The following is a 144,179-nucleotide window of genomic DNA, read 5'->3' on the forward strand; positions in this document are numbered from 1 at the left end:
CATCAAGGTTCGATTACGACGTTCAAAAACACCATTCAATTGTGGTGTTGCTGGTGGAGTCCACTGTGAGAGAATCCCATTCTCTTTTAGATAATCCAAAAATTCAGCACTCAAGTATTCTCCACCTTGATCAGATCGAAGTGTCTTAATACTCCTTTCTAGCTGTTTTTCTACTTCAGATCTGAATTCTTTGAACTTTTCAAATGCTTCAGATTTGTGTCTCATTAAATAGACATACCCATACCTCGAATAGTCATCAGTAAAAGTAATGAAGTAGGATTGCCCATATTTTGTGCTAACGCTTAGCGGGTCACAAACGTCTGTGTGGATCAAATCCAGTAGACCATGTGCACGTTCCACGTTTCCCTTAAAGGAAGCCTTGGTTATTTTTCCTTTTAGACATGACTCACAAGTAGGTAGAGAATTTATGTCTGACAAGTCAAACATGCCTTCTCCCACTAGTTTGTGCATCCTTCTTTGGGAAATGTGACCTAGTCTAGCGTGCCATATCTGTGCGGGGTTTGGATCATCTAACTTTCTTTTGTTTGTTGTTGTTTTCTTTTGTGCTTGGCTATTGTTCAACGGAATATCTTTCAATTTTAAGTTATAGAGATCGTTCATTAATTCGCCGGTTCCTATCAAACATTCATTCTTGTAAATATTGCAAACACCTTTAGCAAAAACACAAGAATAGTCATCTCTATCAAGCATAAAAATAAAAATAATGCTTTTAACCAATTCAGGAACATATAAAACGTCTCTCAAAAGTAACTTAAAATTATTGTTCAAAATCAAAGTAATGTCTCCAATAGCAGTTGCAGCAACCTTGCTCCATTCCCCAATCTTAGAAATGTCTCGCCATCTCTAAGTCTCCTGCTTCTTGCCATCACCTGCAAATCATTGCAAAGATGAGAACCACATCCGGTATCCAATACCCAAGAAGAGGAATTAATTGAGACATTTACTTCTATGTAAAACATACCATGGCCAGAACGCTTCTGGGCTAGATACTCCTTGCAAATACGCCTCCAATGTCCAGGTTTATTGCAGTGGAAACAGATATACTCTGACTTGTCGAGCTTTGAAGGCCCTGGAGTAGGTTTCTTGTATGGCTTTTTGTGGGGACTCGGGCTCTAACTCAATTCTTTTTGGGATTAATCGGATCCTTGTTCAAAAATACGGGTCAAAATTTTGCTTTTAACATTAAATCAAATGTTTACAACTCAAGCACAAGATAATTCTATATTCATTTCATTACAACAAACATAATATACATGTCTCGTTTTAATCATATTCTACAAACCAGTAATTAAATACAGTACATATCTAAAGTACAACTACTAGTTCATCTGCTACGCCCGTGATCACCACGCTATGTCCATCTCTCATCTCTGTCGCGACCCTGATCCTGCCCCACCTGTTGTTATGCACACATACAGACTAACAACAGCCGGAAACTCTGGTGAGAACAAATCCCAGTATAAAACATGTATACATGCTGATACGTAATCATAACTCAAGAATCACAGCAATAATAATGGGCTCCATAGTCTATGAAACCAATCTATATAAACATGCAATTCAAATCAAATCATGTCTTGACTCGACTCGACTCTACTCTTGGGATCCCGATGTGAATAAGACATCACTGTCTCTCACCTACCCTCCCAATCGGGGTAACTGTACGTCTTATTCCTAGACTTTGGTCATGTCTGTATCGAATGCCTACAATCGGAGTGAATCTGATCCGAAGCGTCGATACCACCGAACATCTAGTTTGGCAAGTCTGCCAATGACTCTCTTATCTCAAAGGCTTGAATATAAATCTATAAACAAGACAGCATCCTATCAAGAGATTTGAATATAAATCTATAAACAAATCAAATTCATATCAAAAAATAAACAACAATTCTAGTATGTGATTTGGTTGGGAAACTCAAATTGGATCTCATTTGAGTTGTGTCTTCCCCAAACAAAACATGAATTATAACTTTCGTCGCACAATCTGTGTCGTAGTTAAAGTCTCGAAGACGAATCTGTCAATATTAAATCTGAAATGGAAATGTTGATACATATTCTATTAATCTCTAATCTCAATCAACACATATCCAATTCAATACTTCATCTCGGTACAATTTGACGGCATAACGACGTAATTTTTCGATACCGGTCGATCCATCTCTCAACATATATCACCAATTCATAATTCTCAACTCATAATCATCATCATAAGCACATGATAGTACTCAAAATCTGCATATTTAGTTCTAAACATGCTGGAAAATAATAACTATAGCATACAACGTCTGTTCTTCGATCCGGTTGCGTTTCTACAATATCAATCATCTCAAGAACATATTATAGAACTCAATTCATCCTTCTCCTAACACATGTATATCAAAATGTGCTGGAATTGAATGAAACTTACATCTTCTTGTAGCTAGTGATGAGAGGAACTCAAAACCAAAATCGGATTAAAGTTTGGAAGTAAAAATCTTGTACAAGCTAGCTTCAAAAGTGAAAGAACTTTCATTTTCCTTGATCTCTTCTCCCTCTCGATTCTCAGCTGATGGAACTGGTGAAATGAAGACACATAATATATATATATATATCTTGCATGTTGAGGGGCAAGTGTCATATTTTTCAAGTAACACGCATGACCGCGGGTGCGGTAGTTCATGAACCGCGGGTGCGCTCAAGCTTCGGTGGTCCATCCACATTTGCATAAACATCGACCGCGGGTGCGGTTAGTTCTGCACCGCGGGTGCGGTGTCATTTCTGTAAATAATCTCCAACTCTCTGTCCATCAACCGCGGGTGCGCTCTTTCTTGGACCGCGGGTGCGGTGACCCTACTGTAAAAATGGCCAACTTTCTGTCCATGCACCGCGGGTGCGGTGCTTCTCTAGGCGCGGGTGCGGTCCCTTTCTTCAAGTAACACTTCATCTTTTCATTTTATCCAGATACAATCTAGGGCATTACATTTCTCCCCCTCTTAGATATTAGTTCGTCCTCGAACGTGAAATCAATTAATCAAAGTATGTACAAACAGCAGTAAAATCAAAAGTTGAATAAATACTCACATCATGAGAATAACTCAGGATATTTCTGTCTCATATCTGCTTCTGTCTCCCAAGTCGCTTCTTCAGTACCATGACGACTCCACTGGACTTTCACTAGTGGAATAGTCTTCGTTCTGAGCTGCTTCTCTTTCCGATCAAGAATTTGTATCGGTTGCTCAATGTAACTCAAAGTCTGATCCAGCTCAGCTTCGTCAGGCCGAATGACATGAGAATAATTTGGCATGTATCTACGCAGCATCGATACATGAAAAACGTCATGTATCCCGGATAGAGAAGGAGGAAGAGCCAATCGATATGCTCGATCGCCAATCTTCTCAAGAATCTCGTATGGACCGATGTATCTAGGAGACAATTTCCCACGCTTGCCAAATCTGACAATGCCTCTGAAGGGAGAAATCTTCAAAAATACTCTGTCCCCTTTTTCAAATACAAGCGGTCTACGTCTGATATTGGAATATTTGGCTTGCCTATCCTGCGCTATTTTCATTCGCTTCTGAATGATCTTCACCTTCTCAGTCATTTCCCGAATCATATCAGGCCCAAGTTCTGGTACTTCAGATATATCATCCCAGTACAACGGAGATCTGCACTTCTTGCCATACAATGCTTCAAACGGTGCCATCTCTATGCTCGTTTGATAGCTGTTGTTGTACGAGAATTCACACAACGGTAGTGAATCTTGCCAACTAGTGCCAAAGTCTAGCACTACAGCTCTTAGCATATCCTCTAAAGTCTGGAAAGTCCGCTCTGACTGTCCATCTGTCTGTGGATAATAAGCAGTACTTAGGTGCAATGTCGTACCTAAAGCCTGCTGCAGACTGTGCCAAAAGTGAGAAGTGAATCGTGGATCACGATCTGATACGATAGACTTCGGCACACCATGTAATCTGACTACCTCTCGGACATATATCTCAGCCATCTGATCATGTCTGTACGTCATTCTGTACGGAATAAAACACGCTGATTTGGTTAATCTGTCTATCACAACCCAAATCGCATCACAACGCCGGGACGATCGAGGTAACTTAGTCACGAAATCCATGGAAATGTGATCTCATTTCCATTCAGGAATAGACAAACTCTGAAATAAACCTCCGGGCTTCTTTCTTTCGGCCTTCACCTGTTGGCAATTTAAGCACTTAGACACATATTCGGCAACATCTGATTTCATTTGTTTCCACCAGAACTGTGTCTTCAAGTCGTTGTACATCTTTCTGCCACCAGGGTGAATGCTGAACCGACTACAGTGCGCTGCTGACAATATTTGTTGTTTCAACTCTGAAACATCTGGCACTACAATACGGTTATTCACATACAGGACAAAATCACGTACCTGATATTCAGACTGATGTCCTGATCTGATCATCTGAATTGACTTCTGTATATTCTGATATGTTCTTTGAGCTTCTTTGATTTTCATAATCAAATCTGGCTCAACTTGAATCGTGGCAAGTCTCAATGGTCTACTATCTGTGTCAAATGCTAAACCAGACAAACAACAATCTTCAACTAAATTCGAAACACCTATCGTCGATAAGGATATGGCACAAACCTTGCGACTCAAGGCATCTGCTGCTGCATTTGACTTCCCTGGATAGTACTTGATCTCGCAATCAAAATCTTTCAGTAGATCAAGCCATCTACGCTGCCTCATGTTTAACTCTGACTGAGAAAACAGATACTTCAGGCTTTTATGGTCAGAGTAAATCTCAAATTTCTCACCATAAAGATAGTGACGCCAAATCTTTAATGCAAATACGATAGCCGCCAATTCAAGATCATGAATGGGGTATCGAATCTCGTGTGGCTTCAGCTGTCTAGAGGCATATGCGATCACATGTCCTCGCTGCATAAGAACACATCCTAACCCTCTATGCGATGCTTCACAATACACAACGAAATCGCCAGTACCTGAAGGAATCATCAAGACAGGTGCACTGGTCAGCTTCTTCTTCAACTCTAGAAAGCTAGACTCGCAATCCTCCGACCACACAAAGGGTGTATTCTTTTGCGTCAACTGGGTAATCGGTTTCGCAATACTGGAGAAATCTTTGATGAATCGTCTATAGTACCCTGCTAGACCCATGAAACTGCGTATCTCAGGCACAAAAGTCGGTCTCGGCCAACTGATCACAGCTTCCACTTTACTCGGATCCACGGAAATATCATCTCCAGATATGATATGACCCAAGAAGACAACATGTCTCAGCCAAAACTCACACTTTGACAGTTTTGCATATAATCTTTCATTTCTCAATGTTTGCAACACAATTCTCAAATGATTGGCATGCTCATCCAAATTCTTAGAGTACACTAAAATATCATCAATAAAAACAATCACAAATTCATCTAAATACCTCTGAAAGACACGGTTCATTAGTCCCATGAACACCGCTGGAGCATTCGTTAAACCAAAAGGCATGACAATAAATTCGTAATGTCCATACCTGGTTTGAAATGCTGTCTTTGGTATATCAATATCTCGTACTCGCAGCTGGTGATATCCAGATCTCAGATCGATCTTGGAATAGATAGAAGATCCCTGCAACTGATCAAATAAGTTGTCGATACGAGGCAAAGGATATTTGTTCTTTATCGTTGCCTTGTTCAGTTGCCTGTAATCTATACACAATCTCATAGAACCGTCTTTCTTCCGCACAAATAGCACTGGTGCACCCCAAGGAGATACACTGGGTCTGATATATCCCTTGGCTAGAAGATCTTCTAGTTGTGCTTTCAATTCTTTCAGTTCTATCGGCGCCATTCTATACGGAGCTCTCGAAATAGGAACGGTACCTGGAATGAGCTCAATGCTAAAATCTACCTCTCGAGCTGGAGGTAACCCTGGAATCTGGTCAGGAAATATATCTGCAAACTCCCGTACTACTGGCAAATCTGCCAATGCCGGGCTCGATTTCAGTAAATCTACTGAATAAATAAGGAACCCTTCTGCTCCTTGTTGCAACAATCTACTCATAGTCAGAGCAGATACTGAGGGAATCCGAGATCTGGAACCCTTACCATAGAATTTCCACTCCTCTGTCATTTCAGGTCTGAATCTGACAATCTTGTGAAAACAGTCTACGGTGGCTCTGTAGTTAGTCAACATGTCAATCCCGACAATACAATCAAAATCAGATAAGCCAAGTACAACACAGTCTAAATCAATCTCATGCCCTTCAAACTCTAGTAAGCAATGTCTAATTGAAGTCACAGATATCAGACCACTTCCCAACGGAGAAGAAATAGACACTACAGTAGACAATGACTCTACAGGCAATGCATATGTCAATGCAAAACGTTCTGATATGAATGTATGTGATGCACCTGTATCTATCAATACATATGCAGGATAACCGCAAAGAAAACAGTTACCTACAATAACATCATCTGGCGCATCCTGGGCTTGCTCCTCGGTCAGTGCAAACACCCTAGCCTGTTGTCTGGGAGGTTGGCTCACTGTCTGGCCACCTCTGGCTCTAGGTTGAGACTGTGTAGGCGTGGGCTGGAAGGAATGGACAGATGAAGCTTGCCTCTCAGGCTGAGTCACTGATGCTGATGACCCTGCACTCTGAAATCTCTGGGCACCTCTCTGGGGACAAACTCTGGCGAAATGTCCCTGTTGCTTACATATGTTACATCTGCCCATCACTCCCTGACACTGCTCTGTGGCATGTCGGCCTCCACAAGTAGTACAATATACACCTGTCACATCTCTGTACTCTGGCCAGGACTTCTCTGTCTTGACCCACTGGAGCTCGATGAACTGCTCCCTGCTCTCTTGAACGGCTTACCCTTAGCTTTCAAAGAATCTTTCTTCCCACTACTACTGATTCCACTATCAAATCGAGGAGGAGGTTGTGGAAACTGTGTGGTGAACGGTGGCGGTCTCTGACCTTGAACACTATAGGAAGCTCCTCGCTGCCTAATCAAGCCAGCCTTGCTCCCTTCGCTCGATTCAGCGCCTCAGAAAAAGTGTTGGGTCGCCCCGTGTTCACTAGGGTAAAGATATCCGGATTCAAACCATTTATGAACTGATCGGCAACTGCCTCATCATTCCCTGCTAGATGAGGTGCAAATCAATGCAAGGACGAGAATTTGGCAACATACTCCTCTATCTTCCATTGCCCCTGTCTCAAGTTGGCGAACTCTGCCCCTTTGTCTTTTCTGTATGACACTGGAAAGAAACGTTGATAAAATTCATCTTTAAAGACTTTCCAAATAATATCAATACCTCGATGTTCTAAGGCTCGTTTCGCCGTTAGCCACCAACTCTTGGCCACTTCTTGCAATCGATGCCCAATCAGCTTCACCCTACGTTCATCTGTATAGGCAAGTGATTCAAATAACATCTATATATCATCCAACCAGCTTTTGCAATCCACTGCATTTTCTGTGCCCTTCAAAGTTGGTGGATGGAATGATTGAAATCTCTTCAACAAAGTCTCCATCGGTGTCGCAGTAACATCCATCTGAGTACCTGACGTACTACCTTGTTCTAGCACTTGACCTGCAGCTGGTTGTGGTATTCTTCTAGGCGGCATATCTGATTATCAAACAGATTAGGATACAATTTATACAATCTGTCTCAGCCCTCCTCTGATCATATACCTCTGATCCAGAATCGGTTAATTCAGTCTTTACAAGTATATGCTATAAATCAACTCAGATACAATACAACATATAATAGGGAAAGCATTAAATCATGCTAGCACATCAAAAGCAAGGAAGAAGACTCGATCTACCCCGCTCATGCTATTCTATCTCAGTCTACAGAACCTACTGCACTGATACCACCTGTTGTGGGGACCCTGGCTCTAACTCAATTCTTTTCGGGATTAATCGGATCCTTGTTCAAAAATACGGGTCAAAATTTTGCTTTAACATTAAATCAAATGTTTACAACTCAAGCACAAGATAATTCTATATTCATTTCATTACAACAAACATAATATACATGTCTCGTTTTAATCATATTCTACAAACCAGTAATTAAATACAGTACATATCAAAAGTACAACTACTAGTTCATCTGCTACGCCCGTGATCACCACTCTATGTCCATCTCTCATCTCTGTCGCGACCCTGATCCTGCCCCACCTGTTGTTATGCACACATACAGACATAACAACAGGCGGAAACTCCGGTGAGAACAAATCCCAGTATAAAACATGTATACATGCTGATACGTAATCATAACTCAAGAATCACAGCAATAATAATGGGCTCCATAGTCTATGAAACCAATCTATATAAACATGCAATTCAAATCAAATCATGTCTTGACTCGACTCGACACTACTCTAGGGATCCCGGTGTGAATAAGACGTCACTGGCTGTCACCTACCCTCCCAATCGGGGTAACTGTACGTCTTATTCCAAGACTTCGGTCATGTCTGTATCGAATGTCTACAATCGGAGTGAATTTGATCCGAAGCGTCGATACCACCGAACATCTAGTTTGGCAAGTCTGCCAATGACTCTCCTATCTCAAAGGCTTGAATATAAATCTATAAACAAGACAGCATCCTATCAAGAGATTTGAATATAAATCTATAAACAAATCAAATTCATATCAAAAGATAAACAACAATTCTAGTATGTGATTTGGTTGGGAAACTCAAATTGGATCTCATTTGAGTTGTGTCTTCCCCAAACAAAATATGAATTATACCTTTCGTCGCACAATCTGTGTCGTAGTCAAAGTCTCGAAGACGAATCTGTCAATACCAAATCTGAAATGGAAATGTTGATACATATTCTATTAATCTCTAATCTCAATCAACACATATCCAATTCAATACTTGATCTCGGTACAATTTGACGGCATAACGACGTAATTTTTCGATACCGGACGATCCATCTCTCAACATATATCACCAATTCATAATTCTCAACTCATAATCATCATCATAAGCACATGATAGTACTCAAAATCTGCATATTTAATTCTAAACATGCTGGAAAATAATAACTATAGCATACAACGTCTGTTCTTCAATCCGGTTGCGTTTCTACAATATCAATCATCTCAAGAACATATTATAGAACTCAATTCATCCTTCTCCTAACACATGTATATCAAAGTGTGCTGGAATTGAATGAAACTTACATCTTCTTGTAGCTAGTGATGAGAGGAACTCAAAACCAAAATCGGATTAAAGTTTGGATGTCAAAATCTTGTACAAGCTCGCTTCAAAAGTGAAAGAACTTTCCTTTTCCTTGATCCCTTCTCCCTCTCGATTCTCAGCTGATGGAACTGGTGAAATGAAGACACATAATATATATATATCTTGCATGTTGAGGGGCAAGTGTCATATTTTTCAAGTAACACGCATGACCGCGGGTGCGGTAGTTCATGAACCGCGGGTGCGCTCAAGCTTCGGCGGTCCATCCACATTTGCATAAACATCGACCGCGGGTGCGGTTAGTTCTGCACCGCGGGTGCGGTGTCATTTCTGTAAATAATCTCCAACTCTCTGTCCATCAACCGCGGGTGCATTCTTTCTTGGACCGCGGGTGCGGTGACCCTACTGTAAAAATGGCCAACTTTCTATCCATGCATCGCGGGTGCGGTGTTTCTCTAGGCGCGGGTGCGGTCCCTTTCTTTAAGCAACACTTCATCTTTTCATTTTATCCACATACAATCTAGGGCATTACACTTTTTGTTGGGCTTGTTCTTCTTTAGAGGGGCAGAACGCTTCTTGCCTTTATTTGGGGCTCCTTTTTTCGTACCAGACGAAGAACCCACTAGAAGAACAGGCTTCTCCTTCTTTATTGTGGCCTCATAAGTAGTAAGCATATTGACCAACTCTTCAAGGGTGGCCTCAAGCTTGTTCATATTAAAATTAACCACAAATCCATCGAACGAGGGGGGTAATGACAGCAGGAGAATATCAGTCGCAAGCTCACCAGGAATAACCACGTCGAGCCCCACCAATTTCTTAATGAGCCCAATCATCCTAACACCATGCTCATGGACAGAAGTCCCATCTCGCAGACGTGTAGTCATGAGTTCTTTCACTGTAGCATGTCTCTCTAAGCGAGTCTGTACTCCATACAACTCTTTCAGATGAAAGTGAATGTCAACAGCATTCACAGCCTCCTCGAACCGCCTCTGCAGTTCATTCGACATAGAAGCCAACATATAGCTTTTAGCTTGGAGATCATGGTCCCACCATTTCTCAAGCTTAGCTAGTTCAGTCTCAGTGATGTCCGAAGCTGCCTCCTTCGGTGGCTTCTTATCAAGCACATACAGAATCTTTTCTGAGCTCAGAACAATTTTTAAATTTCGAAACCGGTCATTATAGTTAGGGCCAGTCAACTTGTTTTGATCGAGGATGATAGAAAATGGATTGCGTGACGTCATTGCAAATATACTGAAAGAAAAACAAATAATTGTTACTGATTATTTTAAAATAATTTTAAGATATAAAATATGGATTTTATTTTATAAATCTCCCTCCCACTATTTTGACATTTTCACCACCCTCTGATGAAAAAGGAAAATCATATTTCCTTAGTGGGCACGTAGAGTCCAATTAGCCAATTATAATCCCGAATAATATCAGCCAATTATAATTTCTAAAAGGTAGAGTCCAATTTCATCCCTATGCAACCTCCACGTGTTTTGCCTCACGTTTAATAAGGACCCAATAATATGACGTCGTTTATTTTCACGTGTCAAACCAACCCATCAATATTGAATTGTAGTGGACGGTCGCCATGAGTTCTCCCAATAATATGAGCCGAAGTCATGGGAGTTCCACTCAATTCACATCATATGTCCGGTGGAAGTCACAGCTTTCCGGCGTACAGGCCTCCCCAATAATATGAGCCAGACACTGTCCGCGGGTAGCGATCAACATGCAACCACGGTTGATGGAAGGCAAGGAAAAATTAAACTCTTTTAATTTTTACTTTTTCGGTTTGATATAAATTTTGAATCTTATTCAAAATGAGGGATTTTAATTTCAAAAATTGTCTCATCATTTTAATTTTAAAATCACGTGCCACGAGTTAGTATGTTTGCCGGATCCATGCAACTATATTATCTAATAATATACATACATGCGTACTACTATATATCGCATATATCATAATATGACATTCAACAATAAATAAGGATGATCGATCGCCAACACTATTAGATCCATGTGAGCCATACATGGATCCAGGTCCGAAACCTAGGTGAATGCAGGGATGCAAATGCAACTATTACAAGAGCTTCCAATATTTTACATGTCTTCATCTCGTTCATCGGGCCCACCATCTTCCGGTCTTGATCTCCCACTATTTCTAATAATTACATTTAAATAGCCATGGCACATAAGGGATACATCTCATGGGGTCGGAACGGGCCATAAACTAGGCGCACTTTAATAATATCAAATATTAAAAACGAATAAAATAGTAAAATATCCTAACATACACCTAACACATTGGTCAAGGCTCTCGATCATCCTTCATGCATTTAATATCAAATATTAACATCAATTTAATTAAACAATTTAATTAATTGATAAATCATATATCTAATAATTTTATTACTAACCACCACAATTATTAAAAGATTTAATAAATTAAATAAACTCCTTTATTTAATTTTCAATTAAATCAATAATAATTGATTTCTTGTAAAAACTCATTTTTACCATAAATAATTAAAATCATATTCTAATTATTTATTTTACAAGAAAATTATTAATTTTCCAAAATAAAAATTGAACCATTTTTCAAAAATAACAATTTTGCCCAAAAATTTGAAAAATCAGAAAATTGCACCCTAGGTCCAAACAATTCAAGCCCATCAATTTTCACGCTTCCCGAGACGATCTCGGGCAGCCGCCCTCGCTGCCCGCCCGCTGCCCGAACGTTTCGGGCAGTGGCAGCAACCTGTGCGCGCAACGCCGCGTGCAGCGTGCGGACGCTCCGCACGCTGCGCCGCGTTGTGCGCCGCGCAGGGCGGCGCACAGCGTGCGGACGTTCCGCACGCTGCGCCGCTCCGCGCGCGCCCGCTGCGCGTTCCTGCGCGCAGCCCTGCGCGCGGTCTGCCCGGAACAGTTCCGGGCAGATCGCGAAAAATAATTTTTTTTTTATTATTTTTGAAAATCCGAAAAAAAATAATTTTATGGTGCATCAATTTTCTGAAAATTTTCTTGTGTGGTTAGAAACAAATTATTCAATATAATTTAAAATCATACGATTCAGAAAACCTGGCTCTGATACCACTGTTGGATCTGATTTTCTACGCGTCCAAACGCAGCGGAAGATTTAAAAATTTTATTTTAGTTTGAAAAACAAAATAATTATGCTTTGGACGCGCATATGATTTAACAAAACATTCGTAGGATGTTAAAGATTATACCTTTGTGAACTTAATTCACTGGACACCAACCGATCCGGTATTACAAATCTGGCTCTTGATGATTCCCTACTAACTTTCTTCAAAGAAATCCTCCTATCAAGTCCACGACTAGATAGTATGTTCCTCTTCTAATTTGCACTAGAAAAATACAGAAGATATTTCGCGTAGGAGAAGAAAAATTGAGAGACGGCACAATATTTTTTTTCAAAACCAAGTGGCTGAAAAACTCTTTCTTTTGGAGGTGGATGCTCACGTAAATTGTGTTGTGGTGGCTAGGTTTTGAGCTTTGCATATATTATTTATAATAAAATAATAACCTAATTACATAATTAACATTAATGGGCTTGATTTAATTAATTGGGCTAGTCCAACTAGTTTAATTAATTTAATCAAAGTCCATTAAAATTTTAATTATTTAATATGTTGGACTTGTATTCCTACAAGCCCATTAAACATATTATCCATCATATTTAATTTATTAATTAATCAACTCAACTTTTGAGCTTAATAAATTAAATACATTATAAATTCAACATTTGAATTTATTATTTAAATTATAAATTCAACTACTTGAATTTACATCACCTCCAATATTTAATATTTAATAAACCCAACATTTGAGTTTAATAAATTAAATTCTCAAATTTTATAAATTCAACTACTTGAATTTATTCTCTCAAAATTTAATTATCATAAATTCAACTCCTTGAATTTACTATATAATATAAATTCAACTTCTTGAATTTATTCTCTCAACGGGAACATACGATCCAGTACTTGTGTGACCCTCAATGGTTCAGGGATACAGCTAGCCGTGGGTTCACAACTCTTTGTGATTCAGAATAGCATTTATTCTTATTCGGGCTTACCCTAGTTAGCCCCATTCTTTTCATCAACACCTTGATCAAGAATGTCAGAACTCATTTCAGATTGCACCCATCGGATCATGGTAAAAGAGCGTCTAGTAGCATCGCCCCATGATCCCCTAGGTATCACTGATAGTGCCTGCAAGAACCAGTCGATTATGATTAGCGTACAGTACGGTCCCTTCATCTCATATATCCCGATCGAATCTGCAACCATTGGTTCATAGAGAGTTGCATAATAATTCGATAACTATGTGATAACTATAATAGTGGCATCGCGTGTACTATTTGAGAACTCCTTCTCCAATGTACATCTCGTACTCTGGCCAGAGATTCCATGCACTATTATTTCATTAGATCACATAGGATATCCACACCCGTAGGTGAGCGTTGAATCCCCGACTACAATGCACTGGCTCCTATATGTGTCGCAACTGTTAGAGTAGGTGTCCGTCGAGCCAAGTGTTGGCCGAGTGTTCACAATTAAACTCTATGTATAAGCAATCTTTATTTTAATAATATTTGAAATTATTGTTTTGGCAAATCTTTATCTGTATACCTATGCTAGTTGCATAGATAAAGCCCTTGAATATACAAATAGTAATAAGAATACGAGATGCTCATATGATGAGTATCATGAAACTCATATTTGGAATACTGTATATTCTAAACAGTTCCTAGTCGATTCAGCCGCTGCTAAGAAGGATATAGGCCGCTAGAGTTCGAGACTAGTATCTGCAATATGAGTACCATGTTTCATTGGTAGGAGACATTGTGATGTCCGAGCATGCAGATAGGTGCTCCTGGTAGAGTGCACTGAACAACCCTCCATAAAGGACTTTCCAAGTGGTTCTCATTTATCGAGTGGAAAAGTCCTGGTTTATGGTTGTACACCATTAGTCCTTATGACCCGGGACAACATTGAGACTCTATGTGCTAGAATTACACTTTGACTTGTTTACCGACTCTCATGGGGTCATCAGGTGGCAAGGTTGGGTGTTCTGTCGAAACATATAGGAGTCGATGCATTGTAGTCGGGGATTCACCGCTTACCTTCGGGTATGGATATCCTATGTGTTATCATGTGTATGTAGGTTGAAATCTCTAATCAGAGTATGGTGGTAATTATGAAAGGGGTTTCATAGATTACACCATCGATGCAACTACGACATGACACATAGTATCGATTCATTGACAACTCTCGATAAACCAATGGTTGTTGAATCGGTCGGGATATATGAGTTGAAGGGACCATACTGTACGCTAACCATAATTGAATGGTTCTTGCAGGCACTATCATTTGATACATAGGGAATCATGTAAGCGATGCTGCTAGGCGTTTAACATGATTGGTTGGGTACTATCATACTTGAGTTCTGACGTTCTTGTTATCAAAGTGTTGATAAGTAAGAATGGAGCAATTGGGGTATGCTCAAATAAGGACATGTTTAGTCCGAATCACATGGAGATGTGAACCCACGGCTAGTTGTATCAATGAACCATTGAGGGCCACACAAATACTAGCTTTCTAGATCCCGTTGAGAAGAGAAATAGTTCAATGTGTTGAACGGCTTATAAAGGAGTTTATAAGCGTAAGAAAAAAATTAGAAGTATGACTTCTATAAAGGAGAAAATAGTTCAATGTGTTGAACGGCTTATAAATGAGTTTATAAGCGTAAAGAAAAAAAGAAGTTTGACTTCTATGAGAGAAATGTAAATTTTAATTTATGGAAGTGTTCCTAAATTAAAAGTTGGCCAAGTGAATAATGTATTTGAAAATTGTGATTTTCATAAACATTATTATGGACTAAATTAAATTAATTCAAGTGTTGAATTAATTACACACTAGTGGACCTAGTAGAGTCCAAATAATTAAATTAATTCAAGTGTTGAATTAATTAAATCATATTGAGTCTTGTAGAGCTCAATTTAAATAAATTATTTAACTAGTGGACTTGAGTAAATTCAAGTAAATTTTAATTAATCTCAAAAATATTTGAGATAATTAAATTAAGTCCATGGGTTTTAAATTTGTTAAAAATCATATAATATATGCATGAATGGAAGGTGAAGAGTTGGAGACTACTTTTTGGGTTACCAAGGCTTGGCATGCAAAAGTTGGTCTCTACTTTTTCACAAACCAAGACAACTCATTCACTCCCCCCTCCCCACAAGCATGGCCGAAATTTGTGGGATTTTCTCTCCAAGTTTTTCCTTTTCTTTTCTTCTTCAAGTGTTGAGGAAAGAAAATTCTTCTCTTTGAAAAATCCTCTTAGTTTTCTAGTGCAAATTAAGAGGGGATTTACCTAGTTGATGGTGGGCCTAATTTTGGAGGTTGGAAGCTTGAAGATTTGTCATCCACTCAAGAGCCAAGTTGTTTACAACTTGGTTGGTGCCATCATCAATCTCTTGAGATTGATAGGTATATCTCTCTAAACACACTATGAATGTCATTTTTTGTGTTTTATTGTATTTGCTACACATTATAAGGGGTGGCCGAAAATTTTTTGTAAAAATTCGATTTTTAAACTTCCGTTGCGCTTCCGGTCACCGTAACCGATCCCCTTTCAAGTGGTATCAGAGCTATGGTTACGATTTTGTGTAGCAATTACAAGATATTATGTTGAGATCGATTTCTAACCGCATGAGTGTATTTTTGCAACCAAAAACCGATGCTTATTGTGGGGAACTTCGGGCAGCTCGGGCTGCCCGAGGGGCTGCCCATTTCGGGCAGCTCGGGCTGCCCGAGGGGCTGCCCATTTCGGGCAGCTAGGGCAGCCCGAGGGGCTGCCCGAACAGCCCTATTAAAAAAATTAAAAAAAAAAAATTTTGTTGCCGGAATCCGGCGACAGAGCTCTGACGACGGCGATGACGACTAGGGTTTCCAAAAGTGTTTTGCATTATCAAAGTGTCATGGGCCTTGAGTTGTTGGGCCATTGGATGGCTAACATATTTGCAAATTTTAAATGGACCAAAATGTTTTTGGTGAAAAATAAGTTTTTGGGCCATTAAGTTAAAATTACAAAAGTTGCAAATTTTTCTCATAAAATAAATAATTGAAGTTGGACTTTAATTATTTATAGTAAATTGTGATTTATAAGAAATTCGGTTATAAATAAATTAATTGGAAAGTAGACAAAGGTGTTTGTATACTTTGTTAATTTAGTTTATAATCGTGACGGTTAGTGATTGGATCAAGATATATAATATTGGATCAATTAATTATTGTGATAATTAATTGATGGTGTATGATATGTGATATTGTGCATGAAGGATGATCAAAAGCCCAAGCCCAATTTGCTAGGTGTATGCTAGGATATTTTGTGTTGAATGATTGTAATAATTATCAAATTTAAAGTGGGCTTGGTTTATGGCCAGTTCCCACCCCATGAGATGTATCCCTATTTGCCATGGATATTTATTCTTAAATATTAGTATAGTGGATGATCAAGATTGGAAGATGGTGGCCATGATGATTATGAAGATCGAAGACATGTAAATATTGGAAGCTTATGTAATAGTTGCATTTGCATCCCGTGCATTTCCCTAGGATTGGACCTAGGCCCGTGTTTAGCTCACACGGTCCGTTAGTATTGGGGCGATTGATCATCCTTGTTTTGTTTACTGTTTATAATATATGCATGATATGTTATAAATAATGAGTATGTGCGTTATTATTATGATAATAACAAAGTTGCATGAATCCGGCAAACATACGATCAAACATGGCGAGCTTTTAAATAAAATTAATGATGAGACCTTTCAAAATTAAAAACCCTCATTTTGAATAAGATTCAAAATTAATATCAAGCCCGAAAAGGGGAATTATAATTTTTTTTATAATTTCCATGTCTTCCATCGACAATGGGTGCATGATGAACGGTACCCGTACTCGGGGCTCGGCTCATATTATTGGGGGGCCCTGGGTGCCGGAAAGCTGTGACATCCATTGACATGGTGATGTGAACTACGTGGAACTCCCATGATTTCGGCTCATATTATTGGGGGAACTCATGGCGACCTTCCATTAAGGTTCAACATCGATGAGTAAGGCTTGACACTTGAAGATGAACGACGTCATATTATTGGGTCCTAATCAAACGTGAGACAAAATTTTACGTAGAGGGTTGCATTGTGATGCAATTGGAAACTACCTTTTAGGAATTGTGATTGGCTGATATTATTCGGGATCATAATTCGCTAATTGGACCTTATGTACCTACTGAGGAAAGGAGTTTCCCGTTTTCACTAGAGGGTAGTGAAAGATGTCAAAACAGTGGGAGCAAATATTTATGAAGTAAAAGTCCAAACTTCATATCTTACTAAATATTTTAAAATAGTCATCAACATTTGTCTGTTTTTACTTTTCAGTACAAATTGACAATGTCTTCGATTCGCAATCCGATATCCGTAATACTCGACAAACACATATTAATTGGACCTAATTACCTCACTTGGCTAAGAAACCTAAAAATCGTCTTGAATTCGGAAAGGGTAGCATATACACTGACTGAGTCGCCCCCTGTTGAGGCTCCGACTGACTGCACTCCTGAGGAATTGCAGGCTTACAAGGAATGGTGTGACCATGACTTGATAGCCAGGTGTTATATGCTGACTTCTATGAATGATGAGTTGTAGAGGCGTTTTGAGGATGCAAAGAGTGCTGCTGACATTCATTTGCATCTCAAGGAGCTCTTTGGTGAGCAAACACGGCCTCTTAGGCATGCTACCGTCAAGGAGCTGATCACTTTGCGCATGCGAGATGGGGCCTCGGTCCATGAGCATGGCCTGAAGTTGATTGGGCTCGTGGACAAGCTCGTTGGCATGGATCTGATCTTGCCTTCGGAGTTGACCACCGACGTGTTGCTGTTATCATTGCCTAGCTCATTTGATCCTTTTATGGTGAACTTCAACATGAACAAGATGGAGCCGACCCTTGAGGAGTTGGTGAATATGCTTGTTACGTTTGAATCAACCATCAAGAAAGAGAAGTTGGTTCTTTATGTGGGTTCTTCATCTCTGGTACGAAGATTGATCCACATGGAAATGGAAAGAAGCGTTCTTTCCAACATCCCAAGAAGAATGTGCCCTTGATGAGGCAATCTTCGAATCCCGTTGAGGCAGCCAGACCAGTTAAGGCTGACAAGACTGATGATGTATGTCATCACTGCAAGAAGCCTGGACATTGGAGGTGTAACTGCAGGGAATATCTTGCCCAGAAGAGTTCTGGAAACGGTATGTTCTAAATTGAAGTAAACATTTCAATTAACTCTACTTCTTGGGTATTAGATACCGGTTATGGTTCACATCTCTGTAATGATTTACAGGTGATGGGAAGAAGTAGGAAGCTTAAGTAAGGTGTGACCTTCTAGAGGATGGGCAATGGAGCAAGAGTTGCTGCCAAAGCTATTGGAGATGTTTACTTGCTTATGAACAATGATTTTAAGTTAATTTTAAGAGATGTTTTGTTTGTACCGGATTTGGTGAAAAACATTGTTTCCATTTCTATGTTGATAAAGATGGATATTCTTGTTTATTTAGCAAAGGTGTTTGCAACATTTACAAGAATGAATGTTTGATTGGTACTAGAGAACTTGAAAACGATCTCTATAACTTAAAATTGAAAGATATTCCATTAAATGTCCATTCAAAGGCAAACACCATATGAGATATGGATGGGTAAGCCACCCAAATATTCTTGTCTTAGAATATGGGGGTGCCCTGCTTATGTGAAGCAGGTAGTGGGAGATAAATTGGATAGTCGATCCATTTTATGTTAATTTGTGGGATATCCAAATAATTCGGTTGGATACTACCTCTATCATCCCAAAGAAACAAATGTGTTTGTTTCTAGGAATGCAACCTTTTTGGAAAAAGAATTTCTATTGGATAGGAAAAGGGGAGATGATAGAACTCGAAAAGGTTCGAGAGACACCCACAGTTATAGAACCCACACCCGAAGAGCCAAGAGAGGAGATACAAGCTCCTAGAAGATCCGAGAGAGTCTCGAGACCACCTATGAGGTATGGTCTGCTTCTTGAAGAGGGCCATGATGAGCCTATCCATGGATGTGATCCAAGGACCTTCAAGGAAGCGTTATATGATGCCGATTCATCCAAATGGCTTGAAGCTATGGAATCTGAGATGAATTCCATGCATTCGAACCAAGTGTGGAATCTAGTGGATCCACATGAGGGAATTGTTCCCATAGGGTGTAAATGGATTTACAAGAGGAAACTTGGGGCGGATGGGAAGGTATTGACCTTCAAGGCGCGATTGGTGGCAAAAGGATATACTCAAAGACAAGGAGTTGACTTTGAGGAAACCTTTTCTCCAGTTGCAATGTTCAAGTCCATAAGGATTTTGCTAGTCATAGCTGCATGGTATGACTATGAGATATGGCAGATGGATGTTAAGACATCCTTTTTTAATGGGGATATTAAGGAAGAGATTTACATGTCTCAACCCGAAGGGTTTACATCTATCGGAAGTGAGAATATGGTATGCAAACTTCAAAGATCTATTTATGGTCTAAAACAGGCATCTAGGAGTTGGAACCTCAGATTCGACAGTACAATCAAATAGTTTGGTTTTGATAAGAATCATGAGGAACCATGTGTGTATAAGAAGGTCAGTGGGAGTGTAGTGACATTCCTGGTGTTTTATGTTGATGACATTCTAATCATTGGGAATGATGTAGGGATGTTGCAATCAACTAAGATATGGTTAGCAAGTAAGTTCTCGATACAGGACTTGGGTGAAACATCTTTTGTATTATGAATACATATCTATAGAGATAGATCAAGAAGATTGCTTGGTCTCACCCAGTCCACATACATTGATACCATCGTGAAGCGGTTCTCGATGGATGAGTCCAAGAGAGGACATCTACCAATGTGTCATGGCGTGTCCCTATCCAAGTCTATGTCTCCCAAGACCAATGCAGAGATAGCGGCGATGACAAGCATTCCTTATGCATCTGCGATTGGTAGCATCATGTATGGGATGATATCTACACGTCCTGACGTGGCTTTTGCACTAAGTGTAGTGAGTAGATATAAATCGAACCCTGGTCTTCCACACTGGAAAGCTGTGAAAGACATCCTCAAGTAGTTGAGAAGGACCAATAAATTGTTCTTGGTCTATGGGGTGGAGAACTGAAATTGGAAGGCTATACCGACTCTAGCTTCCAAAGCGATATCGATGACTCGAAGTCAACCTCTAGGTTTGTATTCATGCTCAATGGTGCTGCTGTCTCTTGGAAGAGTTCCAAGCAAGACAATACTGCGGATTCCAGCACAGAGGCCGAATACATTGCTGCATCAGATGCAGCAAGGGAGGCTGTTTGGATAAGGAATTTCGTCTAAGAGTTGGACGTCATTCCTAATGGAGTTGCTCCTCACCCGGTGTTGTGTGACAACACGGGAGCTTTAGCTCAAGCAAAGGAGCCAAGGTCTCATCAGAAGTCCAAACATGTATTGAGAAAGTACCACATCCTCGGAGAGATTGTGGAAAGAGGAAGAAGTGTCTTTTGACATAGTCGGCTCCGCAGATAATGTTGCTGATCCACTAGCTAAGCCTTTACCTGGACCATTATTCGAGATGCATCGCGAATCAATGGGTTTGAAGCATATGGGTAGTTGGCTCTAGTGCAAGTGGGAGATTGTTAGAGTAGGTGCCCGTCGAGCCAAGTGTTGGCCGAGTGTTCACAATGAAACTCTATGTATAAGCAATCTTTATTTTAATAATATTTGAAATTATTGTTTTGGCAAATCTTTATCTGTATACCCATGCTAGTTGCATAAATAAAGCCCTTGAATATACAAATAGTAGAAAGAATATAAGATGCTCATATGATGAGTATCATGAAACTCATATTTGGAATACTGTATATTCTAAACAGTTCCTAGTCGATTCAGTCGCCGCTAAGAAGGATATAGGCCGCTAGAGTTCGAGACTAGTATCTGCAATGTGAGTACCATGTTTCATTGGTAGGGGACATTGTGATGTCCGAGCATGCAGATAGGTGCTCCTGGTAGAGTGCACTGAACAACCCTCCATAAAGGACTTTCCAAGTGGTTCTCATTATCGAGTGGAAAAGTCCTGGTTTATGGTTGTACACCATTAGTCCTTATGACCCGGGACAACATTGAGACTCTATGTGCTAGAATTACACTTTGACTTGTTTACCGACTCTCATGGGGTCATCAGGTGGCAAGGTTGGGTGTTCTGTCGAAACATATAGGAGTCGATGCATTGTAGTCGGGGATTCACCGCTTGATGAACCAATGGTTGTTGAATCGGTCGGGATATATGAGTTGAAGGGACCATACTGTACGCTAACCATAATTGAATGGTTCTTGCAGGCACTATCATTTGATACCTAGGGAATCATGTAAGCGATGCTGCTAGGAACCTACTCTAACAATCTCCCACTTGCACTAGAGCCAACTACCCATATGCTTCAAACCCATTGATTCGCGATGCATCTCGAATAATGGTCCAGGTAAAGGCTTAGCTAGTGGATCAGCAACATTATCTGCGGAGCCGACTATGTCAAAAGACACTTCTTCCTCTTTCCACAATCTCTGATCAGAGTATGGTGGTAATTATGAAAGGGGTTTCATAGATTACACCATCGATGCAACTACGACATGACACATAGTATCGATTCATTGACAACTCTCGATAAACCAATGGTTGTTGAATCGGTCGGGATATATGAGTTGAAGGGACCATACTGTACGCTAACCATAATTGAATGGTTCTTGCAGGCACTATCATTTGATACCTAGGGAATCATGTAAGCGATGCTGCTAGGCGTTTAACATGATTCGTTGGGTACTATCAAACTTGAGTTCTGACGTTCTTGTTATCAAAGTGTTGATAAGTAAGAATGGAGCAATTGGGGTATTCTCAAATAATGACATGTTTAGTCCGAATCACATGGAGATGTGAACCCACGGCTAGTTGTATCAATGAACCATTGAGGGCCACCCAAATACTAGCTTTCTAGATCCCGTTGAGAAGAGAAATAGTTCAATGTGTTGAACGGCTTATAAAGGAGTTTATAAGCGTAAGAAAAAAATTAGAAGTATGACTTCTATAAAGGAGAAAATAGTTCAATGTGTTGAACAGCTTATAAATGAGTTTATAAGCGTAAAGAAAATAGAAGTATGACTTCTATGAGAGAAATGTAAATTTTAATTTATGGAAGTGTTCCTAAATTAAAAGTTGGCCAAGTGAATAATGTATTTGAAAATTGTGATTTTCATAAACATTATTATGGACTAAATTAAATTAATTCAAGTGTTGAATTAATTAAACACTAGTGGACCTAGTAGAGTCCAAATAATTAAATTAATTCAAGTGTTGAATTAATTAAATCATATTGAGTCTTGTAGAGCTCAATTTAAATAAATTATTTAACTAGTGGACTTGAGTAAATTCAAGTAAATTTTAATTAATCTCAAAAATATTTGAGATAATTAAATTAAGTCCATGGGTTTTAAATTTGTTAAAAATCATATAATATATGCATGAATGGAAGGTGAAGAGTTGGAGACTACTTTTTGGGTTACCAAGGCTTGGCATGCAAAAGTTGGTCTCTACTTTTTCACAAACCAAGACAACTCATTCACTCCTCCCTCCCCACAAGCATGGCCGAAATTTGTGGGATTTTCTCTCCAAGTTTTTCCTTTTCTTTTCTTCTTGAAGTGTTGAGGAAAGAAAATTCTTCTCTTTGAAAAATCCTCTTAGTTTTCTAGTGCAAATTAAGAGGGGATTTACCTAGTTGGTGGTGGGCCTAATTTTGGAGGTTGGAAGCTTGAAGATTTGTCATCCATTCAAGAGCCAAGTTGTTTACAACTTGGTTGGTGCCATCATCAATCTCTTGAGATTGATAGGTATATATATCTCTAAACACACTATGAATGTCATTTTTGTGTTTTATTGTATTTGCTACACATCATTATAAGAGGTGGCCGAAAATTTCTTGTAAAAATTCGATTTTTAAACTTTCGTTGCGCTTCCGGTCACCGTAACCGATCTTCTTTCAGCAACTGTACCCAACCTCGCCACCTGATGACTCTCCTGGAGAGCCGGTAAACGAGTCAAAGCACAGCCCTAGCATATAGAGCCTCAATGTTGTCCCGGGTCGTAAGGACTAATGGTGTACAATCATAACTACGGACTTATCCTCTCGATGAATGATAACCACTTGGAAAGTCCGAGGGAGGGTTGTTCGGTATAATCATCATATGACTACCCATCTGCATGTTTGGACATCTTTATACCCTTACTAAGAAACGCAGTACACAACATCACAGATGCTAGTCTCGAGCTCAAGCGACCTTTATCCATGTTTTACGCGGCTGAATCGACTAGGAACGAATTTAGATCATACAGTGTTTACAAATGAGTTTCAACATCGAATTACGATTCATTTGTATTAACGTATAATCAAGGTCTTTATCTATGTTTGATAACATGGACATACAGATAAAGAAATAACAAACCATGAAATGATGAATTATATTAAAATAAAGATTGTTAATTACAACCGAGTCAATAAAATCCCTAGCCAACAGTTGGCTAGCAGGGCATCTACTTTAACAATTCATTCTTCCTTTTTCTAATAATGTTTGTTTGAATTCATTATTTTATCCACAAAAAATTAAAATAAAATCAGAACACAAAATAATATTTTTAAATATTGATCCAATATAATTACACTCTACATAAAATTTAATATACTTAAAATAAAAATTTCAACTAAAATCAAACATTAATTAATATTTTAAAGAAATATACCACCATAATTATATTTTACATAAAAATTTAATATATTTAAAAATTGTTTTAGAATAAAAATTAATATATATGATTGCATCACGTGCAAAACAAGAATACATGATGTCCAAAGCAAGCCTAACGGCGCGAATAATAATAATAATAATAATAATATATATTTAAATTATGAATACAATTTTTTTTAAAAAAAAAGGACGAGGGTCGAGGGTGCGCTCGTAGTTCTCTAGTTTTGTGTGGACGTGGAATGAGTGCCTAACAAAGTGCACAAAATGGAGAGGATTTATTGCTTTAGAAGTTAGATTTTCTTTGACTTCACTTTCCAAACTAAAGTCCCATTCAAGAAAATAAATTAAAGAAATAGTTTCATGAAAGTTGACTTGGATAAATCTACATTTATAATTTATTAGTAATTTATTAAATTCAAATTAAAGTGGGTTTTACTAAGTGATTAATAATATATACACAAAAACTCTTGTGAGACGGTCCCACATGTCAATCTTGTGAAATTGATATTCTATATGGGTTATCCACGAAAAAGTATTATTTTTTATGTCAAATATGTTAATTTTTATTGTAAATATGGCATGATTGATCCGTCTCACGAATAAAGATAGGTGAGATTGTCTTATAAAAGACCTACTCCATAATATCATGAGTACTACAAAAAATTCAAACTAACACTGATATTTATTAGTTTGTGTTGTTAAGAATTCGGTTTCTTTGCAATTTATACTATTTTATGTTGTGGTTGATACGCGCAGACATGACGTAGACTTGCGTAGTGTCACATGACTCATATTTTAACACTTTTGTGGCAAGAAATTGAAATATGTAGTAGCAGTAGTTAAATTTGGCAACATATATTAACAAAATCACAAAGTATCAATATACAGAACTAAAATTACCATTTTTCTTCTTAAAAGTGACAATTTCCCCTATCAATTTAGTATAAATCCAATATAATTCGCAGGACGCGCGGAAGCATCTGATAAAACAAAAATCACAACCTAAAGTCGGTTTAGATATGAACAGATCTAATGTAACCAATTTTGACCATTTCATGGAATCTTACTGAGCCATTAACAAAATTAATATTCTTATCCGAAGATATATTGTTAAGTAAGTTTGGGTCGACTTTATGTTAAAATTTGCAGCACTTTTCAAGATTTTCACATTAAAATACGATATGAAGGAATATTTTCGGACAGAACCAAATTATATAAAAGGAAACTTTGCCAGCTTCAGAAATATTCCGACATGGTCGGAGTCTAAAAAGAAATTTAGAATAAAACCATAGTATGTAAAAAGAGAAACTGTTATATATTATTCTTAAGCCTTATAAATCCATACAAAAAACGAAACACAATTTCTTATAATTGTTTTTGTTTCTGCTTGATAAATTGAATTTTTTATCGTAACAATTTTTATCAAAATTTCATTATTTATACATGTATATATATATATATATATAGTCTTTAATTTTATGATTTATAAAACCTACGTATTTTGTTATTCTGATTTAAATCATCGATGGCTTTTTCATATTAATGGAATCGATAAATTATATTTTTACTTAAATATATTTAATAAATTTCTAGTTTAACTTATATTGGTATGTTTGCAACAATTTTATTGACCAAATATCTTATCAATGAAATTAAGAACTAATTTCCATAGAAAATAAACGTTTTTGTTTTCAATCAACACTATTTTCAACTATCAAGTATATATTTGTTTATTCATTTAAAAAACCAAAAAATCACCTATATAATAATCAGGAACAAAATTCAAAAATAGAAAGTGAGGAAAATTTTATTATTCCACATCCTGGATAATCATGTTAAAATCGTGTTTAATGTTTTCAATAAAAATTGTTAATAAGTCTAAAGTCAAATTAATTTGATACAATTAATTAAGCCGATTAGGTGGTATTTTTATTGTATTATAGTTGAAACTTGACAGCAAGGGTTATAACTTATAAATCAAATTTAGGAATAGAGATCAGAAGTTCGAAGTCGAGCTCGAGTTTTTCTATTTCAAGCTCGATGAGCTGAAGCTTGATTTTATGTAGTCAAACTCAAGTTATATACGGTTCATTTACATTCACAAATTAAGTTGAATTTATTAGAAGTAGGAGTTATTAAGTCATTGACTTTCATTGACTTCACACACACACCTACCCTTCTGTATAAATAGCTTAGCACTCGTTATCATTTTAATTCAATTCATATTTCTGTTCTTCTTCAGAGCCTCAAGCTCTGCTTGTTCATCAATGAAAATTACTTTGTTCTTCTGATAGAATTAAAGATTTTTCAATGTCATAAAAAGTAATATCAAAAGTCAACTCCTTCCCCACCAGTTTCTTTGAGTAAATCATTAAATTTTCATTTCATGTACTTACGGATCATGCTTCGTTTTCAAAGTACTTTGGTAGACGACGTGTCTTCAAATAACTCGTGAAAAATAAGGAAAAGAAAGTCTATATGTACGTGTGTGTTTTGTTATAGAAAATCCATAAAAAACATAATTTATCGTGCTAAATTATTAAGAATTTGATTAAAAACTTAAGAGGAAACATACCTAAAACCACTATCCTTACGCCTTAAGAACGCGTTCTTGATCTTACAGATCTACTGTGGGGACCCGGACGCTAAACATACTCTTAATCAGCATTAGGACAATTTAATCAATTATAATAAATAGGGTCTAAATTTTTTTTTAAAATGCGGAACGTAATGGAAATCATACTATTATACATATCAGTATAGAATAAGGTACAAGTCCTGTACGGCATACATTCAATACAGACTAAGGTTCAACAACTATCAATCAAGTGTTCAAACCCTATCTACAGCAACATCAAAGTCCGTGGTCTCCACTCTAATCATGATCTCTCGTCATCTCCTCGACCCTGATCCTGTCCCACATGTTGTCATGCACACATACAAACACGACAACAGCCGGATAATTTCGGTGAGAATATAATCCCAGTATAAATCAACGAACATGCAATCATATAATCAATATAAAGCATGAAGCAGATATCAGATATATATCAAAGTCTAAAACATAATTAATATCCAACTATCAATCATACTCGTGACTCCACGACTCAGACTAGACTCAATCCTAGTCTTGGGATCCCGGTTTTCAGACGTTGGTATTCCTATATCGACCAACAGTAATAGAAAAAACTCCGATTCTATCCACGTCGATATAACCAAACATCCGGTGTCTTGACCTATCCGTCACAAACTATGGCACTATCGCCAATACACTATCTTGTGACATCGTGCAATGTGCCCGTGGCGATCCCACCACTATCAGGCACTTCTGTCACAAGATCACTCGTCTAATACTCATCTATTACATGCTTCCTATAAATCAATAGAACATCATATAATAATCAAAGCAATGCATATAATAACAATAAGTATGTGATTTAGGGAAACTCAAGTATATCCTATTTGAGTCGATCTCCCGGTACCACATTGACTTATACCTTTCGTTTGAAGTCTCTGTCTGAAGCAATATCAGTTCTGAACTCAAGACTGTCTCTGTAAATCTGAAATGATATATCGAGAATCATAATATCAATATTCCATTATCAATTTACCACTGAATCTGATTAATCTGGATTTAATTCAAATCAATGGCATAATGGCACAATCTCAGTATTCCCGTCAATACAATATCAATAGATATCAATTACAAATCATAACCCATATCCGATATAGTCTATAATCAATCCATAATTCAAATCTGTCCAATTTCAATCGATATAATCAGAAATTCATAACAATTTCATAATCAATCTGTTCTTCGATCCGACTTTGATTATGCAATGTCTAGTATTCTCAGAACACATAATAATGATCAAATCACAATTTCTCCAAAATCATAATTTCAAATCATGTTAGAACATATTAAAACTTACGTCCTTTCGAAGCCTTTAACGAGAGGAGTACGGTACTGTGTCCGGATCGAAATTCTGATGACCATTTCTTGCCAAATCAAAAGTTTAAGATTCAAGGAAACTTGAGAATTTCACAGAGCATCTCTCAGTTCTTTCTTGTTCTGGGTTGAAGGAAATTTGACACTATATATATCAAACTTGCATGGCAATGACAAGTGTCCACTTAAACCCAAAATTGCACTTTAGCCCCTGAACTCTTCACTATTTGCAATTCAGCCCTCAATAATTACGAAATTGCCATCCAATAATTACGAAATTGCCATCAAATTTAAATTAAATATTTTTCCACTTAATTACAAAATTGCCATCAAATTTAAATAAAGTATTTTTCCACTTAATTACAAAAATGCCATCAATAGTATTTTCTTTTCGGGGTCTCATAAAATTGATAACATCTCGGGCCTTACAATTCTCCCCCTCTGAGACACGATTTTGTCCTCGAAATCTCAAGCAATCATATCACAGGCAATCAAATCAGAAATAACAGAAACTGAAATAAGAAACTAACATCAGTGGAATAACTCTGTGAACTCCTGTCTCATATCTGATTCAGTCTCCCAAGTAGCTTCTTCAATGCCGTGACAAGTCCACTGAACTTTCACAAGTGGGATGGTCTTTGTTCTGAGATTCTTTTCTTTACGATCAATAATCTGTATCGGCTTTTCAACGTAACTCAGAGATTCATCAAGCTCGGCCTCGTCTGGCTGAATAATATGAGAATCATCGGGGAGATACTTCCGCAGCATAGATACATGAAAGACATCATGTATTCCAAATAGAGAAGGCGGTAATGCGAGTCGATAGGCACGATCTTCTATCTTCTCGAGAATCTCGTACGGCCCAATATAACGTGGAGACAGTTTCCCTTTCTTGCCAAATCTGACAACTCCTCTGAAAGGTGAAATCTTCAGGAATACTCGGTCTCCTGCCTCAAATACCAGTGGTCTACGTCGAACATTGGTATATTTGGCCTGTCTGTCTTGAGCTGTCTTCATTCTCTTTTGAATCAGCTTTACTTTTTCTGTCATTTCTCTGATCATATCTGGTCCAATCTCAGGCACCTCAGAGATATCGTCCCAATACAAAGGGGATCTGCACTTCTTTCCGTACAACGCTTCAAATGGTGCCATCTCAATACTCGTTTGATAGCTGTAGTTGTACGAAAACTCACAAAGTGGCAATGCCTCTTGCCATCCAGTGCTAAAATCAAGCACTACTGCTCTCAGCATATCTTCCAATGTCTGGATAGTCCGCTCTGACTGTCCGTCGGTCTGTGGATGATACGCGGTACTCAGATGTAACTTCGTACCTAGAGCCTGCTGTATACTCTGCCAGAAGTGCGAAGTAAACCGAGGATCACGGTCTGAAACAATCGACTTCGGCACTCCGTGCAATCTGACCACTTCCTTGACATAAATCTCAGCCATCTGGTCATATCTGTACGTCATCCTGTATGGAATAAAACATGCGGATTTGGTCAATCGATCAATCACGACCCAAATCGCATCAGAACCCTTGGAGAATCGTGGTAACTGTGTCACGAAGTCCATGGAAATGTGATCCCATTTCCATTCAGGAATGGACAAACTCTGTAACAATCCTCCTGATTTCTTTCTTTCAGTCTTAACCTGTTGGCAATTCAGACACTTGGATACAAATTCAGTAACATCAGATTTCATCTGTTTCCACCAATATTGTGCCTTCAAATCATTATACATTTTTCTGCCACCAGGATGGATACTGAATCGACTGCTGTGCGCTTCAGTCAATATCTGCTGTTTCAAATCTGAAACATTCGGCACAACAATACGATTATTCACATACAGTACATTTTCACGTACCTGATAATCTGATCGGTGACCTGTTCTGACCATAGCGATCGAATTCTGCATATTCTGATCAACTTTCTGTGCTTCTTTGATTCTCAATAACAGTTCTGATTCAGCCCGAATAGCACATAATCTTAGAGGCTGAAAATCTGTCTCAAATACTAATCCAGACAAACAGCAATCTTCTATCAAATTTGAAACACCAACAGTCGATAAGGACAAAGAACATACCTTTCGACTTAGTGCATCAGCTGCTGCATTGGACTTTCCCGGATAGTATTTGATTTCACAATCAAAGTCTTTCAGTAAATCCAGCCATCTTCGCTGTCTCATATTCAGTTTTGATTGTGAAAACAGATATTTCAAACTTTTGTGATCAGAATAAATTTCAAATTTCTCACCGTAGAGGTAGTGTCGCCATATCTTCAAAGCAAATACAATGGCTGCCGCCAATTCAAGATCATGAATTGGGTAGCGAGTCTCGTGTGGCTTCAGCTGTCTCGAGGCATAAGCAATCACATGCCCTCGCTGCATCAACACACAACCCAAACCTCTGTGAGAAGCGTCACAATAAACAACAAATCCACCAGTACCTGAGGGGATAGTCGTATCGGTGCACTGGTCAATCTTTTCTTCAATTCCAGAAAACTGGACTCACAGTCTTCTGACCACACAAACGGAGCATTCTTCTGAGTTAACTGAGTAATCGGTTTGGCAATGCTTGAGAAATCTTTAATAAACCGACGGTAATATCCTGCCAAACCCATAAAACTGCGAATCTCTGGCACTGATGTCGGTCTCGGCCAAGAAATCACAGCCTCAACCTTGCTGGGATCAACTGATATACCATCTCCGGATATGATATGACCCAGAAATACTACCTGTCTAAACCAGAACTCACATTTTGACAGATTAGCATACAATTTCTCAGTTCTCAGAATTTTCAACACAGTTCTCAAATGCTCTGCATGTTCAATCATATTCTTCGAATAAATAAAAATATCATCAATAAAAATGATCACGAAATAATCGAGATACTTCTGAAATACACGGTTCATCAGACCCATAAACACAGCTGGAGCGTTGGTCAAACCAAACGGCATGACAATAAACTCATAGTGTCCATACCTGGTTCTGAATGCTGTCTTCGAGATATCAGAATTCCTGACTCTCAGCTGATGATATCCAGATCTCAGATCGATCTTGGAATAAATAGAAGAACCCTGCAACTGGTCAAACAAATCATCTATACGGGGCAATGGATATTTATTCTTTACCGTTGCTTTGTTCAGTTGGCGGTAATCAATGCAGAGTCTCATTGAACCGTCTTTCTTTCTCACAAACAACACGGGAGCACCCCAAGGAGATACACTCGGTCGAATGTATCCCTTGGCCATTAAATTCTCCAACTGATCCTTCAACTCTTTCAGTTCAATTGGTGCCATTCTGTACGGAGCTCTAGAAATCGGAACTGTACCTGGCATCAATTCAATGCTAAAGTCTATCTCTCGAATCGCAGGCAATCCAGGAGTCTCGTCTGGGAAGACATCAGCAAACTCACACACCACTGGCAAGTCCGCCAATGATGGACTCGACTTCAGTAAATCAACTGAATATACAAGGAATACTTCCGCTCCTTTCTGCAATAATCGAGTCATAGATAATACGGATATCAAAGGAATTTTGGCTCGAGAACCCTTACCGTAAAATTTCCACTCCTCAGCCATCTCAGGTCTGAATCTCACAATCTTGTGAAAACAATCAACTGTAGCTCTGTACTTGGTCAACATATCAATTCCGATAATACAGTCAAAATCAGACAGCCCAAGCACAACACAGTCTAACTCAATCTCATGTCCGTCATATCGTAGTATACAAGATCTAACAGAAGTCACTGATACAAGACCTTTTCCCAAAGGAGAAGAAACAGATACCACAATAGATAGGGACTCAACAGGTAATGCATGCATCAATGCAAATCTCTCATAAATAAATGTATGTGATGCACCAGTATCAATCAATACATAAGCAGGGTAACCAGAAATAGAACAGTTACCTGCAACGACATCATTAGGTGCATCATGTGCCTGCTCCTCAGTCAAAGCAAAAACTCTGGCCTGCTGTCTCGGAGGCTGGCTCACTGTCTGGCTTTCTCCTGGCCTCTGCTGTGACTGGGTAGACGGTGCTGGTTGGAAAGAATGGACAGCAGATGGTCGTCTCCCGGTCTGAGCCACTGATCTAGATGACTCTGCTGCCTGGGATCCTTGTGCACCTCTCTGGGGACATACTCGGGCAAAATGTCCCTGCTGTCGACATATACGACAAGAGCCAAACACTCCTCTGCACTGCTCTGTGGAATGCTTCCCTCCACAAGTGCTGCAATATGGTCCTGTATAACTTTGGCTCTGACCAGTCTGTCTCGAGCCACTAGAACTGGAAGAACTGCTACCAGACTTCTTGAACTGCTTTCCCCTAACTTTCAGGAAGTCTTTCTTTCCACTACCACCGCTACTCTCGAATCGAGGAGGTGGTTGTTCTGGTTTCGGTGCTGGAGGCACAAACGAAGCTCCTTTCTGTCTTAACAGACCGGCTTCGGCTCCCTTGGCTCGGTTCAGGACATCAGTAAAATTATTCGGTCGCCCTGTGTTCACCAATGTAAAAATCTCAGGATTCAAACCATTGATGAACTGATCTGCAATAGCCTCTTCATTCTCGGCCACGTGTGGAGCAAATCTCAGTAGTGTAGAGAATTTAGACACATATTCCTCAATGTTCCACTGCCCTTGTCTCAGATTCGCACACTCAGCACCTTTATCCTTTCTGTATGACACAGGGAAGAATCTCTGATAGAATTCGGTTTTGAAGACATTCCAGGTAATAGGCGTACCTCGATGCTCCAAGGCCCTCTTGGTCTTAATCCACCAGTTCTTGACAACATCATGCAACTGGTGTCCTATCAGTTTCACTCTTCGCTCATCAGTGTAGTCCAAAGAGTCAAACATCATCTCTATGTCGTCTAACCAGCTCTCACAATCCACTGAAGTCTCAGTGCCCCTCAGAGTCGGCGGATGAAAAGACTGAAATCTCTTCAATAATGTCTCCATCGGAGTGGTTGTAACATCCATCGGAGGATTTGAAGTACTGCCCTATTCCGGAATTCTTCGGGGAGGCATATCTGATTATCAAAATGATTAGTAACCCAAAACAACAAACCTGTTTCAGTCCTCCTCCGATCATCTTACTGCTGATCTAGAATCAGTGCTGATTCATTCTCCATAAAACATATTACCATATCAAATCAGATAAATCAAGTAACATGTATTAAAGTAGTAAGACATGCTAGCATTCAAAAGCAAGAAAGAAAACTCAATCTACCCCGCTCACTAGCTCCTATCTCAATCTAAAGGATCTATCGCTCTGATACCACCTGTTGTGGGGACCCGGACGCTAATCATACTCTTAATCAGCATTAGGAGAATTTAATCAATTATAATAAACAGGGTCTAAATTTTTTTTTTAAAATGCGGAACGTAATGAAAATCATACTAATATACATATCAGTATAGAATAAGGTACCAGTCCTGTACGGCATACATTTAATACAGACTAAGGTTCAACAACTATCTATCAAGTGTTCAAATCCTATCTACAGCAACATCAAAGTCCGTGGTCTCCACTCTAATCATGATCTCTCGTCATCTCCTCGACCCTGATCCTGTCCCACCTGTTGTCATGCACACATACAAACACGACAACAACCGGATAATTTTGGTGAGAATATAATCCCAGTATAAATCAACGAACATGCAATCATATAATCAATATAAAGCATGAAGCAGATATCAGATATATATCAAAGTCTGAAAAATAATTAATATCCAACTATCAATCATACTCGTGACTCCACAACTTAGACTAGACTCAATCCTAGTCTAGGGATCCCGGTTTCCAGACGTTGGTATTCCTATATCGACCAACAGTAATAGAAGAAACTCTGATTCTATCCACGTCGATATAACCAAACATCCGGTGTCTTGACCTATCCGTCACAGACTGTGGCACTATCGCCAATACACTATCTTGTGACATCGTGCAATGTGCCCGTGGCGATCCCACCACTATCAGACACTTCTGTCACAAGATCACTCGTCTAATACTCATCTATTACATGCTTCCTATAAATCAATAGAACAACATATAATAATCAAAGCAATGCATATAATAACAATAAGTATGTGATTTAGGGAAACTCAAGTATATCCTACTTGAGTCGATCTCCTGGTACCACATTGACTTATACCTTTCGTTTGAAGTCTCTGTCTGAAGCAATATCAGTTCTGAACTCAAGACTGTCTCTGTAAATCTGAAACGATATATCGAGAATCATAATATCAATATTCCATTATCAATTTACCACTGAATCTGATTAATCTGGATTTAATTCAAATCAACGGCATAATGGCACAATCTCAGTATTCCCGTCAATACAATATCAACAGATATCAATTACAAATCATAACCCATATCCGATATAGTCTGTAATCAATCCATAATTCAAATCTGTCCAATTTCAATCGATATAATCAGAAATTCATAACAATTTCATAATCAATCTGTTCTTCGATCCTTCTTTGATTATGCAATGTCTAGTATTCTCAGAACACATAATAATGATCAAATCACAATTTCTCCAAAATCATAATTTCAAATCATGTTAGCACATATTAAAACTTACGTCCTTTCGAAGCCTTTAACGAGAGGAGTACGGTACTGTGTCCGGATCGAAATTCTGATGACCGTTTCTTGCCAAATCAAAAGTTTAAGATTCAAGGAAACTTGAGAATTTCACAGAGCATCTCTCGGTTCTTTCTTGTTCTGGGTTGAAGGAAATTTGACACTATATATATCAAACTTGCATGGCAATGACAAGTGTCCACTTAAACCCAAAATTGCACTTTAGCCCCTGAACTCTTCACTATTTGCAATTCAGCCCTCAATAATTACGAAATTGCCATCGAATAATTACGAAATTGCCATCAAATTTAAATTAAGTATTTTTCCACTTAATTACAAAATTGCCATCACATTTAAATAAAATATTTTTCCACTTAATTACAAAAATGCCATCAATAGTATTTTCTTTTCGGGGTCTCATAAAATTTATAACATCTCAGGCCTTACATCTACACAGTTTTTTCCTTGAAAGAATCATTTACGTTTTTTCTATAATGAGTGTAGAGAATAGAGAACATGATAACGCGTGATCTGAGAATCATGACCCATATAAATATATAATTTCTATCATTATTTTCTGATATTTTTGTTTTAGCCCATCATAAAAACATAAATTACACTTATGTCTCTACATATTAAATGATAACAACTTATTATATATATTAAAGTCTAATAACCTGAAACATTAGTTGATCACTTTATTTTAATTTAAACTTAACTTAATAGATAAACCACTAACATATTTACATTTTTATCCAATTTTATTTATAATTATTCATTGTACACTTTGGTTGACGATGTGTCTTTAATCAACTCGTGAAAAATAAGGAAAAGAAAGTGTGTATATGAATATGTAGGTGTACGCATTCCAATCACAAAATCTTAAATAACTAGCCTACAATGAACCTGCGACGTGCATGCTCGTATTCAGATCAAACCGATCACACAACTTGAAAAACAGTTGCCTTTCCCTTTCAAGAAATTTGATTAGTTTATTGATTTCTCAAAAAGAAATTGTAAAAGTGGAAAAAAGACATATTTGTAACCAAAAAAGAAAAAAAAAAAAGCAATTGTATATATACCAATGGTTTGATAATTATTTAGGAATGGAATATTGTTACAATTGTTTTATATCGAATATTAAACTACTAAAAAGTGATTTATAAACCCATCAGGTGACACAACTTAATCGAAAAACATTTGAGGACGAAACATCTCTTGGGGTTTATAACCCAGCAAATCTGTAGCTAATAAACACAAACCCAAACCGAGTCACGATCCTTCGTGCCCACCGAAAAACATTCTGAAAGGGCTGTTGATCATAAACGTATGAATTAATATATTGTGTGTCCCAGAAATTAGTGTTGTGCAATAGTGTTTTCAACATGAGCGCACAACATGCAACGAAATTTAATTATTGACACACACGTTTAACTTAATTAAATAATGACTAGTTTTAAATTATGCACAAGTACGAATACTTGTGCAATGTTTCATGACAAAAATTCACTAGAAAAATATGTAAATTATTTACACAAAACAATACTAGTGGAAATAACAAAATCAAATTCCTTGACACTCCAAGGAAATAACATGCATCAAAATAAACCAAACAAAAAACTAGATGCATAAAACAAAAAGGGCGTATTGCTTAAAATCAAACGAAATCACTATTCACCCAACACTTCACACAGTGTTGTTTTTTTAGTGTTGTCAACACCAATCAGCAACACGGTAAGTATGTGAATCAATCACACAAACTTTCCACATGAAAATCTTCAACAAAGCCGAGCGTTGGGTAAGTTCAGAGAAAACTTCATCAACCGCGCAAAAATGCCTCTCCAAGTCGTCGTTTCCTCTCTCAATATTCCCAATATGTAGATCTTCATTTCTTGACCTAATTATCTTTTCATGAGAACAAGATTCTACAAACATGAAAACAAGAGTTTATTAATTCAAATATAAGATATTATATCTTAGAGATAAATATCTAAAACAAATCATACAGGATAAATGTCAAGATTAGATTAAGTCAAACAAATCTGGGAATGCAAAACACTTATATTTCAAATAAAATACAAAGATTAATTAGGAATAAAATATTCTTTTCACGTTCCATATTCGAATAATTTATCAAGTGTCAAGCATGCATCGTTTGGTAACGAACACGAGTTTTACACTGTTATTCGAACTTAAAGTTTCGGAAGGAAAGTGAGACATAGTTGATTAATGAAGTATGCTCAATAAGCTAGTGTGAACTACAGTGTGGACATTTCGAGCTAACATATGATTATCAAATCTACTTTAATTTGATATACAAAAGCAAGTATAATTTTAAACAAGAGAATTAATGCTATTCTCTTAGTAAGGACCAACAACGACTGCTGACAAAAGTGGGTGTAATCAAATATTTTCTAACTAAATATCATTATCATTATTGACTTTTTTTTTTACCATAAGTTAATTTATTCAAATCATGATCTTGGCCAGCAGTGATGTGGAAAATTCAACAGAAGTCACCTAAAAACCTTGGAATCTTTTCCTATATAAGGAGTAGCTAGCGAGCAACACGAGCAAACTAATAAGCTATCTATATATATCTTCAGTCAAGAAATTTTTTTAAGAAATGGAGTTGGAGCAAATAAAGAAACAAGAATCTGTGGCCGCGGATTCTGAAAAATGGGTGTGTGATTCTTCCTTTGATCATAAAGGACGTGTGCCTCTTCGTGCTTCCACCGGTGCATGGAAGGCATCCCTTTTCATTATAGGTAAAGACTAGTTCAAGAAATAATGTAATATATCAGTGAACAAATAAAATATGCTAGCTGCTGTGATTTAATACGTAAACAGTTTTTTATAATATATCCTTCTAGGAAAATTTGAACTTATAACAGATTTGAGTTTATGTTTATTTTTTTGTTGGCAGGCATTGAGTTTAGCGAGAGGTTGAGTTATTTCGGGCTCACAACGAGTTTAATCATATATCTTACGAAGGTGATGCATCAAGATCTGAGAACAGCTGCAAAGAGTGTTAATTACTGGTCTGGTGTTACCACTATGATGCCGCTATTGGGGGGGTTTGTAGCCGATGCTTACTTTGGTTGTTTCTCCACCGTTCTAGCTTCATCTGTGGTTTATGTCGTGGTAGGAAATCTTCTTGAAAAGTTTTTGTAGTATCAGTTTAAATAAGCTAACAGAATTTGTATGACCTCATGAAACATACAATGAATAATGTTGGTGTTTTCATGTGAAAACAGGGGTTGCTTGTCTTGACAATGTCCAGAGTAATCCCGGGATTGAAAGTGTGTGACTCGGGAACGTGCCAAGAACCTCGAAAAATCCACAAGATTTTCTTCTTCCTTGCGCTATACATGATCTCAGTAGGCACTGGAGGGCACAAGCCATCTCTTGAGAGCTTTGGAGCTGACCAGTTTGATGACGATCACCATGAAGAAAGGAAAAAGAAAATGTCCTTTTTCAATTGGTGGAATTTCGGCCTTTGTTCGGGACTGATACTTGGCGTAACCGTGATTGTGTACGTCCAAGACCATGTTAGCTGGGCTGCCGGAGATATCATTCTTACAGCTGTGATGGTCTTTAGTATAGTGATATTTTGCCTGGGCAGGTCATTTTATCGATTCCAAAAGCCCACGGGAAGTCCCTTAACGCAGCTGCTGCAGGTTCTCGTGGCAGCTATTTCGAAGCGAAATCTTGCACTTCCGTCAGAACCGGACGAACTATACGAGGTCCCCAAATCAGACAAGACTGATGGAAGGCTTCTTTTTCACACCAGGAATCTGAAGTGAGATTCTTGAGATAACTCCATGTAATAAGTTTCATGGATCATGAAGAGAATAAGACTGATAAATTTCTGTTTCTATGTACCAGGTTTCTTGACAAAGCTGCAATAATTGATGAAACACAAGATTTAGAAGCAAGAAAACCAAATCCATGGAGACTTGCTACTGTGACAAACGTCGAAGAATTGAAGCTTATAATCAACATGATCCCCATTTGGCTCACCACGTTACCATTTGGTATCTGTGTAGCACAGGCCTCCACATTCTTCATAAAACAAGGCTCAACTCTTAACCTTAAACTCACCGATAATTTCAAAATCCCTCCAGCTTCCATATACGCTCTGGCCGCCATTGGAATGATAATTTCTGTCGTAATCTACGACAAGATCCTCGTTCCTTTCTTGAGAAAAGTGACTGGAAATGAACGAGGCATCAATATTCTCCAAAGGATCGGTATTGGGATGGTTTTCTCTGTCACGACAATGGTAGTAGCAGCCTTGGTTGAGAGGAAGAGACTCGACATCGTGGAGAAAAATCCATTGAAGGGATCACTTTCAATGAGCGTATTTTGGCTTGCACCTCAATTTTTGATAATCGGTATAGGAGACGGGTTCGCTCTTGTTGGACTACAAGAGTACTTCTATGATCAAGTTCCCGATTCTATGAGAAGCTTAGGAATAGGTTTATACCTTAGTGTAATTGGTGCTGCAAACTTTCTTAGCAGCCTTTTGATCACATTAGTTGATCGCGCAACGGATAAGGGAGGCAAAAGTTGGTTCGGCAAGGATTTGAATACCAGCCGGCTTGACTATTTTTACTGGTTATTGGCTGGTATTACAGCAGGAAATCTCGTCATCTTCACGTTTGTTGCGATGCGTTATTCATACAAGAATGTGAGGACATCAGCAGTGGCTGTTGTTGATTGCTACGAAGGAGATGATATAAAATCTGTATCTTAATTTTCAAGCCTGTATGTTTATTATGTTTATAAGTCCTATGTAGTATGTGTTAGAGTAGATGCACTGCAAGCCAACTGTTGGCTAGAGATTTTATTGACTCAGTTATAAAGAACAATCTTTATTTTAATATAATTCATTATTTCATGGTTTGTTATTTCTTTATCTGTATACCCATGTTATCAAACATATATAAAGACCTTGATTATACTTTAATACAAATGAATCGTAATTCGATGTTGAAACTCGTTTGTAAACACTGTATAATCTAAATTCGTTCCTAGTCGATTCAGCCGCCTAAAACATGGATAAAGGTCGCTTGAGCTTGAGACTAGCATCTGTGATGTTGTGTACTGCGTTTCTTGGTAAGGGCATAGAGATGTCCAAACATGCAGATGGGTAGTCATATGATGATTATACCGAACAACCCTCCTCGGACTTTCCAAGTGGTTATCATTCATCGAGAGGATAAGTCCGTGGTTATGATTGTACACCATTAGTCCTTACGACCCAGGACAACACCGAGGCTCTATATGCTAGGGCTGTGCTTTGACTCGTTTACCGGCTCCAGGAGAGTCATCAGATGACGAGGTTGGGTACAATGTGACACATATAGGAGCCAGTGCATTGTAGTCGGGGATTCACCGCTCACCTACGGGTGTGGATATCCTATGTGATCTGATGAATTAATAGTGCATGGAATCTCGGGCCAGAGTATGAGATGTACGTTAGAGAAGGAGTTCTCAAATAGTACACGCGATGCCACTATTATAGTTATCACATAGTTATCGAATTAATATGCAACCCTCGATGAACCAATGGTTGCAGATTTGATCGGGATATATGAAATGAAGGAACCTTACTGTACGTTAATCATAATCGACTGGTTCTTGCAGGCACTATCAGTGATACCTAGGGAATCATGGGGCGATGCTACTAGACGCTCTTACCATGATCCGATGGGTGCAATCAGAAATGAGTTCTGACATTCTTGATCAAGGTGTTGATGAAAAGAATTGGGCTAACTAGGGTAAGCCTGAATAAAGGATTATGTCCTGAATCACAAAGAGTTGTGAACCCACGGCTAGCTGCATCCCTGAATCATTGAGGGTCACACAAGCACTGGATTGTTTGTTCCCGTTGAGAGAATAAATTCAAGAAGTTGAATTTATATTATATAGTAAATTCAAGGAGTTGAATTTATGATAATTAAATTTTGATAGAATAAATTCAAGGAGTTGAATTTATAAAAATTTGAGAATTTAATTTATTAAACTCAAATGTTGGGTTTATTAAATATTAAATTTTTGAGGTGATAAAAATTCAAGGAGTTGAATTTATAATTTAAATAATAAATTCAAATGTTGAATTTATAATGTATTTAATTTATTAAGCTCAAGAGTTGAGTTGATTAATTAATAAATTAAATATGGTGGGTAATATGTTTAATGGGCTTGTAGGAGTACAAGTCCAGCATAATAAATAATTAAAGTTTTAATGGGTTTTGATTAAATTAATTAAACTAGTTGGACTAGCCCAATTAATTAAATCAAGTCCATTAATGTTAATTATATAATTAGGTTATTATTTAATTATAAATAATGCATGCTAAGCTAAACCCTAGCCACCACCATATAATAAGGCTACGTGAGCCTCCTTTTACATGTACAAGAAAAAAAAATTTGGCCACCTTGAATTATTTTAGGGTTTGAGCCGTCTCTCAAATAATTCTCTCCTACGTTAAATATCTTCCATTATTTCTAGTGCAATTTGGAAGAGGATCAATCTATTCAGTCGTGGACCTGATTAGAAGGAAAGAAAAGACTCTCTTGAAGAAAGATCGTAGGAATTCATCAAGAGCCAGATCTGTTATACCGGATCGGTTGGTGTCCAGTGATTTATTCACCAAATGTATAATTTTCTAACATCCTATGTATGTTTTGTTAAAATCATACGAGCGCCCAAAGAAAATTATTTTGTTTTCAAAATAATAAAAATTTTAAAACTTCCGCTGTGTTTGGACGTGTAGAAAACCAGATCCAACAGTATGTTTGGATTTGGTCGATGTCTGTGTAAAGATTTGAACTACATTGTGAAATGCAGTACTCTGTTCGATGCAATATATATCACATAGGCTGTTTTGGGAAATATCATTTGCACTATTGTTACATAGTGTGTACTTTTTTCTCTCATTGGTAAAATAAATTCAGGTAATCACATGAAAAATTCGAAATTCTCATACTGTATTATCTTCTTGCTTGATCTCCCTTTTATTTTGATCAATGTGGATCAATATTATATCAAATCTTATACCTTTATCTTGTACTTTCTTCCTAAATTCGAATTTATGTCTCAAAATGTTGCGATTCGTGTTCTCTCGTGCCCAAATGCAGCGGCAGTTTTTAAAATTTTTTTTATTTTGACAATCAAAATATTTGGATACTCGTATGGTTTGGATTGAATAAACATACATAAGATGTTTATAAGTTTACCTTTAGTGAATTTTAACTTGGCTCCAACTACGCCGATATAAGCGAACATAGCTCTTTTTGTGATTCTCATGTACGTTCATCAAATCTCCTTTCTTCAATATTCGAATCAGATCCACGGCCGGATTACTTGTTCCTCTTCTAAATAGAACTAGAATATTTAGAAGAAGTTTTAACGTTGAGATCAAAAACTCGAGAGACGGCTAAAAACCTAAACTTGTTTTAGGGGTGGCCGAATTCTTGAGAGGAGAGGGGAAGGAATTTTTGAAATTTTTGTGGCCTCTCTACTATCTTTTATAGTCAAGCGATAACCTAATTTCCATAATTAACATTAATGAGATTGATTAATTAATTGGACTATTCTAACTAGTTTAATTAATTAATCAAAGTCCATTAAGAACTTTAATTATTTAGTATGTTGGACTAGTACTCATACGGCTCCCATTAAACATACTTCCCACGATATATAATATAATATTTAATAAACTCATTGAATTTATTCTCTCCAAATTTTATAAATTCATAAACTCAATTTCTTGAATTTATTATATCATAAATTCAACTCCTTGAATTTACGATATCATAATTTTATATAAATTCAACTTCTTGAATTTATTCTCTCTAAGATAACAAATGATCCAGTGCTTGTGTGACCTTCAATGGTTGAGGAATACAGCTAGCCGTGGGTTCGCAACTCTTTGTGATTCAGGACATAATCCTTTATTCGGGCTTACCTTAATTTGCCTCATTCTATGTATCAACAATTGATCATGAGAATGTCAGAAATCATATTTCTGATTAAAACCCATCGAATCATGGTAAGAGCGTCTAGTAGTATCACCGTATGATTCCCTAGGTATCAGTGAAAGTGCCTGTAAGAACCAGTCAGTTATGATTAATGTGCAGCATGGTCCCTTCATCCCATATATCCCGATCAAATCTGCAACCATTGGTTCATTGAGGGTTGCATAAGAATTCGATGACTCTGTGACATATCTTTGATAATAAATAGTGGCATCGCATGTACAATAAAGAACTCCTTCTCTAACTTACATCTCATACTCTGGCCAGAGATGACTCTGTTACATGGTTGCATTAAAATGAATTTTAAAGGTTATTCGAGTTGCGATCGAGGAACAGAGACCGATGACTGAAAATAGAAAATATTTTTATTAAATAATTGTTTTTAATTATTTAAAATATGGTTGGTGCTTTTTCTTATTTTTGAAAATAAGAGGTTTTAAGGTGATTTTATACGTCTGGACAGCGTAATTTTTATCGGTGTTGGTTTTTCAACAAAAATACGAACGTTTTTACAACCGGCTAATAAATTCACAAACTTTATTAAACGAAATTATTTTTAATATCTTAATTAAGTACTAATGGGCCTAATTAACCCCACGAATGAGCCTAATTAACTATATATTATGCAATAAACCTACCCCAATTCATTGTAAACCCACGCCCCACACCCCTTCACAAATTCAGAACTCTTTCACCCCATCAAACACACGGCACACACATCATAATTGGAGGAAAACATCAAGGTTCTTCAAGGAAAAAAAATCAAGCCAAGGTTGTCGTCGCCGTTCTTCGCAATCATCAGCGTAAAATCGTGCGTTAAATACGCAAAGGCACGCCATATTCTCCATTTACTCATCTTCACACCATATTATGTAATTGTTTATGAATTTGCATGAAAACAAGTCATACAACTTTTTATTTTCGTAACAATGCATATATGTGCTCTAAATTCTTGCTTTTTTGATCCAAAAATATTTTTTTATGTGTTAGAAGGGGCTGCCATGATTAGTTAAGGGTTAAGGGTTGTTTTAATACGGTTCATAAGAGTTCTAGAACACCAAAAACGCTCACACGTTGGAGAACAGCAGCTGGAATCGAAACTGGTGTTGGTGAACTTGTGGCTCGGCTTCAAGGGTTTCGCTACTGGACATGGGTTCGGTAGGGACCAGGGCCTGGCTAGGGTCGGTCATGGGTCAAGGGAAGAGTCCTAGCCACGCTAGGACTCGAGACCAGGGGCTGGGTAGGAGTGCAGGCGGGTTGTGCAGCTTGTGCAGGTGGTTAAGGAGCTCGGCCAGAGGGCTTTGGCTGGGATAGATTAGGTCCTTAGGGTCCTAGAAGGGTGCTAGAGGGGATGGTTCAGGGCCTGGTTGGGTTTGCTAGGTCCTAGCAACAGAAACATAGAGCCCATGCCAAGGGGGTTACACAACTGCTTCTTGCACCTGCTGGTGTAGCTTCGGTTTAGGGGCTTGGGCTTGTCTGGGCGTGGTCCAGGAAAGGTTAGGGTCATGACGGGTCAACTGGTTAAGGGCTGGTAGAGTCCTAGGCAACTAGGAAACCAAATACACCTAGGATACTAACACACACACACAAGCATGAATTTGGGTCCAGGGTGCAGGGGCTGTAACTTGGTTCTAAGGGCTGGTTAATGGGTTGGGCCTGGTCAGGGTCCCTAGGTGGGTTGGCTTGGGTTTGGCTCGAGGTGGCTTGGGCGTGGCTCGAGTAAATTGGGAGGTGGCTCGGTGTGTTCAATAAAGGGTCAAAAACAAAAATAATAAAGCTAAAATTGAATTCATGGGTCCACAGGTGTGGCTCATGATTTTGAAGGGTAGAATAAATAATAAAAATACTATGTTTAAAATTTGGGATCAAAATAATGAGTTTTGGATTTATCCGGGATTTTATCGCCGCACGAAACGTTAATTAAAGAATTAATTATAAAGCACAGTTTTATGCATAATAAATTTATGGAAAATTATATTTAAGCTCAAATAATTATTAAAAGTCTAAGTTTGTAAATTGAAAATTTTATATTAAGGTTTGGTTTAATTCGGGATTAAAACACAGTAATACGTCTTATTTATAGATTAAATCAAAAGTTATCGATTTATGCCAAATAAAAATATGAGAAAATTCATGTAAGCTTAAATAATTATTTTGGACATACTAGAGTCAATGAAATTAAGAAAAAGTCAAAAATGTGAAATTTTACGTTAGGGGTAAAACGGTCATTTTACACCTAAAAATTAGTAAACGTCATGGCAGTGTCCTAAATGATGTTTTATATGCTAATATAATTATTTGGAATGTTTTTGAATTTTTATATGTTCAAATGTTATTTTAAATGTTCATGGATATGTATATGTTAAAATGTTATTTTTAAAAAGTTTATGGATTTTATTGTTTAATTATGGACATTTAAAAGACATGTTGCATGCTTGGTTTAAAAGAAAAATGTTACACGCATGTTTAAAATTTTATAAAGTGATGATAATATGAAACGTTGAAGGAAGTGAAGTAATTGTGACTAATATGATGATATGTTGGAAATTTCGTGAGGATTATGGTCTCAGTGGGAGCTCGACGATCGTGTTTTCTTGGATACAGATATTGTTAGAGTAGGTGCCCGTCGAGCCAAGTGTTGGCCGAGTGTTCACAATGAAACTCTATGTATAAACGATCTTTATTTTAATAATATTTGAAATTATTATTTTGGCACTTTTTTATCTGTATACCCATGCTAGTTGCATAGATAAAGTCCTTGAATATATAAATAGTAGAAAGAATATGAGATGCTCATATGATGAGTATCATGAAACTCATATTTGGAATACTGTATATTCTAAACAGTTCCTAGTCGATTCAGCCGCTGCTAAGAAGGATATAGGCCGCTCGAGTTAGAGACTAGTATCTGCGATGTGAGTACCATGTTTCATTGGTAGGGGACATTGTGATGTCCGAGCATGCAGATAGGTGCTCCTGGTAGAATGCACTGAACAACCCTCCATAAATGACTTTCCAAGTGGTTCTCACTTATTGAGTGGAAAAGTCCTAGTTTATGGTTGTACACCATTAGTACTCATGACCCGGGACAACATTGAGACTCTATGTGCTAGAATTACACTTTGACTTGTTTACCGACTCTCATGGGGTCATTAGGTGGCAAGGTTGGGTGTTCTGTCGAAACATATAAGAGTCGATGCATTGTAGTCGGGGATTCACCGCTTACCTTCGGGTATGGATATCCTATGTGTTCTCATGTGTATGTAGGTTGAAATCTCTTATCAGAGTATGGTAGTAATTATGAAAAGGGTTTCATAGATTACACCATCGATGCAACTACGACATGACACATAGTATCGATTCATTGACAACTCTCGTTAAACCAATGGTTGTCGAATCGGTCGGGATATATGAGTTGAAGGGACCGTACTGTACGCTAACCATAATTGAATGGTTCTTGCAGGCACTATCATTTGATACCTAGGGAATCATGTAAGCGATGCTGCTAGGCGTTTAACATGATTCGTTGAGTACTATCAGACTTGAGTTCTGACGTTCTTACTATCAAAGAGTTGATAATTAAGAATGGAGCAATTGAGGTATGCTCATATAAGGACATGTTTAGTCCGAATCACATGGAGATGTGAACTCACGGCTAGTTGTATCAATAAATCATTGAGGGCCACACAAGTACTAGCTTTCTAGACCCCGTTGAGAAGTAAAATTGTTCAATGTGTTGAACGGCTTGTAAATGAGTTTATAAGCATAAATAAAATAGAAGTATGACTTCTATGAGAGAAATGTGACTTTTAATTTATGAATGTGTTCCTAAATTAAAAGTTGGCCAAATAAATAATGTATTTGAAAATTGTGATTTTCATAAACATTATTATGGACTAAATTAAATTAATTCAAGTGTTGAATTAATTAAACACTAGTGAACCTAGTAGAGTCCAAATAATTAAATTAATTCAAGTGTTGGATTAGTTAAACAATATTGGGCCTTGTAGAGCCCAATTAGAAATAATTATTCAACTAGTGACTTGAGTGAATTCAAGTAATGTTTAATTAGTCTCAAATATGTTTGAGATAATTAAAATAAGTCCATGGATTTTTAATTGTTAAAAATCAAATAAGACTTGCATGCATGGGAGGTGAAAAGTTGGGAGACAACTTTTGCAACATCCAAGGCATGGCATGCCTTTGGAATTCACACCTTTTCCCACAACCAAGACTAGTCTTCTCTCCTCCTATTTTTGAAGGGCATGGCCGAAACTTGCATAAAGGATTCTCCAAGTTTTTCTCTCATTTTTCTTCTTCAATAGTTGAGGAAAGAAAACACTTCTAAAAAAAATGCTCTAATTTTTCTAGTGCAAAATTAGAGTGGTTCTAGCTTGTTGGTGGTGGGCTTAATATTTGAGCAAGGTGGGCTCAAAGGGAAGCTTGAAGATTGTCTTGCCATTCAAGAGCTAAGGTGTTTACACCTTAGTTGGAGCCATCATCAATCTTTTAAGATTGACAGGTAACCATTTCTAAACACCCTATGTATGACATTTTGGTGTTTTATTGTATTTTCTACACACAATGCAAGGTGGCCGAAATTTTCTTGTAAAATTTAAAATTTTTAACTTCCGTTGCGCATACGGTCACCGTAACCGATCCCCTTTCAGATATGAATATGTATATGTATATGATGATATGTTAATACGTAAGGCCAATGCCCAGTTAACCGGTGAGAGTGTTGCTGGTGTCTCCACCGCCCAGTACTGTGGCTACAAGTAGATGGATCCATCGCCCAACACGTAGACGTAAACGTAGATGAACACGAAAGTCACAATTAACGACCTGAATTCAACGAAAGGAAAAAGGAATACGTATATGTTGATGATAATATTATATGAATATGTTGAGGATTATATGAAAATGTTTACGAAAATATTTATGAAAAATGATCATGAAAATGTTTTTAAAGTTTATGCATCATGAAAATGTTTACAAAAATGTTCATGTTTGAAGTTTATGCATCTCCATGAAAACAGTATTTTAAGTACAAGTATTTTCACTGTTGTATGTGATTTGTATACGTATTATGTTGTTATCAAGATTATGGTGTGTTGAGTCTTTAGACTCACTAGGTGTGATTGATGCACGTGATTATGATAGTAATGTTAATGGAGGTCTTGATGGATGATCTGACTGGACTGGAGGTACACATAAACCGATGACCGACGCTAGTTTTCGCAATAGTTTATGATTTATGTTAAGGATTTTTACGAAGATTTATTTATGAGTGATTTTTTGAGAGGTTATAGTATGAGCTAAACTTTTCATATTTATTGCTTTTTAGGTTTGGAAAAACTTTGACGATTTTACGATTTAAAATATTTTCCTTTGACTTTGAAATGTTAGTTGATTGTTTATTTTAAAATGGTACAAGGTACTTTTAAAGTATTTATATATATGTAAGAGGAAAAAAAATTCTAGTACTTTTTAAGAAAACGAATAGCAGATGTTTCAATCATAATCACGGACTTATCCTCTCGATGAATTTTAACCACTTGGAAAGTCTGAGGGAGGGCATCTTGGTATAATAATCATATGACTACCCATCTGTATGTTTGGATATCTCTATGCCCTTACTATGAAACACGGTGCACAACATCACAGATGCTAGTTTCGAGCTCAAGCGACTGAATCGACTAGGAACGAATTTAGATTATACAATGTTTACAAATGAGTTTCAACATCGAATTACGATTCATTTAAATCAAAATAAAATCAAGGTCTTTATATATGTTGATCACATGTGTATATAGATAAAGAAATAACAAACTATAAAATAATGAATTATATAAAGATTTTTTTATTACAACGGAGTCAATATATTCCCCAGCCAACAGTTGGCTTACAGGACATCTACTCTAACACAAAATTCACCTGTTTATACTCACTATCTCCTTATTTAATTTCTTTGATCTTGGCCTATTTCTTTATTCCAAAATAAAAATATGTGCCCGATATCATATTAAATTTCGAGCTCCACATATATTGTACACATGATATAATTACCCTACACAACTTTAGATAGACTTGATAATCTTGAATAAAATAATGAGATTAAAAAATATCTTGGATAACCTAGTACAACTTTAAATTACAAAAAAAAAAAAAAATCACTAGTTTAAAATTAGTGGGTTTTACATCTCTCCCTCCTTATGAGAAGTTTCGACCTTGGTTTTGAAGAGGTACGAGTATTGATTCATCATCCTTTCTTCTAACTCACACATGTCTTCTCTTTCTGCGTGGTTGGACCATTGTACTTTGACATAGGTAATAATGCTTCGTCTTAGTACTTGGTATTTGGTGTCAAAGATTCTAATGGGAACTTCTTCATAGTTCAGCTCTTCTCTCAAGTTACCTTCGATCTTCGATCATGAGTGGCTCTACTTCCAACACGTGGCTTGGGTCCGAGATGTATTTCCTTAGTTGGAACATGTGAAACACATTGTTGATTCTTGACATGTTTGGTGGCAACGCCAATCTCTATGCCAGCGTGCCCACTTTCTCCAAGATTACGAAGTGTCCTACATATTGGGGGTTTAGTTTTCTAGGTTTATTGAATCGGACAACCCCTTTCCTAGGAGAGACTTTCACATAGGCCTTCTCGCCAACGTTGAATTCTACAGGCCTTCTTTTCAGATCCGCCAACTCTTTTGTCGGTCTTGAGTTTCGTTGAGTTTTTCTCTAACAATTGTAACCTTGTCCACTGTTATCTGTACAAGTTCAGGTCCCACCGTGGCTTTTTCTCCCAATTCTTCCCAATACAAGGTTGATCGACAGTTCCTTCTATACAGAGCTTCGTATGGGGCCATTCCAATTGAAACATCTACTACTTAAAAATACTACTAAATATTTATTTTTTTTTTGTAAACTAAATTTCGAAATTTAAAATCTTGTATGCATGCACGACTGCTAAACATACCCTTTTAACAAAATAATCGTAATCATATAACAGATAAAATTCTGCAGTTTAAAATTTTCCAACTCGGCCCTCAACCATGCATGAAAAAAATAAAACGAGTAAAATCGTGAAAATCATCATCTATCATAATAACCTATAAAACTGATCATGTCTATTCAAAGGTTATAAAAACGTGATGTGCGGAAAAGTGTGGTCCTCGGGTCGTGGGCGCACATCCAGCCCTGTCTACTCAGAGTTCGGCACTTCCAGTCTCCTCCTCAAAATGTTCACTTACATCAAACACGTCTAGTGAGTCTAAAGACTCAACACCTGTAGCGTTAGTACCAAATACGTACACATAACATGCAACATTGAAAAATATTGTAATAAGATACGTTTCATGAACTTAAAAGCATAAACATAAACATGTAATGAGAAATCATATCGAGTCAAAACAGCTCATTGTATCATCATATACATATATATTTATTTTAATTGAACTCAGTTCATTAGTTGTAAATTTCGTATCAGCTATATTCGATGGATCCATCTACATATAACCGTGGTACTCGACGGCTGTCAGACATCAGCGACAATATACCCATCCACTGTGCCTAGGCCTCATCATCATCGTATACATTTATCGTCAGTTAAAACCAATTCTCATTCTTCAAAAACATCATCATTTTCACCACTTATCAAAATCATGCATATACGTAATTTTCCTTAAAACTAAGCATGCAACGTATTTTTCATAATTTCATAATAAAACCATGCTTGTGATGCAAAAATATTAAATAAAACATGTCAAATTGCTCAAGGCGCTGCCAGGACTAAAACCTCGGCTCAGGTGCAAAATAACCATTTTACCCCTAGACCTCTACATTTCGACCCGAAGCTTACCAAACTCTTTCAAACATCCCAAAAGATATTTAAAAGTATTTCTTAGATATAAACTCGAGCCTATTTCAAAACTTAAACGATAAGTTTCAAAACTTGGACCAGGGTCCCGATTTAACCCGAATCAACCTACAGCTTAACCAAATTTTTTTCCCAACTCAATTCATGTCTTAAATTTACTAGACCAGTCCCTAAAACAATTCCAGACCCTGTATGGCCCCCAAACCCTTGTTGAAAGTTGCTGGAAAAATCTGCAAGTTACCACTCGAAACTCTAGACGCACCACCTTCCATATTTTCGATCCTACCCTACAAGCAACGGGACCAACCACACACCAGCCCCTCCTAGCAAACCTTAGGACCCTACTGGACCTACCTGACTCACGGCCACAGCACCATGCAAGCCCCATGATGCACACGCTCACTATTTCCCGAAACCGCATCACCCGAGCCTCATCTCCCTTCACGCGATCGGCCGGCTTCGGGGCTGGTTCCAGCGGGGTCAAACCTTTCTAGGCCCTGTCTCATACCCACCAGGGTGTGGTCCATGGCTTGGATCAGTCCTTGCACCGCTGGCTTAGCCCCTTGCACGAGATCTCGCCAAAACCGCACCACTCCTTGACAACAGCTCTCGGCCTACATCATACACCACAAAGCCTCGACTCCAGCTCCTAAATCCTTTAACCCTGGACATCTCAGCTGTGGGGACCTTGACGCTAATTCAATTTCTTAATCATTATTAAGATTCAATATAACAATTAAGAAGTGTGGGACATAATTTTTTTTTCTTTTAAAGGCAAGTGCGGAAACGTAATGTAATCAATCTGATATACATATCAACATAAAAGTACAAGTCTTGTACAACATCTCTTTATTTCAAACTAGGGTTCAACTACTATATATCAAGTGCTGAAGCCTATCTACTTCTGATTCGGATCTCCACGCTAACTTGTCCTCTCATTCTCTTCGTGACCCTGATCCTATCCCACCTGTTCTCATGCACACATACAAACAAGACAACAGCCGGATAACTCCGGTGAGAATATAATCCCAGTATAAAAAATGAATACATGCAATCATATATACAGATATAAAAGCATGAAACAGATATCAATAACATGTATCAAATCAGAAAGACATGTATCGATATAAAGCTGTAAATAAACTCGGGACTCGTCATCTCAGACTAGACTCATCTCTAATCTAGGGATCCCGGTTCCTGGACATTTTCTCATATATTGAATCTCAGCGATAGGAATGAATCAACTCCTAAGCAAACATCGATATAAACCAAACATTCAGTGTCTTGGCATATCCGCCATAGACTTGGCATATCCTGCCAATGACTAGGCATCTCCGCCCATGACTCAATACACGCTTTGCTATAAATCAATAGAATAAGCATCTCAATCTCAGACATAGCAACATATCGAGGCAATGACAATTAAGTATGTGATTTTGGGAAACTCAAGTTAAATCAAACTCGAGTTGTGCAATCCCAAATCAACATTGATTTATACCTTTCTTTTCTGTAAATATGACTCTGTCGAAGTCTCGGATTCAAAGCCTGTCAATACTCAATCTGGCAATGACCATATCGAGGAGTATAATATCAATACACCACTCAAATCAATACTGGATATAATCAGAACTCAATCTAATTCTGTTTCAACAGCATAACTGCACAATCTCAATATACTCAGCAATACAAATCAACAGACATCAATTCCCACAACTCGTACTCGATAACAATACAAATCTGATATCAAATCTCAATCAATCCCATTCTGAAAATCATAACAATTTCATACGGTATCTGTTCTTCAATCTGGTTTCGATTATTCGTTGTCTACTATATCAAGAACACCATATATGAATCATATCCGATTCCTTCAATATCATAATTTCAAATCATAAAAAACGTGATAAAAATTACGTCCAGTTGAAGCTCTCGTCGATAGGAATACAGTACTGAAGTCGGATTGAAATTCGGACGGACGGATTTTGCGAAAATCAACTTCTAATATCGAGAAGTGAAACTTTTCCCTGAACCTCGGTTTCCTTTCTTTTTTTCTGCGGAAGGTGAAGTGTATATGCATATATATATCCCAATTGCATGTTAAAGAAACGTGTCTCATTCTTCTTTCATTTTAGTCGGCGCTCGGGCGGTCGAGAACTACCGCTCGGGCGCGGAATGTTCTGTTCGAGCCCTCACTTTGTGCAACACTGGCGCTCGGGCGGTCACAAACTACCGCTCGGGCCCCACACTTTCTGTCCAAAGTTTTAATCTTGTGATGCATTGACGCTCGGGCGGTCATTTTCTTCCGCTCGGGCGCCAGATGTTCTGTCCAACATCTTAGCTTGTTATTTACCGACGCCCAGCTTCTTCACTTGAGTTCCTACAACCTCAATTCTGTCAATTAATCAATGTCTGATTATAGTGATTAAATCTCGGGCATTACATTTCTCCCCTCCTAAGATACAATTTCGTCCCCGAAATCACAGACTATCAAATCATATCAATATGAAGGTATAACAGAAGCTAAATAGAAACTCATATCAACGAAATAACTTTGGGAATCTCTGCCTCATATCAGACTCACTCTCCCAGGTAGCTTCTTCAATGCCATGACGACTCCACTGAACTTTCACAAGCGGAATAGTCTTCGTTCTTAGCTGCTTTTCTTTACGATCGAGAATCTGGATCGGCTTCTCAAAATAACTCAGTCTCTCGTCAAATTCGGCCTCATCTTGCTGAATGACATGTGAAGCATCACAAAGATATTTCCTCAATAACGATACATGAAAGACATCATGTATTACAGATAAAGAAGGTGGTAACGCGAGTCGATAGGCACGATCTCCTACGTTCTCAAGAATCTGGTACGGCCCAATATATCGTGGAGACAGTTTCCCTTTCTTGCCAAATTTGACAACTCCTATGAAAGGTAAAATCTTCAAGAACTCGGTCTCCTGCCTCAAATATCAACGGTCTACGTCAAATATTGGCATATTTGGCCTGTCTATCTTGAGCTGCCTTCATCCTTTTCTGAATCAGCTTCACTTTTTCTGTCATGTCTCTGATCATATCAGGTCCAATCTCAGGAACCTCAGAGATATCGTCCCAATAAAGCGGGGATCTGCATTTCTTACCGTACAACACTTCAAATGGTGTCATCTCAATACTCGTCTGATAGGTGTTGTTGTACGAGAATTCACAAAGTGGCAAAGATTCTTGCCAACTAGTGCTAAAATCAAGCACTACCGCTCTAAGCATATCTTCCAGTGTCAGGATAGTCCGCTCTGACTGTCCGTCGGTCTGAGGATGATATGCGGTACTCAGATGTAACTTCGTACCTAGAGCCTGCTGTAAACTCTTCCAGAAATGCAAAGTAAACCGAGGATTACGGTCTGAAACAATCGACTTCGGCACTCCGTGCAATCTGACCACCTCTCTGACATAAATCTCTGCCATCTGGTCATGTCTGTACGTCATCTTGTACGGAATAAAACATGCAGATTTGGTCAATCTGTCAATCACGACCCAAATCGCATCACAACCTCGGGAGGATCTTGGTAGCTTCGTTACAAAATCCATGGAAATGTAATCCCATTTCCATTCAGGAATGGACAAGCTATGCAATAGACCTCCTGGTTTATTTCTTTCGGCTTTCACCTGCTGGCAATTCAGACATTTTGATACAAAGTCAGCAAAATCAGCTTTCATCTGTTTCCACCAAAACTGTCTTTTCAAATCATTATACATCTTTCTGCCACCAGGATGAATACTGAATCGACTGCTATGCGCTTCTGACAATATCTGTCGTTTGAAATCTGAAACATTCGGCACAACAAGACTATTATTAACATATAGTACACTATCATGTACCTGATACTCTGATCGATGCCCTGCTCTGACCATCGAAATCGAATTATGAACATTCTGATCAACTTTCTGAGCCGCTTTAATTCTCAAAATCAGCTCTGGTTCGACTTGAACAGCGTAAAGTCTCAAGGGTTTACAATCTGTTTCAAATGCTAATCCAGACAAACAGCAGTTTTCAATCAAATTCGAAATACCAATCGTCGATAAGGATAAAGAACATATCTTTCGACTCAGTGCATCAGCTGCTGCATTAGAATTCCCTGGATAGTACTTGATTTCACAATCAAAGTCTTTAAGCAAATCAAGCCATCTTCGCTGCCTCGTATTCAATTCTGACTGTGAAAACAGATATTTCAAACTTTTATGATCAGAATAGATTTCAAACTTCTCACCGTATAGGTAATATCGCCATATCTTCAAAGCAAATACAATGGCCGCCAATTCAAGATCATGAATTGGGTAGCGAGATTCATGGGGCTTCAACTGTCTCGAGGCATAAGCGATAACATGTCCTCGTTGCATCAGAACACAACCCAATCCTCTGTGAGAAGCATCACAATAAACAACGAAATCATCAGTACCTGATGGAATAGTCAAGATCGGAGCAGTGGTCAGTCTCTTCTTTAACTCAAGAAAACTGGACTCACAGTCGTCTGACCAAATAAATGGTGCATTCTTCTGAGTCAGCTGAGTAATCGATTTAGCAATACTCGAGAAATCTTTAATAAATCGTCTGTACTACCCTACCAAACCCATAAAACTGCGTATCTCTGGCACAGATGTCGGTCTCGGCCAACTGATCACAGCCTCAACTTTGCTAGGATCAACAGAAATCCCATCTCCAGATATAATATGACCCAGAAATACAACATGTCTCAACCAGCATTCACATTTCGACAATTTTGCATATAATTTCTCAGCTCTCAGAGTTCTCAACAGAATCCTCAAATGCTCAGCATGATCAATCATATTCTTCGAATATATCAGAATGTCATCAATGATTATAATAACAAAATCATCAAGATATCTCTGGAATACTCGGTTCATCAGACCCATAAACACAGCTGGAGCATTCGTCAAACCGAATGGCATGACAATAAACTCATAATGTCTATACCTGGTTCTGAACGCTGTCTTCGAGATATCAGAATCCCTGACTCTCAACTTATGATATCCAGATCTCAGATCGATCTTAGAATAAACAGAAAAACCCTGCAACTGATCAAATAAATCATCAATACGAGGCAAAGGATATTTATTCTTTACCGTAGCCTTGTTAAATTGCCAGTAGTCAATGCAAAGTCTCATTGAACCGTCTTTCTTTCGAACAAACAATACTGGAGCACCCCAAGGAGAAACACTCGGTCTGATGTAACCCTTGGCCAATAAATCTTCTAACTGCTCTTTCAATTCTTTCAATTCAATCGGTGCCATTCTGTACGGAGCTCTAGAAATCGGAACTGTACCTGACATCAATTCAATGCTGAAGTCTATCTCTCGAATCGGAGGCAAACCCGGAATCTCATCTGGGAAGACATCAGCAAACTCACAGACCACTGGCAAATCAGCCAATGATGGGCTCGATTTCAGTAAATCAACTGAATAGACAAGGAATCCCTCCGCTCCTTTCTGTAATAATCGAGTCATAGATAATACGGATATCAAAGAAATTCTAGATCTAGAACCCTTACCGTAGAATTTCCACTCATCAGCCATATCCGGTCTGAATCTCACAATCTTGTGGAAACAATCAACAGCAGCTCCGTACTTGGTCAGCATATCAATACCGATAATACAGTCAAAATCAGACAATCCAAGTACAATGCACTCTAACTCAATCTCATGCCCGTCATACTGTAGCATACAATGTTTCACAGACTTCACTGATATCAAACATGTCCCCAAAGGTGAAGAGACAGACACTACAGCAGATAAAAACTAAACAGGCAATGCATGAATCAATGCAAATCGTTCAGAAATAAATGTATGAGAAGCACCCGTATCAATCAATACGTAAACAGGATAACCACATAAAGAACAGTTACCTGCAACAACATCGTCTAGTGCTTCCTGAGCCTGCTCCTCTGTCAAAGCAAATACTCTGGCCTGCGGTCTAGGAGGCTGGCTAACTGTCTGACTTCCTCCTGGCCTCTGCTGTGACGGAGTAGTAGTCGGTGCTGGCTGGAAGGAGTGAACAGCAGATGATCGTCTATCTGTCTGAGCCACTGATCCAGATGACTCTGCTCCCTGGGATCCCTGGGAACCTCTCAGTGGACAGACTCTGGCAAAGTGTCCCTGCTGTCTACAGATACGGCAACTACCAATCACTCCCTGGCATTGCTCAGTCGGATGTCTCCCTCCGCAAGTTCTGCAATAAGCCCCGATATAACTCTGGCTATGTCGGGAACCAGAGGAGCTAGAAGAACTGCTGCCAGACTTCTTAAACTGTTTTCCTCTGGCTTTTAGAAAATCTTTCTTTCCACCACTGCTGCTGCCACTCTCAAATCTGGGAGGTGGTTGCTGTGGTCTCGGTGCTGGAGGAACATACGAAGCTCCTTTCTGTCTCATCAAACAGGCTTCTGCTCCCTTGGCTCTATTCAGGGCATCAGCAAAATTATTCGGTCGCCCGGTGTTCACTAATGTAAAGATCTCGGGGTTCAATCCATTGATAAACTGATCAGCAACAGCCTCATCATTCTCAACAACGTGCGGAGCAAAACGCAATAAAGTAGAGAACTTGGCCACATACTCCTCTATGTTTAACTGACTCTGTCTCAGATTGGCAAATTCTGCCCCCTTGTCTTTTTCTGTACGACACTGTGAAAAATCTCTAATAAAACTCAGCTTTAAAGACATTCCAAGTGATATTCGTACCTCGATGCTCCAATGCTCTCTTTGTCGTAATACACCAGTTCTTTGAAACGTCATGCAACTGATGCCCAATCGATCGGACTCGACGTTCATCTGTGTAATCCAACGTATCAAACAGCATCTCAATATCATCTAACCAACACTCACAATCAACAGAAGTCTCTGTTTCTTTCAGGGTTGGCGGTTTAAACGACTGAAATCTCTTCAGTAGCGTTTCCATCGGAGTTGCTGTCACATCCATCGGATTAGCAGAAGTACTACCCTGTTCTGGTACTCTTCGAAGAGACATATCTGATTACCAAAAGGGTTAGAAACCAAATACAACAAACCTGTTTCAGTCCTCCTCTGATCATCTTACTGCTGATCAAGAATCGATTATGATTCATTTTCAATAGCACATGTTACCAATCAAATCAGATAATCAGGTAAACATGCATTTCAAAGAAGTAAAGCGTACTGTCATGCTAGCATGCAAGAGCAGGAAGAAAAACTATATCTACCATGCTCAGTAGCTCCTATCTCAGTCTAAGGAACCTACTGCTTTGATACCACCTGCTGCGGGGACCCGGACGCTAATTCAATTTCTTAATCATTATTAAGATTCAATATAACAATTAAGAAGTGTGGGACATAAATTTTTTTTCTTTTAAAGGCAAGTGCGGAAACGTAATGTAATCAATCTGATATACATGTCAACATAAAAGTACAAGTCTTGTACAACATCTCTTTATTTCAAACTAGGGTTCAACTACTATATATCAAGTGCGGAAGCCTATCTACTTCTAATCCGGATCTCCACGCTAACTTGTCTTCTCATTCTCTTCGTGACCCTGATCCTGTCCCACCTGTTGTCATGCACACATACAAACAAGACAACAGCCGAATAACTCCGGTGAGAATATAATCCCAGTATAAATAATGAATACATGCAATCATATAAACAGATATAATAAAAGCATGAAACAGATATCAATAACATGTATCAAATCAGAAAGACATGTATCGATATAAAGCTGTAAATAAACCCAGGACTCGTCATCTCAGACTCGACTCATCTCTAATCTAGGGATCCCGGTTCCTGGACATTGTCTCATATATCGAATCTCAGCGATAGGAATGAATCAACTCCTAAGCAAACATCGATATAAACCAAACATCCAGTGTCTTGGCATATCCGCCAAAGACTTGGCATATCCTGCCAATGACTAGGCATCTCCACCCATGACTCAATACACGCTTTACTATAAATCAATAGAATAAGCATCTCAATCTCAGACATTGCAACATATCGAGGCAATGACAATTAAGTATGTGATTTTGGGAAACTCAAGTTAAATCACACTCGAGTTGTGCAATCCCGAATCAACATTGATTTATACCTTTCTTTTCTGTAAATCTGATTCTGTCGAAGTCTCGGATTCAAAGCCTGTCAATACTCAATCTGGCAATGACAATATCGAGGAGTATAATATCAATACACCACTCAAATCAATACTGGATATAATCAGAACTCAATCTAATTCTGTTTCAACAGCATAACTGCACAATCTCAATATAGTCAGCAATAAAAATCAACAGACATCAATTCCCACAACTCATACTCGATAACAATACAAATCTGATATCAAATCTCAATCAATTCCATTCTAAAAATCATAACAATTTCATACGGTATCTGTTCTTCAATCCGGTTTCGATTATACGAACACCATATATGAATCATATCCAATTCCTTCAATATCATAATTTCAAATCATAACAAAACGTAATAAAACTTAAGTCCTGTTGAAACTCTCGTCGATAAGAATACAGTACTGAAGTCGGATTGAAATTCGGACGGACGGATTTTGCGTAAATCAACTTCTAATATCGAGAAGTGAAACTTTTCCCTGAACCTCGGTTTCCTTTCTTTTTTTCTGCGGAAGGTGAAGTGTATATGTATATATATATCCCAATTGCATGTTAAAGAAACGTGTCTCATTCTTCTTTCATTTCAGTCGGCGCTCCGACGGTCGAGAACTACCGCTCGGGCGCGGAATGTTCTGTCCGAGCCCTCACTTTGTGCAACACTGGCGCTCTGGCGGTCACAAACTACCGCTCGGGCACCACAATTTCTGTCCAAAGTTTTAATCTTGTGATGCATTGGCGCTCGGGCGGTCATTTTCTACCGCTCGTGCGCCATATGTTCTGTCCAACATCTTAGCTTGTTATGCACCGACGCCCAGCTTCTTCACTTGAGTTCCTACAACATCAATTCTGTCAATTAATCAATGTCTGATTACAGTGATTAAATCTCGGGCATTACATCAGCAGCTAGGACATAGACCAGCAGCCCTTGTACACAACAAATCAAGAAAAGCGTGAGTTGCGAGCATGAACATGGATTTATGATCAAATCGAAGTCATGAATGAAAAAATATTGCAAGGCTAATACACTATATTTATATAACATACAAGGCAGCACAGACATATGGCGTGAATGATGGAAAAGAAATTAAAAAGCATGACTTGATGATTATAAGCTCACAAACTTGAAGAAACGCGCGTCGAGGAAGCATCAGAGGAGCGGGGAGGGAACTTGGTTGAGAAAATAAGGAGGAATTTTGATGGTGGCTAGTTGCTGCTACAAAACCGAGAGGGAGAGGCTGCTGATGGGGAGGGAGGGGTGGCCACTATGAGGGAATAGGTTTAGGGTTTTCTAGGGTAGGTTTTTAATAGATAATACATGCACTAATGAGCTTAATCAAAATTTTGAAATGATTAAAAGGGATTTTGAGCCCATTAAGCTTTAAAGCAAACCCAACAAGCCCATAAATTCTCCCGAAAATATTTCGTTAAGGTACATTTTTGAAAATATTTCCCGAACCCTCAAAAAGTCCTCTTCTTCGCGTACCGGTCAAAAATATAGCCTGACGGGTAAAAATACCCAGCCAATGCAACTTAAACCTTAATGCTTGAAACTTTAAAAAAATCGTGAAATAAATAATAACCATGCAATAATTAAGCATTAAATGCTTAGAATCGTTAAACACATAGTTTAAATTAAAACACTATATTGCATGCATTGAGGTTACATCGTTTAAATTTCTTGGACCATACACCAATATTGTTGTAATAGCTGTTATTGTATGCAAACTCAATTAAGGGTAAATGGTGCCCCAATTTCCATTGAATTCTAGGGCACATGCTTGCAGCATACCTTCAAGGGTTTGCATTGTTTTTTCGGTTGACCATCGATTTGAGGATGATAGAACGTACTAAAAGTAACTTTGTTCCCATGGCCTCTTGGAAGCTCTTCAAATACGTGAGATGAATCTTAGATCTCTGTCAGACAGGATTCTCACTTGTACCCCATCCACCCACAAATTGTTGCCCATGTACAGTGTAGCCAACTTTTCAAGATTGTAATTCATGCGGACACGCAGGAAGTTTGCAGATTTTGCGAGTATAACTGCGATTATCCATATTCCGTCATAACCTTGCCTTGACTATGGTAATCCTACCACAAAGTCCATGGAAATATGCTTCCATTTTCACTCAAGGATTTCTAACAGTTGCAGTAATCCTCCAGGTCGCTGGTGCTCTGCTTTGACCTGCTGACAAACTTGGCAATTAGAGACAAAATCTGCCACATCTCTTCTCATTCTGTTCCACTAAAATTTCTTCTTAATTTCTCTATACATTTTTGTACTCCATGAACTTTGATTTGTGTGCTTCCGTCATTATTTCTTAATGGAGGCTATCGCTGTCAGGTACACACAACCGCCCTTTCATCAATAAGACTCCTTTGCCGTTGCTTTGGAGATCTTGAGACTTTCCTCTTTCGACTTATTCTTTAACCTTTTTGTTGACATGGCTGAGAAGATAGTTAAGCTAGGATAACCTTACTTCCATTCTACCGACTTAAAAATCAGATACTTTGTTTGCTTTACCCGGATGGTAGCTTATGGTCATGTTGTAGTCCTTTAAAAGTTCAATCCACCTCCTTTTCCTCATATTTAGTTCCTTTTGGATGAAAAATATTTGAGGTTTTGATAGTCTGTGAAGATTTCACATTTGGCACCATAGAAGTAGTGCCTCCAAATTTTTAAAGAAAAGACAACCGCCGCTAGCTCAAGATCATGTGTAGGGTTGTTTTGCTCGTATGGTTTCAACTGCCTTGATGCATAGGCGATCACCCTTCTTTCTTGCATGAGCACGTATCCCAGACCTTCCTTAGATGTGTCACTGTAGATGGCTAATTTTTTATCCTCGGTGGGCAAGATTAACATTGGCGTGGATGCGAGCTTTTCTTTGAATGTCTGAGAACCTTTTTCACAACTTTCACCTCAGATGAACTTGGAATTATTCTGTGTGAGTTTTGTTACTGGTACAACTATATAGGATAAACCTTTGACAAACTTCTGGTAATAACTTGCCAATCCAAGAAAGCTCCTAATGTCGGTGGCGTTCTTAGGTGTCCTCCAGTCTAGAATTGCCTCCACTTTCTTCGGATCAACTGATACTCCTACTTCAGGTATCACCCAATCTTGAAATTAGCATAGAGCTCCTTTTCTCTTAAGGTCTGCAGAGCAAGGCGGACGTGCTCTTCATGATCCCTCTCATTGGGGGAATAGACGAGGATGTCATCGACAAATGCTACTATGAGCTAATCCAGTAATGGCTTGAAAACTCTGGCGCGTTTATCAGGCCAAAAGGCATCATTATGAATTCATAATACTCATACCTTGTCCGTAAAACTGTTTTGGGGATATCTTCAGCCTTGACTTTCAATTGGTGGTAGCTCGTCCTTTGATCCAGTTTAGAAAGACAGCGGCTCCCTTAAGCTGATCAAACAAATCGTCTATCCTCGGAAGATGGTGCTTATTCTTGATTGTGATCTTGTTTAGTTCTATAGAATAAATGAAAAATCTCATACCCCTATCATTTTTCTTTACAAAGAGTACTGAAGCCCCCCATGGAAACACACTCAGTCGAACTTGATTTTTGTTGGCAATTATTGGAGTTGTTCCTTTAGCTCCTTAAGTTTGGCTAGTGCCATTCTGTAAGGTGCCATAGAAATTGGAGCAACATTAGGAACCAAATTGATTTAGATCTCAACCTCACGGTCCAGAATTGTCCCAGGGAGTTATTCTAGAACAACATTTGGAAACTCTCGTATTATCGGGATATCTTCTAGTTTGAGTTCGACTTCCCCCTTCACTTAACTGACCATTGCTAGGTAGATATCTTCTCCAGATTTCATGGATTTCCATGTTTGGGAAACGGAAAAGAGTGACTTCCGCTCCTTGGATTTACCATGGTACACGAATTCCTCCTGGTTTGTGGTTCGGAGTCTAAATATCTCTCCTTTATAGTCTACCATTGCATGGTTTCTTGCTAACTAATCCATCCCTATAATGATGTAAAATCGATTGTAACTAGTTGTATCAGGTCGGCACTGAAAGTCTGATTACGGATATTGTGGGGACCCGGATGCTAATCATCTTCTTAATCATCTTTGGGATTTAATTATCAATTAAGATAAACAGGGTCTAAAAATTTTTCTTTTTAAAAATGTAAGTGCGGAACGTAATGGAATTTAACTAATATACATCTCAGTATAAAAGTACAATAATGTACAACACTTATTCAAACTAGTCTAAGGTTCAACTACTAAATTTCAAGTATCAAACCAAGTCTACAATAAGTCCGGAATCACCACTCTAACTCATCTTCTCTCATCATCTTCTTGACCCCGATCCTGCCCCACCTATTGTCATGCACACATACAAAACAAGACAACAGCCGGATACTCCGGTGAGAATAAATCCCAGTATAAAACATGGTAGACATGCATGTACACAATATAAATCATAAAGCATACTATCATGCATAAAATCAATAGCAATAGGTTTCATAATCTATGAAACTAAATCAAAATAAGCATGCAGTAACAATGGGTTCCATAATCTCTGAAACCAAAATAAAATAAGCATGCAACTCAATTCAATTCATATCTTGACTCAACTCAACTCTAACTCTAGGGATCCCGGTGTGAATAAGACATCACTGTCTGTCACCTACTCTCCCAATCGGGGTGACTGTACGTCTTATTTCTAGACTTCGGCCCTGTCTGTATCGAATATCTACAATCGGAGTGACTCTGATCCGAAGCATCGATACCACCGAACATCTAGTAATTTGGCGAATCTACCAAATGACTTTACTATCTCAAATGCTTGAATATAAATCTATAAACAAAGCATAATCATATAAAAAGATAAACAACAATTCTAGTATGTGATTTTGTTGGGAAACTCAAATTGAATCTCATTTGAGTTGTGTCTATCCCAAACAAAACATGAATTATACCTTTGTCTTCCCGGTCTGACGAAGAAGAAGTCTTGTATTCCAATCTGTCCATACCCAGTCTGGCAATGACAATCACATAAATACAATATCAGTATATAATTCGATTCAAAACCTGTTCTGATCAATACTCAAATCAGTATATAATCTGATCCATATCTGAACAAGGTACAATCTAATTCATATCAACGATATCATCGAAATCATTACTGAATCTGATCACTCTAAATCAACTGATGTTTCGACGGCATAATAATACAGTTTCGATATCCCCGTCAATCTCAACATCACAGATATAATATCAGAATTCATAATCTCAATATCTGTACACTTAAGATCAGTAACAACACAACTCTGATATCAAATCCCAATCAATATCTTCCGAAATTCATAACAATTGTATAAACAGTCTATTCTTTAATCTGACTTCAATTATACAATGTCTACTGTAGCAGAAACACTATATCTGATTCATATTCAATTCTGACAATATCATAATTTCAAATCGTGTCTAAACGTAACAAAACTTACGTCCAGTTATAGCCTGCGTTGATAGGAACCAGTATTGAAGTCGGATTTAAAATCGGACGGGCGGATGTGCGCCCATACATGTCGCGCATGTGCACGAGGACTCTTCTTGCACCTCATGTCAAATCTTCTTTCGGCTCTCCCGGTCTGATCCGTTTCATCTATAATCATCTCAATTAATAAATAAATCATTTCAGATTAATCTCAGATTACAGTAATAAAATCTCGGGCCTTACAGATATTGATTTTACAGTTCCTGTGAATTTCATAAATTTAAATGGCTTTACTTGTAGGTGTGGATATCCGAAAAGGCTCAGTTAGTTTCTCGAGCTTTCGTCCTAATTTCTTTGCAAACCTCTTAGACATAAAAGAATGTGTAGCACCATAGCAAACAACACATAAGCATGCACTTTTTGAATTAGGATTGTACCTGACACGACTTCGTTGGTGTAGTCTGCCTTGTTGGGCTCAGTTGCTTGGTTGGCGGCGTTCAGACACTCTGCAATTCGGTGCCCTGTTTCTCACATTCGAAGCATACGCCGCTAGCTCTTTGACACTCTCTAATGTGTCTGTAATGGAATATTGGGCATGGCCTGGGTCCATGACAGTTCGTAGTGGAGGAATGCCCTGTGGGGGGTCCGCCTGACTGGTTGGGCTTCTTGAAATTTTGGCCGCCCTGAAAAGACTGGCCGATAAGAGGACTTTTATTCTTGTTTTCCCCTATCTTCGATGGATTTTAGCTTCGGCCCGTATAGCTATGCCCATCAGATTTACAAAATTGGTTGGTTGGTAGACTGCTAAAGCCAATTGATTTCAGCAGTTCAATCCCTTCTTGAAGCGATGAAATTTCAAGACTTCATCCGCCATGATCGTTAGGACATACGACCTAAGGACATTGAACTGAGAGAGGTATTCTACCATTGATATATCTGGGGTTTGAGTGAAATTTTCAAACTCACTCAATTTCAATAATCTGACCTCGGCTAGATAGTATTGCTTCAGGAAGGCATCTTGGAAGTGCTGCCATGTGATTGGTCCAGCATCGGTCATGGCTAGCGAGATTGCTTCCCACCACTTGCCTGCTTTGTCTTCTAGGAAAGGCACGATCATAACCACTTTAAGTGCCTCGAGGACGAGGACCTCTCACAGTCGCAACTGAGTTTCTATACATTTAAGCCAACTCTGGCTAACTTCAGAATCGGCATGCCCTTTGAATGTTGGGCACCTATTCTTGCGGAGGGATTCGTAGTGAAATTTGATCACATTTAGCGGTGGGGTGGAGGTGGCTGATTGACGTTCGGGTTTACCAACCCTTGCAGTGTTGTTGGCACAATATTGACTATGGCCACCAGATCTGCTTGGTTCAGGTTGAACGCTAGCGGTGGTTCATTTTCTTCTTCGTTGTTACAGTTATTGTTGTTAGCGTAATGTGGGTTTACGATTCTGTCTCGGCAGTTTGCCGGCCATTTTCTATAATTCATAAGTTTCTAAGAATTTGTTGTACGAATCGACATAATTTATCGAATAGATTGCACTGGAAATAAATCGAAATCAACGAATCAAATAATTTTTTTTATTGATTTCCTAAAAGTAGAAAAACATAAACAATCTGAATGAAATAACAAAAGTAGAAAAAACAAAGCATAGGAACAATGGAAAGAAAACCCTACTAAAAAATTAAAAGAAACTCTATTCCACAACTACTCAATCTCTTACTGCTCCTGTGGGTTCTGCCTCGATCTTTTCCATGTCCTCATCTTCAGACGATTCTTCTTTCATTTGCTCCATCAGTTGCATAAGCTGCACATTCTCTCATGTGAGTTGTGCCACCTGACTCTTCAGTCCTTGTATCTTTGCATCAGCCTCATTCAATAGCTAGCCGGCATGCTGCTAGTGCTGCTGATCCTCAAACTGACTCTACTGATTCTGGCCCCTTTTGAGTCAAACTTTAAATCTAAGATAATTTCCCCATCTTTATCTATTTTCTTGGATAATTTCGAAAATAATCCCCTGGCCGGCTGTGGGGACCCGGACGTTTATTCATTCCTTAATCGTCTTTAGGAATAATTCAAACAATTATAATAAACAGGGTCGAACTTTTTTTTTTTAAATACAAAGCGGAAACGTAATGTAATTCAATTCAAATTACATATTAAACATAAACATACAAATCTTGGATTAGCTACAAGAATTCAACTAGGTTCAACTATAAATCAATGCTGAATCCTAAGTTGCTTCGAAGCCCGGATCTCCACGTTATCTAGTCCAGCCTCGTTCTTTCCTTGACCCTGATCATATCCCACCTGTTGCCATGCACACATACAAACAAGACAACAGCCGGATAACTCCGGTGAGAATTACATTCTCAGTATAAATCATATATACATGCAATCATAAAAACAATATAAAAGCATATAACAGATATGTCTAACATGTATTCAAATCAGAATATAAATCCATATCAAAAATAAATCCTATTCTAAACATGTACCATCATCAGGAACATAATTCATCATGTACCCTATTCAGGAACATAATCAACATAACTCGATATAAATTGTCAATTAGACTCATGACTTCACATTTAAGACTAGACTCAATCCTAGTCTAGGGATCCCGGTTTCCAGAAGTTGGCATTCCCATATCGACCAACAGTAATAGAAAAGACTCCAGTTCTATCCACGTTGATAGGGTATCGATCACCAGTAATAGAAGAAACTCCGATTCTATCCACATCGATATGATATCGATCATCAGTAATAGAAGAGTTACGATTCTATCCACATCGATACAGTACCGATCACCAGTAATAGAAAAAGCCACATTTCTATCCACATCGATAAGCCAATCATCCGGTGACAGACTTTGGCACTATCGCCAATACACGATCTTGTGACATCGTGCAATGTGCCCGTGGCGATCCCACCACTATCAGGCACTTCTGTCACAAGATTACTCGTCTAATACCTGCTGTCTATAAATCAAGAGAACAAGTACATCAATCAAATCAATACAATAAGGTAAAGTATGTGATTAAGGGAAACTCGAGCCAAACCTCACTCGAGTTGTGCAATCCCAACTCAACATTAATTTATACCTTTATCTTCTCGCTCTGACGAAGACGAAGTCCTGAATTCAACTCTGTCCATTCTCAATCTGGTAATAACAATACCGAACAGACACAATATCAATATATAACTCAATTCAGAACATGTTCTGATCAATACTCAAATCAACATACTATCTGATCAATGTCAATCGACATACAGTACAACAATACAATCTCAGTCAATCGTAAATCTGATCAATATCAATCTACTGAGATTTCGACGACATAACAATACAGTCTCGATAACCCCGTCAATTCCAACACCACAGATATAATACCAGAACTCATAATCAATATCGGTGCAACTCATAATTTCAATAACAATACAAATCTGATATCGAATCTCAGTCAAATCGATTACGAAAATCATAACAATTACAGAAATAGTCTGCTCTTTAATCTGACTTCAATTATAGGATGTCTACTGTATCAGAAACACCATATATGATTCCTATTCAATTCTGACAATATCAAAATTTCAAATCATATCTAAACGTAACAAAACTTACGTCCTGTAGAAGCCTGCGTCGATAGGAACACAGTACTGAAGTCGGATTCAAAATCAGACGGACGGATCGCAATATAAAGGCGTAAGGATTTTCGTAGGATTTTCTCGAGCTTCCTCTTTCTTCGTTTCTGCCAAATTCTGATGGATATATGGATATATATATCCGAATGCATGTCTAAGATACGTATCTTCTTTTCACATATTTCAGGCGGCGCTCGGGCGGTCCAGAATTACCGCACGGGCGCGGGATGCTCTGCCCAAATATTTTCGGATTGCGCATTGGCGCTCGGGCGGTCACAAACTACCGCCCGGGCGCCGCACCTTTTGCCCGAGCACTTAACTTGTTATGCACTGGCGCTCGGGCGGTCAAAAACTACCGCTCGGGCGCCAGACTCTCTGTCCAAAATCCATTCTTGTGATGCATTGGCGCTCGGGCGGCCCTTTTCTACCGCTCGGGCGCCAACAGTTCTGTACAAAATATGCACCCTTCATATGCTTTGGGCCAATCTGGTCTCAGAATAGCCCGTCTATAATCATATCAGTTCATAATCAATAATCTCAGATTAACAGAATCAAAATCTCGGGCATTAACAACAGAATAATATTCATTCTGAATTATCTTTCTTTTACTGATTCTGAACCCCGACTAGAGGAGTCAATTAAGAAGTATAATATCAAAATTCTATTCAAAATAACTTGTGATAGAATCAATCACTACTATTGGCTATACAACATCCGTATATACCAATCAACAACTTGATAGCAAATCAATATCATCGTCTGTTAATCCTATTCAAGGATATATTCAATCTTCAGCCTTCCATACCAACAGTCATCATCCGACGTTGGCTTATTTCATATCAATTTCCGAGCTATCTTCATTTGCTTCTGAATCAGTTTCATTTTCTTTATCAGATCTCTGATCCTATCAAATCCAATCTCAGGCACCACCGCAGTATCATCCCCATACGAAGAAAATTCGCAGTTCTCACTGTACAATACCTCAACTAAAGCTATTTCGATATTCATCTGATAGCTATTATGGTACCATAATTCATAAAGTGACAAGACATCAGGTCACAAGTGCAAAAATCCAGCACCACAGTTCCTGGATATCCTCCAGTATCTAGATAGTTCACTCCGACTATCCTTCAATCTATAAACCATAGATGAAAAATCATGCTATACATTCTGTCAAAAGTACAAAATCAATCAAAAATCATGGTATGATATAATCACTCTGGCATTCAATACAATCTGACCCCTTTTCTGACATACATCTAAGTCGGCTGATCATATCTATTAGTCATCCTGTACAATATAACATCCGCATATTTGAACAATCGTTCAATAATAATCACATCATATCACCGTCATTGCAAGATTTTCGATAGTTTCGTCACGAAATTCATAGAAATGTACCCCCATTTCTATTCAAGAATAGATAATCTGTATAACCAATCTTCTGGTTTCTATCTTTCTGTTTTCATCTGTTAGTGATTTAGACATTTCAATACAAATTCTGACATAAATGATTTCATTTGTTTACATCAAAACTGTCCGTTCGAATTATCACACATTTTCTGTTACCAGAATAATACTGAATCTATTACTGTGTGCATCTGACAATACCTGTCATTTCAAATTCGAAATATCTGGGACAAACAAATCAGCTAGTTATATAAACTAAAATATTAACTACCTGGTATTCTAATCGACGCACTGTTCTGACTATCGAAATCAAGTTCTGAACAGTCTGATCAAACTTCTGAACTGCTGTAATTCTCAAAATCAACTCTGAGTCGGCTTGAACTGTATATAATCTCAACGGTTCATAACAATCGGCATCAAATACGGATTCAAAATAACAGCAATATCGGATCGGATTCAAAATACCAATCATTTATACTAATATAGTAAACACATAAAACGCAATTTCTGACATTTCTGACATTTATGAAGTTCTGCCATTTTCAATGTCGTTCTCATCCACAGATCACGGTCTCAACTGTGCTATAATCAGTCAATATACTATCTTCAGATATCATAGACTCTGAATACCCTCTGTTATAATAAAGATTCATATCTGAACAATTCTGTATGCAACAATCTCAGTTCCCAGAATATTCAATACAGATTTCAACTGTTCGATTCAATCAATCATACCCTGATATCGAATCAAGGCTGAAATCGCTTTCCATATTTAGGACAAATCCGGAATTTCATCTGGAACGACTATAGCAACTCTCCTGCTACAGACAAATCATTTCCAGATAGGCTCAACTTAAGTAATCAACTGAAGACATAAGGAATTACTCCATTCTTTTCGATAATCATCGAATCATACATAATACAGATATCTAGGAATTCAAAATCGAGAATCCTTACCGTATATCATTCATTCTTTGGTCATTTCAGGTCCGAATCTTACCATCACCTGGCAAGAATCTATAATAGTTCTGTACTTGTTACATATCAATATCAGTAATGTAGTCAGAATCAGACAACACAAGTACAATACAATCTAATTCAATCTCATTCTCTTTTTACTGCAGTACACAATATATCAAAAAATTCACTGATATCAATTCCTCTCCCCAAAAGGTACGAAGATTGATACTACAGTAATACAGACCCAACAGGTATAACATATATCAATGCAACTCAGTCAAAGATAATCGTAGGGAATGCATTAGTATATATCAATACATATGCAATATAATCATAAAAGAACAGTACCTTCCACTATGTCATTGCATGTGTCCTGGGTCTGTTCCTCGATCACTACCACCAGATGATTCTGCTCCCTGAAATCTTCGGGAACCTCTCTGTGGACAAACTCTAGCAAAGTGTCCCGGCTGTCGGCAGATACGACAACTACCAGTCACTCCCTGGCATTGCTCTGTGGAATGTCTCCCTCCGCAAATCCTGCAATACACTCCAGTATAACTTGGGCTGGAACCACTGGAGCTAGATGAACCGCTCAGTCCGCTCCCTAACTTCTTAAACTGTTTCTTTCGAGCTTTCAGCAAATCTTCTTTCCACTCGTACTGCCTTTATCAAATCTAAGAGGGAGTTGAATCACATCTAACCTTTCTTGTTGTCGAATCAGACTCACCTCAGCTCCCTTTGCCCTACTCAAAGTGTCAGCAAAATGGTAAGGTCGCTGCATATTTATCAATGCAACTATCTCTGAATTCAATCCTTTGATGAACTGCTCAGCTACAGCTTCATCATTCCCAGCTATCTGAGGAACAAAACGCAATATAGTAGAGAATTTAGCAACATATTCTTCAATATTCAGTTGGCCTTGTCTCAAATTCTCAAACTCTGCTCTCTTGTCCTCTCGGTACGATCCTGAAAAGAATCTTCGATAGAATTCAGCTTTAAAGACTTCCCATGTGATCACAGTACCACGCCGTTCTAATACTCCTTTGATTGTAATCCACCAACTCCTAGCGACCTCATGTAATTGATTGGGCACCAGTTTAATGCTCCGTTCATCTGGATAATCCAGTAAATCAAACAGTATTTCTATGTCATCTAACCAATTCTCACAATCTTCAGACATCTCAACACCCCTCAGAATCGGCGGCTGAAATGACTGAAACTGTTTCAACTGTTTTTCCATCGGAGTTTTTGATACATCTATCTGATCAGTCGAAGTACTACCCCTTTCCGGAATTCTTCGAGGAGATATATCTGATCACCACAAGGATTAGCAATCACAGGAGATAAATCCATCTCAGTCCCTTCCTGATCAGCTTACCTCTGATCAAGAATTGGTTCTGATTCATTTTCAAATCAGACATATTACCAAATCAATTCAGATATTCAGGTAATCATGTAATTAAAAACAGTAAATCATACTTAGCATGCTAGCATACACAGTGTAATTCAACATTATAATAAATCACATGCTAGCAATCAAAAGCAGGAAAGAAAACTCAATCTACCCCGCTCACTAGCTTTTATCTCAGTCTCAAGAACCTACAGCTCTAGAACCTACTATTCTGGAACCTAATGCTCTGATACCACCTGTTGTGGGGACCCGGACGCTAATTCATTCCTTAATCGTCTTTAGGAATAATTCAAACAATTATAATAAACAGGGTCTAACTTTTTTTTTAAAATACAAAGCGGAAACGTAATGTAATTCAATTCAAATTACATATTAAACATAAACATACAAATCTTGGATTAGCTACAAGAATTCAACTAGGTTCAACTATAAATCAGTGCTGAATCCTTAGTTGCTTCGAAGCCCGGATCTCCACGCATCTAGTCCAGCCTCGTTCTTTCCTTGACCCTGATCCTATCCCACCTGTTGCCATGCACACATACAAACAAGACAACAGCCGGATAACTCCGGTGAGAATTACATTCTCAGTATAAACATGTATACATGCAATCATAAAAACAATATAAAAGCATATAACAGATATGTCTAACATGTATTCAAATCAGAATATAAATCCATATCAAAAATAAATCCTATTCTAAACATGTACCATCATCAGGAACATAATTCATCATGTACCCTATTCAGGAACATAATCAACATAACTCGATATAAATTGTCAATTAGACTCATGACTTCACATTTAAGACTAGACTCAATCCTAGTCTAGGGATCCCGGTTTCCAGAAGTTGGCATTCCCATATCGACCAACAGTAATAGAAAAGACTCACGTTCTATCCACGTCGATAGGGTATCGATCACCAGTAATAGAAGAAACTCCGATTCTATCCACATCGATATGATATCGATCATTAGTAATAGAAGAGTTACGATTCTATCCACATCGATACAGGTACCGATCACCACTAATAGAAAAAGCCACATTTCTATCCACATCGATAAGCCAATCATCCGGTGACAGACTTTGGCACTATCGCCAATACACGATCTTGTGACATCGTGCAATGTGCCTGTGGCGATCCCACCACTATCAGGCACTTCTGTCACAAGATTACTCGTCTAATACCTGCTGTCTATAAATCAAGAGAACAAGTACATCAATCAAATCAATACAATAAGGTAAAGTATGTGATTAAGGGAAACTCGAGCCAAACCTCACTCAAGTTGTGCAATCCCAACTCAACATTAATTTATACCTTTATCTTCTCGCTCTGACGAAGACGAAGTCCTGAATTCAACTCTGTCCATTTTCAATCTGGTAATAACAATACCGAACAGACACAATATCAATATATAACTCAATTCAGAACATGTTCTGATCAATACTCAAATCAACATACTATCTGATCAATGTCAATCGACATACAGTACAACAATACAATCTCAGTCAATCGTAAATCTGATCAATATCAATCTACTGAGATTATGACGACATAACAATACAGTCTCGATAACCCCGTCAATTCCAACACCACAGATATAATACCAGAACTCATAATCAATATCGGTGCAACTCATAATTTCAATAACAATACAAATCTGATATCGAATCTCAGTCAAATCGATTCCGAAAATCATAACAATTACAGAAATAGTCTGCTCTTTAATCTGACTTCAATTATACGATGTCTACTGTATCAGAAACACCATATATGATTCATATTCAATTCTGACAATATCATAATTTCAAATCATATCTAAACGTAACAAAACTTACGTCCTGTAGAAGCCTGCGTCGATAGGAACACAGTACTGAAGTCGGATTCAAAATCAGACGGACGGATCGCAATATAAAGGCGTAAGGATTTTCGTAGGATTTTCTCGAGCTTCCTCTTTCTTCGTTTCTGCCAAATTCTGATGGATATATGGATATATATATCCGAATGCATGTCTAAGCTACGTGTCTTCTTTTCACATATTTCAGGCGGCGCTCGGGCGGTCCAGAATTACCCCACGGGCGCGGGATGTTCTGCCCAAATATTTTCGGATTGCGCATTGGCGCTCGGGCGGTCACAAACTACCGCCCGGGCGCCGCACCTTCTGCCCGAGCACTTAACTTGTTATGCACTGGCGTTCGGGCGGTCAAAAACTACCGCTCGGGCGCTAGACTCTCTTTCCAAAATCCATTCTTGTGATGCATTGGCGCTCGGGCGGCCCTTTTCTACCGCTCGGGGGCCAACAGTTCTATACAAAATATGCACCCTTCATATGCTTTGGCCAATCTGGTCTCAGAATAGCCCGTCTATAATCATATCAGTTCATAATCAATAATCTCAGATTAACAGAATCACAATCTCGGGCATTACACCGGCCCTGAAATTTCGAATTCCATGTTTAATTTCTAGCATCCGGTATATCTCTTATTTTGCACTAAAAAAATCTTTGTCCTTAAATTTCAATTTTTCCCTATTTAATTTTGAATTTTGTTGATAAATTATCCAAAAGAATACGACTCTTGATTTTCTTGAAATCTTGGTAGGAAAACTTTTGAATTTCCCATTCTTACATTTCCTTATCGTATATACTTTTCCTTACGTGCGTAATTTATAAAATTATATATAAACACGTGAAAAATCTAAATTCTCAAATTGCATTATCTTCTTGCTTGATCTCCTTTTATTTTGATCCACGTGTATCAATATTATCTCAAATCTTACACCTTTATCTTATATTTTTTCTCAAATTCGAATTTATGTCTCAAATTCACTTGTTTATACGCATTATCTCCTTATTTAATTCCTTGGATCTTGGCCTATTTATTTATCTCAAAATAAAAATATATGTACAATTTATCTTAAATTTCGAGCTTCACAGACATTGTACAAACGATTTAATTATCCCACACAACTTTACATAGATTTGATAATCTTAAATAAAATAATGAGATAAAAAAATATTGGATAACCTACAACAACTTTAAATTACAAAATAAAAATATCACGAGTTTAGAATTCGTGAGTTTTACATGAATAGCTGTTTTTACGTTCTTTTCTTTCCAAACTGGGCCCTGTTTGTGACTTGGTTTTGCGCATTGTTTCTTCCACGTCTCTTAAAGGCTTCCAGCTTCAATTTTTGGCGTTTTCCAACCAAGGAGGGCTAGTAGATGAGCTTAGGAACAAGATGCTTGAAGCCAAACATTGTCCTCTAAGTTTCAGTTCGTTTCAGCTACATTTTTGGATTTTCCGGCAAGCTGCCGCCGCACAACCGCCATTGAAAATAGTTGTTTTGATTCTAGCTTCGTCTAGCTTCAATTCTTGAAGCAATTTGAGCTTATTCCAGCTTCATTCTAGTCTTTTTGTGACTATCCTAGGCTGTTTGTTATCAATATTTTACCCATTCGAATTTAATTCGATTTCGTCTTTTTCATTGCACCCATCTTGAAAAATAAATGTGTTGTTGTAGATTCGACATTTGTAAGAGGTTGATGTATATTCTCGATGACCCGGAGTTATTGTCGAATTAATAGTAATTGTAGTTGTTTTAAGTTTAATGAATTAAAGTAGCAATTAATTAGCTAAGAAAATATTTGTGGGTTAAACAGTTACAATTTTTGTAAAAATGATTCAATTTTAGTATTCTGATGAACATAAGTGTTGATATTAAACTTTGACTAGAAGACGGTTTCTTGATAATTATGAAAATTTGGATATGATTATTAATTTAGAAAATAATCATGAGTTGAATTGTTAAAAAAAGTTATTAATAAATTCGACGAGTTTGTTAAAATTAAAAATTATGGTAAAAAGTAAAATTGTTAAACTCACAAAATATATTAAATTATACGCTTTATAAAATTTTGTTTACTCAAGTATCTTATTCTTCACAAATTGAGAGACATATTTATATAATTTTTTTTTGAAATAATGCTAAAATAAATACATCATTACATATATCATCACACACTAATTTTCAATATTTATAACTCTTATTTTCAACATTCAATAATTTCAACTTTTTATTTTCAATACTCCCCCTTGTGATAATGATCATGATACAATGATTGTCTTCATTACGTGTTTTATACTGCTTCGTTAAAAACCTTATTAAGAAAAACTCATTGGGATAAAAATCGTAGTAAGGGAAAAAGAGTACAGTCATGTAAACTCCCCCTCATGTTAACACGAATGTTTCTTCACAAATTTCGTAGATTGCACATCCCAATGTTATATATATACTTTCTGAATATTGTTATAGAAAGTGTTTTTGTGAAGAGATCTGATGAGTTTTTACTTGATTGAATGTAACGAACATCAATATCTTTATTCTTCTCAAGCTCTTGGGTGAATACAAAGAATTTAGGAGGAATATGTTTAATTCTATCGCTTTTTATGTATCCCTCTTTCATTTGAGTAACACATGCAGCATTATCTTCATATAATATCACAGACTTCTTGTCGATTGATAATCCGCATAAGATTTGGATATGTTTCGATAATTGATTTTAGCCACACACATTCATTATAGTGCCTCCACGAGTAAATACATATCCGGTTTGGGATGTTCCTTGAGTATATTAGATAAATACCTAGCATCAGCATAACCAATTACGCTTTGATTAGTATCTTTTGAATACAAAATTCCCAAGTCTGTCGTTCCTCGTAGATAATGGAATATATATTTAATTCCGTTCCAGTGTCTTTTTGTTGGATATGAGCTAATTCTTGCCAATAAATTTACAGCAAAAGATATATCAGGTCTTGTGCAATTTGCAAGATACATAAGGGCACCAATAACACTTAGATATGGTACTTCTGGTCCATGAATAAATTCATCATTTTCATATGGACAGACTGAATCCTTTTCTATGTTTAATGATCTAACAACCATTGGAGTACTTAAAGGATTTGATTTATCCACTTAAAGGATTTGATTTATCCATATTAAAATGTTTAAGGACCTTTTCTGTATAATTTGAATGGTGAACAAATATTCCACATTCTTTTTGTTCAATTTGCCAACCTAGACAATACTTTGTTTTTCCAAGGTCCTTCATTTTAAATTCTTCCTTCAAGTACGACACAACTTTTAGAATTTTCTTATTCGTTCTAAGATGTTTAAGTCATCAACATATACAATAATAATTACACATCCGGATGTTAGTTCTTAATAAAAATGCAAGGGCATATTAAATTGTTTATATATCCATTTTTCATTAAGTTTTCACTTACCACATTCGTCTGGATTGCTTTAACCCATATAATGATCTTTGCAATTTCACAGAATAACATTCTTTGGGTTTTGAACTTTGTGCTTCACGCATACTAATCCTTTGGGGATTTTCACATATATATTACTATCGAGTGATCCGTATAAGTAAGCTATGACAACATCCATAAGACGCATTTCTAAATTTTCAGATACGGCCAAACTAATCAAATACCGAAACAAAATTGCATCCATAACAAGAGAAACCTTTCTTTATAATCAATTCCATACCTTTGAGAAAAATCTTGTGCAACAAGTTGAGCTTTATATCATACTATTTCATTTTTCTCATTTCACTTTCGAATAAAGACCAATTTATACCCAACAGGTTTTACACCTTCAGGTGTAAAGACTATCAGCCCAAAAACATTACGTTTGTTTAGCGAATCCAATTCGACCTGATGACATCTTTCCTTTTTATCCAGTCCTATCGATTTTTACATTCATCAAAAGATTTTGGTTCATGATCTTCATTGTCATTTATGATGGCAAATGCCACATTATAAAAAAATATCTCATTCGGTTACATATTTTTTTCAGTATTAATATAATTGATAGAGATTTCACGATTCTCATCAGTTTGTGGTTCTAACGGAACATTTTCATCATCATGTATTTCTGCCGAAATATCATTATCTAATTTGTGATCATCGTGTTTCTCTATGATTTTTATTTTTTGAGGATTTTTATCCTTGGAACCGATTGGCCTTCTACGCTTCAATCGTTTTATGACATCATGAGTGTCTTCAATTTGTTTCTTTGAAATTTCAATTCGAGCATGGACATTTACAGAATGTATACATGATTTAGTTACCCCTTTTGTGTCTAAAAATGCATCTGATATTTGATTTGCTATTCTTTACAAGTGCATAATTTGCTGTGCATCTTTTTCACATTGTTTAGTTCTTGGATCAATATGTAACAATGATGATTTATATCATGTAATTTTCTTTTTCGATGTGTTTCTTTTCTCCCCCTAACATTGAGAAGATTTCCTCATTAAAATGACAACCAGCAAAACGTGTTGTACACACATCGCCTGTATGAGGCTCAAGATAGCAAATGATTGATGGGCTATCATAACCGATATAAATTCTTATCTGTCTTTGAGGTCCCATTTTTGTTCGTTGAGGCGGTGCAATAGGCATATATACCATACATCCAAAAAATCTCAAATGAGAAATGTCTAGTTCTTTACCAAAGGCAAGCTGTAATGGGGAATATTTATGATATGTTCTTGTTCTGATACGAATTAATGCAGCAACATGTAAAATTGCATGTCCTCATATAGAAACAGGGAGTTTTGTTTTCATAATCATTAGCCTATCAATTTGTAACGCCTCAGATTCGACGACTGTCCTAACTGTATCAAGACGAGTCTTTCCAGCGTGCTTATGTCCTCACTCACACGCACCCTGGGAAACTTCCCAGAAGGTCACCCATCCCAAAATTGTCCAAAGTCAAGCACGCTTAATTTTGGATTTCTTATGTGATGAGCTAACGAAAAGAAGATACACCTTCTTGATATGAGTAGTACAAATCAAATCTTTTAAGCCCTCTTCAACTGTACAGTCCATTACATTGAACAGTCTCGGAATCCCTCTCATTCCCGTGTGGGTCGGTTCATTCATGTTCTCTCCACCTAGAAGCCTGCCAGGAGCCGCTCATTGTCCGTGAAACTGATGGCACCGGTGATCACCCCCCGCCCTCTTCGGCCCCGGGCCTCACACAATTAGTTGTAGACTTTTAATAAATGATTCAGTTAATTCATTTTGTGTATGTATATGAGTAACGGGATGCTCATCAGTAATTCCCATTGACATACAATGATCATTGAAAGTCTCAGAAGTAAATTCACCAATATTATCAAGTCTAAATTTCTTGTATGTAAGATCGGGAAATTGATTCCGCAATTTTATTATTTGAGCAAGTAATCTTACAAATGCCACATTCCGAGTTGATAATAAACATAAATATGACCATCCGCTGAAGGCCTCGATCAATACCATAAAATATCTAAATGGTCCATATGATGGATGAATTGGCCCACAAATATCACCCTGAATACGTTCAAAAAACATGGGTGATTTAGTTTGGATTTTAGCTGTTGATGGTCTTATAATAAGTTTTTCAAAAGAACATGTTTTGAATTGAAACTTATTATTTTTAAAGATCTCCAGGTCTTTTAGCGGATGACCATGTGTATTTTTTATAATTTTCGCATCATTGTTGAACCAGGATGTCCTAATCGATCATGCTAATTAATCAGTATTGAAGAATTACCAACTACCATGTTTGGTTCAATTGGACTTATATATGCATAATGCAATCCAGTAGGGAGAATTGGTAGTTTTTCAACTACATATTTCTTTCATGATTTATATATGGTAAGACACATATATTTCTTATTTCCTTCATTTATTGTCTGAATATCATACCCGTGTGCATATATGTCATTAAAACTCAATAAATTTCTTTTCGATTGTGGTGAATACAAAGCATCATTTATCAGAAATTTTGTACTATTATGTAACAAAAAATGTACTTTACCACAACTTTTTATAAAGTCTACATGACCTGATATTGTATTCAACATTATTTTTGTTAGTTTTAGTTCTAAGAAATATCTTTTATCTCGGTGAATAGTGTGCGTTGTATAACTATCAGGTATGCAAACTTATATGGGATTAGTCCTTGTTTAGCTTTGTTCATAACATTTTCCATATTTGAACGTCAAAAAAAATATGCAATGAAAAAACTTACTCACAATATATATGTAATAAAACGCATATCATAATTATATAATAAAACATTAACATATGAGCACATGAAAAATAAAATATTTTACATTTTTATTCCATCAATATATTGATCATTTTCAGATAAATCATTCAGAAAATCTGCAGCATCAAAATGAGTTGAATCACTCAAATGGTCAGTGTGTTCAATGAAGTTGTCTCTTTTTTTTCTCCTTTATCGATTCTTTATAGAGCTTAAAAAGTTGAAGGATCGAATTCTCAGCATCATTGGGATGCTTCAAACAAAATATTCTCCAATGAGCTGCAATAACTCATGTTCTAAGAACATTAACACCGATGAATTAAATCGAGTTTGGATTTAAAACCAAGCGGAAGAAACTCGAAGTAATCCTTCGTGAAGAATACTGATATATTTAGAAAATATTTTAACTTATGTAAACTGACTAACTGAAATAAGACAGATTAGTTTTTGCATTCTTCAGTTCAGTTGCGGTGACAACTGAACTGATGAATACTCCAACTGATCAAAACAGTTTGAAAAAAATAGTTAATCAGTTAACTACACAATATATTTTTATGGATGTTCGGAGACTTCAACTGCTCTTACGTCACACCTTCTATCTCCACGGATAGGATCCACTAGAAGACTTTGATTTATACAACTATTTGTACAAACCCACTCAGCTAGGACTTACACTACTGCCTAAACTAAACTCCTAGTAACGACTGAAGGCAGTACCTTCCAGCCAACACTTCTTTAACATCTATGTGTCAAAGAGTACATACACAGGTTTAACGTCTTTGTGCAAGACTTTATTTGAGTGGAAGAGAGTGTTTGTGTGTGAGAACTGAACAAGGATGTTCTCACACACTGAGGGAAATATTCTTCTAATCTAAGCTGATATATTTGTGAAGAGTTCCCTCGACTGGGCTGAATGCTTCTCTCTTTAAACTGATATGACTTTGAAGCGTGCCCCTTTCTTTTCTTTCTTGTATTGTATGTTATTTGAGTCTTCACTGATCTTCTCTTTAAATAGGCGGGATAACTGATCGTACAGTGAGACTCATCTATTGTATCCGTTGCATCTTGAATTCGTTTCTTGGACTCTGTGTCTCGACTTTTCGGCTGTCCTTCTGAAACGTTTTGTCTTTGATGCACTTATGCAACGTCCGTTATTGTCCTTTGACTGGATAATGGCTTTGTATCTTCACGTACAGCTGGATTCCACTTGAGAGAGTTTGTCTTCATTCATAACTAAAGGATTCTAACTGATGCTTCGAACTGGTCAGGTAAACTGGTCTTTCAGTTGAGCTGGTGGAATCAGTTGACTCGTTAGTTGAACTGATCTCACACTAGTTCAGTTGGACTGATCAGTTGGGTTTTTTCATCAGTTGAACACTTCTTCGGCTGGCCAGGCTTCTGAGGTTTTCCTGCTGAATTACCTATCAACTGGACAATTAGCTGGACTGCTCAATTGATGTAACCAGTTAGACTGATTCATTTTGGGCGATCAGTTGGCTCTTTAGTTTTGTGATGTAAACGTCTCGAAAGAGATTTTAGATGCTGCACACTAAGATAGATTATTAGTAACATAATTAACAGGTTTTGTTATCACCAAAATTAAGATTGCGAACTTGAGAAGTTCCAACAATCTCCTCCTTTTTGATGATTACAAAACCTGAGCAGTTAAGCGCAATATATTCAGTTTAAGGATTAGAAAATTCAAATATTATTAAAGGCTTCCACTTTTTAACTGAATTTAATAAATAAAAACTCCATCTCCAAAGCTGAATTAAAACCTTTTGACAGAGATGAACATAATTAAGAAACTACTTTTTAGTTGATGAATAGGAAAGAGTTTTTTCGTGACAACTGAGTTTTAAAACTGATTGATAATATTTTTAGATTGAGAGAAAGACAAAAAGCTCTCCCTCAGAAATTGAAAAAAATCCCGTATCTGAAAAATAGTTATATAGTCATTCATTCAGAGATTATAATCATTCAAGCAATATAGACAAGAGATCTGGAAATATCTATTAAGTTACAGTAAAACACAGCTGAACAAATACGATGTTTATTTAAAGAAATTTACTTGTATTTACATCTGAACAAAGTCGAACAAGAAAGATTACTACAAAGGTAGAATATTTTAAACAACATCAGATATCAGTTGGTGTGTGTGACAGAACTGGATATACCATCAACTGGTTGCTTGACTGATTGAACTGCTGCATCGGTTGTGAGTTTATCTTGCTAGAGAAACGAGTTAAACTGCCTGAACTTGCCTTTTTAGCAGACTAACTGGTCGAGCAGACTCTGACTAAGCTCAACTGGAATGCAGCTGGTGATTTTAATCATCCAACGTCCCAGCATGGATGAGTTTCGTCTGAAGAACAACTGACCTGGTAGGCTTGCAACTGAAGACTTGTTCAAGGAGCAATTTAGCTGTGCATCTTTGCAGATGATTCTCAGTCCCCTGCAGGCTAATTAAAAATCCCTAGTAAGGAGTTTAAAGAAGTGGCTGCAATATTAGTCGCAGAGCCAATCCTCTCAACTCTTTACTAAAGAGCGACATATAAATATTTTCAAATAGTTTTGAAAGTCGTATGAGATACTTTTAAATAGCTTTTAACACTATTTTAAAGTGATATTTTAAAACACAGTTTTCTTCAAATTTTCTTCTTAGAACACCTGCTCTGATACCAATTGAATGTCGATTGCTCAGCATCTTTGGGATGATTCAAACAAAATATTCTCCAATGAGCTGCAATAGCTCGTGTTCTAAGAATATTAACACCGATGAATTAAATCGAGTTTGGATTTAAAACAAAGCGAAAGAAAATCGAAGTAATCCTTCGTGAAGAATACTGATATATTTAGAAAACATTTTAACTTATGTAAACTGACTAACTGAATTAAGACAGATTAGTTTTTGCATTCTTCAGTTCAGTTACGGTGACAACTGAACTGACGAATACTCCAACTGATCAAAACAGTTTGAAAACAAATAGTTAATCAGTTAACTACACAAGATATATTATGGATGTTTGGAGACTTCAACAGCTCCTACGTCACCCCTTCTATCTCCACGGATAGGATCCACTAGAAGACTTTGATTTATACAATTATTTGTACAAACCCACTCAGCTAGGACTTACACTACTACCTAAACTGAACTCCTAGTTACGACTGAAGGCAGCACCTTCCAGCCAACACTTCTTTAACGTCTATGTGTCAAAGACTACATACACAGGTTTAACGTCTTTGTGCAAGACTTTATTTGAGTGGAAGAGAGTGTTTGTGTGTGAGAACTGAACAAGGATGTTCTCACACACTGAGGGAAATATTCTTCTAATCTAAGCTGATATATTTTTGAAGAGTTCCCTCGACTGGGCTGAATGCTTCTCTATTTAAGCGGATATGACTTTGAAGTGTGCCTCTTTCTTTTCTCTCTTGTATTGTATGTTATTTGAGTCTTCACTGATCTTCTCTTTAAATAGGTTGGATAACTGATTGTACAGTGAGACTCATCTATTGTATCTGTTGCATCTTGAATTCGTTTCTTGGACTTTGTGTCTCGATTTTTCGACTGCCCTTCTGAAACGTTTCTTCTTTAATGCACGTATGCAACGTCCTTATTGTCCTTTGACTGGATAATGGCTTTGTATCTTCACGTATAGCTGGATTCCACTTGAGAGTGTTTGTCTTCATTCATAACTGAATGATTCTAACTGATGCTTCGAACTAGTCAGTTAAACTGGTCTTTCAGTTGAGCTGGTGGAATCAGTTGACTCGTCAGTTGAACTGATCTCACACTAGTTCAGTTGGACTGATCAGTTGGGTTTCTTCATCAGTTGAACACTTCTTCGGCTGACCAGGCTTCTGAGGTTTTCCTGCTGAATTACCTATCAACTGGACAATCAGCTGGACTGCTCAATTGACGTAACCTGTTAGACTTATTTATTTTGGGCGATCAGTTTGGTCTTTAGTTTTGTGATGTAAACGTCTCGAAAGAGATCCTAGATGTTGTACACTAAGATAGATTACTAGTAACATAATTAACAGGTTTTTTTATCACCAAAATTAAGATTGCGAACTTGAGAAGTTCCAACAAAAGTGCTCACGGGCTCGACAAATACGAGACCAAAGTCCTGGAGTGCCACATCGAAAACAAGAACTTTCAAATCGTTTTGACTGTTTTTCATTAACACTCATGTTCTCATGATGCCTTTTTATTTGGTGGTTCATGACGCCATTTGAGATGAGTTATAGAAGTAACTATCTCGATTGTTTTCAAAATAACGACCACTTCCATGTCCACGTCCACAACCACGACGATGACTTCGACTACAACCTTGTCTCTGAATTAGATTTTGGTTTCCAGGTTTAAATTCATTTTTACTTACAGCATTTACTTCTGGAAATGCTATTGATTCAGTGGGTCGGGGCTGATGATTTCTCTCATTAGCAGCTCGTTGTTCTTTTTCGCCACAAGAAGACACGTGATAAGTTCAGAATATTTCGCAAATCCACGCACTATATATTGTTGTTGTAGAGTTATATTTGATGCGTGAAAAATGTAAATGTTTTTTCAAGTATTTCTGATTCTGTAACCTCATGTCCACAAAGTTTTAATTGCGATATCATAATCCTGACTTTTTTAAAATCTTGGAATCTTAATTTATTTCATTCATCACGGACGGTCGAAAGTATAATTTCCCTAATATGTTCAAATCTTTCTTTTAATCATTTCTATAACGCCATGACATATTTTTCAATTATATTAACATTGTAATCCTTCATCAAGATGTCGACGCAAAAATATCATAGCTTTCGCTTTTTCTTGTGATTGTGATATATCATTTTCTTTAATTGTCTCACTTAGACCCAATGACTCAAGATGCTATTCTACATCGAGAGTCCATGTCATATAATTTTTTCCCATAATGTCGAGTGCAACAAATTCGAGCTTTACCAAATTTGACATGGTGGTACTAGAAAAATAACAATGCATTTTATTAGTTAAGTTGTAAATCTATTAATATGACAATAAAAATTAATGAATAAAGTATACGTACAAGCATTCTTAAAAATAAAGAAAAAACGCGAGGCGGATATTCACTGATAAATACATTACTAGTGAGTATAATAACCAAAATAAATATACAAAATAACCTTGAAAGAACCATCATCATCTTCTTCTTCGAAAATTTTGATGAATAAAATTTTTTTAGGGAGGAAGAGTAAGTTTGGAGTGATTGAATGTGATTGTAAAATCATATTTATATGTTAAAAACTAGCCGTTTATGATCATTTATGACCGTTACTGTAATGCCTGAGATTTTATTCTGTTAATCTGAGATTATTGATTATGACTTGATGTGATTAAAGAAGGACTACTCCGAGACAAGAATTGATAAAGCATGAGCATTGTATTTTTGGGATACAGTAGGTATCGCGCACATGCGTGGCAGAGAGGCGCACATGTGCGTGAGTAACAAATGCCGAGGCAGAGGACCTCGCGCATATACGTGAGACTAGGCGCCCATATGCGCGAGCATGTGAAGAGAAGAAGTGCCGAGGCAGTAGGTCTCGCGCATATGCACCAAGATGGTGCGGGCATATGCGCGAGCAGAGGAATTCTGTTGCGACGAGATAGTAGGTCTCGCGCATATGCGCGAGACGTGCAGCACAAAGAATGAGCCACTTGGTCTTGCCATGCATTATATATGTAAATTCATTTCAATTCCTTCAGAACTGATCGAGAAGAACCGAAGAAGACTCCATAGCAAATTCTCAAATTCTTGAGCCTAGAATTTGATTTTGTGCAAAATCTGACCGTCTGATTTTCAATCCGAGTTTGGTACTGTGCTCCTCTCGTAAAAGGCTTCAACGGGACGTATGTTTTACAACTTTTTGACATGGTTTGAAAATATGATATTGAAGAAATCATGATATGATTGATATTATCTGTTCCTAAGATTGGTATAATCGTATAATCGAAATCAGATCGAAGAACGAATATCGTATGAAATTGTTATCAATTTCCAGATTTGATTTGATTGAGAATATGCAGATTTTGTATCAGATTGTGTTTGCTATTGATTATGAGTTGTTGAAATTGGTATTTATTGATATTGTATTGCTTGGTATATCGAGATTGTGCTGTTAAGCCGTTGAAACAGAATTAGATTGAGTTCTGATCATATCCAGTATTGAGTTGAGTTGTATATTGATATTGTACTTCTCGAATATGTCATTCTAGAGTTGGTATTGAAGGCTTCGAAGACTGAACAGAGCCAGACTGTGGGGACCCGGACGCTAATCATCTTCTTAATCATCTTTGAGATTTAATTATCAATTAAGATAAACAAGGTCTAAAAATTTTTCTTTTTAAAATATAAGTGCGGAACGTAATGGAATTTAACTAATATACATCTCAGTATAAAAATAATAATGTACAACAATTATTCAAACTAGTCTAAGGTTCAACTACTAATTTTTCCAGTATTAAACCAAGTCTACATCCAAGTCCGGAATCACCACTCTAATCTCGATCTCTCATCATCCTCTTGACCCTGATCCTGTCCCACCTGTTGTCATGCACACATACAAACAAGACAACAGCCGGATACTCCGTTGAGAATAAATCCCAGTATAAATAAAGTATACATGCAGTTAACTGAATTAACATAAAAGCATGAATTATATCTTATCACATGTAGCATAATCAAACAACATGTATCAATACCAGTCTGTAAATAAAACATGAATCGTAATCTACGAAACATAAATCAATACGAATATGTAAATCAAATTCTAGTCTCAATATCTAAGACTCGACTCATCTCTCATTCTAATCTAGTCTAGGGATCCCGGTGAATAAGAACGTAACATGTCTCCCACCTACTACCACCAGTCGCAGTGGCGGTACGTTCTTATTTCTGGACTTTGGTCTAGCTGTATCGAATAATCTACAATAAGAACAATATCTGTATCTTAAGCACATCGATACACCAAACGTCCAGTGCCTTGGCGTATCTACCAAGACTAAGCCTAGTCTGACAAGGTGCAATGGGTCAGTGACTATACTGTCAAAATCTAACCCCTCTGTCAGTGACTCTTACTTAATAGCTCTCTGCTTTCTACTTCTAATTCAATAGAATAAACATAATCATTAAAACACAAAGGTATAAAAACAATACCATACAAGTATGTGGTTTATGGAAACTTGAGTAGAATCTAACTCAAGTCGATCTCCCAGTTAACATCGATTTATACCTTTCTCTTCTCGGTCTGATGAAGAAGAAGTCTTGTATTCCAATCTGTCCATACCCAGTCTGGAAATGACAATCACATAGATACAATATCAGTATATATCTCAGTTCAGAATCTGTTCTGATCAATATTCAAATCAATACAAAATCTGATCACTGTCAACGACATAATAATACAATCTCAATCAATACTGAATCTGATCAATATCCTGGAATGCACAATTTCGAACTCCACACTATCAATATCAAATTCCATTCAAGTCATGACATTGATTAAAACTCATTCTATATCAAATTCGGCGGCATAACGGTGCAATTTCGGTATCCCGATAAATCTAATACCAATCAATTAATATCAACAACTCATAATTCCCAACAATATCAAGCCCAAAACATAATAAATCCACACCTCCAAGTTTCGGCCCACAATCTGAATTTTTACAAAAATTATATACGGCATCCGATCAACGATCCGTTTACGGTGTTATGATCTCTATCTACTCAAGAACACATTGCACCAATAAAATCCATAATTCCCCAACATATTATTTTCGAAACTTGTTGGAAATGTATAAAAATTACCTCCTTTTGAAGCTCTTCAGGCAAGGAGCGAGAATCTATACTAGGATTGACAACTTGATGGTTGGATCTTGAGATACGAAATTTTGAAGATCAAAATCCTTGAAGGAAACCATGGAAGCTCACGTCTTTACCCTTCCAAGCTAGGCATCCATGCAAAATGAAATTTGGAAGGGAATTCCACGTTCAAGAGGTGAATCAAGCCAAGTGTCCCATGCAAAATACATTAATTACACTTTAGTCCCTCAATTTTTCACTAATTGCAAATTGGCCCCCGCTCAATCTTTTTAATTCAATTCAATCCTAAATAATTCCATTTCAATCCTAAATAATTGTAAACATCTTGGAATATAATTCAACACTCCAAAAGTTTCCAATTACATAATCTCGGATTAAAATAATATCATCTTTATTATCTCGGGCCTTACACATACTGATATTTGATTTCATTGATCAGATTGATCTACGAAAAGAAAGGTATAAATCAATGTTAAACCGGGAAGATACGAATCGAGTAAGAGATAGCTATAGTTTCCCAAAACCACATACTTTATTGTAATTGCTTTGATGTTTGCAATTCATGAGATTGATATGCTTAGTCTATTGATTTATAGCAAAGCATGCAGAGAGTCTGTGGCAGATATGCCATGTCTTTGGCAGAGGTGCCAAGTCACTGGACATTTGGTTTAAATCGATGTTGCTTAGGAGTATATCGACTCCTATTGTAGAGATTCGATATAGAAGGCCAAAGTCTAGGAATAAGAACGTACGACCATCTAGCTGGGAAGAGTAGGTGGGAGACTGTTGCGTTCTTATTCGAACCGGGATCCCTATATAAGAGTCGAGTCAGAGATGACGAGTCAAAGAGTTTGATTTAGAATTTTATATCGATTCATGTTTTTCATATTATGATAAATGCTATTGATAACTGTTCTATGCTTTTATATATGTTTATATGAAATGCATGTATACGTTGTTTATACTGGGAATATATTTCTTACCGGAATTATCCGGCTGTTGCTGTTTTGTATGTGTCCATGACAACAGGTGGGGCATGATCAGGGTCGAGAAGAGGATGGGAGATTGAGTTTAGAGTGGAGATTCGGACCCGAAGTAGAGTTGGTTTTCATCACCTGATATGTAGTTGATGAACATTAGTTTGTTATGATTTTCTTTTGTACAAGACTTGTACTTCGGATCATGTTGTTGATATTTAACTTGATCTTGTGATGTGAATGAGATGGGACCTATTTTGTTATAGAAAAATTTACACTTGTTTATAAGGTGTTCAACATAAAAAAAAAATTTTATGACCCTGTTTATTTAATTGTTCCCAATTAATCCTAATGATGATTAATAAGATGAGTTAGCGTCCGGGTCCCTATAACAGGTGGTGTCAGAGCTGTAGCTGTATGTTCCTTAGACTGGAATAGAAATGAGTGAGCGGGGTAGATTGAGTTTTCTTTCCTGCTTTTGTGTAACAACATGTTTTACTGCTTTGAAAATACATATTTACCTGATTATCTGATATGATTGGAAATATGTATTATTGAAAGAATGAATTAGAACCGATTCTTGATCAGAGTTATGATGATCAGAGGAGGACTGAAACAAAATTTTTATATTTGGTTGCTAACCATTTTGATAATCAGATATGCCTCCTCGAAGAATCCCAGAACAGGGTAGTACCTCGACTAATCCGATGGATGTTACAGCGACACCCATGGAAACACTGCTGAAGAGATTTCAGTCGTTCAAACCGCCGACCTTGAAGGGCACTGAGAATTCTGTTGACCGTGAGAGTTGGCTAGATGACATTAAGATGTTGTTTGATTCCCTTGATTACACAGATGAACGAAGATTGAGACTGATTGGGCACCAGTTGCATGACGTTGCAAAGAATTGGTGGCTCACGACTAAGAGAGCGTTGGAGCATCGAGGTACAGTTATTACTTGAAAAATCTTTAAGACTGAATTTTATCAAAGATTTTTCCCAGTATCGTACAGAAAAGACAATGGTGCAGAGTTTGCTAATCTGAGACAGGGTCAACTAAACATAGAAGAATTTGTGGCCAAGTTCTCTACCTTGTTACGATTTGCTCCGCATGTTCTGAGAATGATGAAGCGGTGGTTGATCAGTTCATCAATGGGCTGAATCCTGAGATCTTTACACTGGTAAATGCAAGGCGACGGAATAATTTTGCTGATGCCCTGAACAGAGCCAAAGGAGCGGAAGCGGGCCTAATTAGGCAGAAAAGAGCTTCGTATGTTGCTCCACCTCCGAAACAGCAACAACCTCCCACTCAGTTCCACCAAACCCCTCCCAGATTTGATAGTGGTGGTAGCAGCAGTGGAAAGAAGGATCATTTGAAAGCCTGAGGCAAACAGTTTAAGAAGTCTGGTAGTAGTTCATCTAGCTCCAGTGGTTCGCGACAGAGCCAGAGTTATACAGGGGTCTATTGCAGAACTTGTGGAGGGAGACATCCCACAGAGCAATGCCAATGAGTGTTTGGTAGTTGCTATATCTGTCGACAGCAAGGACATTTTGCTAGAGTCTGTCCAAAGCGAGGTTCTCAACAACCCTAGGGAGCAGAATCATCTGGATCAGTGGCTCAGATTGATAGACGATCATCAGCTGTTCACTCTGTCAAGCCAGCACCTACTACTCAGTCACAGCCAAGGCCAAGAGGAAGCCAGACTGTTAGCCAGCCTCCGAGACAGCAGGCCAGAGTGTGTGCATTGATTGAAGAACAGGCACAGGAAGCACCTGATGATGTTGTTGCAAGTAACTGTTCTCTTTGTGGTTACTCTGCTTATGTATTGATTGACACAGGTGCATCCCATAATTTTATATCTAAGCGATTTGCATTGATACATGATTTGCCTGTTGGGTCATTATCTGCTATAGTGTTTGTCTCTTCACCTTTGGGGAGAGGTCTTATATCAGTGAAATCTGTTAAACGTTGTATACTGCAGTATGATGGGAATGAGATTGAGATAGATTGTATTGTACTCGGTTTGTTTGATTTTGACTGCATTATCGGTATTGATATGCTGACCAAGTATAGAGCTACCGTAGATTGTTTCCAGAAAATTGTGAGATTCAGACCTGAGATGGCTGATGAATGGAAATTTTACGGTAAGGGTTCCAGAGCTCAAATTCCTTTGATATCTGTGTTGTCTATGACTCGATTATTACAGAAAAGAGCAAAGGGATTCCTTGTGTATTCAGTAGATGTACTGAAATTGAGCCCGTCATTGACAGATTTGCCAGTGGTATGCGAGTTTGCTGATGTCTTTCCAGATGAGATTCCGGGTTTGCCTCCAATCTGAGAGATAGACTTCAGCATTGAATTGATACCAGGTACAGTTCCTATTTCTAAAACTCCATACAGAATGGCACCGATTAAGTTGAAAGAATTGAAAGATCAGTTAGAAGATTTACTGGCCAAGGGTTACATCAGACCGAGTGTTTCTCCTTGGGGTGCTCCAGTATTGTTTGTTAGAAAGAAAGATGGTTCAATGAGACTCTGCATTGACTATCGGCAACTGAACAAGGCTACGATAAAAAATAAATATCCTTTGCCTCGTATCGATGATTTATTTGATCAGTTGCAGGGTTCTTCTGTTTATTCCAAGATCGATCTGAGATCTGGATATCATCAGCTGAGAGTCAGAGATTCCGATACTTCAAAGACAGCGTTCAGAACCAGGTATGGCCATTATTAGTTTATTGTCATGCTGTTTGGTTTAACGAGTGCTCCAGCTGTATTTATGGATTTGATGAACTGAATATTTCAGAGATATTTTGATGATTTTGTGATTATCTTTATTGATGATATTTTGATTTATTCTAAGAATATGATTGATCATGCTGAGCATTTGAGAACTGTATTGAGAATTCTAAGAACTGAGAAGTTGTATGCTAAACTATCTAAATGTGAGTTTTGGCTGAAGCAAGTGATATTTTTGGGATACAGTTATATCTGGAGATGGTATTTCTGTTGATCTTAGTAAAGCTGAGGTTGTGATCAGTTGGCCTAGACCGACATCAGTGCCAGAGATACGCAGTTTTATGGGTTTAGCAGGATACTATCGTCGATTTATCAAAGATTTTTCCAGTATTGCGAAGCCGATTACTCAGTTGACTCAGAAGAATGCACCATTTTTTTTGTCAGAAGCTTGTGAATTTAGCTTCCTAGAGTTGAAGAAGAGATTAATCAGTGCTCCTGTGTTGACTATCCCGTCAGGTACTGGTGATTTTGTTTATTGTTATGCTTCTCACAGAGGAATAGGTTGTGTTTTGATGCAGCGAGGACATGTTGTTGCGTATGCTTCAAGACAATAGAAACCACATGAGACTCGCTATCCGATTCATGATCTTGAATTGGCTGCTATCGTATTTGCATTGAAGATTTGGCGACACTACCTATACGGTGAGAAATTTGATATCTATTCTGATCACAAGAGTTTGAAATATCTATTTTCACAGTCTGAATTGAATATGAGACAACAAAGATGGCTTGATTTATTGAAAGATTTTGATTGTGAAATCAAATATTATCCGGGAAAATCGAATGCAGCAGCTGATGCACTGAGTCGAAAGGTATGTTATTTATCCTTATCGACGATTGGTGCTCCGAATTTGATTGAAGATCGCTGTCTTTCTGGATTAGTATTTGAGACAGATTGTCAACCTCTGAGATTGTATGCCATTCAAGTTGAACATGAGTTGATTTTTCGAATTAAAGAAGCACAGAAAGTTGATCAGAATGTACAAAACTCGATATTGATGGTCAGATCAGGGCATCAATCAGCATATCAGGTTCGTGATGATCTGTTATATGTGAATAATCGACTTGTTGTGCCAGATGTTTCAGATTTGAAACAGCAGATTTTGACAGAAGCGTATTGTAGTCGTTTGAGTATTCATCCTGGTCACGGAAAAATGTACAATGATCTGAAGAAACAGTTTTGGTAGAAACAGATGAAATCAGACATTGCAGATTTTGTGTCTAAATGTTTGAATTGCCAACAGGTAAAAGCAGAAAGTAAGAAACCAGGAGGTCTGTTGCATAGCTTTTCTATTCCAGAGTGGAAATGAGATCACATTTCTATGGACTTTGTGACGAAGCTACCACGATCCTCCAGAGATTGTGATGCGATTTGGGTCGTTATTGATAGATTGACCAAATCAGCATGCTTTATTCCGTACAGAATGACGTACAGACATGACCAGATGGCAGAGATTTATGTCAGAGAAGTGGTCAGATTGCATGGTGTGCCTAAGTCGATCGTATCAGATCGTGATCCACGATTTACTTCGCACTTTTGGCACAGTTTGCAGCAAGCTCTAGGTACGAAATTAATTTGAGTACTGCATATCATCCTCAGACAGACGGACAGCCATAGCGGACTATCCAGACGCTGGAGGATATGCTTAGAGCTGTAGTGCTAGATTTTGGCACTAGATGGCAAGATTCTTTGCCACTTTGTGAATTTTCGTACAACAACAGCTATCAGACGAGTATAGAGATGGCTCCATTTGAAGCGTTGTAGGGAAAGAAGTGCAGATCCCCTCTCTATTGGGATGAAATATCTGAGGTACCTGAACTTGGGCTTGATATGATTCGGGATATGAATGAGAAAGTGAAGCTGATTCAGCAGAAAATGAAAACAGCTCAAGACAGACAGGCCAAATATGCAGATATTCGAGTCTACCGTTGGAATTTGAACAAGGAGACAGAGTATTTTTGAAAATTTCTCCTTTTAGAGACATTGTCAGATTTGGCAAGAAAGGAAAATTATCTCCTCACTATATTGGGCCATATGAAATTCTGGAGAAGATAGGTACTCGTGCCTATCGACTCGCTATTCCTCCTTCTCTATCTGGTATATATGACGTGTTTCATGTGTCTATGCTGCGAAAATATATTCCTGATGATTCTCATGTTCTTCAGCCAGACGAGGCAGAACTTGATGAAACTCTGAGTTATTTTGAGAAACCGATCCATATTTTAGAACGTAAGGAGAAGCAACTTAGAACAAAGACTATTCCGCTTGTGAAAGTTCAGTGGAGTCATCATGGCATTGAAGAAGCTACTTAGGAAACTGAATCAGACATGAGACAGAAATTTCCAGAGTTATTTCATTGATGTGAGTTTTCTTATTTAGCTTTTGTATATCTCCTTCTTGTATGTGATTTGATTGCTTGTGATTTTGGGGACGAAATCAGATCTTAGAGGGGGAGAATTGTAAGACCCAAGATTTTATTATGTTAATCTGAGATTATTGATTATGAATTGATGTGATTATAGAAGGACTATTCCGAGACAAGAATTGATAAAGCATGAGCATTGTATTTTTGGGATACAGAAGCTATCGCGCACATGCGCGGCAGAGAGGCGCTCATATGCGCGAGTAGCAAATGCCGAGGCAGAAGACCTAACGCATATGCGCGAGACTAGGTGCGGATATGTGCAAGCATGTGAAGAGAAGAACTGCCGAGACAGTAGATCTAGCACATATGCGCGAAGATGAGGCGTGCATATGCGCGAGCAGAGGAATTCTGTTGCGACGAGACAGTAGGTCTCGCACATATGCGCCGATGATGGTCGCGCATATGCGCGAGACGTGCAACACAAAGAATGAGCCACTTGGTCTTGCCATGCATTATATATGTAAATTCATTTCAATTCCTTCATATCTGATCGAGAAGAACCAAAGAAGACTCCATAGCAAATTCTCAAATTCTTGAGCCTAGAATTTGATTTTGTGCAAAATCTAACCGTCTGATTTTCAATCCGAGTTTGGTACCGTGCTCCTCTCGTAAAAGGCTTCAACATGTCGTAAGTTTTACTACTTTTTGACATGGTTTGAAAATATGATATTGAAGAAATCATGATATGATTGATATTATCTGTTCCTAAGATTAGTATAATCGTATAATCGAAATTAGATTGAAGAACAGATACCGTATGAAATTATAATCAATTTCCAGATTTGATTTGATTGAGAATATACAGATTTGGTATTAGATTGTGTTTGCTATTGATTATGAGTTGTTGAAATTGGTATCTATTGATATTGTATTGCTCGGTATATCGAGATTGTGCTTTTATGTCGTCGAAATAGAATTAGATTTAGTTCTGATAATATCCAGTATTGAGTTGAGTTGTATATTGATATTGTACTTCTCGAATATGTCATTCCAGAGTTGGTATTGAAGGCTTCGAAGACTGAACAGAGCCAGACTGATATTTGATTTCATTGATCAGATTGATCTACGAAAAGAAAGGTATAAATCAATGTTAAACCGGGAAGATACGACTCGAGTAAGAGATAGCTTGAGATTCCCAAAACCACATACTTTATTGTAATTGCTTTGATGTTTGCAATTCATGAGATTGATATGCTTAGTCTATTGATTTATAGCAAAGCATGCAGAGAGTCTGTGGCAGATATGCCATGTCTTTGGCAAAGGTGCCAAGTCACTGGACATTTGGTTTAAATCGATGTTGCTTAGGAGTATATCGACTCATATTGTAGAGATTCGATATAGAAGACCAAAGTCTGGGAATAAGAACGTACGACCATCTAGCTGGGAAGAGTAGGTGGGAGACTGTTGCGTTCTTATTCGAACCGGGATCCCTATATAAGAGTCGAGTCAAAGATGACGAGTCAAAGAGTTTGATTTAGAGTTTTATATGGATTCATGTTTTTCATATTATGATACATGCTATTGATAACTGTTCTATGCTTTTATATATGTTTATATGAAATGCATGTATACGTTGTTTATACTGAGAATATATTTCTCACCAGAGTTATCCGGCTATTGTTGTGTTTGTATGTGTGCATGACAACAGGTGGGACAAGATCAGGGTCGAGAAGAGGATGAGAGATTGAGTTTAGAGTGGAGATTCAGATCCAGAAGTAGAGTTGGTTTTCATCACCTGATATGTAGTGGATGAACATTAGTTTGTTATGATTTTCTTTTGTACAAGACTTGTACTTTGGATCATGTTGTAGATATTTAACTTGATCTTGTGATGTGAATGAGATGAGACCTATTTTGTTATAGAAAATTGTACACTTATTTATAAGGTGTTCAACATTAAAAAAAAAAATTTATGACCCCGTTTATTTAATTTTTCCCAATTAATCCTAATGATAATTAAGAAGATGAGTTAGCGTCCTGGTCCCCACAATTACAAAATCTTAAAAAAATAAATGTATGTATATGTAAATTTTATGGTAATAATATGATGTATATAATGTTAATCATGTTTAAATAATTATGGTTATCACATCACAATATTATAATGTGGTGTCATAGACTCCTTTTATTTAATACTGTGACATTATACAAATATATATATATAATTATTATATAACACAATAAAATATATAAATAGTTAAATAATCACACCACTATATAATGAGGTATCATAGACTCTTTTATATAATAACATGATATTATTCAAATATATATATAAAATAAATAAAAGTAACACAATAAATTGATATAAGCAGTGTAATAATATAATCACATCACATTATTATAATGAGGTGTCATAGACTCTTTTTATATAATAACACGATATTATATATTAAAAATATGCACAATAAAAATAAATAAACAGTAAAATAAATATTCTTACTTTTGAATATTGTTACATTTTTCTTGTGTTTTGGAGCTTGGAAAAATATGGAGAACCGAACCTTGGAGTATCGTGCTGATAACTTGTTAAAAATAAAATTTACGGTAAAAAAAAACCTCAAACTCACAAAATATATTAAACTACACACTTTAAAAAATTTAGTCTACTCAATTGTGTTCTACTTCACAAATTGAGAGACCTATTTATAGAATTTTTTTGGAAATAGTCCAAAAATAAATACATCATTACATACATCATCACACACTAATTTTCAATATTTACAACTCTTATTTTCAATATTCAATAATTTCAACTCTTTATTTTCAACGTAGTTGAAATTTTGGAAAAAATGATTCAACTTGGAATATTTTAGAAATATAGTTGAATTATTTAATTATTGTTGTCTTTATTGACTAATTCGATCTTATGATATTTAATATCTTTTAAGCCAAAAATTTGAAAGTTGAAGTTAATGGTTTCTGCTGTTGTGAGTTAGTATAAGTATGTTACAGTTTGTAATAAGACGTTAAACCATAAATTATGTTTTACTCATAATTATGTCGTTTATGCAACCTATGTGAATTATATGAGTTATATGATTAAATTCCTAGTTGTTTATATGTTATTTTATTTGACATATTTTATGAAATTCAGAATAGAGCATGATATTTATAGCGTAACATTTTGAGCCATATCGTTCTTGTCACGCGTTTACAATTATATTGTATTCATGGCACACATGGTTGGCATTTTGGAATCAGTTGGTGGCTTTAGAGCCGAGCTATCCATGAGATGGAATTTATGATTGTTGTTTGTTAATGCATTTTATGTGTGATATGCTATTGGAATCTTGACTTCATACTTTGTCTGTTATTATGCTTTCTTGTTTATTGTTATTAGATGTATGGAGGTCGAGTCGTGGGTGTTTGATTGGACATGATATATCTCGCATACTTGGCAGGGAGGATTAGTTGCATGATAATGTGGCTCTCCTGTGTGTTGTTGTTCGAGCATTTTTTTCAGCTGTTATCGTAGTGTTTATTGGCTCGTGTTATCATGTTCACTTTGAGCCCAATAAATCCATTGCATATTTCATTTCATAAATTTGTTCATGGATTATATTTATAGTTGTTATTTAATTGTTTCATACAAAAATAATAATCTCATTTATTTCTAGGGGGCTACTATGGCTGCTTTTGCACACCATTGTAGGTCATCTGAGTGTGTTTGGAGCAGCAGGCGGAGGGTTCGCTAGTGGAGCTAGTAGATGAGTTTGGATAGAGTCTTGAGTCTCCTTACAATATATTATGTATTTTTTGAGTTATTTATATATTATATCATAGTCGTTTGTTATTTATCTCGGGAGATACTCGAGTATCTGTGTTATTATTTGGGAGTTTATGCCGTGGTTAAATGTTATTTTGTTGATTTTGAGTCTTGTCGGCTCTAGTATATGTTTGGATGTTTATGTTGTGTTTGGTCGACACTTGTTTGTGTGGTATGTTAATTCATTGCGGTCCTAGTTTAGTTATTTTCATATAAACTATTGTGAGGTTTCACTAGCATGTTCTATTTATAGGAATGTCATGTCAAAATTTTTTAAATCCAAATTTTATTTTAAATAACTTTTTCCCTGCTTTTGATGTTCATTAATTTATTTTGTGCTGGAACAAAACGTAATTAGCATAAAAATACCTCAAATCATGGTACCAGAGCGTAAACTGAGATTTGCTCGAATGAGAGTTAAGGAAACTCGAGTCTAGACATTAAGTTTGTTGGCGAGTCTGTTGATGCTACTTGCCAACTTATTTATGTGTTTATGTTAATTGTTTACTTTCATTCTATTCATTATTTTATTATATATAGATATATTTAAAATGATATATGGTGTTTTCGATGTATGGCATTTTTGCTATGGGTGTGCAGTAGTTTACATGATGATAATATAGATATTACTATGCACTATTTGAAAATATTTAGACATTAATAAATGATATTGAGACATTATTAGACAATAATGAAAGGGGATCGGATAATGTGCCCGTTTGTGCAACGGAAGTTTCAAAATATTTTTCATACAAGAAAAACGAGCACCCTAAACTATAGTGTGTAGCAAATACAATAAAACACAAAATGACATTCTTAAGGTGTTTTAGAAAATTACTTTAAGATTGATGATGGCTCCAACTTAGTTGCCAAATAACTAAGCTCTTCAATGGCAAGACAAATCTTCAAGCTTCCAAGAGCACACCTTGCTCAAAAATTAAGCCCACCACGAACAAGGAAGATCCACCTTACACCTCCAATAGAAAATGTAAGGCATTTTTCTTTGAGAAGACTAAGCTTTCTTGTAATGCCCGAGATTTAATATCGTGTTAAATTACGATTATTGATTTTAATCGAGACGATTATGAGAGGAGCTGACCGAGACACAAAAGGAGATTTTATGTGGGAATTGTCGGTGCGAGGACCGAAGGTCTCGCGCATATGCGCGAAGAGTAGGCGTGCATATGCTCGAGCTGTGCGGAAGCCATAATGAGAGACCGAGCATTGGGCGCACATACGCGACCTCAATACGCGCACATGCGCGAGAGGTCCAGAGAGTTGGGCGCACATGCGCGACTTAGATTCGCGCATCTGCGCGAGGCGATGTGCATGATACGCACGGAGACAGAGTGTCTCGCGCATATGCGCCGAGTGATGTCGCGCATATGCGCGAGACGTGTTTTGCGAAGGAAAAAGCCGCGTCGCTTAATGCATGCAAGGTATATATATATGTATATCATTGCTTCAGAAACGGGAAAGAAGAAAGGAAATCGAGAAATTGAAGCCAACTTCATATTTGGATTTTAAAGTGGGATTTTGCGAGAATCCGTCCGTCTGATTTTGAATCTGACTACGGTACTGTGTTCCTATCAATGCAGGCTACAACTGGACGTAAGTTTTACTACGTTTTGACATGTCTTGAAATTATGATATTGTCAGAATTGAATAGAATTCATATATGACGTTCTCGACATGTTAGACATCATAGAATCGAAGTCAGATTAAGAAACGGACTGATTATGGAATTGTTATGAATTTTCAGGGTATATTGATTTATACCAGACAGATTTGAATTGTGACTGGATTATAGATTGTATCGGATATGATTTATGATTTGTAATTGATGTCTGTTGATATGGTATTGACGGGGATACTGAGATTGTGCCGTTATGCCGTGATTTGTATTAAATCCAGATTAATCAGATTCAGTGTTGAATTGAGAATGGAATAGTGATATTGTGATTTTCAATATGTCGTTTCAGATTTACAGAGACAGTCTTGAGTTCAGAACTGATATTGCTTCAGACCAAGACTACAAACGAAAGGTCTAAGTCAATGTGGTATCGAGAGATCGACTTCAGTCTGTTTAGACTTGAGTTTCCCTAAATCACATACTTTAGTTTATTGCATTGATATTTGCATTGATTTGATTGATGTACTTGTTCTCTTGATTTATAGATAGCAGGTATTAGACGAGTAATCTTGTGACAGAAGTGCCTGATAGTGGCGGGATCGCCACGGGCACATTGCACGATGTCACAAGATAGTGTATGGGCGATAGTGCCAAAGTCTGTCACCGGATGATTGGCTATCGATGTGGATAGAAATGTGGCTTCCTCTATTACTGGTGATCGGTACTGTATCGATATGGATAGAATCGTAACTCTTCTATTACTGATGATCGATATCATATCGATGTGGATAGAATCGAAGTTTCTTCTATTACTGGTGATCGATACTATATCGATGTGGATAGAATCAGAGCTTCTTCTATTACTGGTGATCGATACCCTATCGACGTGGATAGAACTGGAGTCTTTTCTATCACTGTTGGTCGTTATGTGAATGCCAACTTCTGGAAACCGGGATCCCTAGACTAGGATTGAGTCTAGTCTGAATTGTAGAGTTACGAGTATTGTCGACAGTCTGATATTGATTATGTTTCAGCTTTTGATACATATTGCTGTTATCTGTTACATGGTTTATATTTGTTTATATGATTGCATGTTTCGTTGATTTATACTGGGATTATATTCTCACCGGAATTATCCGGCTGTTGTCTTGTTTGTATGTGTACATGACAACAGGTGGGACAGGATCAGGGTCCAGGAGATGAGGAGAGATCGTGATAGAGTGGAGACTTTGGACTTTGGTTACACATTTTAATTTAAGCTTTTAAATTAATTATTGGACATAAAAGAACTTATTTACTACTTAACTCCAATTAATTAAATAAATACTTAAACATTCTTTTACATTAAAATAAATTAGTCCTTGGCTTAAATTAAATATAAGAATATTTTCTTATTATTAAATTTTATCTCAATACTCCAACTCCGGTCCGGCCTCGCGTATTTAAATGAAAAGATAAAACTAAACTTTTACGATTTAAAAATAAATGATCATGACTTAACAATTTTAAAAATGAAATAAACTCTCATGCATGTATGAAAATCATTTGAATTTAAATAATAGTAATTATGCATGGCTTATACGTAGTCTGATTTATCGGGTTCTACAACTCTCCCCCCCTTAAAAGAAATTTCGTCCTCGAAATTAAAACTCACCGAATAACTCAGGGTAACGACTCTTCATCTCTGATTTCGATTCCCATGTAGCTTCCTCCTCCGAATGATTAAGCCATTTGACCTTCACTAGCTTCACCAGTTTGTTCCGAAGCTTCTTATCCAGTCTGTCTAAGATTTGCACTGGTCTTTCTTCATAAGACAGGTTCGGAGTGAGCTGCAACGGTTCAAAGTTCAAGACATGCCAAGGATTCGCCTTATACTTCCTCAGCACAGAGACATGGAACATATTGTGTGCTCCGGCCAGATTCGACGGAAGAGCAACACGATAAGCTAACGTCCCAACCATGTCGAGGATCTCAAATGGTCCGATGAATCTCGGACTAACCTTTCCTTTCTTCCCGAACCGCATGACACCTTTCATAGGTGCTATCTTCACGAAAACATGGTCGCCAACGGCAAACTCTAGATCTCTCCTCCTCTGATCCGCATAACTCTTCTGTCGGCTCTGAGCAGTCCTCAACCTATCACGGATCTTGACTATTACGTCGGCAGTCTGCTGAATAATCTCCGGACCCAATTCTGCTCTTTCCCCTACTTCATCCCAGTGAATAGGAGATATGCACTTACGACCGTACAGTGCTTCATATGGAGCCATACCTATAGACGACTGAAAATTGTTGTTATAGGTGAACTGTACCAATGGTACCTTCGACTCCCAACTCCCCGAGAAATCGATGACACATGCACGGAGAAGATCCTCCAAAATCTGGATAACTCTCTCTCACTGTCCATCTGTCTGTGGGTGGAAAGTTGTGCTAAACAAAAACTTCGTACCCATAGCCGAATGCAAACTCTTCCAAAATGAGGAAGTGAATCTAGGATCTCGGTCAGACACTATAGAAACGGGAATACTGTGAAGTCTGACTATCTCTCGGATGTACAACTCTGCATACTGAACCATGGTGAAAGTCGTCTTAATGGGCAAGAAGTGCGCTGATTTGGCAAGACGATCAACAATCACCCTGTTAGCATTCGATCCTCTGACTGACTTCGGCAAACCGACAACGAAGTCCATGGTAAAACTCTCTCACTTCCACTCGGGAATAGGAAGAGGCTTGAGCATACCTGCTGATCTCTGATGTTCCGCTTTCACTAGCTGACATGTCAGACACTCGGATACAAAACGTCTGATATCCTTCTTCATTTCGGGCAACCAATATAACTACAGATCTTTGTACATCTTCGTACTCCCAGGATGAATAGAGTACGGTGACATGTGGGCCTCGGATAAAATATCTGCTCGAATAGAATCACTGCTAGGAACCCACATTCTGTCTCGATATCTCACAATGCCATCGCTAACTGTATACAAGATACTGCCCTTGGCCTCATCCCTCTGCTTCCACTTTTCCAACTGCTCATCTGCTGACTGTCCACTGCGAATACGGTCTATAAGAGAAGACTGAATCGTCAAAGTAGATAGACGGGAAACTCTACCTCGAGGATATGTCTCTAGATCAAACCTCTGCATCTCAAACTGAAGGGGTCTCGGAATCGTCATATGAGCCATCACTGCGACTTTCCTGCTTAGTGCATCCGCAACTATATTAGCTTTGCCCAGGTGGTAGCTAATGTCACAGTCATAGTCCTTCACTAGCTCCAACCAACGCCTCTGACGCATATTTTGCTCTTTCTGCGTAAAGAAGTACTTGAGGCTCTTCGGTAAAGATCTGGCACTTCTCTCCGTACAAATAATGCCTCCAAATCTTCAAGGCAAATACTACGGCTGCCAACTCCAGATTGTGGGTAGGGTAATTCATCTCATGGATTTTCAACTGACGAGAAGCATACGCTATCACCTTCCCATGCTGCATCAACACTACGCCTAAATCGAGCTTCGAAGCATCGGTATACAAAACAAAGTCTCCGGGCCTTGACGGCATGGCCAATACTGGTGCTGAGATAAGAGCTTGCTTCAAAGTATCGAAGCTCCTCTGACACTCCTCGCTCCACACAAATTTCACATTCTTCTTTGTCAACGATGTGAGTGGAACTGCGATAGAGGAGAATCCCTGAATAAACTTCCGATAATATCTTGCTAACCCAAGGAAACTACGTATCTCTGATGCATTCTGCGGCACAACCCAATCTCTGACTGCTGCAACATTCGCTGGGTCTACCGCAATACCGCTGCTAGAAACAATGTGGCCTAAGAACGCCACCTTCTCTAACCAGAACTCACACTTACTGAACTTTGCGAATAGCTTGTGCTTTTGCAAGGTCTGCAATACTGCTGTCAGATGTCTGTTGTGCTCCTCATGATTCTTTGAGTAGACGAGAATGTCATCTATGAATACTATCACGAACTGATCAAGATACGGCTGAAATACGCGATTCATGAGATCCATGAAGATCGCTGGCGCATTCGTCAAATCGAACGGTATCACAAGGAACTCGAAGTGGCCATAACGATTCCTAAAAGCAGTCTTGAGAACATCGGCATCTTTCACCCTCAGCTGGTGTGTGGGGACCAGGAGGCTAATCATCTTCTTAATCATCTTTGGGATTTAATTATCAATTAAGATAAAAAGGGTCTAAAAATTTTTTCTTTAAAATGCGGAAGGTAATGGAATCAATCTATTATACAAACCAGTATAATAATACAAATCTTGTACAACATGCTTCTAGTTCAAACTAATCGAAGGTTTAACTACTAAATTTCAAGTATTAAACCAAGTCTACATCCAAGTCCGGAATCACCACTCTAATCTCGATCTCTCATCATCTTCTTGACCCCGATCTTGTCCCACCTGTTGTCATGCACACATACAAAACAAGACAACAGCCGGATACTCGGGTGAGAATAAATCCCAGTATAAAACATGTATACATGCATATACATAATATAAATCATAAAGCATATTATCATGCCTAAAATTCATAACAATAGGTTTCATAGTCTATGAAACTAAATCAAAATAAGCATGCAGTAACAATGGGTTCCATAATCTCTGAAACCAAAATAAAATAAGCATGCAACTCAATTCAATTCATATCTTGACTCGACTCGACTCTAACTCTAGGGATCCCGGTGTGAATAAGACGGGGTAACTGTACGTCTTATTCCTAGACTTCGGTCATGTCTGTATCGAATGTCTACAATCGGAGTGAATCTGATCCGAAGCGTCGATACCACCGAACATCTAGTTTGGCAAGTCTGTCAATGACTCTCCTATCTCAATGCTTGAATATAAATCTATAAACAAGACATAATCATCATCAAATATAATTAATAAATCTAGTATGTGATTTAGGGAAACTCCAACCAAGTCTGATTCGAGTCGTATCTCCCGAATTCACATGAATTATACCTTTGTCTTCCCGGTCTGACGAAGACGAAGTCTTGTATTCCAATCTGTCCATAACCCGTCTGGCAATGACAATTGCATAAATACAATATCAGTATATAATTCGATTCAAAACCTGTTCTGATCAATACTCAATTCAGTATATAATCTGATCCATATCTGAACAAGGTACAATCTAATTCATATAAACGATACCACGATACAATCGAAATCATTACTGAATCTGATCAATATCAATCTACAGATGTTTCGACGGCATAGCAATACAGTCGCGATAACCCCGTCTATCTCAACATCACAGATATACTACCAGAATTCATAATCAGTATCAATACAATTCATAATCTCAATATCGGTACACTTAACATCAGTAACAACACTACTCTGATATCAAATCTCAATCAATATCTTTCGAAAATCATAACAACTGCATACACAGTCTGTTCTGCGATCTGACTTCAATTATGCGATGCCTACTATATCAGAAACACCATATCTGGTTCATATTCAATTCGAACAATATCATGTTTCCAAATCATCTCAAAACTTAATAAAACTTACGTCCTTGTATAGCTCGTAGCGAGAGGAGTACGATATTGCGTTCGGATTCGACTTCTGATACACGGATATCTCAAAATCACTATTTGAAGATATGAAAGGCTTTAAGAAATTTGTTGAAGGAAATTTCACCCACGATTTCTTATGCTGAAATCGTGAGAATCAATACATATATATATATATATCTCAATTGCATGTCAAACAAATGGCTAAACCTTCACACTGCACGTCGCACCGCGGGTGCGCTCACTTTTGCACCGCAGGTGCGCTCCATGTATTGATATGCATCAACTTTCCCCGAAGCTTGGACCGCGGGTGCGCTCTGTCTTTTACCGCGGGTGCGCTGACCCTACTGGTACAACACCGCGGGTGCGATGTCATTTCTGTAATTAATCTCCAACTCTCTGTCCATCAACCGCGGGTGCGGTCTTGTTCGTAGCGCGGGTGCGCTCATGCTACTGTAATTCTTCCACAATTCATGAGCTCAACCGCGGGTGCGGTCCTTTTCTTACCGCGGGTGCGGTCTATATTTCATGCACCACTTCATAATCTTGTTTAGTGCTTCTCATTACATGTCATGCATACTCATATCTTCTGAATATCACATCAACGAAGATTATTAAATCTCGAGCCTTACATGGTGATAACCCGAATGCAGATCAATCTTTGAGAATACTGAAGCTCACTGCAACTGGTCAAATAAATCTTCAATCCTCGGGAGTGGGTATTTATTCTTCACTGTAACCCTGTTCAATTCCCGGTAGTCAATACAGAGCCTCATCGAACCATCCTTATTCTTCACGAATAAGACTGGCGCGCCCCATGGTGAAAAAATCGGGCGAATGAACTCCTTGTCAAGAAGTTCCTGAATCTACTTCTTGAGTTCTGTCATCTCTGTCTGTGCTAACCGGTATGGTGCTTTTGATATTGGTGCGGTTCCTGGCATAGGCTCAATAGAAAACTCCACTTCCCGCACAGGAGGCATACCAGAGACGTCATCAGGAAAAACGTCTAGATAGTCCCCAACAACTGGGACATCGGAGGCCGACTGACTGGGTGCCTCGGGAACAGATACAAAAGTCGCTAAAAACGCTCGACACCCGCTACGCATAAGCTTCCTAGCCTGGACACAGGGTATAATGCGCGGTAAAGAAAAGTACTGTGTGGCTCGAATAAGAACTGCTCTCTCCCAAGAGGTCGGACTAGCACAGATCTCCGCTGGAAAACAATCAAAACTATGTTCCTTAATAGCCAGTCCATCCCCAAAATGATGTCAAACTCTGGCATCGGCAATACGATAAGATCCGCGTAAACAAGGTTACCATGAAGCTCGATGTAAGGCCCGAGAATTTTATCCTATTAATTTGAAATGAATTGGGGATAATTGATATGATTATAGACGGAAAAGATCGGACCGGGAAAGACGAGATAATGCATGAAAATGTGCGAGGAACAGTAGCCCTCGCGCATATGCGCGGCACAGATGCGCGCATATGCGCGACGTGGGCAGAGGACCTCGCGCATATGCGCGAAGTGAGTCGCGCATATGCGCGAGCCTGTACAAACGAAGTCCAGAGGATCTCGCGCATATGAGCGGAGATGAGTCGCGCATATGCGCGAGCTGCTGAGAAGCTTATCCACGAGACCCGTAGGTCTCGCGCATATGCGCCGATATTAGTCGCGCAGACCCGGACGCTAATCATCTTCTTAATCATCTTTAGGATTTAATTATCAATTAAGATAAATAGGGTCTAAAAATTTTTCTTTAAAATGCGGAATGTAATGGAATCAATCTATTATACAAACCAGTATAATAATACAAATCTTGTACAACATGCTTCTAGTTCAAACTTATCAAAGGTTTAACTAATAAATTTCAAGTATTAAACCAAGTCTACATCCAAGTCCGGAATCACCACTCTAATCTCGATCTCTCATCATCTTCTTGACCCCGATCTTGTCCCCCCTGTTGTCATGCACACATACAAAACAAGACAACAGCCGGATACTCCGGTGAGAATAAATCCCAGTATAAAACATGTATACATGCATATACACAATATAAATATAAAGCATACTATCATGCATAAAATTTATAACAATAGGTTTCATAGTCTATGAAACTAAATCAAAATAAGCATGCTGTAACAATGGGTTCCATAATCTCTGAAACAAAAATAACATAAGCATGCAACTCAATGCAGTTCATGTCTTGACTCGACTCAATTCTAACTCTAGGGATCCCGGTGTGAATAAGACGTCATTGTCTGTCACCTACCCTCCCAATCGGGGTAACTGTACGTCTTATTCCTAAACTTCGGCCCCGTCTGTATCGAATGTCTACAATCGGATTGAATCTGATCCGAAGCGTCGATACCACCGAACGTCTAGTTTAGCAAGTCTGCCAATGACTCTCCTATCTCAATGCTTGAATATAAATCTATAAACAAGACATAATCAAAATCAAATATAAATAATAAATCTAGTATGTGATTTAGGGAAACTCCAACCAAGTCTGATTCGAGTCGTATCTCCCGAATTCACATGAATTATACCTTTGTCTTCCCGGTCTGACGAAGACGAAGTCTTGTATTCCAATCTGTCCATAACCAGTCTGGCAATGACAGTTGCATAAATACAATATCAGTATATAATTCGATTCAAAACCTGTTCTGATCAATACTCAATTCAGTATATAATCTGATCCATATCTGAACAAGATATAATCTAATTCATATAAACGATATCAAGATACACTCGAGATCATTACTGAATCTGATCAATCTAAATCAACTGATGTTTTGACGGCATAACAATACGGTCTTGATAGCCCCGTCAATCTCAACATCACAGATATAATCATACAACTCATAATCGCTATCAATACGAATCATAATCTCAATTCTGTACAGTCTCACAATACCGGCAATACAATATAGATAGGATATCAATTCTAACACCTCATAATCGATAACAACATAATTTTGATATCAAATTGGTATAACCACAATTGAATCAACTCTGAAAATTCATAACAATTGCATAAACAGTCTGTTCTTTAATCCGGTTTCGATTATACGATGTCTATTGTCTCGAGAACAACATATCTGAATCATATTCGATTCTGGCAATATTATAAATTCAAATCATGTCTAAATGTAACAAAACAAACGTCCAGTTGTAGCCTGCGTCGATAGGAACACAGTACTGAAATCGGATTAAAATTCTAACGGGCTGATCTTTCCCAATCACAAATCTACAAAGGCGTAAGGATTTTTCTCTCAAAGCTTCGACCCTTTTCTGAATTTTTTGTGAAGAAAAGGCGTGCATTTCTTATATATATGCTGCATGCAACACAAGGAAACGTGGCTTATTTTTCATGCTGCACGTCGCACCGCGGGTGCGCTCATTCAATAACCGCGGGTGCGCTCAGTGTAATGATATACATCAACTTTTCCGAAAGCTTCGACCTTGGGTGCGCTCAGTCCTGTAACGCGGGTGCGCTGACCTCACTGTAGCAGCACCGCGGGTGCGGTCTGTCTAGCACCGTGGGTGCGCTCAATCTCCAGTAGCAACTTTCATACCCAACTGGCCATGCACCGCGGGTGCGGTACTTCTTCATCGCGGGTGCGGTGTCACTTCCGTAATTAATCTCCAACTCTCTGTCCATCAACCGTTGGTGCGGTCTTGTTCGTAGCGCGGGTGCGGTCTAGACTTTATGCAACCTTTCATAATCTCATTTAGTGCCTCTCATTACATGTCATGCATACTCATATCTTCCAAATATCACATCAATGAAGACTAATAAATCTCGAGCCTTGCATTCCTCCCCCTCTAAGAAATGATTTCGCACTCGAAATCGCAAGTAATCAATTCAGACATATCAGAAGGAATGTATATAGGGTTTAAATCAAAAACTCATCTCAATGAATCCATTCTGACATCTTAATCTCATATCAGATTCTGTCTTTCAAGGAATATTTCTAATGCTCTGTCGACTTTACTGTATATGCAACAGTAGAATATTCTTCTTTCTAAATTTTCTTCCTTTCACAGATCTCTGATTCCAGACTGGAGTAGTCATTCAAGAAGCATAAAATCATAATACCACTCAAAATCATTTTAATCGAATCAATCGTAAAATACTGGCTATACAATATCCGTATATACCAATCAACAGCTCATACCAAATCAATATCATTAGCTGATATCAGATCTGTTTATCACAGTCAAGGATATATTAAATCTTCGGCCCCAAATACCAATCGTCATCATCCGACGTTGGCGTATTAAGTCTGTCTGGTCTGAGCTATCTTCACTCTCTTCTGAATTAGCTACATTTTCTTTGTCATATCTCTGACTGTATCAAATCTTATCTCAGGTATCTCCGAGATATTATTCTTATACCAACGAAATCTGCAGTACTCACTGTACAATATCTTATCTGCAACTATCTCATTACTCTTTTGATGGCTATTATCATACTATAATTCATAGGATGACAATATGTCATATTAACTAGTGCTAGCATCCAGCACTACAACTCCATAATTATCTTCTAATATCTGGATAGTACGCTCTGGCTATCTGTCAGTCGGTGGATAATATATGAATGAGTTCATGGTATATTCTGCCACAATTACAAACTCAATCAAAATCATAATCTGATATAGTCAAGTTCTACATTCTGATCAGTCTGACCATTTCTTTGACATCGATCTGTGTCATTTGGTCATGTTTGTACGTTATCTGGTACAAACTAATAGATATAGATTGGACAATTTGTCAATCACAATCATATTACATCACAATCTGGAAAGTATTGCAGTGGTCTTATTACGAAATTCATCGAAATATACTCCCCATGTCTAATCAGAAATATACCAATTCTGTAATAACTCTTCTGATTTCTATCTTTCTATCTTCATTTATTAGCGATTCAGACATTTCAGTACAAATTCTGCCAACATTTCAGTATAAATTCTATCATAACTGATTTAATCTGTCTATAACAAAACTGTCTGTCCGAATATTATACATTCTCAGTCACCAGAATGAAAACTGAATTCATTACTGTGCGCTTCTGACCCTATCTGTCATTTCAGATTCGAACTATTTGGTACAAACAAATCAGTTAATAATATAAATTAAAGAAAAATACCTACCTGGTATTCAGTTCTGACTATCGATATCAAATTCTGTTGTACAATTCTGAAACATTTGGCATCACAAGATAATCATTCTCATACAATACAAATCACATATCTGTCACTATGATCGATGTTCTGCTCTGATTATCGAAATTAAGTTCTGAACATTCTGATTAAATCTCTGAACTGCCGTAATTCTCGAATTCAGCTCTAATTCGGTTTGAATAATCTGTATCACATACTGACTCAGAGTAACGATACTATCAAATCAGATTCGAAATATCAATAACTATACTGATCTAGTGAGTTTAGTACACTCATAAAACGGCAATTTCTGGCAATATTGTCAATTCTGACTAATCAATTATGTCTTCATGTCGTTCTGATCAACTGCTATATATCATCCGCAAATATAATATGCCCTCAAACAATATAAGCTGTCTCAAATATTGTGTTAGAACAATAACAATACTCAAGTAGATACAAAACAACAATCGTATAAGATAATCTGCCAACTAAGACCAAAATAAATTTCTGATATTCTGAAATTTCTGATCTTTCTGATATCGGTATCGTTCTCAGTCACTGATCACAATCTCAACTGTGTCAAAATCAATCGGTATATTGACTTTTGATATCGCTTATTCTGACTACAATCTGTTTTTAAGCAAGATTTTTATCTGAATAATTTCTGTATATAATAATCACATTTCTCAGAGTATTCAATACAACCTTCAGATATTCGATTCAATAAATCAGATGCTACAAATATATTAAAATGTCATAGATACAACGAGCATGAAATCATCAGAATATCTCTGAACATACTGAAATATGCCACCGAGAAACACTAAATCAAATGTAACTCCTGGCCCGTACTCTTCTACTGATCTTTCAATTCTTTCACTTCATTCAGTGACATTCTGCATATTCAATATCATTCTGTACTGAATTCTAAAACACAACCAGTACCTGGTATCAATTCAATTCTGAAATCTATCTTCCTAATACAAAACAATTCTGGAATCTTATCTGGCAGAAATCAGCCAACTCGTACATCACTAGCAAATCTGCCAATGCTAGGCTCGATTTAAGTATGTCTACTGAATACATAAGGATGCCATCTGCTCCTTTCTGTAATAATCGAGTCATAGACAATACAGATATCAAAGGAATTCTAGATCTAGAATCCTTACCGAGGAATTTTTTACTCATCATTCCTATCTGGTCTGAATCTTATCTTTTTCTGGCAGGAATCTACAATAGTTCTGTACTTGTTCAGCATATTAATATCAATAATGCGGTCAAATCGGAAAACACAAGTACATCATAATCTAACTCAATCTTATTCTCATCTTACTGTAGTATACAATATTTCACAGAAATCTCTGATATCAATTTTTCTTTCCCAGAAGGTACAAAAATTAATACTACAGCAATACAGACCCAACAGGTACCGTATATATCAATGCAACTCAGTCAAAGACGATCGTAAGAAATGCATTAATATATATATCAATACATATGCAATATAATCATAAAAGAACAGTACCTGCCACTATATCATCAAGTGCCTCTTGGGTCTGTTCCTCGGTCAGTACCACCAGATGGTCCTGATCCCTAAAATCTTTGGGAATCTCTCTGGGGACAAACTCTAGCAAAATGTCCCGGCTGTCGGCAGATACGACAACTACCCGTCACTCCCTGGCATTGCTCTGTGGAATGTCTCCCTCCGCAAATCTTGCAATACACTCCAGTATAACTTGGGCTGGAACCACTGGAGCTAGTTGAACCGCTCAGTCCGCTCCCTAACTTCTTGAATTGTTTCTTTCGAGATTTCAGCAAATCTTGCTTTCCACTCGTGCCGCCGCGATCAAATCGGAGAGGGGATTGCTGTGTCTGGGGTTGCATCGCACACACCCTTTTTAGTTGTCTAATCAGACTCGCCTCAGCTCTCTTCGCTTTACTCAAGGCATCAGCAAAATGATAAGGTCGCTGCATATTCATCAATGCAACTATCTCCGAGTTCAATCCTCTGATGAACTGATCCGCTACAACTTCATCATTCCCAATTACATTAGGAGCGAAACGCAGTAAAGTAGAGAATTTCGCAACATATTCTTCAATATTCAGTTGGCCTTGTCTCGAATTCTCAAATTCTGCTTTCTTGTCCTCCCGGTACGAAACTGAGAAAAATCTTCGATAAAATTCAGTTCTGAATATTTCTCACGAAATCACTGTACCTCTCTGTTCTAGCATTCTTTTACTTGTAATCCACCAACTCCTGGCAGTCTCTCGTAACTGGTGGAATATCAGTTTAATTCTCTGCTCATCTGAATAATCAAGTAAATCAAACAGTATTTCTATATCATCAAACCAGTTCTCACACTCTTCAGACGTCTCGATACCACTCAGAATCGGCGGCTGAAATAACTGAAACTCTTCCAACTGTATTTCCATCTGAGTTTCTGATACATCTATCTGTTCAGTCGAAATACTACCCCTTTCTGGAATTCTCCGTGGAGGTCTATCTGCTTATCAAAACATCAGTACTCAAATACTACAAATCTGTTCCAATCTTTCTCTGATCATCTTACTGCTGATCAAGAATCAAATCTGATTCATACTGAATAATACATATTACCAATTCAAATCAGATAATTAGATAACATGTATTTCAAAGCAGTAAAACATAATCTCATGCTAGCATACACAATGTAAATCAACATTAAAAGAAATCTCATGCTAGCAATCACATGCAAGGAAAGAAAACTCACTCTACCCCACTCATTCTCTTCTATCTCAGTCTAAAGGATCTATCGCTCTGAGACCACATGTTGTGGGGACCCGGACGCTAATCATCTTCTTAATCATCTTTGGGATTTAATTATCAATTAAGATAAATAGGGTCTAAAAATTTTTCTTTAAAATGCGGAAGGTAATGGAATAAATCTATTATACAAACCAGTATAATAATAAAAATCTTGTACAACATGCTTCTAGTTCAAACTAATCGAAGGTTTAACTACTAAATTTCAAGTATTAAACCAAGTCTACATCCAAGTCCGGAATCACCACTCTAATCTCGATCTCTCATCATCTTCTTGACCCCGATCTTGTCCCACCTGTTGTCATGCACACATACAAAACAAGACAACAGCCGGATACTCCGGTGAGAATAAATCCCAGTATAAAACATGTATAAATGCATATACACAATATAAATCATAAAGCATACTATCATGCATAAAATTTATAACAATATGTTTCATAGTCTATGAAACTAAATCAAAATAAGCATGCAGTAACAATGGGTTCCATAATCTCTGAAACAAAAATAACATAAACATGCAACTCAATGCAGTTCATGGCTTGACTCGACTCAATTCTAACTCTAGGGATCCCGGTGTGAATAAGACGTCATTGTCTGTCACCTACCCTCCCAATCAGGGTAACTGTACATTTTATTCCTAGACTTCGGCCCCGTCTGTATCGAATGTCTACAATCGGATTGAATCTGATCCGAAGCGTCGATACCACCGAACGTCTAGTTTAGCAAGTCTGCCAATGACTCTCCTATCTCAATGCTTGAATAGAAATCTATAAACAAGACATAATCAAAATCAAATATAAATAATAAATCTAGTATGTGATTTAGGGAAACTCCAACCAAGTCTGATTCGAGTCATATCTCCCGAATTCACATGAATTATACCTTTGTCTTCCCGGTCTGACGAAGACGAAGTCTTGTATTCCAATCTGTCCATAACCAGTCTGGCAATGGCAATTGCATAAATACAATATCAGTATATAATTCGATTCAAAACCTGTTCTGATCAATACTCAATTCAGTATATAATATGATCCATATCTGAACAAGATACAATCTAATTCATATAAACGATATCACGATACACTCGAGATCATTACTGAATCTGATCAATCTAAATCAACTGATGTTTCGACGGCATAACAATACGGTCTTGATAGCCCCGTCAATCTCAACATCACAGATATAATCATACAACTCATAATCGCCATCAATACGAATCATAATCTCAATTCTGTACAGTCTCACAATACCGGCAATACAATATAGATCAGATATCAATTCTAACACCTCACAATTGATAACAACATAATTTTGATATCAAATTGGTATAACCACAATTGAATCAACTCTGAAAATTCATAACAATTGCATAAACAGTCTGTTCTTTAATCCGGTTTCAATTATACGATGTCTATTGTCTCGAGAACAACATATCTGAATCATATTCGATTCTGGCAATATCATAAATTCAAATCATGTATAAATGTAACAAAACTTACGTCCAGTTGTAGCCTGCGTCGATAGGAACACAGTACTGAAATCAGATTATAATTCTAACGGGCTGATCTTTCCCAATCACAAATCTACAGAGGCGTAAGGATTTTTCTCTCAAAGCTTCGACCCTTTTCTGAATTTTTTGTGAAGAAAAGGCGTGCATTTCTTATATATATGCTGCATGCAACACAAGGAAACGTGGCTTATTTTTCATGCTGCACGTCGCACCGCGGGTGCGCTCAGTGTAATGATATACATCAACTTTTCCGAAAGCTTCGACCGCGGGTGCGCTCAGTCCTATAACGCGGATGCGCTGACCTCACTGTAGCAGCACCGCGGGTGCGGTCTGTCTAGCACCGCGGGTGCGCTCAATCTCCAGTAGCAACTTTCATACCCTACTGGCCATGCACCGCGGGTGCGGTACTTCTTCACCGCGGGTGCGGTGTCACTTCCGTAATTAATCTCCAACTCTCTGTTCATCAACCGCGGGTGCGGTCTTGTTCGTAGCGCGGGTGCGGTCTAGACTTTATGCAACCCTTCATATTCTCATTCAGTGCCTCTCATTACATGTCATGCATACTCATATCTTCCGAATATCACATCAAATGAAGGCTAATAAATCTCGAGCCTTACACGCATATGCGCGAGACGTGCAGTATGCACATTGAGCCACTCATCCATTTGCATGTGCGTGGATGTATATATATATATACCTTGCAACTCTTCAGACAAGAAAACGAAGGGAGAAACGAAGAAAGGGAAGCTTCAGAGAAAGAAAGAAATCCTTACGCTTTTTGTGAGAAATCCGCCCGTCCGATTTAGAATCCGACTTCGGTATTGAGTTCCTATCGATGTAGGCTACAACTGGACGTAAGTTTTGCTACGTTTTGATATGATTTGAAATTATGGTATTGTCAAAATCTGATATGATTCATATATGATGTTCTTGTCATGTTAGACATCGTATAATCGAAACCGGACTGGAGAACAGGTACCATATGAAATTGTTATGATTTTTGGAGTAGTTTTGGAGTCGATTTGATATCAGAATTGAATTGTTATCGATTATGAGGTGTTGGAATTGATATCTGACTGATATGGTAGTGCTGGATATATTGAAATCATTACATTATATTGTTGAAACAGAATTTGATTGAATTCTGATTATATCCAGTATTGATTGAGTTGTGTATTGATGTCGTACCCTCAATATTGTTGTTGTCAGATTGAGTATTGACAGGCTTTGAGTTCAAGACTTCGACAGAGTCAAAGTATCAGAAAGAAAGATATAAATTAATGTTGAGTTGGGATTGCACAACTCGAGTGAGGTTTGACTCGAGTTTCCCTAAATCACATACTTAGTTATTGCATTGATATTTGTAATTGATGAGATTGATGTTTGTAGTCTATTGATTTATAGCCACTGCATGTATTGACTACTGATTCGTTTAGTCATTGGCTGATTCGCCTAGTTACCGGCTGATTCGCCTGGTTATCGGCTGATTCGCCTAGTTACATGCTGATTCATCTAGTCATTGGCAGATTCGCCTAGTTACCGGCTGATTCGTCTTGTTACTGGCTGATTCGCCTAGTTACTGGCTGATTCGCCTATTCTCTGACTGATTCGTTAATTCTGCGGCCGATTCGCCTAGACACTGGATATATGAATTATATCGATGCCGTTTATGGATTGATTCATTCCTATCGACTGAGATTCGGTATATTTATCATTATTGAGACACCGGGATCCCTAGATTAGAATTGAGTCGAGTCTGAGACGACGCGTCAGTTGAGTCGAGTCTGAGACGACGCGTCGGTTGAGTTGAGTCTGATACGACATGTTGATTTACAATGTTTATATCATTCATGTTTGTTGAGTTGCTACATGTTAATGATATCTTATTTATGCGTTTATATATGTTTTTATATAATTGCATGTTTACATTATTTATACTGGGATTTATTGATGCAAATGTGGTTGATCAAGCACCAAAGAAAGCATGGGAGTCTTTGGAGTTGCCCGAAGGACCTATAACGAGGGGATGAAGCAAGAAGTTTAAAGATGCACTTCAAGAACTCATGATGAGCTATCAAGGAAGTCCTACAAGTTGGATGTCTAAATTAGAGGAGGTTGAGAATCATGGGAATAATATTAGAGGTTTTTTGAATGTTATTCAAGTGCAATTGCCGAAGGTACAGCGCACCCGCGCCAGGTCAGAAGGCGAGCGCACCTGCGGAAGGCGAGCACACCCGCGCTCCTAAAAGGACCGCACCCGTGGTCCTTTGCATCCGAACTTCGCCGAAGCGGCACCGCACCCGCGGTCCAGTTTGCAGCGCACCCGCGGTCTTTTGTCAACTTCCGTGTCAAATTTGCTTGTTATCATAATTAAGCCTTTTTACACTACTTTTTCATAATTTATTGAATATATATTCAGTGTATCAGACCTTGAACGAATGATGATGAATGATAGATAAAAGTTCTTGAGCTTTCTCTCAATTTGCAAAGCTTGTGCTTTGTGTTCTTCAAAATCAAACTTATCAAAGATTGCATCTTTGTGGCGTTTGTCGATTGTTCTTCGCACAGATTGTCAAAACAAGTTCTTTGAAGGTTCGTTTGAAATTAAATTGTTTTATCGTTGATATTTGTTGCTAAGTTATAATCGCTTAGAGGTGTATATCACAAAATCGTTAATTGTTTCAAAAGATCGGGACAAAATAATCGTTCCTTGTTTGTTATTTTGAATTGAGGGTGCGATTTATATATTCGTGCTTGCCTTTCATTCGTACGAGGATTCGTATCATTTATTCTCACCGGAGTTATCCGGCGGTTGTCTTGTTTTGTATGTGTGCATGACAACAGGTGGGGCTAGATCAGGGTCAAGAAGAGGATGAGAGAAGACAGTTAGCGTGGAGATCCGGACTTAGGAATATATCTGTTATATCACCTGAGATGTAGTAAAGAAACAATAGTTATTATGATTTATGATTGTACAGGACTTGTACTTAGATCTGAATAGTGATCGTGTAAATGAGATAGGACTTATTTCATATGCTGCGTACTCTCGTATTTAAAAAAAAATTTTAGACCCTGTTTATTTTAATTGATTAATTATTCTCAGAAAGTGATTAAGAACTGAATTAAGTTCGGGTCCCCACAACAGGTGGTCTCAGAGCGATAGATCCTTTAGACTGAAATAGAAGCTATTGAACGGGGTAGATTGAGTTTTCTTTCCTTGCTTGTGATTGCTAACATGCTTTACTGCTTTATATAATACATGTTGCTTGACTTATTCGATTTGATTGTGTAATATGTATTATTGGGAACGAAATTGAACCGATTCTCGATCAGCAGTAAGATGATCGGAGGAGGGAACTGAAGTGAAACAGGTTTATTGGATTGGGGTACTAATCCATTTGATTATCAGATATGCCTCCTCGAAGATTACCAGAACAGGGTAGCACATTGAATCCTCCAATGGATGTGACAGCAACTCTGATGGAAACGTTATTGAAAAGGTTTCAGTCATTCAAACCACCGACTCTGAAGGGTACTGAAACATCAGTTGAATGTGAGAGTTGCTTAGATAATATTGAGATGCTGTTTGATTCACTGGATTAAAGTGATGAGCGCCGAATTAAATTGATTGGGCATCAGTTGCTTGATGTTGCAAAGAACTGGTGGATTACGATGAAGAGGGCCTTGGAGCATCGAGGTACGACTATTACTTGGGATGTATTTAAAACTGATTTTTATCAAAGATTTTTCACGGTGTCGTACAGGAAAGACGAGGGGGCGGAGTTTGCCAATTTGAGACAGGGTCAGCTGAACATTGAAGAATATGTGACCAAGTTCTCTACCCTATTGAAGTTTGCTCCACATGTGGCTGGAAATGACGAAGTCGTTACTGATCAGTTCATCAATGGCTTGAATCTCGATATTTACATTGGTGAACACCGGGCGACCGAATAACTTTGCTGATGCCATGAATAGAGCAAAGGGCGCTGAAGCGGGCCTGATAAGGCAGGGAGGAGCTGCAGATATTCCTCCCGCACCGAGACCACAGCAACCATGTCCCCGATTTGAGAGTGATAGTAGCAGTGGTGGAAAGAAAGATTTTCTGAAGGCTACAGGAAAGCAGTTTAAGAAGTCTGGCGACAGTTCTTCTAACTCCAGTGGTTCCAAACAGAGTTATACCGGAGCTTACTGCGGAAATTGTGGAGGGAGACATTCCACTGAGCAATGCCAAGGAGTACTTGGTAGTTGCCACTTCTGCAAACAACTGGGACATTTTGCCAGAGTGTGTCAATAGAAGGGTTCTCAAGGATCCCAGAGAGCCGAATCATTTGGATCAGCGACACAGTGGAGTAGACGATCAGCTGCTGTTCATTCATTTCAGCCAAAACCATCTCAGTCACAGCAGAGGCCAGGAGGAAGTCAGATAGTTGGCTAGCCTCCTAGACAGCAGGCCAGAGTATTTGCTTTGACTGAGGAGCAGGCTCAGGAAGCACCAGATGATGATGTTGCAGGTAACTGTTCTTGATGTAGTTATCCTGCTTTTGTATTGATGAATACGGATGCTTCCCATATGTTTATTTTTGAACGATTTGCATTGAGTCATGCATTACCTGTTGAGTTTGTATCTACTGTAGTATATCTCTTTACTGGTTGGTGAAAGTGTTTATAGCAGTGAATTCTGTAAAATATTGTATACTACAATAGGATGAGAATGAGAATGAGTTAGATCGTCTGGTAACGGGAATTGTACTAGTGTTGTCTGATTTTTGGACTGCATTACTGATATTGATATGCTGATCAAGGACAAAGCTACCCTAGATTAGATCCAGAAGAGGGTGAGAATCGGACCTGAGATGGCCAAAGGATTAATATTGTACGATAAGGATTCAAGATTGAGAATTCCTTTGATAATCCGTACTATTTATGATTTGATTATTACAGAAAGGAGCAGAGAGACTCCTTATGTATTCAGTTGATTTACTGAAGTTGAGTCTATCATTGGCTGATTTACCAATGATATGAAAGTTATTGATGTTTTCCCCAGATCAGACTTTAGATTTGATTTCATTCAGAGAGATTGATTTTAACCTTGACTTGATATCAGAAATTGTGAAATGGTGAATCCTGATTGAGATAGATTGCATTCAGGTATGTTATATCTGAAGATGATGTATCTATTGATTTTAGCATAATTAAACCGTAATTAGTTGGCCGATGTGGATATTAATGTTAGATATTTGCGGTTTTATGAGTTTAGCAGATCAGTACCGATGAGTGATATGTTGAATCTGGTTGAATATTGCTGAATTTGTAGCCAAATGTCGGAATTGCCAACAGGTGAAGGCTAAGAGAAAGAAACCCGGAGGACTATTATAGAGTTTGTCTATTCCTGAAGAGAAATGGGATCACATTTCCATGAATTTTATAATGAAGTTACTAAGATCCTCCCGAGATTGTGATGCGATTTGGGTTGTGATTGAAAGATTGACCAAATCCGCATGCTTTATTCCGTACAAGATGACGTACAGACATGACCAGATGGCTGAGATTTATGTCAGAAAGGTAGTCAGACTGCATAGAGTGCCGAAGTCGATTGTAGCAGACCATGATCCTCGGTTTGCATTGCACTTCTGGTAGAATTCACAGCAGATTTTAGATACGAAATTATATTTTAGTACTGCATATCATCCACAAACCGATGGATAGTCTGAGCAGACGATCCAAACATTGGAAGATATGCTGAGAGCAGCAGTGCTTGATTTTAGCACTAGCTGGCAAGATATATTGCCACTTGGTGAGTTTCGTACAACAGTAGCTATCAGACGAGGATTGAGAAGGCTCCTTTCGAAGCGTTGTACGGAAAGATGTGTCGATCCCCTCTTTATTAGGATGATATCTCTGAGGTTCCTGAGATCGGACGTGGCATGACTAGAGATATGATTGAAAAAGTGAAGCTAATTCAAAAGAGAATGAAGGCAGCCCAAGACAGACAAGCCAATTATGCCAATGTCCGGCGACGACCATTGGTATTTGAGGCTGGTGACCGAGTATTTTTGAAAATTTCACCTTTTAGAAGAGTTGTTCACGTTTCAGAGGAGTTGGTTACCTTTCAGAGGAGTTGTCAGATTTGGCAAGAAAGGGAAACTATCTCCATGATATATTGGCCGTACGAGATTTTGAGAAGATAGGAGATCGTGCCTATCGACTCGCTTTATTCACCTTCATTATATGGGATACAGGACGTTTTTCATGTTTGTTCTTGCGAAAATACCTGTCTGATGCTTCACATGTCATCCAACCAAATGAGGCCGAGTTGGATGAGACATTGAGTTATTTCGAAAAGCCGATTCAGATTCTTGATCGGAAGGAAAAGTAGCTCAGAACGAAGACTATTCCACTTGTGAAAGTTCGGTGGAGTCATTGCATTGAAAAAGCTACTTGGGAGACTTAGTATATACCTTCTTATGATATGATTGATTGCCTGTGATTTCGAGGACGAAATCATATCTTAGGGGGCAAGAAATGTAAGGCCCGAGAATTTTATCCTATTAATCTGAAATGAATTGGGGATAATTGATATGATTATAGACGGAAAGGATCGGACCGGGAAAGACGAGATAATGCATGAAAATGTGCGAGGAACAGTAGCCCTCGCGCATATGCGCGGCACAGATGCGCGCATATGCGCGACGTGGGCAGAGGACCTCGCGCATATGCGCGACCCTGTACAATCGAAGTCCAGAGGACCTCGCGCATATGCGGGGAGATGAGTCACGCATATGCGCGAGCTGCCGAGAAGCTTATCCACGAGACCCGTAGGTCTCGCGCATATGCGCCGATATTAGTCGCGCATATGTGCGAGACGTGCAGTATGCACATTGAGCCACTCGTCCATTTGCATGTGCGTGGATGTATATATATATATATATATACCTTGCAACTCTTCAGACAAGAAAACGAAGGGAGAAACGAAGAAAGGGAAGCTTCAGAGAAAGAAAGAAATCCTTACGCCTTTTGTGAGAAATCCGCCCGTATGATTTTGAATCCGACTTCGGTAGTGAATTCCTATCAACGTAGGCTACAACTGGATGTAAGTTTTGCTACGTTTTGATATGATTTGAAATTATGGAGAACAGATACCATATGAAATTGTTAAGATTTTCGGAGTATTTTTGGAGTCGATTTGATATCAGAATTGAATTGTTATCGATTATGAGGTGTTGGAATTGATATCTGACTGATATGGTAGTGCTGGATATATTGAAATTATGACATTATATTTGTTGAAACAGAATTTGATTGAATTCTGATTATATCCAGTATTGATTGAGTGGTGTATTGATGTCGTACTCTCAATATTGTTGTTGTCAGATTAAGTATTGACAGGCTTTGAGTTCGAGAATTCGACAGAGTCAGAGTACAGAAAGAAAGGTATAAATTAATGTTGAGTTGGGATTGCACAACTCGAGTGAGGTTTGACTCGAGTTTCCCTAAATCACATACTTAGTTATTGCATTGATATTTTTAATTGATGAGATTGATGTTTGTAGTCTATTGATTTATAGCCACTGTATGTATTGACTACTGATTCGTTTAGTCATTGACTGATTCGCCTAGTTACCGGCTGATTCGTCTAGTTATCGGCTGATTCGCCTAGTTACTGGCTGATTCGCCTAGTTACCGGCTGATTCGTCTAGTTATCGGCTGATTCGCCTAGTTACTGGCTGATTCGCCTATTCTCTGACTGATTCGTCAATTTTGCGGTCGATTCGCCCAGACACTGGATATATGAATTATATCGATGCCGTTTAGGGATTGATTCATTCCTATCGACTGAGATTTGGTATATTGATCATTATTCAGACACTGGGATCCCTAGATTAGAATTGAGTCGAGTCTGAGATGACGCGTCAGTTGAGTCGAGTCTGAGACGACGCGTCGGTTGAGTTGATTCTGATACGACATGTTGATTTACAGTGTTTATATCATTCATGTTTGTTGAGTTGCTACATGTTAATGATATCTTATTTATGCGTTTATATATGTTTTTATATAATTGCATGTTTACATTGTTTATACTGGGATTTATTCTCACCGGAGTTATCCGGCTGTTGTCTTGTTTTGTATGTGTGCATGACAACAGGTGGGGCTGGATCAGGGTCAAGAAGAGGATGAGAGAAGACAGTTAGCGTGGAGATCCGGACTTAGGAGTATATCTGTTATATCACCTGAGATGTAGTAAAGAAACAGTAGTTATTATGATTTATGATTGTACAGGACTTGTACTTAGATCTGAATAGTGATCTTGTAAATGAGATAAGACTTATTTCATATGCTGCGTACTCTCGTATTTTAAAAAAAATTTAGACCCTATTTATTTTAACTTATTAATTATTCCCAGAAAGTGATTAAGAACTGAATTAAGTTCGGGTCCCCACACTCGAGGTCTATGTCTCGGATCACATTAGTAGCTGCCAGCTCCTCTCCAGAAGGCAAGACTATTGAATACGCTACATCTAGCCCAATGGTCTTGATCTGGAGAAAATTCGTGAAGATCTCCGAAATGAACGAATGAGTAGCCCCTGAATCTATCAAGGAATTCGTAGCTGAACCAGCTATAAAAATTCTCCTTGAAAGGTTGGAACATCAAGCTGAACCCAATAATTACAAAGACTAAACTTATAGACATGCGAAGGTCAAAGTTCTTCTACTCTAAATTCCCGAAATAACGCTAATTAGAGCATGCAATCCTATCATCAATTCTATGTTCAGAATCTCAACCCAAACCCTCGAAAAATAACCTTCAAATATAAACTTAAAGCTTTAAGATACCTGTCAAGAGCATAGTCTCCGGGTTCATCTCCGCTGCATGAAGGGCAAAAACTCTGCCTTGGGTAGGCAGACTCCCCTGAGGGCAATTCTTCAGTAAATGGTCAGGACTACCACACTTGTAGCACTTCACTGAGCCATACAAACAAGCTCCAGCGTGACGGCGTGTGCACTTAGCACAGACTGGATAATCCGTGGCCCTCGGGACTACATGTCCCTGCTGCTGCTGTCCTCTCTTCCTGGATGGGCCGTGGAAAGGCCTCTTACTCTGATGCTGCTGATGGGGAGGGCGGTGCGGCGCTTGGACTAGTCTCTTGCCCTGGCGGTCTCTCTCAATATCATTCAGATCCTGCTCTGCAGCTAGAGCTCTAGAGACAGCGACATCATAAGTATTAGGGCTAGCCACCCTAACATCACGGCGCAAGATCGGCCGCAGACCATCCATAAACAGCCTCAACTTGGCTCCAGCGTCATTTGCAATCAGTGGTACGAAATGGCAAACCCTCTCAAACTTACGGATGAACTCCGTAACAGTCATGTTCTCCCTGCCTCAGGGTCATAAACTCCCTGGTAAACCTGGAACGCACCTCGTCAGTAAAATATTCAGAGTAGAATACCTCTGTAAAGCGCGTCCATCTCAGAGTTGCCAAATTCAAGGCTACGGATGCTCCTTCCCACCATAAGCGAGCGTCTCCTCCAAACAGATAGGTCGCACAACGAACCCTATCCTCGTCTCCAAGCTCCATGAACTCGAAGATAATCTCGAGGGACTTAATCCAGCCCGCGGCAACCATATGATCGGTCGTCCCTGAGAACTTCTTCGGCCTCATCTTCATGAACCGTTCATAGGTAGCCTCAGGTCCAGTCTTCTTGGCTACCCCTGCATTGTTCCCCGCAAATTGTGCGAAGAACTGTGTCATTCCGGCTAACATCTGGGCGTTCATGTCCGGTGGAGAGGGTGGAGGTAAATCTCTCTCCTGCCTATGATCCTCACCGTCCTCACGACGATGCTCATCATCTCTCATGCGCTCAGGAATGCGTCTAGGAGGCATACTGTTCCATATATATAACCCATACGTAACCAACATGCATAATTCCATTATTTCTTTAAATTTAAATAAATACTGCATAATCATAATCTTGACATGAAAACATGAGGTCCTCGGGTTCCTACTACTGCTGACCCAAGCTCGCTCACTAGTCCACACCCTCAGTCTCGACATCATCAGTACCTACAACAATCAAGTCTAGTGAGTCTAAAGACTCAGCATGCATATATCGTGAATAACAAGTAAATATATCATAAAATTTCGTGTAACGTAAAAATATCGTATCGTAAATCGTAAAGGGGAAATCATGTCATGAGTAATTATAAATACGTGCATATCTTAAAATCATACGTAAAAGCTTTGGTTGATAGAGCTCTGTCATAACATATCATATCGTAATTTTTTGTAGAGATAATGTTTCTACGCAAGTGGCCCATAACATAACATAACATGCACGTCTAATCAGACTAAACCATAGTATACTAGGCAGTAGAGATCATCACAGCCCTTGGACTTGATATCCGTACCATACATAATGGTAAACCGGTCGTAAGTCACCGGGTGAAGCAATCCCATAAGCGTAAGGTGGCCACAAGACATATCGCATATATCTCAAAAATAAACATTTTATATTTTATGCACGTAATATAATTATAACCATGTTTTTACCGAATGAGTTGGATCGTTCCCAGGCTCGCTGCGACCTAATTCTAACATGAGAAACATGCAAATAATCTTAACTTGACGAGAACTTCATAACCGAACTAAAGACGAGACAACTACGCCCAACAAACTTAGTATTCAACCACAGATTCGTACCAACCCGAACCAACATTGAACCATCGCTTAGCCATGATTAAAATACACCTAAAATACTGGAAAACATGACCCTAGGGCTGTAATACATGAAAATAGTGAATGGAGGCCAAAATTGTGAAACGCTCTTTTGAGAGTCATTTTGGCACATTGCACCGTAAATTCTCGTACGACTTCTAAACTTAACCAAATCACGAACGGCCAAAAACATGACCTTTCTAACTCATTGAGGCACTGTCCAGTCCAAGCCCATAGGCTAAAAGCGAGCCAAGAACTCAAAACAAGCCTCTGAACCGAAGCAATGCTGCTGTCAAAAATGTGTGACAGCAGCTGCGCTAGCTGGGCTTCGTTAAAGAGGCTGCTGGTCATTGGGGCTTGAACCACCAACCAGAGTCCCTTACCAACGTCCTAAGGTGTGGCTTGAACCATGGCTAAGGGCCCTAGGCCAACCAAAATCCAAAAAAACACCCAAGACAACCCAAGTTCCAACCAAAAATTCAGAAAAATCTGTACTGTGATGTATCGATTCGTTTTGTAATGCCCGAGATTTTGATTCTGTTAATATGAGATTATTGATTATGAATTGATATGATTATAGACGGGTTATTCCAAGACCAAATTGACCAAAGCATATGAAGGGTGCAATTTTTGGACAGAACTAGTGGCGCCCGAGCGGTAGAAAATGACCGCCCGAGCGCCAATGTTCAACAAGAACATGTTCGGGCAGAAGATGTGGCGCCCGGACGGTAGATTTTGACCACCCGAGTGCCAAGGGAAAGTTCTTGGACAGAGAGTGCCGCGCCCGAGCGGTAAATTACCACTGCCCGAGCGCCGGCTGAAGTTTAAGAAAATGAAACACGTTTCCTTCAGCATGCAACGTGGGTGGTATATATATATACATATATAGACGTATCATTCTTCACAAAACAAAAGAGAGAAACAAAGGAAAAGAACGAGAAAGCTTAAGAGAAACTTCGTGAAAAATCATTACACCTTTATATTTCAATCCGCCCGTTAGATTTTGAATCAGACTTTAGTACTGGGTTCCTATCAACATAGGCTACAACTGGACGTAAGTTTTACTACGTTTTGACATGCTTCGAAATTATGCTATTGTCAGAATTGAATAGGATTCATATATGATGTTCTTGTTATGTTAGACATCATAGAATCGAAGTCAGATTGAGAAACGGACTGATTATGGAATTGTTATGATTTTCTGAGTATATTGATTTGAAATCGGACAGATTTGGATTATGAATGAGTTACAGACTATATCAGATATGAGTTATGATTTATAATTGATGTCTGTTGATATGGTAGTGACGGGGAGACTGAAATTGTTCCCTTATGCCGATGATTTGAATTAAATCCAGATTAATCAGATTCAGTGTTGAATTGAGAATTGAATATTGATATTAGGATTCTCAATATATCATTTCAGATTTACAGAGACAGTCTTGAGTTCAGAACTGATATTGCTACAGACCGAGACTACAAACGGAAGGTATAAGTCAATGTGGTATTGGGAGATCGACTTGAGTCAGTTTAGACTTGAGTTTCCCTAAATCACATACTTTATTTTATTTCATTGATATTTGCACTGATTTGATTGATATACTTGTTCTCTTTAATTATAGATAGCAGGTATTAGACGAGTAATCTTGTGACAGAAGTGCCTGATAGTGATGGGATCGCCACGGGCACATTGCACGATGTCACAAGATAGTATAGAAATCTTGGGACAGATGTGCCGGATAGTGGCGGGATCGCCACGGGTACATTGCATGATGTCACAAGATAGGATATTGGCGATAGGGCCATAGTCCATGACGGTTAGGTCAGGACACTTGATGTTTTGTTATATCGACGTGGATAGAACTGGAGTCTTTTCTATTACTGTTGGTCGATATAGGAATACCCACATCTGGAAACCGGGATCCCTAGACTAGGATTGAGTCTATTCTGAATCGTGGAGTCACGAGCATTGTTGACAGTTGGATATTGATTATGTTTCAGCTTTTGATATATATTGCTGTTATCTATCCATGCTTCTATGTTTATCATATGATTGCATGTTTCGTTGATTTATATTGGGATTATATTCTCACCGGAATTATCCGGCTGTTGTCTTTTTTGTATGTGTACATGACAACAGGTGGGACAGGATCAGGGTCCAGGAAATGAGGAGAGATCGTGATAGAGTGGAGAATTCGGACTTTGATGTATATAGAGTTTTGACTCTTGATATTTAGATGTTGAACCTTAGTTTTACTGATTTGTAGACGGTACAGGACTTGTATTTTATTTTATACTGAGTTGTATATTAGTTTGATTTCACTACATTCCGCATTTTAAAAAGAAAAAAATTTATGACCCTAATTACTTGATTAGTAAATTGATCCTGATGAAGATTAAGAATTGATTAGCATCTGGGTCCCCACAATAGGTGGTATCACATCCATAGATCCTTTAGAATGAGATAGAAGCTAGTGAGCGGGGTAGATTGAGTTTTCTTTCCTGCTTTTGATTGCTAGCATGATTTACTACTTTATAATACATGTTTACCTGAAATATCTGATTTTTATATGGTATTGTGTATTATCTGGAATGGATCATCTGTAAGATGATCCGAGGAGGATTGAAACTGATCTGTTGTACTTGGGTTATTAATCCAATTAATTATCAGATATGTCTCCGAGAAGAGTACCTGAACAGGGTAGTACTTCAAATCCTCTAATGGACGTTACAGCCACTCCAATGGAGACATTGTTAAAAAGGTTTCAGTCTTTCCATCCACCGACTTTGAAGGGTACGGAGAATTCCGTGGAGTGTGAGAGTTGGCTGGATGATATTGAGATGATGTTCGAATCCTTGGAATATACGGATGAGAGGAGAGTGAAATTGATAGGACACCAGTTACACGACGTTCGACGTTGCTAAGAACTGGTGGATCACAACGAAAAGGGCATTGGAACAACGAGGTACGACCATTACCTGGAATGTATTCAGAGGTTCTTTCCAGTGTCTTATAAGAAGGACAAGGGAGCCGAGTTCGCAAACTTGAGACAGGGCCAGCTAAACATTGAGGAATATGTGGCCAAGTTCTCTTCACTGTTGCGGTTTGCTCCACACGTGGCTGAACATGATGAGGCCATTGCTAACCAATTTATTAACAGCCTGAATCCGGAAATATTTACGTTGGTAAACACTGGGAGACTGAACAACTTTACCGACGCCTTGAACAGAGCCAAAGGAGCCGAAGCCGGTCTGATGAGACAGAGAGGAGCTTCGTTTGTGCTTCCAGCATCGGGATCACAACCACCACCTCTTCGATTTGAAGGTGGCAGCAGCAGTAGCAAGAAGAAGGATTTCTTGAAGGCTAGAGGGAAGCAGTTTAGAAAATCCGGAAGCAGTTCTTCTAGCTCTGGGAGTCCTCGACAGAGCCAGAGCTATACTTGACCTATTTGCAATACTTTTGGAGGGAAGCATCCCACTGAGCAGTGCCGAGGAATATTTGGCAGCTGCCGTATCTGCAAACAACAGGGACACTTTGCTCGAGTGTGTCCACAGAGAAGTGCCCAGGGATCCCAGGCAGCAGAGTCATCTGGATCAGTGGCTCAGACAGGGAGACGACCATCTGCTGTTCATTCTTTTCAACAAGCACCGCCTAATCAGTCACAGCAGAGGCCGGGAGGAAGCCAAACAGTGAGCCAGCCTCCGAGACAGCAGGCCCGAGTGTTTGCATTGACTGAGGAGCAGGCACAGGATGCACCTGACGATGTAGTTGCAGGTAACTGTTTTATTTCTGGTTATCCTGCATATGTATTGATAGATACTGGTGCATCACATACATTTATATCTAAGAGGTTTGCATTGAGTCATGCATTACCTATTGAGTCATTGTCTGCGATAATGTCTGTCTCTTCCCCGTTAGGGACAGGTTTGATATCGGTGAAGACTGTGAAATCTTGTATACTGCAGTACGATGGGCATACGATTGAGTTAGACTGTATTGTGCTTGGTTTATCTGATTTTGATTGTATTATCGGTATCGATATGTTGACCAAGTACCGAGCTACAGTTGATTGTTTCCACCAGATAGTGAGATTCAGACCTGAGATGGCTGAGAAGTGGAAATTTTACGGTAAGGGTTCTCGAGCTAGAATTCCTTTGATATCTCCGATAAATATGACTCGATTATTGCAGAAAGGAGAGGATTGATTCCTGGTATATGCAGTTGATTTACTGAAGTCGAGCCCATCATTGGCGGACTTGCCAGTGGTGTGTGAGCTTGCTGATGTATTTCCAGATGAGATTCCTGGATTGCCTCCGATTCGAGAGATAGACTTCAGCATTGAGTTGATGCCAGGAACCGTTCCGATTTCGAGGGCTCCGTACAGGATGGCACCGATCGAATTGAGAGAATTGAGAGAACAGCTGGAGGATTTACTGGCTAAGGGATATATTAGACCGAGTGTTTCTCCTTGGGGCGCTCCAGTACTCTTCGTGCGGAAGACGGATGGGTCGATGAGACTTTGTATCGACTACCGGCAACTGAACAAGGCAACGGTAAAGAATAAATATCCATTGCCTCGCATTGATGATCTGTTTGATCAGTTGCAGGGTTCTTCGGTGTATTCCAAGATCGATCTGAGATCTGGATACCATCAACTCAGAGTTAAGGATTCTGATATCTCAAAGACATCATTCAGAACCCGGTACGGACACTATGAATTTATTGTCATGCCATTTGGTTTGACGAATGCACCAGCGGTATTTATGGGATTAATGAACCGTGTCTTTCAGAAATATCTCGATGATTTTGTGATTATTTTCATCGATGATATTTTGATCTATTCAAAGAATGTGATGGAGCATGCTGAGCATTTAAGAACTGTGTTAAGAACTTTGAGGGCGGAGAAACTGTATGCTAAACTGTCGAAATGCGAGTTTTGGTTGAAACATGTGGTATTTCTGGGACATATTATATCCGAAGATGGCATATCCGTTGATCCCAGTAAGGTTGAGGCAGTGATTTCTTGGCCGAGACCGACATCTGTACCAGAGATTCGTAGTTTTATGGGTTTGGCAGGATATTATCGTCGATTTATCAAAGATTTTTCGAGTATTTCCAAACCGATTACACAGTTGACTCAGAAAAATGCTCCATTTGTTTGGTCTGAGGAGTGTGAGTCCAACTTTGTAGAGCTGAAGAAAAGACTGACCAGTGCTCCGGTGTTGACTATCCCGTCAGGTACTGGTGATTTTGTTGTTTATTGTGATGCATCTCACCGTGGATTGGGTTGTGTTTTGATGTAGCGGGGGCATGTGATTGCTTATGCCTCGAGACAGCTGAAACCCCATGAGTCTCGTTATCCAATTCATGATCTTGAATTGGCGGCCATCGTCTTTGCATTAAAGATATGGCGACATTATCTGTACGGTGAGAAATTTGAGATATATTCCAATCACAAGAGCTTGAAGTATTTGTTTTCACAATCAGAGTTGAATATGAGACAGCAAAGATGGCTGGATTTATTGAAGGACTTTGATTGTGTGATTAAATACTATCCAGGAAAGTCCAATGCAGCAGCTGATGCACTAAGTCGAAAGGTATGTTCTCTATCCTTATCGACTATGGGTGTTTCGAATTTGATTGAAGACTGCTGTTTGTCTGGATTAGCTTTTGAAACAGATCGTCAGCCTCTGAGATTATGTGCGATTCGAGCTGAACCGGCATTGATATTGAAAATCAAAGAGGCACAGAAAGGTGATCAGAACGTACAAAATTCGATTGCTATGGTCAGAGCTGGACATCGATCAGAATATCAGGTTCAAAATGGTATTTTGTATGTGAATGATTGTCTTGTTGTGCCGAATGTTTCGGAGTTAAGACAGCAAATACTGACAGAAGCACACAATAGTCGTTTTAGCATTCATCCTGGTGGCAGGAAAATGTATAATGATTTGAGGACACAGTATTGGTGGAAACAAATAAAATCTGATGTTACTGAATTTGTAGCCAAGTGTCTGAATTGCCAACAGGTGAAGGCTGAAAGAAAGAAACCAGGAGGACTGTTACAGAGTTTGTCGATTCCTGAATGGAAATGGGATCACATTTCCATGGATTTTGTGACACAGTTGCCAAGATCCTCCCGAGGTTATGATGCGATTTGGGTCGTGATTGATCGACTAACCAAATCTGCATGTTTTATTCCATACAAAATGACCTACCGATATGACCAGATGGTCGATATTTATGTGCGTGAGGTGGTCAGATTGCAAGGAGTGCCGAAGTCGATTGTCTCAGACCGTGATCCTCGGTTTACTTCACATGTGGGGACCCGGACGCTAATCATGTTCTTAATCATAATTGGGACTAATTAATCAATTATAAAACAGGGTCTAAATTTTTTTTTAAAATGCGGAACGTAGTGAAATAAAACATATATACATCTAAGTATAAAAGTACAAGTCCTGTACTACATACATTTATTCAACTAAGGTTTAACAGCTAATATCAAGTGTCCAACCCTATCTCTAATCCAAGTCCGGCCTCCACTCTAATCACAATCTCTCTTCATCTTCTCAACCCTGAACCTGCCCCACCTGTTGTCATGCACACATACAAAGCAAGACAACAGCCGGATAACTCCGGTGAGAATAAATCTCAGTATAAACAATGTAAACATGCAATCATATAAAAACATATACAAAAGCATATAACAAATATCATTCACATGCAGCCAATCAGTAAACATGAATGATATAAAACTGTAAATCAACTAGTCATCACAGACTCGACTCAAACAACGCGTCGTCTCAGACTCGACTCAACTCTAACCTAGGGATCCCAATGTCTGGATATTGATAATTTTATCGAATCTCAGTCGATAGGAATGAATCAACCCTAAACGGCATCGATATAATTCATATATCCAGTGTCTGGGAGAAACAGCCGCAGAATTGACGAATCAGTCAAGAATTAAGCGAATCAGCCAATAACTAGACGAATCAGCCAGTAATTAAGCGAATCAGCCAAAGTTTAGACGAATCAGTCGATAACTAGACGAATCAGCCAATAACCAGACGAATCAGTCGGTGACTTGGCGAATCAGCCAATGACTAGCGAATCAGCAGTCAATACATGCAGTGGCTATAAATCAATAGTCTACAACCATCAATCTCATCAATTACAAATATCAATGCAATAAACTAAGTATGTGATTTAGGGAAACTCGAGTCAAACCTCACTCGAGTTGTGCAATCCCAACTCAACATTAATTTATACCTTTCTTTCTGATACTCTGACTCTATCGAAGTCTCGAAATCAAAGCCTGTCAATACTCAATCTGAAAATAACAATATCGAGGGTACGGTATCAATACACCACTCAATCAATACTGGATATAATCAGAATTCAATCAAATTCTGGTTCAACGGCATAGAATCATAATCTCAATATATCCAGCCATACCATATCAGTCAGATATCAATTCTAACATCTTATACTCGATAATCACTCAATCTTGATATCAATTCTTACTCAACTTTACTCTAAAAATCATAACAATTTCATTTGGTATCTGTTCCTCAGTCCGGTTTCGATTATACGATGTTTAACATGACAAGAACATCATATATGAATCATATCAGATTCTGACAATACCATAATTTCAAATCATATCAAAACGTAGCAAAACTTACGTCCAGTTGTAGCCTACGTCGATAGGAACTCAATACCGAAGTCGGATTCAAAATCTAATGGACGGATTGAAATATAAAGGCGTAAGGATTTTTCGGAGCTTCTTCGGCCTCTTTCTCCTTTCACCTTATTTTTGAAGAGGAATGTTAAATATATATATATATATCTCGTGCATGCATCAAGGCAAATGGCACATCCTTCACGCAACACGTCTCGCGCATATGCGCCGATGCGCGACATCAACCGGCGCATATGCGCGAGACCTTAAGTCTCGGCGCGTGTCTTCCCAACTGCTGGCGCATATGCGTGACACCTTTCCGCGCATATGCGCCCAACTCTCTGGACTCGGCATTCCTGAATACACCTGCTCGCGCATATGCGCGTCATGTCTCGCGCATATGTGCGAGACTTACTGTCTCGGCAATCACCCCACATACCTGGCTCGCGCATATGCGCGCCCCTTCTCGCGCATATGCGCGAGGTGTTCTATCCTCGCGAAGGATCTTTCGCTTGTACAGGCTCGCGCATATGCGCGAGGTCCTCTGTCCCATGTCGCGCATATGCGCGCATCTGTGCCGCGCATATGCGCGAGGGCTACTGTTCCTCGCACATTTTCATGCATTATCTCGTCTTTCCCGGTCCGATCCTTTCCGTCTATAATCATATCAATTATCCCCAAATCATTGCAGATTAATAGGATAAAATTCTCGGGCCTTACATCTCACTTCTGGCAAAGTTTGCAGCAAGCTATAGGTACGAAGTTACATATGAGTACCGCATATCATCCACAAACTGACGGACAGTCAGAGCGTACGATCCAGACATTGGAAGATATGCTAAGAGCTGTAGTGCTTGACTTTAGCACTAATTGGCAAGATGCATTGCCTCTTTGGGAGTTTTCGTACAACAATAGCTATCAGATGAGTATTGAGATGACTCCTTTTGAAGCGTTGTACGGAAAAAAATGCAGATCCCCTCTTTATTGGGATGATATCTCTGAAGTTCCTGAGATTGGACCTGATATGATCAGAGATATGACTGAAAAAGTAAAACTAATTCCGAAGAGAATGAAGGCAGCTCAGGACCAACAGGCCAAATATGCCAACATTAGACGACGACCGTTGGTATTTGAGACAGGAGACAGAGTATTTTTGAAGATTTCTCCTTTCAGGGGTGTTGTCAGATTTGGCAAGAAAGGAAAATTGTCTCCATGATACGTTGATCCATATGAGATTCTCGAGAAGGTAGGAGATCGTGCCTATCGACTTGCCTTGCCGCCTTCATTATCGGGAATACATGATGTTTTTCATTTATCTATGCTGCGGAAGTATCTCCCCGATGATTCTCATATTATGCAGCCAGACGAGACCGAGCTGGATGAGACATTGAGTTATGTCGAAAAACCAATTCGGATTATCGATCGTAAAGAAAAACAGCTCAGAACAAAGACGATTCCTCTTGTGAAAGTTCAATGGACTCGTCATGGCATTGAAGAAGCCACTTGGGAGACTGAATCAGATATGAGACAAAAATTCCCAGCATTGTTTCACTGATGTAAATTTTTATTTGACTCTAATTACATTCCTTCTTAATGATATGATTTGACAATCTGTGATTTCGAGGACGAAATCATATCTTAGGAGGGGAGAAATGTAATGCCCGAGATTTTGATTCTGTTAATATGAGATTATTGATTATGAATTGATATGATTATAGACGGGTTATTCCGAGACCATATTGGCCAAAGCATATGAAGGGTGCAATTTTTGGACAGAACTAGTGGCGCCCGAACGGTAGAAAATGACTGCCCGAGCGCCAATGTTCAACAAGAACATGTTCGGGCAGAAGATGTGGCGCCCGGGCGGTAGATTGTGACCGCCCGAGCGCCAAGGGAAAGTGCTTGGAAAGAGAGTGCCGCGCCTGAGCGGTTAATTACCACCGCCCGAGCGCCGGCTGAAGTTTAAGAAAATGAAACACGTTTCCTTCAGCATGCAACGTGGGAGGTATATATATATATACATATATAGACGTATCATTCTTCACAAAACAAAAGAGAGAAACAAAGGAAAAGAACGAGAAAGCTTCAGAGAAACTTCGTGAAAAATCCTTACACCTTTATATTTCAATCCGCCCGTTAGATTTTGAATCTGACTTTAGTACTGGGTTCCTATCAACATAGGCTACAACTGGACGTAAGTTTTACTACGTTTTGACATGTTTCGAAATTATGCTATTGTCAGAATTGAATAGGATTCATATATGATGTTCTTGTTATGTTAGACATCATAGAATCGAAGTCAGATTGAGAAACGGACTGATTATGGAATTGTTATGATTTTCTGAGTATATTGATTTGAAATCGGACAGATTTGGATTATGAATGAGTTACAGACTATATCAGATATGAGTTATGATTTGTAATTGATGTCTGTTGATATGGTAGTGACGGGGAGACTGAAATTGTTCCCTTATGCCGATGATTTGAATTAAATCCAGATTAATCAGATTCAGTGTTGAATTGAGAATTGAATATTGATATTAGGATTCTCAATATATCGTTTCAGATTTACAGAGACAGTCTTGAGTTCAGAACTGATATTGCTACAGACCGAGACTACAAACGAAAGGTATAAGTCAATGTGGTATAGGGAGATCGACTTGAGTCAGTTTAGACTTGAGTTTTCCTAAATCACATACTTTATTTTATTGCATTGATATTTGCACTGATTTGATTGATATACTTGTTCTCTTGAATTATAGATAGCAGATATTAGACGAGTAATCTTGTGACAGAAGTGCCTGATAGTGGTGGGATCGCCACGGGCACATTGCACGATTTCACAAGATAGTATAGAAATCTTGGGACAGATGTGCCTGATAGTGGCGGGATCGCCACGGGCACATTGCAAAATGTCACAAGATAGGATATTGGCGATAGGGCCATAGTCCATGACGGTTAGGTCAGGACATTGGATGTTTGGTTATATCGACGTGGATAGAACTGAAGTCTTTTCTATTACTGTTGGTCGATATAGGAATACCCACATCTGGAAATCGGGATCCCTAGTCTAGGATTGAGTCTCGTCTGAATCGTGGAGTCACGAGCATTGTCGACAGTTGGATATTGATTATGTTTCAGCTTTTGATATATATTGCTGTTATCTATGCATGCTTCTTTCTATGTTTATCATATGATTGCATGTTTCGTTGATTTATACTGGGATTATATTCTCACCGTAATTATCCGGCTGTTGTCTTGTTTGTATGTGTACATGACAACAGGTGGGACAGGATCAGGCTCCAGGAAATGAGGAGAAATCGTGATAGAGTGGAGACTTCGGACTTTGATGTATATAGAGTTTTGACACTTGATATTTAGATGTTGAACCTTAGTTTTACTGATTTGTAGACGGTACAGGACTTGTATTTTATTTTATACTGAGTTGTATATTAGTTTGATTTCATTACATTCCGCATTTTAAAAAGAAAAAAATTTATGACCCTAATTACTTGATTAGTAAATTGATCCTGATGACGATTAAGAATTGATTAGCGTCCGGGTCCCCACACGTTTGTTGTCTTATATCGTTCCAGTGGCCATATGATCGACCATGGCTCGATCTATACTTGATGAAGTGTTGTAGGAACCATGGCTAAGGGCTAAAGAGCCAACCAATATCCACCCAAAAATTCAAAGCCGAAGCTTCACTCACGCAGGAACTAAAGAAATCGAAGGGGTAAGTACTTGTCTTGTTTTGTTTTAAAACTGATGGGACAATGAACCAAGCCTTAAAAGGCCATCATGGTCATGTCCTAGACATGCTAAGGAAGGGTTCCAACCATGGTTACAGGCCTTGGACTAACCATGATTCGAACACTTGCCGTAGACAAGCAACACTAAAACCGAGCCTCAAAATTTGCAACATGGAGCGTTGCTGTCAAATATGGTTTTATTGTGGTAAATGGACTGCAACCAATGGACCAACACCTTCTTAACACACACTATTACATGCCTAGATGCTGCCATGAGCGCCTGGAAACGATCCAATCCCTGAAATCACAAAAACAAGACAACCCGTGAAGCATGAAGGAAGCCGAAAAATCTGTGCAGAATATTTTGTGTAGTTGCTGTCAACATTTCGATTTCGCCATTGAAATCATGATCATGTAATGTTTTAAAATATTTATATGACTTGATTGAAGAGCAAAGAAAGCATATATACATGCCTGGAAATTTGTTTTCGAAAGAAACAAATCAATATGACGAATACGGCGCGGCGGAGACGGAGTTTCTTTCTTACTTTCTTTCTTGTTTCTCTTGGTGATGGATCACGATTTCAGCAGCTGTTATGCTCTTAAATTCTTGAATGGATGGTGGGGGAGAGTGTTTAGGGAATGAAGGGGAAGGTTCCCAATTAAATGGGGAGGTAGAATGGCAATTCAATTCATTCCATGATAGTTACTAGTGAGATATGGAATGAGGTGTGCTATCATGGGATTGAGGGAGATTTGAGGGAGGTGATTGCCGATTATTCCTATCAAAACAAGGCAAGGATATTGCTTAATTGTTAATTAGTGGGGATTTAAATGAAGGGATTATATATGCCATGAAGAGTTAAGGAAGGGGATCAAAATGGAGGGCTGCCAAGCAAGATTAAATCCTATAAGGGGTGGTGGAATTTTTCTATCAAAAATGGGGGAGGATATTGCTTAATTCATGAATTTTTAACTCCTTAAAGTTTTAAACATTTATTATGTATTTTAGTGAATTAATAATTTAATTTAGGATAACAATTATCTTGGATGCATGGCTAGGTCTTAAAATAAATTACTAACATGTTAAGTTACAATCTCTTAAATAAAATAGGTCTAGATTAATTTATCCCAATTGGTTACATATTTTAATTTAGGCTTTTAAATTAATTATTGGACATAAAAGAACTTATTTACTGCTTAACTCCAATTAATTAAATAAATCCTTAAACATTCTTTTACATTAAAATAAATTAGTCCTTGGCTTAAATTAAATCTTGGAATATTTTCTTATTATTAAATTTTATCTCAATACTCCAACTCCGGTCCGGCCTCGCGTATTTAACTGTAAAGATAAAACTAAACTTCTACGATTTAAAAATAAATGATCATGACTTAAAAATTTTAAAAATGAAATAAACTCTCATGCATGTGTGAAAATCATTTTAATTTAAATAATAGTAATTATGCATGGTTTATACGTAGTCTGATTTATCGGGTTTTAAAGTGTGAACTCTGGTTAGAGCAAGTATCATTTCTGGGCCATATCGTTTCGAGAGATGGCATTGCAGTGGATCCCATTAAGATTGAAGCGATTAAACAATGGCATATTCTTCGACAGTCTCCGAGGTGCGTAGTTTTCTTGGTTTGGCAGGTTCTTATCGACGTTTTATTGCCAATTTCTCCAAAATAGCCCTGCCATTAACCAATCTGACGAGGAAAGAGGGGACGTTTGAGTTGACAAACGAGTGCCAACACGGATTTCAAGTGATGAAAGACAAGTTGACATCAGCCTCTATCCTAGCACTTCAGTGCAGTACTGAAGATTTTATTGTATACACTGATGCGTCAAATATGGGACATGGAGCTGTACTGATGCAGAGTGTGAAAGTAATCGCTTATGCTTCTCGTCAGTTGAAGGACTACGAAAAGAATTATCCCACCCACGATCTTGAGTTGGCTGCATTGGTCTTTGCATTGAAAATATGGAGGAATTATCTGTATGGCGAGAAATGTGAAGTTTTCACAGATCACAAGAGCTTGAAATATCTATTCTCACAGAAAGAACTCAATATACGGCAGAGAAGGTGGTTAGAACTTGTTAAAGATTATGATGCGACCATTAGCTACCACCTAGGTAAAGCAAACGTTGTTGCAGATGCTTTGAGCCGCAAGTCAGTTTCTTCTTTGAGCTCGTTGATTCAGAAGCCGTTGTTATTAGATCTTTCAGGTTTGGTTATTCGACCTACGTTGATAGATAGGATACGACGGGAGCAGCCTAAGGACAATCAATTGATGGAATTGTGATCCAAAGCCGATGAGAAAGGAAATACAGAGTTCGCAATGAACACTGATGAATTGTTAACGTTTAGAGGTCGGATATGTGTTCCTAGTGGTGATGATATTCGATGGGATGTTTTGACAGAAGCTTATACCACGCCATATTCGATACATCCATGTAGCACCAAGTTGTATCAGGATCCCCGACATCTATACTGGTGGCCAGGTATGAAAAATGATATCGCAAATTTTATATCTGAATGTCTAACATGTCAGCAGGTAAAGATTGAGCATCAAAGACCTGCTCGAACTTTGCAATCTCTCCCAATATCTCAGTGGAAGTGGGAGCACATCACTATGGACTTCGTAACGGGACTTCCAAGAACACCAAAGGGTTACAACTCCATCTGGGTGATTGTTGACAGGTTAACAAAGTCGGATCATTTTCTTCCGGTCAAGACGACGTTTACAATGAACCAGTATGCTGAAGTTATGTAGTTGAGAATGTGAGACTTCATGGAATCCCTGTGTCAATTGTATCTGATCCTGACCCAAGGTTTACTTCTGAATTCTGGAAGAGCTTGCACAGAGCCTTAGGCACTAGGTTAGCTTTTAGCACAGCTTATCATCCTCAGAGTGACGGGCAGTCAGAGAGGGTGATACAGATTCTTGAAGATATGCTACGAGCTTGCACGATTGATTTTCCTGGTAGCTGGGATTCTAAATTGCCACTTGTTGAATTTATGTATAACAATAGTTATCAGGCGTTGATTGTGGAATGGCACCATACGGGGCATTGTACGGCAGGAAATGTAGGTCACCGTTGAACTGGGATGAAGTCGGTGAAAGAAAGATGTTAGGACCAGAATTGGTTCAACAAACAGTTGATGTAATTGCTTTAATTCGGGACAGAATGAAGACGGCCCAATCCAGATAGAAAAGTTATGCCGATATCCGAAGAAGGCCTTTGGAGTTTAAAGTTGGAGATCACGTATTTGTCAAAATTTCTCCTCTCAAAGGCATTATGAGATTGGCAGGAAAGGAAAGCTGAGCCCAAGATTTATCGGCACATTTGAAATTCTGGACAGGATTGGAGAAAGACCATATCGTTTAACCTTACCGCCCGACTTGGATAGAGTCCACAATGTATTTCACGTCTCAATGCTCAGGAAGTACATCTCGAACCCTTCCCATGTTCTCAGACATGAACCGTTGGATCTGATGCCGAACTTGACCTATCAAGAAGTATCAATCCAAATTTTAGATCGCAAGGTTAAAGTACTGAGGAATAAGGAGATCGGAATTATCAAGATTCTTTGGCGTAATCAGTTGGTTGAAGAAGCAATGTGGGAGCCAGAGGAGGAAATGAAACAACGATATCCTGAGTTATTCGCACAGTAATGGCAATTTCGGGGACGAAATTTCTTAAGGAGGGGAGAATTGTAACGCCCAGACATTCGTATACATATGATATAAGGTAATGATTATGATTAAGTATGTTCATTATTCCTTTTATGGTTTATTATGATGATCGTTTGGGATAGGTGATGTAATGGTGTTGGTTTATGGCTTCAAGATATGATATGAATGGTATTGAATTATACAGAATGAAACAGATAATGCATGGGTAGAATAGAAAGTTGATCTTTAGCCAAATAGATAATGGAAGTGCTGAAACGGTATGAAACTGTGGCAGTAGTTGTGGTTTTTAGCATAATGTTTGTATATTGATCTGATTGATGTGAGGCCACTTCCATTAGAAAGATAAGACATAAGAATATTACTTTCATGTTTTGAGTTGTGTTCAAATCATTGTGGAAGACAAGCCAAAAGCGTCCCGAAGTGTGTCGTGTGTATCGTCGTTCCTCCATTGACACATGTTGGGAGATTGAGCATAACTTTTTACTCAGAACTTTAAATGACATGAGGTCAATTGGAGATGCAAGCCAAGACATAGGGCTACAACTTTCATGTTTACCACTTTTCCTAATTATGAAGGGAAGAGGCGTTTCAGAAGCGATCTTTGTTGTAGCTATGCGCAGAGCGCGCCCGAGCGGAAAGAGTTGTCCGCCCGAGCGCGCCTAGTTCGGAAATTTTGTGTTTTTGGCCGAGAGGTCCGCGTTAGGGCGGTAAAAGATGTCCGCCCGGGCGCCCAGCAAAGTGTAAAAACGTGTTTTGGGTATTTTAAGGCATAAAATCGATTGAGACTTCATTTTTCCTCATTTTCCTTCTCTTCCTTTCTCTTCTCCATCGATTCTAAGATAGGGTTCTTCATCTTATTCTTATTCTCTCATTCAATCAAGCAATCAATCTTCAATTCGGAGTTGGAACTTCATATTTTTAGTGAAAGGAGCAAAGGTAAGTGGTTTTTCTTCTTGTTCTTGAGTTGTTGTAGATGGTAAAGTTGGGGGATGGTAGTTGTGATTGATGTATTGGATTAAATTGTAATTTAAGGTTATTATTTTGATGTTGATGGTTAGTTATTGAGTTTATTGCTGTAGGATCATTGTCAAGGTTTAGGAAACCAATTGCTTCAAGTGTTGTAAGTGGAATCATTTCTTAAATTCATCACATGATCCTATATATATGTGTTTTGATGATTTTATGATGCTAACTCCTTTCAAATTCCATTAATGATATATATATGTAAATATGTATATATGGTAGTGCAATTATTTGCATTTTTGAATGAAAGGAGTTAAACTTTACATGATGCCTCTAATGTGTTTGATAAAATGCTTGAATGAAGTTTTATATGATTGAATGATTGGATTGATAGTGATAGTAGCGGTGTTGTCTCTAGAAATTCTAAATCTGCAATGTAATTGACCAATTAACGATGAAAACATGTGCTTTCTTATAAGATGCATTTTATGCAGAGGTACATATCCCTCCTACAAGATTCGTTTTTACGAAGAGGGTTAGAAATGAATGAACTATCCTATAAGAACTATCAATGCTTCAGTTAATCAATGAAATGAATATCATCTCTATGTATTGTTGTATTATGATTCTTGACGGATGATATTAATGATGATTCGACGATTATGAAAATGAGATGGATAATGTTTTCAACAAAATGAAATTGAGGCTATCCCTTTTAAGTTTTTCAATAAAATGATATATATGTATCTTGTTAGTATTAATTCCATTTGCTGAGTTTTATACCCATTCCAGTTATGTTCATGTCATGCAGGCACAGGTAAGAAAGACTGATCATCCCTCAGTTGTCAAAGAGAGAGAAGGGAATATGAAAAACTTTGGAGATTTCAATTGGATGTTATTTTTGTTATGGTTATGGTTATTTTGGGAAATATTGTGAGGACCCGGAAGCTAATCATCTTCTTAATCATTTTTGAGATTTAATTATCAATTAAGATAAACAGGGTCTAAAATTTTCTTTTTTACAATGCAAGACGGAACGTAATGGAATTTAATTAATATACATATCAGTATAAAAATACAGTTCTGTACAATACACATTCAGACTAGACTAAGGTTCAACTACTAGATTTCAAGTGTTAGAACCATATCTACAACAACTCCGGAATCACCACGCTAAACTTGTCCTCTCTCATCATCTTCTTGAGCCCGATCGTGTCCCACCTGTTGTCATGCACACATACAAACAAGACAACAGCCGAATAACTCCAGTGAGAATAAATCCCAGTATAAACAATGTGTACATGCCATGGTATAATAGAGTATGAAACAGATATCACTACATGTATCACAATCTGGCATTGCAAATCGAAATCAAATTGTAAATAAAACATGAATTGTAATCTACGAAACATAATTTATACAATCTTTAATTCAACTCATGACTCGGCATCTCAGACTCGACTCATCTCTCATCTAATCTAGGGATCCCGGTGAATAAGAACGTAACAGGTCTCCCACCAACTACTACCGGTCGCGGTGGCGGTACGTTCTTATTTCTGGACTTTGGTCTAGTCTATATCGAATAATCCGTAATAAGGATGCTATCTGTATCTGAAGCATCTCGATATACCAAACATCCAGTGTCTTGGCATTTCTGTCCAAGACTAACCCTATTCTGACAATGTGCAATGGACCAGTGACTCCTCTGTCATAGTCTAGCCCCTCTGTCAGTGACTCTCACTTAATTACTCTCTGCTTTCTACTTTCTAATTCAATAGAATAAACATAATCATTAAAGCACAAAGGTATAAAAACAATACCATACAAGTATGTGGTTTAGGGAAACTCGAGTTAAATCTAACTCAAGTCGATCTCCCAATTAACATCGATTTATACCTTTCTCTTCTCGATCTGACGAAGTCGAAGTTTCGGGTTCAAATCTGTCCATTCCCAATCTAGCAATGACAATCGAATATGTATAATATCAGTGAACAACTCAATTCAATACCTGTTCTGATCAATACTCAAATCAAAATACAATCTGATCAATGTCAATCGACATAGAGTACAACAATACAATCTCCATTCATCGTAAATCTGATCAATATCAATCTACTGATGTTTCGACGGCATAACAGCGCAATCTTGCGATACCGATAACTCAAACAACAATAACCTAATACAAGGACCATAACATCAACTCATAATCATCACAATCTATATATCAAGATCTCAAAATCTGCATAATCTCATACACATATATGCTGGAAATCTAAACAATCTCATATCATATCCGTTCTTCGATTCGTTTGCAATTCTACGATCATCATAATCATGGGAACACCAAATAGAAATCAATTCTGATTCCTCCCCACATATATATTGAACCATACTGAAAATGAACCATACTTACATCCTTTCGAAGCTGGTGATGAGAGGAACACAAATCTTAACTCAGATTGAAAATCGGATGAATAGATCTTACACAAACTAGCTTCTAAGATGAAAGAATTTTGCACCTTTCCTGAAATGCTCTCGGTCCTTGCTGTTGAGTTGGTGAGGAAATGAAGGAGACAACACATCATATATGCATGGCAAGGGCAAGTGTCTTATTTTTCACTCAACACGTCGCACCGCGGGTGCGGTAGCTTTTCACCGCGGGTGCGCTTAGCTCTCAGCAGCCCCATCAAAAAATCAGGAACAGTGACCGCGGGTGCGCTCATTCTTGGACCGCTGGTGCGGTGACCCTACTGTAGCAGCACCGCGGGTGCGCTCTGTCTGGCACCGCGGTTGCGGTGTCCCTACTGTAAAAATAGCCAACTCTCTGTCCATCAACCGCGGGTGCGGTATATTTCATAGCGCGGGTGCGGTGGCTTTTTCCCTCAAAACACAACTTTCTGCCCTTGCACCGCGGGTACGGTGGCTTTTTCCCTCAAAACACAACTTTCTGCCCTTGCACCGCGGGTGCGGTCTACTTCTTGGCGCGGGTGCGGTCACTCTCTTTGTCAACAAACTCAATTTGCAACGTCGCTTCTCCACGTCTGTTCTTCCATCGCCTTATTCATATATAACAATTCAAAAGTATCAAACTAAAATCTCTGGCATTACATTTCTCCCCCCCATTAGATATGAG

The 144,179-nt window shown here is 38.2% G+C and overlaps 1 protein-coding gene across 1 annotated transcript; it reads left to right on the forward strand.

The window, feature by feature from the left end:
* The first annotated feature begins 37,215 nt into the window (after nt 1–37,215).
* On the forward strand, nt 37,216–39,478 carry LOC142505923 (protein NRT1/ PTR FAMILY 5.6-like). The gene is made up of 4 exons (XM_075619067.1): nt 37,216–37,433; nt 37,592–37,809; nt 37,923–38,467; nt 38,554–39,478. The coding sequence occupies exons 1-4, from the start codon at nt 37,292–37,294 to the stop codon at nt 39,422–39,424; spliced, it is 1,776 nt and encodes a 591-aa protein (XP_075475182.1). The 5' UTR covers nt 37,216–37,291; the 3' UTR covers nt 39,425–39,478.
* Nucleotides 39,479–144,179: the final 104,701 nt, after the last annotated feature.

This window comes from Primulina tabacum, chromosome 10 (genome assembly GCF_025594145.1).
Source record: "Primulina tabacum isolate GXHZ01 chromosome 10, ASM2559414v2, whole genome shotgun sequence".
NCBI classification, from domain to species: Eukaryota; Viridiplantae; Streptophyta; class Magnoliopsida; order Lamiales; family Gesneriaceae; genus Primulina; species Primulina tabacum.

Coding starts and splice junctions, on each gene's coding strand:
- LOC142505923 (XM_075619067.1), top strand. CDS start 37,292: ATGGAGTTGGAGCAAATAAAGAAACAAGAATCTGTGGCCGCGGATTCT. Junction 37,810..37,922: donor CATCTGTGGTTTATGTCGTG/GTAGGAAATCTT, acceptor ATGTGAAAACAG/GGGTTGCTTGTCTTGACAAT. Junction 38,468..38,553: donor TTTCACACCAGGAATCTGAA/GTGAGATTCTTG, acceptor TCTATGTACCAG/GTTTCTTGACAAAGCTGCAA.